Source organism: Callospermophilus lateralis, chromosome 13, assembly GCF_048772815.1.
Source record: "Callospermophilus lateralis isolate mCalLat2 chromosome 13, mCalLat2.hap1, whole genome shotgun sequence".
Taxonomy (NCBI): Eukaryota; Metazoa; Chordata; class Mammalia; order Rodentia; family Sciuridae; genus Callospermophilus; species Callospermophilus lateralis.
The window spans coordinates 77,482,152-77,617,147 of NC_135317.1; the positions used below are offsets into that span (position 1 = coordinate 77,482,152).

The 134,996-nt window shown below is 49.8% G+C and overlaps 1 protein-coding gene across 1 annotated transcript; it reads left to right on the forward strand.

Moving 5' to 3' along the window:
• Nucleotides 1–22,054: 22,054 nt before the first annotated feature.
• Nucleotides 22,055–84,963, forward strand: Lrrn2 (leucine rich repeat neuronal 2). Its single transcript, XM_076831603.1, has 2 exons — nt 22,055–22,131; nt 82,502–84,963. The coding sequence occupies exon 2, from the start codon at nt 82,734–82,736 to the stop codon at nt 84,870–84,872; it is 2,139 nt and encodes a 712-aa protein (XP_076687718.1). The 5' UTR covers nt 22,055–22,131; nt 82,502–82,733; the 3' UTR covers nt 84,873–84,963.
• The last annotated feature ends 50,033 nt before the right edge of the window (nt 84,964–134,996 follow it).

Below are 134,996 nucleotides of genomic sequence, written 5' to 3' on the forward strand. Positions count from 1 at the left end.
CACACAGGCCCAATGTGTGCAGGGTGTACGGGAGACACCATTTTCTGTAAGGGACTTGAGCATCCTCAGATTTTAGTACCTGCCAGGGGTCCTGGAGCCAATCTTGTGGATACCAACGGCTGACTGTACTTGCACTGGAAAATTCTGACCCACAGTAACTTCAGGGAGGGGACAGGGGACCAAGATGCCATCGACACAGTCAGTGCCTGGCCCAGCCTCTTGAAGGAAGGGGAGACTCCAAACAGCTGAAGATGGTTCCAGTGAAGGTCTGTTGCCAGGGAGGCTCCAGGGAAGGAGCAAAAGGCAGACGCCCCTCAGCACCCAGGGTGGGGGCTCTACCTGGGCTCTCCTTTGGCTTTCCCAAGGTTCCCAAGCTCCAGTCGCCTCCACGGAGCCTGTCTCTCAGTCCAAATCCCCGTTCTCCCCCTGCCCAGATGACAAACACCTCGGCCTCTGCGAGCACGTGGTTTGGGATCTTCTCTCTGCACATGTTCCTGACCTGCCATTTCTCCTGGGCCCCCACCGCACTCTCTTCTTCTCTCCGCTGAGCATGGGCCCCACTGCAAGCCTGTGAACTCCCCGAGGGCCATGACAGCCCTGTCATTTTTCCTCTCAGCATCCCAAGTGGCAAAGATGACAGTACTACCCAGGTGGAGCTCAGAATCAGGTGGAATTTTTATAAAGGTGCTGAATGAGGGATTAGGCCCCGGTGGTGAGCTGCACAAGCCTGCCATCTTACCAGGTACCCACCACCACTTTACCACCCCATCTGCTTAAGAAGCTCCTGCCTGGGGAGGTTCCCAAGTTGTCTGGAAAACCCAGTTCCTGTCCTCGGGGAACTGGTGACACAGAGCTTGCCCTCAGGGAGTTCCCAGGATGATAAGTAAATATACCAGTCTGGCACTTTTCTGCCATTTATTGATCTCTCTCTCTCTCTCTCTCTCTCTCTCTTTTCTTTTTGTCTCTCTTTCTTTCTTTTTCTTTTTTTTGTTCGTTTTCAGTGCTGGGGATAGAACCTAGGGCCCTGTGTGGAAAAGTCCTACACCCTAATATCCAACTGAGGGAAGGCAGTGTCTAGCCAGGTGTCCGTCCCTGGGGGCAGGTGGGACTGGGCGGCAGAAGGGAGGGGGCCCAGCCCTATGATCTACACGTGGAACAGAATTCTGGTATTGGGGGGGGGGACAACAAATTTTATTGAATAGACCAAAGGGCTGCCCCAGGCTGCTGGAGAGGCTGGACACGTAAATCGAGCATGGAACAGACACCAGGGGTGTGCAGAGGAGCCTATACAGATCAATATTCGGGAGTGCACTTCAATGTGGAGAAGGAGCTTGGGGTCTGAGGTCAGATGGAGTTAAACGGGGAAAGCTTATTGGAGGAGATAAATCTGCACCAGCAATTGGAAGACAGAGAGCAACAGGTCTGTGGGAAAGAGCAGGTTGAGGGGTCCTTGTGGGTGGCTGGGGACAGGGATGGGATGTGCTAGGGGAACACACAGAGGAGGGAGAGTAATTCCCCAGAGGATACTGCAGGCCTAAGACCCTACCACTCCTACAAACCCATCCAAGGCCCCTTGCCCCTCTATCCCCAGGAACAACATAGGACACTCCCCAGGCCCTGTCATGGGCACCGTCCGCCGGACACCTGAAGTCTAAGAAGGGAAACACGCAGAGCTTTACCGCCCCTGCGCCCAGGGAGAAAGAGGGCAGCCATGAGTCCTGTGGAAATTAGGAATGATGGTGGTGGGGAAGGGGGGCTTGAGAGAGATGACAGACAGACAGACTGACGGACTGAGGTTTGCAGCCTGTGAAAGGAGCGGAATATGGGGTAGCAGAGAGAACAGGGCAGCCTTCACTGTTGTCATGGCAACGCAGACAAATCCAACTGTGCTGTAAACACCACTGTGTGTGAGTCTTTTCCTAAGCTAGAGCCTCGGAGCAGAAAGGAATAGTAACAGCAGAGCAGAGGCGTGGGGATCGCCCCCAAGAGCCTGCACCCACCATGGCCGGGCATGGCACGGGGGCTCGGGACCACCTGACGGACAGGAATGGAGGGGCTCCTTTCAGAGGTCACTCTCCCTGGGAGCAGGCAGAGGACAGCCCCACATGCCAAGCTCCTTCCCTGAAAGGGGACCTAATGGTGTGCTTGTGGTTTTGCACCAGGAGGGACCGGGATGTGGAGAGAGGTTTCCCACCGGGTGGGTGCAGAGGGGGGCACGGCTCTGCTCACACAGATCTTGCAAAGTCCAGGGGCTCACTGCAGCACCCAGGGCCGTGGTCTTCCTCCCCGGGTTGGGGGGCTGGGCTGCAGATGGTTCCAGGAGCAAGGTTCCTTGAGTGAGCTGCAGAGGGAGTGTAGGTCAGGCACCTGGGGAGCCCAGCTCCCCGCATTCCTCTCCTGTCTCCTCCCCGTTCATTGACTTCTGCCCACTGCTCAGCTGACCTTCTTTCAGCTTCTCATTTCTTTTTCCTCTGGCCTCTCCTCCGTCCCCGCCCACCATCCCTCTCTCCTCTTCCTCTTTCCCTCTCTGTTTCACTCTGGCTCTTGCTCCCTGAATCTCTCTTCTCCCCCCACCTGCCTTCTCTCTATTGAAATCAATACTGAAGCCAGAGGAGTAGGTGGAAAACGCTGCACTGGGGACCGCAGGGAGGGGTGTTTGGCATTAGACCTTTTTCTTCCTGCCATGATGGAACCAGAGCAGAGATCCTGAGAGTCATTATCACAGGACTCAGGTCCCCCACGCATCCCACCGCCCCTGCCTGGCTGCAGAAGAAAGTCAGGGGAGAAGCGGGGGGGTAGCACCCTGCAGCTACGGTGATTCCAGACCCTTGAGGAAAGTAAGCTGGGTTCATCCTGGAGTCAGGCCTCCTGGAAACCTAAGTTACTCTGCTGCTCACAGTTTGACCAAAGCCAAAACTGAGTCATTGCTCCCCCTGGTATAGTTGGGATGTGTCCCCCCAAAAGCCCATGTGTGAGACAATGCAAGAAGATTTAGAGGAGAAATGAATGAGCCATGAGATCCTTAATCCAATCAGCGAATCACTCCCCGTGATGGGATTAACTGGGTGGTGGCTGGAGATGGTGGGGTGTGGCTGGAGCAGGTGGGTGTTGGGGGCCCGCCTTTCGGGTATATATTTTGTATCTGGAGACTGGAGTCTCTGCTTCCTGATCCTCATGTAAGCTGCTTCCCTCTGCCACACTCTTCCACCATGATGTTCTGCCTCACCTCGAGTCCCAAGGAATGGAATCTGCTGTCTATGGGTTGAGACCTCTGAAACTGTGAGACCCCAATAATCTTTTCCTCCTCTACAATTGTTCTGTTCAGGTTTTTTAATCACAGCAGCAAAAAAAAAAAAAAAAAGGAACTAAAACACCCCCCACCCTCTCCACTTGGATTGTGTACTAATGAATGTGAGGAGAAAGAAAGGGGGCTGAGTCCCTCCTGCTCTCTCCCAGTTCCCAGGACACCTGCCAGAACTGTGTGTGATGGTCCCAGAGCTCACGGGAGAAGGGAGGGCTCTGGAAGGTCCAAGAGTCTGGGTTGGACGGGTTGGCTGGGCAGATGTTCTTCAGCATTGAAACTAAAGTTCAGTACTGAGGAAGGATCCTTTGAATCCCATTCTGCTCAATTAGAAATCCTCCTCACGCTGTGCTTTACCCAGAGAGAGGAGCTGTTCCTAATGGTCTTGAACAAGCTTCCTGAAGCATGGGGAGCAATGAGGAACCCCTGTATAGGAAAGTGACACTGGCCAAATGACCAATGAGGAACCCCTGGATAGGAAAGTGACACTGGCCAAAGGTGTCTCAGGATGTCACTTTGCCCCTCCTTCAAAGGGAACTGTTGGCCCAGGGGACCTCTCCCAGGGGATCCGGATTTATGTGCAGCCACCCTAAAGTCCCTTGTGTCTCAGCATGGGCTGAGGGTGCTGAGGGGTTGGGTCATCTCCTCTTCCTCTTTCCCTTTCTGTTTCACTCTGGGCCATCACTCCGGCTCCAGGTGCCACACTAAGGGGTCATGTGGGTCTCTGGGTGCCCTGAGCAGCAGGAGGCAGGGTGGTGTCAGCCTCCAATCAACACAGCAGGGGCCACATGTGTGTGCGTGTGCTGGGGCATGCGCACACCCATCCTTGCTGGCTTGCACCTGACTGAGGGATACTGTACGTAGGTGCATGCCTGGAGAGGTGCGGCTCTGTGTATGTGTTACGGATCTGAGTTTGGGGGAGTCTCTATAGATAACAGATGGAGGTGGGCAACTGTATCAGTGTGTGAGTAAAATAACTGAAACGCACACTCCTGGCAGAGGAGGAGCAGTGGGGAGGAGTGGGCCAGCAGACACGTGGTGGAGCACTGACTGTGCACTTAGGGAGCACTTGGCTTCCTTCCTCCTGGTGTTCCCCACGTCTATCCCTGCCAATCATGAAGGTGATTATGGTTGTTATAAAATCCTAGATGTTCTAGAGTACTTTGACATTTCAGGGCTTATTCTCATCTATGATCTCATCTGATCCTCAAAACAGTTTCACAGAGTTCACCTTCCTGATTTCCGAGATAAAAGCTCTAAACTCAGAGAGGCTGAGTGACTTGTCTACAGCACACAGCTCATTAGATTTGACCAAGTACAGTTGATCCTCCTTATCCATGGACTCCACATCCATGCATTCAACCAAGTGCAGATCAAAAATATTCTAGAAAAAAATTTGAGTTTGTATTGAACTTGAACAGACTTTTCCTCCATCATTCCCTAAACAATGCAATATAACAACTATTTACATAGCATTTGCATCATATTAGGTATTATAAGCAATCTAGATATGATTTAACATATACAAGAGGATGTGTCTAGGTTATATGCAAATAGTATGCCATTTTACATAAGGGACTTAAAGATCCATGGAGTTTGCTACTTTGGAAAGAGGGTCCTATAACTAATGTCTACATAGATAGATACCTAAAGACAACTGTAGCTCCTAGAAGTTTCTAATGGGTCCCAAAAAGGCCATCTTTATCAAAGAAATATGGATCATTGTTTTGCAGCCCACTGGTACACAGCAGATCTGACACTGATCTAGTGCAACCTAGAATTTGCCCCTCTTAGACTTCCTGGACTCAGCCAGGAAGAGACGTGGGTCATGGCCCTGCAGAAAAAGAGGAGGAACAGGGAGATCAAATGCCTGGGAGGAAAACAGCCCCCATTTGACCTGTGTATTACACCTATGTGTCCATGTATTTGCAAAGGGACATGTGCGTGGTCACATACACACACACACACACACACACACACTCACACACACACACACACACACACTCACACACACACACACACACACACACACACACATACGGGCTCTCTTCCCCTGAGGGTCCTGTGTGCCTGCTCCCTGCCTTTTGGGATCCTTGGGATCAGGCCTGCTCCTCAGCAAAATCCCAAACCTGGGGCGGCGGAGGGGAGCTCCTGTTCCTGCTCTCCAGCTCTCCTGTGTGGGCAGGATACACACACAATGACTTAACACAGTCAAAGGAAACACATAAACAAATGCAGAGTAACAACCCAGCTGTGGGAGCCTTAGCAGCCGAGCCAGGGGGCGGATGCAACGAACAGCAAACAGAACTGGGGGTGCAGAGTCAAAGCAGCTGTGTTCTGTGAGCAGGAACCGAGCTCCGAGGGTACACCGAGCTGGGGCATATGTCCTGGGGAAGGTCCCTCCGCACCAGGCTGACATTGAGCACTATCAAGTGGATGCCTGAGACCCCCTGGGCCCCGACCTGAGGCATGAGGCTCCTGTAGGGTCTGGAGTGGGAAGGTAAAGTGGCAGGAGTCCAGACTGTCCCTGCTAAGGGCTAGAACAGGCTGGTCATACAAACCTTGGGCCAACCACCTTCTGTGGCCATGGATACAGGTGGGGGCTGCCAGAGGACCAGGCCCGTCCTGGAGTAACTGCAGGCTGCACCAGGCCCCCTTCTCCAAACCAGAGACCCCTTTATAAAGAAGAAACTGAGCCCAGCTCATAAAGGTCCTGTGTCAGGTCACACTGGACTCTGGGAGACGGACCTGGCGCCTCCTTGCTGGCCTCAGGAAAGTCTTCTGGAGGTTGATTTAAGTCAAACTTAAAATAATATAATAATCCCTGCCTTGGATCCCTTGGTTTATTTTCCCTGGGTTCCAGTTCCCTGCTTGTAATTTGAACTGCCTTGAAAAGGCATAAACATCTCTCTGTTTGAAGAGTCTCGGAGGAGCCTCTCGGGCCCTCCTGTGAGGGAGATGGGACCAGGATGAGGGACGCCAGCCCTCCCGCCCCCGCCCTGCCCGAGTCTGGTCCTGGGGACCTGGGCCTGGCTGCTGGGGAAGGTGGACCCTGACCAGTCTGGGGAGACATCTGCTCCCGCGCTGAGGATGTGTCTGCAGTTTACAGCCAGCACCTAATTTATAAGCTGTTTTTACTGCAGTTGTCAAACAGCCGCAAACCAAAGGAATAAAGTCACCGGAGGGACAATGTCTCCCTCCACGTTGGCCCTCCCAGCCTGCCTGCTGCGCCAGGGCCTCTGACTGAGGGGGCTGGAGAGCCGAGGTCCAGAGTCCCCAGAGCAATTCCCTCAGGGCACCACAAAGTGGGAGACGCACTCCAGGAGGCTGCAGACTCCATCTGGAGGAGCTCCTGGTCTCCTCCAGAGCACAGTGACAAGCTCAGCCTCGGGCCAGCGTACCTGGGAATGGCTCTCCGACCCTCTGTGTAGCCACCTCACCAACCTTCCCTGGTGCCAAAGGGAGAAGGCCGAGGGCCGCGCTTAGCACATGGAAGGTGGTGGTAATGTCGCCCCCAGGGCCCCACCCTGCCCAGGGACAAGCCAGTCATGGCTCTGCACACCCACGGTCCTCCCAGTCCATACTGCACCAGCACCTGATGGGTCAGACCAGCATGGGACTGAGAGGTGCTGTTCTTTATGGGGGCAGGGCACAAGGATACCTCAGACTGTGATGGTGTCTCCTTCTCATGGGTTCTGGCCAGGCCCACGGCATGCAAGGGATCAGTGTGTTCACAAGGGATTGAATTGAGTGATTTGGGAAAGAAGAAGCAGGCGCCCACGGCAGAGTCAGCAGGTTGGCGTGAGAGTGCAGGGAGAGGAGCGGGGACCCATCTGATACTCCTGCTGACACCCCGTGAACATGGGGGCAGGCGGCGCAGTTGGGCATCTGATAGCCGCCTCTCCTCACCTCTGCGGTGGGCCTTGAACCCATGATGTGTTTGGTCAGAGGTTGGGAGCCCCAAAAGATCTCTGCAGAGAGAGATATCTGGATGTCATTACCCTGAGGGGCCCAGGAGAGAGTGACTGCCTCCCCAGCATGCTCAGAAATGCATCACAGAAGAGGGGCCGTTGGGGACTGCAGAGTGAAGCCTGAGTTCCTGGATAGGATGGAAGAGACAGCAACGCCAAAGGTAAACATCAAGGAGGTCAAGATCACTGGGCCGCTGAATCATCGAATCCCGTTTCCTATTCAGGTGAGCGACTCTGGCCCAGTGCTGTGTCTAGACCACCCTCCTCACAGCCCAGGAGACTGAGCTCCCCGAGACCCGTTCAGAAACTCCTCCTTGTAGAACCACCAGCCTCAGCAAGGTTCCTGTCTGCTCTTCAGCCCAGACACAGGGGGAGCACAGAGCCCCGTGCTCCTCCCTCCTATCCAGGCCCAGTCCTCCCTCCTCACTTGGTCCCCCACTACAGCCCCTCACTCCCAGCCAGAATCTCCCCTCACCCTCTCCTGCCCACTGGCCCACCACAGCCTCAGTTGGCCGGGCGTCCACTCAACAACCAGGAATGGGCTGGTCAGTGCCAGGAGAATGGGGAGTGGGTGGGGCTGGGGAAGGAACCTTGGCTGATGCTTAGTCCCTGCCTTTGAGGAGCTCACAATGGAGTAGAAGATCATGGCACAAGGATCATGAGTGATGTCAAAGACCACCTGTCGGGGACATCTCGTCGTAAGGAAATCGGGAAAGGTTGAGCTACTTGCAACATCACAGGAAAACATGGCGGAGCAAAGGGCTAGACCCTTGCGTCTCTTTGGAGTTCCAAGGTGTGGATTTGGTTTCAGACAGGCCTGGGCTTGCCTCCTGGTGCTGTCATTTCTAGCTGTGGGACATTTGGCGTGTTAACAACATGTCCGAGCGTTGGTTTCTTCATATGGAGATCAAGGGGTGAGGCTTTCCTTGCAGGATTATCACAAGATCAGGGAGAGATGGTGGAAGGCGGTGGGCCATGGAATGAATTCTGATTATAGGAATGGAAGTGGCAGAAGGAAAAAGAACGATCATCGTGGCGAACTTTGCCGTGTGTCTGGGGCTCTAGTGTCCTTTCTCACATCAACCGTCTGAAGCAGGCCCTTTTCATTTTTAGAATACATGAGAACAACGAGAGTCAGAAAGCAAGTGACTAGCCCAAGGTGACCACCTAAGAGGTACAGAGAAGCAGCACCCTGTGTGCACCCACCTGGGTCCTGCCTGTGGCTCCCTGGGCCTGCGGCCCCGGGTGCTGTTCCTCTGACTCTCAACCTCCAAACTTCTATTGAGCCCCTGAGGTTCACAAAGCACTCGGGGACTCAGAGCAGAAAAAGGTAAAATCTTTGCCTTCTAGGAACTTAGGGTTTTATTAATATAAAAAGGTGACTGGTAGTCCCAGTTAAGGCCAAATAAGCCCCCTACGGGTTCCAGCCCAAGAAAGATCCAAGGGGGTTGAAGCAAGCAGGAAAGGCTTCGCTTTGGAGGCAAAGATTCAGATGGGATAAAAACGCTGTAGAATAATGAGAGACAGGGACAAAATGTTCCAGAATGTAGAAATGAAATGAGCAGAGGCTCGGGAGCAGGGTTAATGTGAGCGTGGAGAGGGATTAGAGGTCCCTCATTTACCTACTATCTTTTCGTTCATTCATTGATATCTTGACTCACTCGTTCAATAAGTGTTTCTTGAGCATCTATTATTTGTCAGACATTATGCTAAATCCTTGGTGATACAGAGATGAATAAAGTCACGACTCTCAGTTCAGACTGGTTGGCCAAATAGACAACTATTAAGCTAGTCAAGGACAGCTGGCATCTGTGAGTTCTGCATTCAACCAATCACAGATAGAAAATATATATTTCTTTAAATTGTGTCTGTACTGAACATGAACAGACTTCTTTTTTCTTATGGTTATTCCCTAAACAATACATTTTAGCAATCATTTACAGATAATTTATATTGTATTAGGCATTGTAAGTAATGTAGTGATAATTTAAAATATATAGGAGGATGTGTGGAAGTTATATGCAAATACTATTTCATTTTATATAAGAGACGAGCATCCTCAAAGTTTGGTATCAATAAGGAAGTGGGGTGGATGGGGCTGGAACTAATTCCCCTAAGATACCAAAGGATGACCATATAAGGTGCTATAGGACCCAGAGGAGGGACTCTTCATTCATTCTTGTAGGGTCAGATAAGATGTTCTAAAGAAAGGAGTGTGTAAGCCAAAACATGAAGCATGCACACGCAGAATGATTTTTAAAAGACTCATAGACACTACCGTCCTGGTCAGCATTGTCAAGATGACTTACGTTTATTGAGGCCATGCTAAGTGCCAGGGACCAGATCAGGCACTTGACATACATGGACAACCCTATGAGACAGATGCTGTCCATTATCTCCATTTAGAAAAGGAGAAATTGGAGTTGAGAGTGTTTGGAGTCTTACCCTCTGTCCTCTCGCTACAATAGAGGACAAGAAGAAGCAGGTTCAACCCCGTGTGTGTGTGTGTGTGTGTGTGTGTGTGTGTGTGTGTGCGCGCGCGCGAGCCCCATTGGGGATGTTTTCCAGTGCTTCCCAGAATTAGGCCAACTGCCCACACCCTCAGTAGCTTGGCCTTCTTGCCCCTAGATGGGGCTGATCCTTCGGAGCATGAGCCTGGCCCTCCAAATGCCAGAGCACCAAAAGACAAAGCTGCTCTCGGAGGATCCAAACCTGTCTCTTTTTTCTTGAGCTCTTCCTAACCCTTCAGCCTTTCCAGAGGAACTGGCCTCACAGGAAGCAGCAAGTGAGGGCACCGACTCTAAATTCTTGCTAAAGAGACTCAAGTGATGTCTCATGACCAGTTTTTCCAAACCACCTCCCCCTCAAAGTCACAAGCCAGAACCGGGAGCAGAAATAGATTCAGGGAACCCATTCTCCCAGAAAGGCAGTGTGAATACCACCCTGGGCTGCAGACCAGCTCTGCCCACAACCTCTTCGGGGACTCGGTGTCCCTGCCCACAACCTGGCTGTGTCCAGGCAAGCCTAGTTTGTTTGTTAAGGAGACAGGAAAAAAGAGCAGGACATACTTCCAATGTCTGCCTTTCTGGGAGCCCCTACAAGATCAGGATGCAAAAGAGGTGGGTTGGCCCCGGTGAGCCCTGGGGTTGGAGGGCTAAGAAACCTGTGTCTTTCTCACCACAGATTGAGGTGGTCAGCTGAGCTCCTGGTTGCTCACCTCGGGGAGAGGATGAGGGACACTTCAGTTCAGTGGATGGTCTAATCAGAATGGCTCTTTCATGCTCCCTCCCTCCCCGCTCCAGGGCTGGGAGCTCCCTGTACCCTAGGCCAACGGCAGGGTGGTGCCTGAGACTACCAAGAGCACAGTGTAGGTTCAGGGCAGGAAGACTTGGCTCCAGAGTAAAGCCACAGCAGAACGCAAGTCCTATGGTAATTGAATTCCAGATCTTCCTCAAACTTGAAGGTGAAGTTGATTTGGCTTAGGATAAACAAACAGACAAAATAAGTTTATAGTCCTACTTCATGGGGTAGATAATCCATTTAGAATACCATACCCCAAGAGGAGGCATAGACTGGAAATATATAGAGCTCCCAAATGAGATTACGATGATTGAGGCAAAGTGGATTCATTGTAGGTTAGAAGGAGGGCTAATGTATTTTAGCTATATTCCTAATATCTGAGAGTTCAGGAGAATCTGACCCTTCCAAAACCACCCTGAACACTCTACCAGAGATCAAATGTTGACCCAGGATTCACACTCAGCCCTAACATAAAAGCGGAAGGCTCTTTTTTAAAAATCAAAACAATTTACTTTGAAATGATTATAGATTCATAGGAAGTTGCAACATAGTAGAGAAAAGTTCCTTGTACTCTTCACTCAATTTTCCCCAATGATGAACCATCTTGCTTAATTATAGTACAATGAATACCCAAACCAGGAAATGGACATTTGTACCGTCCACAGACCCTATTGGAATCTCACCAGTTTTCCAGGCACTAGTGTATGTGTGCGTGCGTGTGCATTAGTTTTGTTGTTGTTGTTGTTGTTGTTTTGTTTTTTAACCAGCTATTAAACCTGGGGCACTTAACCACTGAGCTGCATCCCCAGCCCTTTTTTTTTTTAACTTTTATTTAGAGACAAGTCTCACTGAGTTGCTTAGAGCCTTGCTAAGTTGCTGAGGCTGGCTTTGAGCTCTGGATCCTTCTGTCTCAGCCTCCTGAGCTGCTGGCATAGGCCACTGCACCTGGCTGTATGTGTTAGTTCTATGCAGATTCATCACATGTGAAGATGCATGTGATCACCCCATGATCAAGGTGCAGAAGTGTTCCATTTACAAAGATCCCTCGCCTATACCTGTAGATTCAGTCATGCCAGAGTTCCCCTCCCCAAGCCCTGACAATCACTAATCTGTTCTCCATCTGTATAACTTTGTCATTTTGAGAATGTCATATGAATGGAATCTTGAAGTATATGACCTTTGAAATTCAGGTTTTCTCACTCAATACGATGCCCTTGAGATCCTTCCAAGTTGCTGCATTTATCAAGAGTCCGTTCCCTTTTGTTGTTGGTATTTGGTGACATGGATGTACCACAATTTGTCTGATTATTCACTCACTGAATGACATTCAGGTTGTTTCCACTCTGGGACTATTATAAATAAAACTGATATGAGCAACCATGTTGTGTTTCTTTGTGAGCATACGACAAATGTCTAAGAAGGTGTTTGCTGGGTCATATGGTAAATGTATGTTTACTTTTTAAGAAACTGCAGTTGGGCCGGGCACAGTAGCACATACCTATAATCCCAGTGGCTCAGGAAACTGAGGCAGGAGGATCCCAAGTTCCAAGGCAGCTTCAGCAACCTAGTGAGGCTCTAAGCAACTCCATGAGACTCTGTCTCTAAATGAAATACAGAAAGGGCTGGGGATGTGGCTCAGTGGTTAAGTACCCCTGGATGCAATCCCTGGTACCCCCTACCCCCACCCCTCCAAAAAAAAAGAAAGAATGAAACTGCAGTTGGGGGGAAATGGACATGGAGGCACATCTGAACCTTGGGCATCTCCATCACATATCAGAAATGTCCACTAGTCTAGGCTGGGGTCTGGCTGGGAAGGAATGACACTTACTTCCCTACAGAGCTGAGCCTGTGGCAGACCCAGATGGGAAATAACCAGAGGCAATGAGAAGGAAGAACTATCTGAACTCCAGGGCTATTCAAGACAACCCTGGGAGGACTCAGAGACAAATTTTAATCAGCAGATTGTTACTAGCCTCCAATAAACCCTTAACCATGTAAGAAAGATGGGTGGTTCAGAATGATTTTCAAGCCATAGTAATGTGCTGGTAAATCAGGGCCCTGTGCATAAAGAGCACCATCAAAGAGGCTTAATTGTTCACTAAGGAGTTTTTATGGTCCAAACCCCAGCCCTCCCCAGGCTCAGCCTCACCTTCCTGGAGGAGATGCCAGGTAGTAGGCACCAGACCATTCACTCGTGCCCTCAATAGACACTCCATGAAGCCCTACTGTGCATACAGCACAGTGCTAGGCTTCCAATCAGAACCAAAGAAGCCATTAGAGATCTGGACAGCTGATCACATTCAGAGGTGAAGCACAAGTTCCATCAAATAAGAGGGTGTTGAGGACTGAGTTCTTGCCAAGTCCTAGAATACTTTACAAAAATTAGTATCTCATCAGATGGAGTTTCTTAACAGAGGGCAAGTTAGGGTGGGTGGAAGAGGCAGGACACCCAAGAACTTAGGAGCAACAGTGTGGCCAACACTTTCTGAGCCCCATGTCAGGCACCAGGCACTAGCACTGTGCAAAGTATGTTATGATAATTTAATAATGTAAGATTTATGTATCACATATTTATTGAATTTCCTACTATGTGTCAGAACAACCAAAGAAGATACCAATTTCACACAAAGGGGAGAGCTACTTGGACAAGAGACAAAAAGGTCCTTGGGCTATCTCCACCTGACACGGCCAGAGCTTTCGGATTTCCCTTAGGGCCATAATTCAGTGATTCTCCTGTGGGGAGGGAGCGAGGAACTCTACCTCCACTGAAGTAGAGTTGGAAAACGCGTATTCATGATGATACTCTAATTCTGTATTTGGAAAGTAAAAGTTATTTTATTTTTCAAACAAAAACTAGAGTAAGTCGCACTTGATACAACGACCTTAGCTAGTGTGGACACACTGAAACGCAGTAACTCTCAATTGAGGCCCAACTTCTGGAATAAAACGCAGCAGAATCTCTGCATGTATATGTGATATTTTTACATGTCTCTCAAAGACAGTTTGAATGAAAAGAAAAAAAATTAAAAACATTATGTTAGGGGATCCTCATCATCACCCTGACCCTATGCATATTCTCAAATGATAGAACCTCTCCCCACCAGTTAGAAAGTAGCACCTTCAGGACACCCTTTGGGTCGTCTTAGATTCTTTTTCCCGCATCTCTTTTTGATTAACACCGTCCCCTTCCTCCAAGAAGTCCTGCGTGGTGGGAGGCTACTCCCTTTACTCTGAAGGTTGAGCAAGGAAGAAAACATTTCTCCCGGAAACTGGTTCGGAGCAGTCCTGGCTGACAGCTCTCCTGCTCTGGAGAACCTGTCGGAGGTCTGCCTGGGTGGTGGGGGCCTGCACCATGAGCCCCTCCCTTGGCCCACGTGGTAGTAGGAGGGTAGATAGCAGGAGACCAAGGGGGTCTGTCCCCCAAAAGCACCCACCATTCAGCATCTGGCAGCCCCTAAAATGTTCTGAACCTCAATCAGTAGAAAAGGAGCCAGATCAGCGTCTTCTCTTTGTCCTTAAGAAGAAAAAAAAAAGATACATTCCAGATAATTTCACCAAGATGGAAGAGGAGGAAGCGCTGAAGTAGCAAAGGAAATAAATTAACGCCATCTCAGCTAAAATCACACACAATTAAAACCTGGATCTGAATGTGCTTTCCTGTGCAGAGAGAGCAGCTTGAAAATGACATGCATTAGTCATTCATTCCAGCCACCCAATGCACAGTGGGGACGCCATCCCTGAAACTGAAGGGCACCAGGAGAGGAGAGGGGCTGGGGCCCTACCCCTGGTCCTCAGCTTTCTGTTCTCCCTTCTGGAGTCTGAAATCCCCCTCTCCCTGACTGAGGCATCCAGGTGAACCTGGTGGGCAGAGGCCTCTCTCCAGAGGCCATTGCAATCATCTTCCCTTTCAGGTGGCACCTGCCCAGGCAGAGGAAGGGGTCTGGGGTCCCCGAAGGATCTGGAGCATCAGCCACTCATGCAGAAGGACACAGAATGCCCAGAGACCCCGGAACTCTGGCTGGGGTCCTGGCCTGCAGGGAGGTTGCCCAGCATTTGGGGGTCACCCCTTATTTCCTGCCTTCAGACTCTCAGTCCCCCTCCCTTCAGAGAGATGGGAGTTTCTCCTTCTCTTCTGCCTCCTGCTTTTTTTCTTTTCCCATTTAATCTTTCCTTCTAAAAAGGAAAAGGAAAATCTCAGCAAAGGAGATAGATTAATGTGCCTAAAGAAAAGGAGGAGAAGAAGCTTCAGGAACCAGAGGGTCCCCAGTGCTCACGTACAGAGACTGGAGACCAGCCACGGCTGCTCTTTATCTCCCCAGGTTCGACTCGGAAGGAACGCCATTCAGGACGGGGAGGCAAGGGCTTTCTGACAGTCACGATTTTAATCCCTCTGACAGGCAGCAGACATGAGAGACAGGAGGGTTGGGGAGGAAAAGAGAAGGAGCAGGAGGAGGAGGAGAAGGAGAAGGAGAAGAAGAAGACCCCAACACCCTGCAGACTCGGAGTCAGAGTATATGAGCTGAGCAGTGTTTGGGCCTCTTCCTAGCTGGCCAATCTAGCCACTGTGAGCCATGTCAGTGTTGACCTTGACCAACACACTACAGTGACTGCTCCTGCACAGAACCAGGGACTCAGGGTCAGTTTTACCCATGTTGCTTACCATGAAGGTCAGCACCCCAGGACAGGAGGGTAGACGAAGCTGACCTCTGTCTGATGAACCATTCCATCTAGGAATAGGACTCAGGCAGGTCACCTCCCCAGCCCTCTGCCCCTCCGTCCGCTGGAAGTCCTTTTGTCAGGAACTAGGTCCCAGGCTGCTTGCCTTAGGCACCCACAAGGTTGGGGCTAGGGAGACAACAGGAGGTGACTGGGGTCAGAAGTGAAGAGGCATCTGCTCCACATCCTTTGAGCGCAGGGGCTCCCAGGCTCCCCTCCACGCAGGGCCAAAGCACCTGGCTTGCTACATCAGTTCTAGCGCAGATGCTGAGGCTCCTGCCTTGGCTGTTTGATGTGTTTCTGAACAGGAAGAATGTAACAGCCCTCTTTCTACGCAGTCACTGTCCCTGGGGACAGCTGGACCCCCATTGTTTTTACCCATTCACTTTTAATCCTATGAAGGAGAGATGAGAAAGAATCAAATCACCCAACCAACAACACTGATCTGGGGAGCAGCTGAGACACTAACCACCTGTCCTGAGCACTCGCGGGTGGGGACCATCACAAAGAGGGTGGGGATGGGGGGATCAGAGGTTTACGGGAGGATTCTGTCCTGTTCTTATGGGAAGTCTGCCACGAGCAAGGCCTTCCTCTGGGTCCTTTGGGGACCTAGCAATGAATGATACATTTATTTGGGAGAGTTTGTCATTTAACAATGAGCAGGATACCCAGAGAAAGCAAGTTTTCAGACAAAGTGCCAAAGATTGGAAAGAAGCATAAAGTAGCATAAACTGAGACTCTGTCTGCAGAAGGAAAAGGGAGAGGAGGGATCAGAGTCAGTAGTGATGGGGAAGCTTTCAGGAAGGAGCTGAGTCATCTCCATGGTGATAAGCAGTTCCTCAAAGTGTGGTCCTTGAACACCTGCATCAGAATCTCTCAGGGAGAGGGTGAAAAAAAAAAAAAATGCAGCTCATGAGCTTCCCATCAGTCCTACCGGGTGGGACCCAGGAATCTGCATCTTATTCAGTTTCCCAAGTGGTTCTGCTGCACGAATAATTTCAGAAACAGCAGTTTAGAAAGCAAAAATAACCCAGGTGGTAGCTGCTGGAACAGATCTAAGGAATGATCTTTGGAGATTCCTCATGACTCCTAAGGTCTCTGTTGGAATTCATTCAAATATTGGAAAAAAGATCATAAAGATTTCCTCCTCTTAGAAAAAAAAGTAAGAAGGAAAACACAGAGATGTATACCTCCCGGCCACCCGACAAAGAAAAAGGACAGGTTAGGAGATATGAGCCCTGGTTTCTTTGCCCTGTGAACCACTGCTGAAATGAAATGTTCAAAAATGAATAGAATCTGATTGGAAAAGAAGAGAATGGACAGGAGTAATACAAAGTATACTTTGTATTGATTTGGGAATGATCCGTCTTCTTACAAATAGCGAGGTCTCCTTTATAACCATATTCATTTCAAAAAGGCCCTGGGTAAATATTTTATTCTCAACGTGGGGGATAACCCAGGTGTATTTTATTTGAAGGCTTTGAAAAAAATAAGCAAGGTTTGATAGTCACTCCTGGAAAGATACATGGAACATCATGACTCAGTCCCCATGCACACATTTACTTGAAACTAGAACAAAAGTACTAATGAAATATGCTCCTTTTCTACTTCATTTTTTTAAAGTGTTTTCTGCAACCCACTAACAGATCTCTACCCCGCAGTTTGAAAACCATCAAGTAGAGGGTAGGTGGGTGATGAGCACTTGGGGACAAAGTCTTCTTGACAACCTGTGGGTTACAGTGAGGAGGGTCAGAAGTCAGATCAAGGGCCTCTGGAACTGACTTCTTCAGAAGCCTAACCATTCTTCCCCGCCCTCAAATATCTTCTGAAAAACTCCCTCCTCCAGAGAGTCCTTCTGTCTCAGCACAAGGAGCACTCTAATTCAGAGCCCCTTAGATGTCTCCCACTCCTGGTGTGCATGTGGCAGCCCTGAACTTAAGAGATTTACACTTTGCAAGTGGTCGGTCTGTTTTTAGATGTGCCATGGGGCACAGAGCCCTTGTCCTCACCTCCAGACCTCTGAGAGCCTCTGGCTTTACCTATGTGGGGTCTGTATGGGAGAAGGAGATTCTTTCCAGGGTTTCCCATGCTCCCTTTCCTCAAACTAGCATTTCCTCTGGGAATCTCCCAAATATGTTAAATTGAATACAATGAGACTTGGTTACCATATTGCCTAGCTTTAACTGCCTTAGATATTCAACTTCAGTTTAAGAAATACAAAATACAGGTGTATCATTTACAAAAAGTTGATTAAATATGCTATTTATGGTTTATACTGATTCCCTAAAAGCTAGGCAGTAGGACCTTGATGAGGAATGTAATTTCCATGATCACATTGTTTCTGAGCCAAACCAGATTCAATCCTACATCATTTTTACCTGCAGTGCCTTTTCCAGGAATATGACCCAAGATAAATTTGAGGGCTCCCTGCAGTTCCACACAGCTCTCCCTCTGCAGTATTTGTTTGTCCTCCTGCCTTTCTGGTTCTGTGTGCTCCCAGAGTGTCCATGGATCCTGGGAACTCCCCAGGGCAGGGGTCAGGGGAAGAGTCCCTAGAGGTGATATTTATTTAGAACTAGAAAGAAGATTGTGACAATTCATACATCGCCTTGGAAATTCTCCTGACGTCTCTTTATCAGTTTATCAGAAACACTTACTGCTAACAAGCTCTTTCCCTCCCCACATAGAACACCCTATACCTCCCGGCCACCCGACAAGTGAGAAACCCCAAATCTTAAGCTTCATTAGTTTTACTGTGTATCTGCCTTGGTCAGAGACTCTGTTCTCCGGTCACTTGTTTCTCAAGAGCTCAGAGGACAAGTCTCTGCACAGAGGGAGCCCAGGCAGGGAGAGGTCAGAGAGCAATGGGCACCCCCAGGCACATACATCTCAAAGCAACGTCCATCCAATCACTGAGGCAGAATCACCTGGACAGCGGATCCAAAATGCACACTCCAAGAGCTACAGAACCTGACTCTGGGGTTGGACCAGGGAGCCTGCGTTTGCACATTCTCTAGGTGATTCTGAGGTCCTCTAGAGCCACACTCTCCCTAGTTAGGTCATTGGTGGGACAACAGTCCTCAATGACTCCCAAGGACCCATCATGTATCTCTTTTCTTTTAATATTTATTTTTTAGTTATAGGTGGACACAATATTTTATTTTTCTGTGGTGCTGAGGATCGAACCCAGGGCCTCACGCATGCTAGGCGAGCGCTCTACCAAGGAGTCCCAGCCCCAGCCCCACCATGTATCTCTTGAGGCAGGGGCTGAGCAGAGGCTGCATCTAGCAGTCTCTAGGCTGCATCTGCTAAGAGGAAGTGCTAACCACATCCCTAGCCTCCCTCCTCTGGCTCATCTGCCAGGCTCCAGGAAGAGCCCTCCTCTTCTTACAGCCCCCACCACCCAAAACAGCAATCCCATTGGTTCATCGTCCTGACCCCTACCCTCCAGAGCCAAGGGCAGTTGAACAGAGGACTATTTCTAGGGGCATGTAATTCGGCATCCCTCTCCGGAGACGCTCTGATGTCACAGAGTCCCAGGTTTCCTGGCAGGACATTATGCTTGGCTAAGCCCAGAGATTAAACTTGGAGGGTAAAAGGTCAATAACAAGGCCATTAAATTTTCTGAGTAATTACCTGCCAGCTTCCAAAGCACTGTGGATTGAGTCCCCAGCTTTTCCTAGGGAGGGATCTGGCTCAGAATGGGAGCCGCGGGAGCTGGGTTGGGAGACGACTACCATTTACTGAGATGCTCTGTGTGCCAGGCTCCGTGTTCACTACCAGACATATGCAGCCTCTGTCACACCCCACAACAATGCTATGAATAGGAATTAGTACCCTCAGTGCTACCCTCATCCCGAAGAAGTGCAACATGGGAACTGGCTTTGTGTTTGGACTCTGCCATCCAATGGCCTTGATTTCAGACCTCAGCTCTATTATGTACTAGTGATGTTGACCTTGCTTTTCTCCTATTTCCAGTGTCCTAGGGTGGATAGGGTTTTCCATGAGATGAGGCATAAATAAGATCATCCCCCTTGCATGAAGAAGATGCTCAGTCACTACTGACAGCTATTGCTTGAATGAATATTTTCTACACAGGAATCAGAGCTCAGAGAAGTTCCGCACCTCTCCCGAAGCAACACAGAGTAAATGAACAAGCAGAGTTTCAAATCCAGATCTCTCTGACTCAAAAACCTTTGCACTTAGATCAGTCCCATTGGGTTGCAGGAAACTTGGAGTCCACTCAAGGGCAGGCTTCCCCCACTCTCTCTCCACAGCTGATACAATTTCTTCGTGCCTCACCCTGTGTGTTACAGGATCTGTCACTCAGGGGTCGCCACTTGTTAAATGTTATTTGCTTTCACCCCATTCGTCTTCTCAACAATCAGTCATTGAGCATCTACTATAAGGTCCTAGTCTCATCTCTGTGCTGTGTGGTATAGTCTCTGCCTTCAGAAGCTTACCTTCTGGTTGGGAGACACAGGTGGTATACACAGGTATTGGGAGATGGGGCACAGGTATTTGGGTGAGAATGACAGCCCAGTCATTGAGCTGTGAAGGGGGTGACAAACTTTCTTCCTCTCCACAATCCATCTGGATACATTGACATTGACCTTCAAGTGAAAGATGGCTCCCTTGACAGGGAACCCACAGGCTCACACTCAAAAGCATGAAGTCAAGTTTAGGACCCTATCACTCAATTAGTTCCACCAAGGCTTCCTTGCTGTGACCTGTGGCATTGGCTCTCTACCCACACTGTTCCCCTCTTCCTCCTATGTCCCCACAACCTTCCTGGTCTCTGGTTTGCCTGCCCCTTTCATCCCTTTCACCAGTGGCACACTGCTGGGACCTCGGGCCCTCTTCAGAGAATCCCACTCTGCATATCCAAGGTAGCATCACAAGAGTACTGCAAGGTGAGGCTCAAGTTCTGCCTGAAGACTGGGCTACTTCCTTAAACCCTCTGAACCTCCATTCTCTGGTCTGTTAAATTGGGTCGTCGTCAACTCGGGGTAAGATGAGAGATCTGTGGAAAGAGACCTCATCGTTCCTCCCTAAACGTCCTTCCTTGCTCCCTACCTTCCAGACAACCCATTCTACTCTGCATGTCCACTTTCCTGCCTTGCTGGTCCCCATTTTCTCTACCAGCTCAAATCCTATTCCTCTAGCTGGGTTCAGTTGGAAGCTCAGCTGCTCTATAAAGTCCTCTGTGAATAACCGGAGCCCATATGTCATTTTCTTCCTGTATTTCTATGGCACTTCCATTGCCTTGAAATGTTAAATTTTGTTCTTGGTAGTTGCAACTTGTCCCTCTCAGCTCCTTGAGGTCATTACTCCAGGCAGCAGGGGTGGAGGGTGGGAACTTGGGGGTGGTTCAGTGGGAACTTAATATGTGCTTATTATGAAGTTGCAAACCTCTGTGCATGAGGAAGGCAAAGACCTTGGGCCTACTTCACAAAGTCTCCAAGCATGGCAAGGACTGCCATGGTGCCCTTGGAAAAGACAGGGCCAGAAGGCTGGGTCCGGGTCTAGACAGGGGGACAAAGCTCAAGCACTGGGTGAAAGAAGGCAGCCCTGGGATGCGGCTCCTGCAGGCTCCTCACACTTTGGTTTCCACCTCCCCCAATTGTTGGATCTGCAGGCCCTGCCTGGTCAAGCCCATCAATAATGTGCAGACTGTCAGGAAGCTAACCTCCTGGGTGTCCATTCTGAGTGGCACAGGCTGAATGCCCCTCAAAGACCTGAGCCAGAAGTCTTTGTCCCTGCAGGAAAACCATACTCTAAAGCCCCACTAGTGGCAGTGACCCAAATTTTCCAAGCCACCAGGCAGCAGCCCAGCACCTACTTTCTGCACAGATGGGCTTCATGATGCTCAGCTTGCAGGGTGCAAAACCCCACCACCAAGCCCCTAGTCGGCCTGCCAGTCCCTGCTTCAGACTTACTGAGACTGACCTCCTTTATTGAGCACCAGGATGTGATCTTCCAGAATGACAAAGCTGCCCAGCTCAGGAGGCAATAGAGGAAAGGCAGGAGAACTCCCGCTATCCCATTCCATGCTTTTTAGGGTGAGGGGTGCCTACGCCCACAGGTGCATTCTAACCCACCCACATTCCGTGGTCTACTGTTAACTTTGGGACAGCTGCACCACCTGTCCTCTAAAACCTGCTGAATATCCCATCTGTCCTCCTGGCTTTTGCAAGAGGGCCAGAGGAAGAATCAGAAAAGCCATTCGCTTCTCCCTTCAGACTCGGGGGGCAATGCCCCTTCTTCCTCTCAAAGCCAAGCCTTGGGTCTAAATGCACAAGGACATCTCTGGCTTCAGCTTCAGCACCGGCCCCACCCAGCTCCTTCCTCTGGGGTGCGTGCGTGTTAGGCAGAAGGGGCCTCTGGCCACTCAGGAGTTAAAATGGCAGCGGGACTGGAGGGGGTTGGCGTGGCATGCAGACTGGGAGGAGGCGACCGGAGTGGGCTGGGGAGGTTGGGAGAGCGACGGAGAAGCGAGTGAGGAGGGCGAGCGAGAAGCGGGAGGAGGGGCGCCGGAGGGCCTGCTCCGTGCACTTGCAGACGCGCGGCGCGCACCGGGAGCGCCCGGCCCTCGCCCGCCAGCCTCGGGCAGCGGGTGGAGACAGATTGTGATTCTGCCCTCATCCGCGTCGGCTTGGCCCCACAACCACTCCCAAGATAAGTCCACGTTGGGGAAGGCGCCCCCCCAGCCTCCCCCGCCTGTGCGGCGGCGCGCGCGGCGGGAGGGCGCGGAGCAGCGTCCCCCAGCCCAGCCCCGGCCGGAGGCGATCGGAGCGCCGCGCCACGGGCGGCGGACGGCGGAGGGCGGACGGCGCCTGCGGGGTGAGTGTGCGGCTCCGGGGCTCACCCGGGGAGCGCTGCCGCGGCCGCGGTGTACTGGACCCAGAGGCCGCCGGCGTGGCTGCGGGGGATGCGGCGGGAGCAGCAGTCTCAGGACTCCCAGCCTCTGCCCCCGCGGCCCCGCGGCTCCGCCTAACCCGAGTCGGGTGCCGGGGGCAGGGGCGGGCCGCTGCCTTCAGCCGAGATGCCTGCAGAGGAGCTGGTGACCTGGAGAAGGCGGCCCGCGGGGACAGGGAAGGAGAGCTGGAGAATGCAAAGGGTGGCCGGCTGCACCGGCTGGACCGGGCGGCGGGGAGGGGTCTGGGCCTGAATCAGCCCGGAGAGGCCCGAACCTCCCCGAAACTGTTGCTGGGTAGAGCGGGGCCCAGGAGATGTCGAGGAGCCCAGGGGTGCCAGAAAGGTTAGGGAGGGCGTGACGGGCAGACCAGCAGGGTGGAAGCGCTCCAGAAGCCTCGGGGACTTTCCCTTCCTTGGAGCTCGAGTGTTCGTGCGGAGGGACTAGGCGGCCTTGCGTCCGTCCGAAGTATCTGGCACCAGGAGCCTGGCTCCTCCCAGGCCGGCCGGCTGGGGTCGGATCGCTGCCTGGGATGGGACATTTGGGATGGGGGATGGGCCGGCTCTGGGCTCAGCGTGAGGGCGCTGGGAGTGGGAAGCGGCGGAAACGCTGGGGTAACTCTGAGCCCACCGCAGCACCCAGGAGACGGGATGGGTTGGCCAGCCACAGGTGGGCCGTCTGTCCTGCTGGCATGGCGAAGGGCGGCGCAGGCGCTGGCTGGCCAGCCAGCGAGAAGCAAGGAGTGGCTGGGTGAGGGGGGACTGAGGCTCCGTTCGAGGCTGTACTGAGACGCTGAGAAGTGGGCGAGAGCTACACCCCAGGGGTGGGCCCTAGGGGTGTTGCTGTGTTCCCCTCTGTCCCTGTCCTTCCTCCCCCACCAAAGGAACAGGAAGGAAAATGTCAGCTGGGCTTTGTGCTCTGTTCCTCAGGCTGCCGCAGCTCCCATCTGTTGGAGCCAACGCAGCTTCTAATTGGGCGCCTGGCAGGGTTGGAGGGGGTGGGCTGGGCACAGCGCGGGTTGCCAGAGCTGGGCAGGCAGCCCCTCTGCGTGAAGACCCCAGGAGGTGGGGGAGTGGAGGGAACAGCCTCTCCAGGTCTGGGCAGTAGAGGTGGCTCCCTGCCAGCTTGGTCACTATCATTGAGAGGATGGGGGAGGGAAGATCTAGGTCTCTTCATTCACCCGGGACAATGACAGGCTCCAGGCTCCACTGCCTGGCCAGCCAGGGAGGGGTTTTGGCCCAGTGTTCTCCCCATGATTGACACAGCCAGGGTCTCCTCCCATTGCCCACTGCTCCTTAAAGTTCTCTTTGAAAAACGAGAGAAGAGGTGGACAGGGCTGGGTACAGGGCATGGACGCCCCCTTGCCTGTGGGTCCTATTGCTACCACAAAGTCACATGTGGATGGCTTGACCCACTTTCCTGGCCAGGTGCCGCTGTGTGCAAACAGAAGGTGAAGAGCTCAGGGGTTAGAGCCTCCTGAGCCATCTTCCTCCCCAGAGTGGACTCAGACTGTCTCCTCCTCATCTAGGGCCCCCACTGGGCCTGGGATGGGACTTCACCATTTGAAAAGGGTGGAATGAAAGGCTTCAGTGCTTCAGATATTGAGGTCTGCCCAGGGTCTAGCACCTAGAAGCATTTCCAAATCCATACCTTCCCCCATACAGAGAGGGAGAGGGAGAACTCAGAGATCTGAGGTGCGTTCCAGCCAAGCCGGGACAGCAGCTTCCCTCTCTCACTCTCTGTCTCACCCGAGCCTCCCTTCTCCTCTTCTCTCCCTCCTGTGTTCTTCACTCTTCTCCTTATGCTTCTCCTCCAGACATCTCTCTCCCTCCCTTCCAGGTCTCCACTCTTTCTGTACACTGCAGCTTAAACCATAAGCCAGCCCCGTGTGGCTCCTGCACATCCTGACCGCAGGATCGCACGCACTCTGGGCTCTGCTGCATCCTGTATGGAGCAGCTCAGGCTGGCAGGCCTGGCAGCTGCATATCCCTGGCCCCAGCTGATTAGTCTGTGCCCACCAGGTTCTTTCAAAGATCTGGTGTGTGTGTGTGGGGGGGGGTTGGGGAGTATAAACAACCCTAGTGAATCATCATCATCACACTAAATGACCCCTAACGTGTGAGTCCCAACTCCTTACCATATACCAGGCACTGCTCAAGTCAACATTTCTGATATGAAAGGATGGATTAGTTCATGTCTCATGTGTATATGGGGATTTAGGGCTGAATAGAAGGCTGGTTTTTCAGACAGAGAAAGGAAGCAATGATTATTGTGTATTGAGCACCTACTATGCACCATCCTGTTAAGAACTTTACAAAAAAAAAAAAAAATATATATATATATATATGTATTCATTTTCCATTCAGTCCTTATAATTGCCTCCTAAAGCCTGCACTGTCATCCTCAGTTTTCTAGCTGAGGGAAATAAGAGGACAGACGACTTGCCCTGGGTCATATAAGTCTCCATTTCAAAATCGCTGATTCTCTGCAGTCCATTTGGCCCCTACGTGTCCATGAGTTGTACAGTTTTACCAAAGCTCACAATTCACCCTAACTTTTCAGGAGTGTGCCTTGTCTCCCCACTTAAAATACTAGACTGGACACGCATTTGCTGAATGGTCATGTGAATAAGCCTTTTCAAGTGGTCAGGGAAGGCATTGGAAGAGTTGGAACCCTGGAGAGGAGGCAGGGAGGACAGGGAATCTCTCTGAGTTTCTGCAGATGTGTGACAAGCTGTGGCCAGCAGCCACCCTCCCCACCCCCACCTGCATCTCGGATAGAGTGGCTGGAAAATTGTTTCTGTTCAGGGCTGGAGTTTAGGAGCTTGGTCCGTGACCATTCTAAAGAGTCAGTGTCACTTATGTCCTCAGCCTCCTCGGGCAAGCCTGGACTCTATGAAAACTCTTAGGCAAAGGACGGGGACAGAAAACTTTCAAACCTGCAAGGACCACAGGGAAGGCATGGTCAGTGGTCAGGGGCTGGAATGGGGCAGGACATGGGAAGAGTGATCAAGACACAGAGGGGAGGAAGACAAAAGGTTGAAGGTAACTGAGAAACAGAAACCAGAAGACAGACATGCAAAAAGACACACCATCCAGGACACGGCAGCACTTGTGGCTGGCTCACTAAGACAGGAAGGATGCCTTTATCTGACACTTCCCCAGGGGGCCTTGGTGTCTCTGAACTGCAGCTCAGGGCCTGAAATTGCACTGAGTTAGCCTTATTCGGGCCATTCTTATTCAATGGGTCCATCTTCCTCCCTAAGAGCCTACTGTGTTGAGCCCATTGCTAGAAACAAAGAGACAAATAAGATGTTGCCTTTACCCTTAAGGAGTTCATAGACAGGGTATAGATTTTGGAGCCACACTGCTGGAGTTCATGCTTACAGTTGGGAGCCCTCAGGCAAGTCATCTTACTTCCCTGTGCCTCAGTTTCCTCATCTCTAAATGAGATAATAGTAGTTCATAATGCTTCATAGAGTCCTTATGAGGATTAAATGAGGTAATACATTTCCTGAGCTCGGAACAGCCTCTGGCACTTAGCAAGTGCTGTATAAGTATTATTATTGCTGTTTTTATCTTTAGGTGGGGGAGCTGTAGTACAGGGGAAAGCAGAGGTGGCTACCTCTGTTTGCAGAGAGAAAAGACTTGCTGCAGGACGTGGTATTTGGACCAAGGCTTAAAAAGGAATCAGCCAGGCAGAGGGGTAGGCCTGGGATGCAGGCTCGGAGGGTATCTAGGCCACGGGAAATGTGGAGGGAAGGGCACCATGGTGTGTATGTGTTGTCTTTATGGACATCACTAACACTGATGACCAGTCTCTCAGCCTCTTTGTCCCCAGTTCTGAGAGCTGGGCTTCCAGTGCTGCTTGCAAGCCACCCAGAGCAGCCCCACGCCCTGTGGTCTAAAGCAGCCTCTGGGCAGGGGCCCCTGGTGCAGACCTGCTGGGACTAGTGGCATGACCTTAGCCTCCTACATATTCTAAGCCATCCCTGCACAGATGGCCCTACATCCAGAGCTGCCCCAGCCTTGTCCTCTGGTTTCTGGCACTTTCTGGGGACCCAGGAGATGCCCTGGCCTGAGAGAGCTACCTTTTAGGTTGAGTTTAGCCAGGTTGGGTTGGGGATCCAGTTTGTCCCTGTATGTGCCCTCCACCCACACCTGCCCTGCTGCTCAGCATTTGATGGACTTAAAGTGAGTTTCAGGATGAAGAGCAGAAAGAAGCTTCCTGGGGCAAGAACGGCTTCTCAGCTGCCACCTTTACCTCGTAATGACACAGATTATAGCACCTGGCATTCACGGAGCACTTACACTGTGCCAGGCATCATGCTGAGAGCTTTACCTGCATTACCCCACCCACTATACTCTCAAATACCCCGACTAGATAGGTAGATGATCCTGTTATGGCAAAGACACCAAGACTCAGACTTGCTCAAGGACAGGTAACTAGAAAAGAAGCCAAGGGAGGGATTCAGCCCTTTGCTTACACCCCACCCCTGGAATCCAGTGCTCCTTGGGCCTCGAGGTGATCTGGAGTCATCTAGCCAATTCCTCTAGCTCTCTACAGGAACCAGTGCCCTTTGGCAAGGGTGTCCAAGCCAGTGTCTGCTTTGCCTCTTTGAGGGATCTTCCAAGAAGGTCTCCCTGACCCCCTTCCTCCTCCTGTTCCTCTAAGATCTGCTATTGAAGATCCAATGTTGTTTCTGCTCAGCCAAGTGCCTCAGGGGCCTCAGAGAAGCAGGACGGAAGAGCTGGTCCCTATGGACATACAATGGGACCTGGCAGGGTGACTTGCTGGGAGAATAGGACAGAGATCCCAGATGAGATGGAGGGAGACAGAGAAGCCCTGGGATCTGAGCTGTCTGTGGGGCGCCTCTAACAAGGAGGGTTCGCCTGTCTTGGGAAGAACAAGTGCAATTGTTTTATTTACAACGAGTCCCAAGGCAGCTCCTTTGGGGCCAAAGCATATGGAAGAAGGGGACAGCGATTGTTAATGCAGCCAGCTTGGGTCCCCCTGGAAAAGTGGGTCTGTCTGGGATGCTTCCAGGGAAAAGAAAAAGGAGGAAGAGAGAAGAAAAGCAGGAATGGCGATGTTCCTCCTAAAAGCGTTCTCACACCGAGTGCTCAGAGCTGAGCTGAAGGCATCTGTCTTTGGCCTGGGAGCGCAGAGGTGGGGATGCCCAGAGGGTGGGATGACCACCGAGGGCAGCCGGAAAATTAAAAGCTGCATAGAAGGAAGGGGACAAGGAGGTCTTGACACTTTACCTGCCTGGCTGTCACTGCTCTTCTCTGGCTTCTACTTCTGAACAAACCTCCCAGTGAGAGGAGGGCCCTGAGCTTCAGAAGGTGTTTCCCAGAGTGGCCCAGGGACGGAAAGGTGGACCCCACAACCTAAGGGACCTGAAGAATTGTGCTGCCTGGCTCTGAGCACAGCCATGGCCCCTAGCACAGCCGTGCCTCTGCCAGCAGACACAGCGTGGGACTGGAGTCTTTTTATTAGGGAGTATTTATTAAGCCTCTGTACCTGGCCCTGGGGCATAGGCGGTAGGAAACAACCAGAGATCTCTGCCCTCAAGGAAATTTTACTTTATTTTCTGGGGATACAGTAAAGTAAACTTACAAAGCAAATAGCATATTAGAGTGCCAAGGGACCCAAAGAAAAATACAGACAGGAAGGAAAAACCAAGAGCACGTGGAGATGCGAGGTTGTAGATTTGCACAGGTGCCGCAGGGGCTTGCTGAGAAGGTGACATTTGAGTAAAGATGAGGGGCAGCAAGGTCACCCAGGCAGAGGGAGCTGCAAGTGCAGAGGCTGAGAGGCAGGCTGGCTGGGTGAAGGGCCTGGGGGAGGCCAGGCTAAGGGAGGCTTCGGGAGAGCAGAGAGACACTCCTGTCTCTCTGGGGCCAGAGAATAACAAGGAGGCCAGAGAGTGGAGGGCTCTGCAGCTGGGTGAGGAGTCTGTTTTCTCCTCTGAGAACGAGGCTTTGCAGAGTTGGGAGCATGGGGTGACACACTCTGATTTTGAAAGCCTTAAGGTTTGGGTCATTCATTCCAGCGTTGTGCTCAGTAGCAAGTGCTCATTCTGACCCGCTGGTCGCCGAAGCTATTTCAGTCAATCTGTGCCTACCCAAGTGTTTGTTGAGCCTTGTCCCTGGGGAGCAGGCTGTGGGGCTGGGGAGGACATAAAGAAGCAGAAGACCCAGTCTCTGCGGGTCGGGAAAGCTACAGATGGGTTGGGAAGGCACAACTCATACTCGCAAGAAATAATGAGGGAATAATACCAGACAGTATTTAAAACCGAGTGCTAAACTGTGTGATTTAGACTATAAATGTTATCAGAACTGCGAGCGCTGTGTGGGAGGATATAGGGAGCGCTTCCTCCGGGAGGTGCGGCGGATTTGGGCCTGGAAAACGGAGCGAGGTTCTATCCTGCAGGCGGGGAAGGATTCTTGCAGGAACTCAGGGCTCGTGGGGGTGGGAGGGAAAGAGGGCAGCCATCTGGGTGTGGGGGGGGTGAAAGGCCCAAACACATCAGCTCCCCTGTGGGGGCTGTGGTCTCAGAAGCAGTCCCTTCTCCACCATCTGGGTTTCTGATGTCCTCTCTAATCCCTCAAAGCCCCAGGAAAGCAGCTGTCTATGGCCCAAAGCCCCCCCCCCCCACCCCCAGGTCCTTGCCCTCTCCTTCCCAGGGCTGACCAGTCTCTGGTCTCTCTTTCTCTGAACGGGTCCTGGGCCAGCTCTCCCGTCGTGTGCATAGACTGCACCCATGATCTCCCACCTTGCAGCCACGCCCTTGACCCACCGATGTCCTCCTGGCTCTCTGCAATCCCCTGGGCTCTGGTTTCCCACGAGGTCTGCAGCCAGCTTCTCTTCTCCCTTCCTCTCGAAGCCCAGGCTCCTGTCTGGTAGGTCATTCCCATCTGTTTCCGTGAGTTTCATATAAGTGAAATGGAAATCAAATCACATCAAAGGGAGCCAGCCACCTTCCTCCCAGGGAGGGGTGTGTCCTGTTCCTGGAGCATCGGTGAGCTCACCACTGATGTGTGGAGAGTGATGGACTGAGTGGAGTGAGGGGGATCCACTGGGGTGCCTGCACCCTCTGAGACCCACATGGAGATGCACCCCTCCCCAGACCCCAGCCAAAGAGCAAGAGCCAAGGGTCAAGTGAGCAGAATCACTGCCACTCATCAACGGCCCTCTCCACCAGGGCGGCCCCCAGGAGCCTGAGAAAGGAGGGCTTGTGGCTCTGTTCTAGTGGTACTCCTGGGCTCTGCAGGGCAGAGTCCAAGGCTCCTGTCCTTTCATGATCCAGAGCATATGGAGTCAGCTGGAACTGGGTTACTCTTGGACCACGTGCCCTTAGGCATTTTCTTAGCCTCTCTGAACCTCAGTTTCCTCATCTATTAAATCCAGGTTATTAATACCCTCTTCACACGGTCGTTAATAATAATAGCTAACGTTTGTGAGATGTGGAAGGCTTCACTGCATTTATCTCGTTGAATCCACATTAGACTGTGAAGTAGACACTCTTTTCCCCCCATTTTTTGCAGTTGAGGACACTAAAACTGGAAGCCTGACGTAATTTGCCCTGGGGCCACATGCAGGCGGCATGTGGCAGAGCGAGAATTCAATCCTGAATTTTTCTGACTCCAGAGCCCTGGTTTTCAACCACCACATTAAACTAGCTAATCTGTGTAAAGTGCCTGCTACAAAGTAGAAGCTCAATAAATGTTAGTTCCTCTTCTCCTCAATTTCCCCAGGGCCGCTCCTCCAGAGAATCGCTCTCCCCTGCCGCAACACATTTCTTTTCCGGGATCCCCTGGGACGTACGGTAGAAGTAGGAATGGGAATGAGCTGCCAGTTTATACTGAGGGGGAAAAAAAAGAGGGCTGAGAGAGGGCGAGCCATTTGCATAAAATCATAAAACACCAGGGCCGTGATTAATACCCAGGGCGCCTTTCTTCTGAGAGTGTGGTTATGCAGTCCCATGGGTCCTTGACAGGAAGCATCTTGCAGAGGTGAGAACGGAGGTTCTGCTGGAAGGATGGGGTGCAGGGAGACACTATCACCCCAGGGTGAGGAGGAAGCATTTCCACATCCAAGTGCTGGAGCTGATCACGGTGGGCCCGGAAAGGAGCCAGTGGGAAGACTCTTAAGACCTGTGCATTCTGAACTTGGGTGCTATTTCTGGAATGTTATAAACAATCTGAGGAATCTTCTGGATGGATCTGGGAAATAGTGTTGAAGGTCGAGGTACGAGGAAGAAAGGATGGTATGTTCGAGACTGCTAAGTTGAGGTGCCTTCTGCACCAGGTAAAGTGTGCAAGGACACATCCCGGGTTTCGTTCTGGACTAAAACGCTCAGGGGTCACTCCAGGGGAACTGGGCTAATTGGGCTGCACGAAATGACCACACAAGAGACACAAATACCTTTTTCTTTGGGGTCACTGTGATGGCTCCTCTGACCCCTTTTATTGAGGAGAAGCTATTCAAATGAGGCAAGGGGTCAGGTTTCATGATGTCCACTGTCAGCAGGTTGACTGACATCTAGGTAGACCACACTCAAGGGCACGGTAAGAGAAGAGGACACACACAAGGCACTTCCATGGAACATTCTATCCCAAACAAGATATATTACAAAGGAACAGGTGAGCATAACTCCACCCGTGGGGCTGTAGCAAGACACACCCAGGCACAAGACACCATCAGTTGAACCCAAGAAGGGTGGGGAAAGCTCTGCCACATTTCTGCGACTGAGTGCCTGGGGAGTGTGACTCAGTCACATGCAAGGTTGGTCTCCCCCAGACACACACACACCACTTCATCTGAACTTACCTGGAAATCAAAACAAGAACAGCTGATTTCAGGGCAATCTGAATATAGGGGTGCATATGAAATGGAGAGGAAGGACCTGAGCCGGGGAGATTCCCTAAGACAGTCCTCATTTGTTCCTCCCTGGAGACCCCTTTTCTGGTGACACCAGGACAGCCTAAGTTGCCAGCATTCATACTTGATGGGCAGACCCCAGTTGGCCTCTGTGTTTCCTCGCAAAGACCCCCTAGGAGAATGGAGAAGAGGAGCCTAGGTTGTGGCACTTTAAAACTGAGGCCACAGAGTCCTCGGGTCATGTGGCTTTCAAATGCTTATAGAAATGGATCCACTGTCTCAAAACAAAAGTGTGTGTGCGGTAGGCAGAACAATGGCCCTCCTAGGTCGCCAATCCCTGGAACCTGCAAATAGGTTGTGTTACCCTGTGGGTGGGGGTGGAGGGCTGCGGTGGTGGTTTGACCTGCAGACAGGAGGTTATCTTGGGTATCCTCGTGGTCCAATGTAATCTCAAGGGTCCTCTGGGAGAGAGAGGCAGAAGTCAGTGTCAGAGTCAAGCCAGAAGAGGAGGACTTGCCCGGCCAGTGCTGGCTTTGAGGAGGGAAGGGGCCATGAGCCAAGCAATGTGGAAGCCCCTGGAAGCTGGAAAAGGCACGGAAAGGGACTCCTCCCCTGCGGCCCCCAGAAAGGACAGCAGCCTGCTGACACTCTGACCGCGACACCCATTTCAGTCTTCTGACTTCCAGATCTATGATAGATTTTTGTTGTCTTAAGACACTAAATTTGTGGCAATTTGTTCTCGCAGCCATGGGGATTTCAATACAGGCAAAAGCAGAGCAGGTGGACCAGAGCCCCACTGGACCTTCTCCTGACCTCCCAATGACCCTGGGCAATTCTGAAGAACCTAGTTTGGAAAATACTGTGTCTGAAATACAACCTCCATGGTTTACAGAACTCAGGCCCAGAGTGAACTGGCTTGCTGGGGGTCACAGTGAGGTAGTGGACAAGCTGGGACTCCAGTCCAGGGCCTGTTTCTCTCTGCTAGAAATCCCGGATGCTCACGCGCATTCTCTCCTCCATGTTCATCTTCAACGTGTGTGTGTGTGTGTGTGTGTGTGTGTGTGTGTGTGTTTACCTGCAGAGGCCGGGCACCGAAGCAAGCACTGAACAGAAGCAAAGTGAGTTCCAGCTCAGGAAGGTGGGGGACAGCACTGCCCGAGCTCAGCCCTCAGCCTCTCCCTGGGCCTCAGTATCTTCCAAGTGGAGGCAACCAGCCCAGGTTGCTTAGCGCTGTCAGCGTTCCTTGCCCTGGGGCTGGTCCCCAGCTGGGCTTTATCACAGCCACCTCCTCTGGGCAAGAGACCCAGCTGACTGAGCAGGCAGCACCTGCTTCCTGCAGCCTGTGCAGCATTTCCCCACCCTGGAGAGCTGCAGGTGGGTAGGACAGGGCCTGGGGACATCAGGGGAGGAGAGGGAAATAGGCAGCAGAGCCTGCGCCTGCCTGAAATCAGCCCTGGGACAGCGCATCATTGTCTCCTCTCTATCAAGTGGTTTTTGGTCTTCCTGGCTCTCCCCACAGCACACCTGAGCCACTGGCCGGCCCCCAGGGCTGCCAGCGCCTGGTGTCAGTCTCCATGGCAACCCCACATTTGCCGTTCTGGTTTCTAATGACTTATTGGCATGTGTGGTAATTTGCAGAGCTTGGCAGGCAGAGCTGGGGAAACCAGGAGGAGGGGAGGGGAGGCAGCCAGGGGCCCTTGGCGTTGGGGAGGGGCCTCCAGGGTTGGCTAGAGAAAGAGGCCCCACCCTTCCTCATCCCTGCTGAGTAATATCCCAAAGAAGGCAGCTGCCTCCGGACCAGGGCCTCCCCTCTCTGAGCAGCATCCGCTCTTTCCAGACCCCTGCGAGGAAAACAGATGGACAGACAGATGAGGCGTACAGCTGCTCACCTGTCACACAGACTTGGGCAGGCCCCAGGGAGCTGACAGTCGCATTCAGCGGTGGCAGGTCAGACAATTCATGTCTTCCATCACTCTCCTGCCTGGTCCCTGAGCTCTGAGAACAAGGGTCCCTTTTGGGCCCAGGGTTTGCTCGGCCGGCCCCCTGGGGAGAGGAGTCAGGACAGTGTGTCTACCAGAAAGGTTCTTGCTGTTTCTAGGCCTCTCAGACACTCAGAGAAACAAGGAGGACAGCAGTATGAAAGGCCAGAGGGTGCGGGTGCAGGAGGGGGAGCCAGGTGAGCCATCAAAGGGGCGAGATGAGCGGAGGCCTGACCCTTCTCCACTTCTGCTCGCCAAAGCTTACCTGACCTCAATAATGCTTCCCCAGGGCATGGCGGCGGGGAGCCTCTGACCGTCTCCCTGTGCACGACTTCTCTGTCTCCCTCTCCGATCTGTCGATCTGTCACTCCAGTGCCACTCTCTGTTTGTGCACTTACGGGAGGCAGCTGGTGTGCTGAGAAGAGCACTGTCTTTAAAGTTGGATCCGTCTGGTCTAGAATCCTGTGGCCACGGCTCCCCAGTTCTCTGGCCTTGGACATATCTCTTCACCTTTCTTTGAGCCTCAGTTTGCTTATCTCTAATATTGGCTTAACAGGACGGAGCTCACGGGCAGAGTGCTTGCCTAGCCTGGGCCAAGCTCTGGGTTCTGGGTTCAGTCCGCAGCACCACGGAAACCACAACAAAACAGTAAGTGGGATTGGCATATGCAGCTCACACCTGTGAAATGCTTGGCACAGAGTAAGCCCCGATAAATGTTAGAGAATGTTGAAAGGAGTCTTTTAATTATCTACCCAAATAAACAGGAGCAACGTGATTGATAATTTAAAGAATTCTGGTGGACTTTGCGGAATAGTCTTTGTTAAACATTTGAGAATCATCTTCATTTAGTCTGTAAACATTAATTGAGCATCTACTGTGTGCAAAAGTACTGGGCCAGGGGCTGGGTCTTCTGTGGTGTTTCACCATTAGGGTAAGATTGGGTGGCCTGTGCGTTCTCTGGGCATATAGCATCTTCCAGGAGGGCTGGTACTGTTTTTTGTGTTTTTTTTTTGGATTGGGAATTGAACCCAGGGGAGCTTTGCCACTGAGCTACATCCCCAGCCCTTTTTATTTTTCACTCTGAGACAGGGTCTTGCTAAGTTGCCTACATTCTTGCTAAGTTACTCTCATTGGCCTCAAACTTGTGATCCTCCTGCCCCAGCCTCCCAAGGTACTGGGATTACAGGCAGGCACCACGACCCCCAGCTTATGTGATTGTTTTGAGAAGTGGCTGCCCCCCAGAGAAAGCTCTGCCTCGTGAAGGCTTTCTCTAGGTTGTGTGCAGCAAGATACATATGCTACCCAGCTCCTCAGAAGGGGTGAGTTTATGTTCAAGGCTGGATGAAGAAGATAAAGGAGCTGGAGGGTGATCTCTCCTCCACCAAGGACCATTCAACCACCAGCTGGAAGAGGAACTGGGTGCACCTGCTCTTACCTGGGCATCTGAGCACCTCACAGCTCCTTCTGCTGGTGCTGGAAGGGAGTGGGGTGAGCAGGGGGAGGAAGGAAACCTGGCTCCCAGCTCTGCAGCAGATGGACTCCTGCCTGCAGCAGAGTGTTCTTCTTTGAGCCTCCTTGCAGCCTCCTCCAATATGGCGCACCAGAGACGCACTAAGGGAATTTCAGCGATGGCTGGGTACCTGGGCAGTGACGGGCCCGTTGTGCTCCCCAGCTCTGTTCACATCATAGCTCCTGTGCACCGTGATACGGGCCCAGGAACTCCGCCTGATGGGGGAGGGGGGTCATTATCTAGGCACACCTGGAACTCATCTATACCCGGGCACACCTGGAACCAGCCCACCTACACCTGGACACACCTGGAACCCATCTACAGCTCACTAGCATTGACTGTGAAGCTCTGCCTTTTTATCCATGAGAACCTGCAGCTTCAAGGAGGGGAAAGGACTCCCCTGAGCTCACACAGCCTCTCAGCACCACTGGAACTCCACATAAAACTTCTGACCTCTGGCCTTGTGCTAATCTGAGACCTCTCAAACCTCCTCCTTCCACCGTCTCTCCTGATCTTTCACCCTGGAGAGCCTGCTTCCGGGGGAGGGAGTGCCACTTCTCTAACAGACTTAGAACTGGCCGCATGGTCCCCGCGCCCTCCTCCTCACCAGGCGCCCTCCTCCTCAGCGAGGCCCTCCCCGTTCCAGGTCCGGCTGTCACCACGACATCAGTGACTTCAGGACACAGCTCTTTTCCTGGCTTCCCCACCTCAGCCTCTCACTCCCAAGGCCACACATTTGGCATCACCTGAAAATCACAGGGTGGAGGGCCCTGCTTTCTGGCGCCACCCCCCAAGTCTCCACTTTGCTTAACCAAAGCCTCGCGCACCACTGTTCTTTCACTTCCTTGGGACCTTGGGCTCACTGGCGCCTCTGCATTGCCTTCCTCTGTCTTTTCTGCTCTGAGTCCAGTAGAGTCCGTGGTCCATCATTTTAGGCATCCTCCTGCCGTTATCCTGGACTCTCCTGACCCTCTGACCTTTTATTGTCCCAGCCCTATGTTAGTCATTCTAGGTGCTGCTTTTGCTTGTAGCCAGGCAGCTGAACTTGTTGGACACACTCACACACAACACACCACACCTGGTGAGGCAGATGGGTACTTCTACAAACCCACCATCCCCAGCCCAACTTATTCTTCAAAAGTGCCTGGTGTTCCTGCCGCTCCCCTGGTTCCCTCCCTCTCCTGACTCCATGATGACTGTTTCACACCTTCCTCCCCAAACCTCCACCCTCATCCTTGCTCTCAGCTGAGGACCTCACCTCCCACTTCACAAAGAAACAGAAGTCTGCGGGCAGAACTCCCCAGTGTCCCCACCAAACCCTGAGATGCACCTGCCTCTGCGCCAGTGTCCTCCTCCCCCTGCTCCTGCTCAGCCCAGGCAGCAGCCTGGTCACCGCAGGTCAGAGCTTTGCCACCTCTCCTATCCTCGCCTTCTCAGGAACAGTCCTCCACGAGGCTCAAGCTTCTCCCAGCTTCAGCAAAACAAAACAACAAAACCCTTCCTCAAGCCCGATTGCTGCCACCACCCGGGCTGTGTTCTCCTCTCAGGCCAAATGTCTTGCGAGAGTTGGCTCCCGGCTCCCTCCTGCTCGCTCGCCCACTCTCTCCTCAGCCCTGCTCCGGTCTAGCTTCCTCCCCCACTGCTGCCGAACAGCTCTCCAGTTCCCCAACAGCCAGGGAACAGTTCTTGGTTCTCAGAAGCGTCCTCCACTCCTGTTAGATGCTTTCTTTTTCCTGGGCTTCTCTGACTCCATCCCCAAGCTTCTCTGGCTTCTCTAAGTCCTCTCCGCCGACTCCCCCTTCCCTTCTCCAGCCTCAAATGTTGGTGTTACCTTTGGGTCTGGTTGAAATCCTTCTGCTCTGACTGGCGGCTCTGTCCCTGGGCCATCTCAACCACAGGAAAGACTTCTGTTACCCTCCACATGCAGAGGACACCCAGATCTCTAGTCCGCATCTTTTCATCTCGGGTCTGCATCCTCATCTCTACCTGCCTAGTGGACCAAGTGGTATGTCCCAGGAAACCTCAGATTTGGCACATCCGAAGCCAGACTGGGGATTCTGCTTCCAGATCTCCACTCCTTCCCACCCCCTCCCCTTGCCTCGTTCTCCTCCGGTGTTTGCTAAGGATACCACCACACACCAGTTCTGGGTGCCATCAATGGGGGATCATTGTCCGCTCTCCCCTTTCCTTTCCCCCGTCGACATCCAGCCCATCGGCAGGTCCTATCCGGCTCTGAAACAGCACCCAGCTCCACTCCGCCCATCTCCCTGGCTCTGCTTGATTTCAGGCTGACCTGCCTCTCGCCTGCACCATGGGGCTCACCTTTTAACTAGCTAAAATCTACCCCGGGTGCCTCCTGTCTGGTCTCCAAATCCCTGCTGAAATGACCTTTTAAGGGCACAGATCTGACTCAGTCACATTCTCCCACAGTCTCAAAACTCTTCAACGGCTCCCTGAGCTCTTTGGGATAACCAGTGGAGCAGCCCCGCGGGAATGTGGCCTGGGCCTGCCCCCCACACCTGCCCCCCATACCTCAGGCTCTGCCCCCAGCACCCTGGCTTCTTTCAGCCCCTGACTGCTGTGCTTCTTTGTCCTCATGACCTTCATACATGCTTTTCTCTGGCCCTCCATCCCTCTTCCTGCCCCACACTTCTGCCTAAATTCAGGTTATCCTTCAGATCTAAGCCTAAGTAGCCCTTCCTCGGAAAAGCTGCCCTGGACCTCCAGAATTGTATCAGGCCCCTGTTAAACTCTCGCCATGTCCCGAATGCTTCCTTTATAACACACATCGTGACATCTAATTATACCATTGGGTGCTTATTAGATAAATGTCTGCCTTTGCCACTAGGCTGTGATCCCATGAAGGGAGAGACCCTATCTGTTTAGTCACCTTGTATCACAGGCATCTGGCACGGATCTGGCTTTCAAAAATATTCAGGAGCGAATTCACTAATGAGAGGGCTTTATACACACAAAGGATCTCATGGGAAAAACCACGCCCTGAGCCCAGCACAGGTAGACCAGATGACCATGCCTGGCCAGTGGGCTGCTAACTAGAGAAATTGTGTTCCTATTCTTCTGCCTTTTCCTGAATAAAGACCTCATCCAGATTCAAAGAAGTCTCACTCTGAGTTTTCAGCATAGGCTTTTCCTCACTGATAGTTCTTTTAGGAATAATGGTGATCATCTTTCAGATTTGAATAGTTTTTTACAACCTGCGAAACCCTCTCACATGTACTGTGGTGCTTGCTTGTATTTGTCTTTTGTGTCACCCCTGTGAGAAGGCTGGGCTTCCACCTGTTCCCTAAGGGGGGAAACTGCAGCTCCGAGGGCTTTGGTGGCTCACCCACAGCCACCTGGCTGGTCAGTGCAGTTAGACTTGGACCTGGGTCTTGCGGTCCCACTTCCGTGCTCTCTCTGCTGACACAAGCCCAAGTTTATGGAAATGAGGCTGCCGCAAGTTCAAGGTTATCCACAGTAATGGAAGGAGGACCCCGTGGCGTTGGGAGGAAGGTGGCTCTGGACTGTGATGTGTAGTTTGATTTGGGGCAGAGTGACCACTGTCATCATGGAGTCGCAGACACATGTCCCCCGTCACTCAGCTTTTCTCATAGATCCTCACAGCCCCTTGTCCAGTGTTGAGGACAGAGTGCTCAGGGAATCTAGAGTAAAGGACAAAAGTGTTTGAAGCTGAGGGAAGTCAGTGGCTCCTCACTCATCTCCCAAAGGTTAACGTCCCAGGCTCTGGAAACACTCATGCCCTCCCTTGGATTGGCTTCTGCCTCCTCACTGGCCATGTCCCCTGCCCCTCACTGCCTCCCACATGCCCAAGTAAGGCCACCTGGCCCTGGTTCCCCAGCCATCCCATGCTCCTCCCCCCCCTGAGCTCTGCTGACTGTGCCCTCTGCCTGGGGCCACCATGGTTTCCTTTTGGCAGACTCTTACCCTACTTTAATGCTCACCTCTGGTGACATTTTTTTCCAGGAAACTTCCCCTCACGCCCAGAGGACTCCTACGTACCGAGCACACTCAGCACAGTCTTTTAAATGTTCCTCTTTGCTGGGTCTTTCTCTTCTGGTGAATTGGAATGTCCTCAAAGCCAGAGGCCGTGAGTTATGCGCGCAGGTACTCCCAGTGCCAGGCACGCATTAGTAGTAGTAACGAAATGACACACATTGAAGGCGTGCTGTGTTCTAGACTCTGTCTAAACCCTGTAGATTAAATTCCTTGAATCCTCAAAGCTACTTTTTTATTTTAAAATAAGTACAGATTCACTGGAGGAGCGAAAAAGACACAGGGAAGCCCTCCGTGCCCTTCACCCAGCCTCCCCCAGGTTCACGGCTTCCCTAACTTTAGAGCAGTATCAAAACCAGGAAACTCACATTGGTGTAATCCATGGAGCTTATCCAGATGTCGTGTGTGTGTGTGTGTGTGTGTGTGTGTGTGTGTGTAGCTTTGCGTAGCTACCACCACAATAAAAATACCTGACCCTACCAGATCCCCTTCTGCTGCCCCTTTATAGCCACACATTCCCACCCATAACCACTGGCTACCTCTTCTCCATCTTTATATTATTTTCAGGTGTTATATAATTGGGATCATACAGGGTGCAATCTTTTGCTATTGAATTTTTTGCACTCAGCATAATTTCCTTGAGGTTCATCCAAACCATTGCCTGGATGGTTAGTTAGTTCGCCTTCATGGCTGAGTAACATTCTGAGATAAGGATGTGCTGGTTTGTTTCATCACACACCCACCGTGGGACGTTTGCATTAGCTCATTTTACAGATGAGAAAACTAACTGGCCCAGGATCACACAACTGGCAAGTGGCACTTAATAAGTCTTTACGAGCAGGTACCTAATAGGTGTGTACTGTACTGAGCTCCACTGTATGAGGGACTTTATGCTCTTCTCTCAGTGCTCGGTGTGGTGTTACACATAGCAGGTGCTCAATAAATAAATGTTTGCCAGTGAGGGTATGGATAGAAGGACACCTGTATTTCCATAGGTAGCAGTTACATCCAAGCTAGCCTGCACCTAGACATTCACAAGAAGAGAATATCCTTCATTATCTCACATGATAACTTCACTGCCAGGTTTACTTGGAATATCAGGAAAGGAAAATTGGGACAGTAAATAGGATGCATCCAGGTCTGGCATTTTGCTGCCTAAAATACCCAAGGCTATTGGTTCCAAATTAATATGTGTCACATTTGCATGGTATTTTGCATCTAATCTGCAGGTTGCTCATTTTATCAAAATGCGAAGCCACCTTTCCAGCTCCTGCTTCTTGTCCCCAGACTGGTGCTGGGTCAGGCTGTGCTGGTGTCCTCTGGAGAAACAATCGGTTGGGTCCTGAAAGTGCCAACTCTTGAGCTAAAAAGTCTGCTGGGGTGTTTTTGCTCGAGAAAGAGGTGACAAGTTATTGCCACTCTGCAGGGGCCTCAGGAGGTTTAATTAAGGAGGATTTGTGGAGCTGTTGGAAGTCCTCAAACTCAGGTGTGGCAAGCCAAACGCAATTAAGTGATTGGAAGGGAACCGGGAGTTGGACTAGTCTGACCCTAGGCTCCGCGCCCAGGGGATGGGCCTGATGGAGCACCTCCCGCCACTCCTCTCTTCGGAGATACAGGGTGACAAGAGAGCCAGCCCTTGTCTCCAGGAACACAGTGGAGAAGAGTAGGGTCCTCAAGGTGGGAGCTTCACAGTGGGGGTTTGGCAATGAGTTCTGAGGTCTTGAAAGGATCCTGTGGTTTTGGCCATCAAGAGCTTACCCAGGCCACAGGTGGAAGGCGCTTATAGGAGGGAGGGACGGCACTGCTAGTGAGGGCGGCTAGTGCGCATGCCTTCCAAGCAATTCAGAATAGTGAATGCCAAACCAGGGCCCTAGAACCAGTAGTAGCTCAAGGAAAGGAAGAGACCGTGATTACTGAATGCCGGAGACCCACCTGGAGGAGGTGGGGCTCACTCTGCAGAACCCCATTGAGTCAGAAACTCAGGAAGGGCATGTCACGGGAAAGCAAATTCAGACCTAGTGTGAAGTCCACCAACACCAATGTGTTTAAGGTAAGGCTTCAGAGCAACGTTGGCCTTTTGGCAGGCCATGTGGGGTTGTGCCCTCAGGCTCCCAGGAGTGCACGATCACTCTTGCTGTTAGGAACATTTCAAAGGGAGGGTTGAAGAATCTTCCCAAAGAGATGGTGCTGTGGTTGGGAGATGCGTTCCCCAAAGGCCCTTCTATTAAAGGCTGAGTGGAAACTTGACCAAGTAGGGCCTAGTGGTGGGGGAGTGGTCATTGGGGGTCAAAGGAGATTGTGGGACCACAGTGTCTCTTCCTCTTCCTCTTTTCACATGTCTGCATGTGCTGAATGGTTTGCTCCACCAAATGCTTCCAGGCATTTGGCCCAAAGCACAGGGCCGATTTATCATACACTGAAACCTCCAAAACTGTGATCCCAAATAAACCTTTTCTCTTTATATGTTGGTTTTCTTAGGTATCTTGTTACAGTAAAGGAAATCTGACTAATACAGATGGAACAATAGTTGGGAAGAGAGAATGGAAGGTTAGCAAGTGGGACCACTACCAGAGTAGAGAGGGTAGCATATCTGATTTAGGACCAGTGTTCTAAGGACTCAAGGTGAAGTTGGGTACTTAAGGAAACGGAATGGGGAGGAAAGATCAAAGTGAGAGATGGTCACAGGATTAACAGCCACAGTCTAAGAGACTACATGAGGTCATAGAGAGAGACTATAAAGGAGAGGGGAGCACAGGCCTACAAGAGGCAGAGGACTGAGCTCAGAGAAGGATGAGCAAAAGGCAAGTACAGAAGAGAGAAAGAGTTCCAAGATGGGGGGGTTGTTAGCCATGGGGCTCATCTCATCAAGAGCTCTCTGAGTCTGAAAGCTGGGAAACTGTGGTTGGATTAAGAGCTGTGAGACTGAGTCTAAGCAGGAAGAAGTAACAGAGGGCTGCGGGTGAGTCCCTGCCTGGCTTCGATATGTGCACAAGGCTCTGGATTTGATCCCCAGCAGCGTGGTGGAGGGGCTGGGGAAGGAGTAACAAGCCAAGGGGGCATTTTTATTGTTGTTGTTAATGATGAAGGGAGGTTTAGTAATGGACCGCGTGTCCTGAGGTGGTGGGAAGGAATGGAGTTGGTTTTTAAGAGGAGGAAGCCCCGTGGGTTAGAGGGAAGTCAGGCAGAACAAGCAGGCTGGGCAGAGGTGTGGCAGGCACGGTGATGTGGGGCGAAGGAGGTCACACCTGTCATCGCCATCTGCCTCATGAGGTTGGGCAAGGTGATCTGTTCAGAGGGCCGGGTGCAGATGGCGCACAGTCAGGGGCGCATCTCGCAGTGTGCCAGAGAGGAAGAAAAGGGTGACGCAGAGAGGATCGGGAGAAGCTGCAAGCCTGAATCTATAATAGGGCGGATCCGCCCGCTTCGGTATTCTCTTCCGCCACGTTTTGGGAAGGGACACTTTCTAATTTTTAAACTGAGACAAGTGTAGCAATGACCTCCGCCTGCCGCAGAGCGACCCTCCTAGACTGGCCTCTTCTTGTGGACAGCTCAGCTTGGAGGTCCATTCCCCTGGACTGGCTGGCTGGGGACCTCCCCATTTTTAAAGCTTGAAACGTTTTCTCCTTGTCCTGCCTTAGCAAAGGGCCTGGTTCTAAGAGTCCCAGGTGCCCCGAGCGCTGTTTGTATTCTACTCCCTTCCTCCATCTGGCCACAGCGGCTTAATGGCCTCTGGAGGGTCAGGCTGGAAGATGAATGCTGGCCCGTGGGGGACGATGTCTCGCCTCTCCATTAAGGAGGTGATGGAAGGCAGGGCGCAGAGAATGGATAATCCAAGGAAACACAAACAGACCCGACAAGCAGCTCACAGGATAATCCAAACAGCGTTTCCACTTGTGCTTGGAGTTTCCTGCGATGACTTAAGAGCGCCGATTGCTGGGATAATGAGGTCTGACTTGAAGAATGCAGGATGCGTTTCCCCGAGTAGAGTAGGCAATTGGGATGGGCTAAAAATGTTTGCTGCGGAGAAGTCAGTGAATAATCCCCACGTGCACACACGAGCAGGCTGGAGACTGCCGTTATTTGAAAACGGGGTACATTAAACCATCCCAGACGCTGGCAGGCCACCCCAAAACACAGCCTCCTGCTCAGCAAATTCCTTGATGTCATGTTGACTCCCTTCATGGTGCGGTTAACCAGGGAGAATGCCTGGGAAAGTTCCTTACGGGTAGTGTCGGGCTGTGATCCAACATGACACGTCCCTGTCCCTCCCTGTACCATGGGTGACCTGGCACCCAGTCTGAGCTGATGCCTCTGGATGCTCTCTGTCAGAGGACTCCAGGGGCCACTGCCGTGTCCTCTATCCGCACCGCCCCCCCACACCCCGCCCCAAGCTGCAGCGAATGCTTCCTTTGTAACCTTGGCATCTAAATCAGTTCATGGTCCAAAAGATGGATAGAGGAGAAGGACCCGAGCAGGAGAACTTGAGATTGAAGGAATATCCTAAAAGACCTCTGGAAATGAACCATTTGAGGAAACATGGATTCAGGTCTCACTGTGACCTCCCTGTCCTGTGTAACCTTGAGCTAATTTACCAAAGCTCTCTGAGCCTCCATTTCCCTACTGAGGACATTTTTTTCCCCCTGAGCCATTGAGAGAGAGAGAGAGAGAGAGAGAGAGAGAAAGAAAAAAAGGTTTAGGAAAGCTAGTTTCCCATCATCCTGAAATCCAGCAGGTTCCTAAGCAGGGGCATCTCCAGATGCTCTGGACCTGCAATAGGGCTGGGGTATGTCTCAATCTCCAGACAAGGGACTGTGGTAGATTTAGAGCCATCTGGCTTGTGTTTAAGTTCCCAGCTACTGATCAGCTCTTTGACCTTGGGCGGGCTATTCTTCAGCTGAAGATCAATTTTTCAGCCATAGAGTAGGACTTAACACCTGCCTCACACAAGGTGTTGTGAAAACCTAATAAGATAATGCGTAAGAGAACATTTTGCAGATTCTTAAATACCTGATAGCTGTTAGAGGCCAAAAGGAGCGGTGGTGGCAGGCATATGGAAAACTCTTGAGGTCAGAGTCACAGGGACCTCAGTTCTAGTCCCTGCTGGCTGTGAGCCGATCGCTTTGGACAAGTTCTTGAACTTCTCCTAGTCTTGGTTTCAGTGTCTCTAAAGGGGACATAAATATATCATCCCTGAGAATGACTGGGCAGTGCTGGGTGTGGGGTGGTACTTGTGAAGGGTCTGCCATATGGTAGGTTCCCCCAAATGTTGCCCCTTCCCTGTCCCCAAGCCTTGTGTGTGGCTCCCCCCCCCCATCTGAAGCCTCCCTAGCTTTCAAGTCAAGGGCAGCTCCGAAGCCTTCGTTTGCATACTTTCTGGACATTCAGCCTTTCCTGGCATTTACCTATGGAAATGCCACACTGTCCGCACTGTCCCCAGGGTCTCACCTTCAGCCACATGTCCTTGGTCGTGGGTTTCATCTTCCTGGCAAACAGCAGGCAATTGCTAAGGAGTGGACGACTGATCAGATCCAGTCTGCGGGGTCTTAAGCCGTCTTGTATCGCTCCCCCTCTGCTGGGGACCAGCTTTTCTCAACTGCTATACCTCCTGTGCAGTGGGTCACTCCCTGAGGTTTGCCCAGGCATCCTGGGGCAGGTGCCCAGGGGGTGGAGTGCCAGAGAGCACTCTTTGCTCAGAGAAATTATCCCTGATGACCCACTCCCCGTCCTGATCCTGCCTGGCCCAGAAAGCAGCCCTTTGTTTCCCACTGCCTCGTATGGGCAGCCCCTAACCCTGCCTGTCGTGGTCATCTGGGAGCCCTTAACCATCCTGCTGTACCTCATGGCTCCCAGAAGGATGGCCTTTAGGTCATTTGGGTCATTTGACTAAGCAGATGTCCAAACCCTCTGTGATCTTTCTAGTCTATGGACCACCTGCCTCAAAATTGTCCTTGGAGGCATGGGGACATTAAAAGTACAGCTTCTCAGATACCATTCCAGAATGGCTAACTAGATTCCAGGGGGTACAGAAATCTGCAATAAAAATAAGCTCCCAGAAAGTCTTATGAACAGTCAAGTTTTGAAACCATTGATGTGGGCTTTTCCCACCATTTATTTTGGGGTGGAACTTAATAGTGAGGCAAAACTCGTAAGTACACAACTTGATGAACTTGCACATGGGGTGCACAGTGCCCCATATTATCAGTCCCAGATCAAGGCATGGAACATATAGAATATTTCCAGCCCGCACTCCAGGCCCCCTCTGCTCCCTGACCCTCCATAACCCCCGAGGAGGTCACTACCATCTGGAGTTCTAGCAGCACACAGTAGCTTTTTCCTGGTTTGGGATTTTTGTGAATGGAATGTTCAGCGGTTTTCACTCCACATTATGTCAATGAGGCCTACTCTTTTTTAAAAAAAATTTATTTATTTATTCTAATTAGGTATATATGACAGCAGAATGCATTTTGATTCATTGAACACAATTGCACCACAACTTTTCATTTCTCTGGTTGCACATGATGTAGCCTCCCACCAAATGTGCAGTCATTCGGGCTACTCTTAAAAAGGGGAACAACCTCTCTCCCGTTCTCTGTGCTTTAACCTCTCCCAAGACAGAGAAATCAGGTTTTTCCAGGCTTAACCCCAAATCCCTCTGATGGCACTTTCTTTCATTTTTTTAGATGGACACAGTACCTTTATTCTATTTATTTTTGTAAGGTGCTAGGATGGAACCCAGTGCCTCACTCATGCTGGGAGAGCGCTCTACCACTGAGCCGCAACCCCAGCCCCCACTCTGATGGCACTTTCCAGCAGCCTCCCTCCTCAGCCTTGTGGAGACCCCATCCGGCCATCATCCTTGGAGACTGCAGAGGCCCAGCAGCTGGGGTGGCCCTGAGCCAGCTCCCTTGCCAGCCGCTCTCTAGACAGCTACTAGGGACGCTCACTTGGGTGTAGATAGGCACATTCCAAATGAAATTGGCCAATTTAAGCTACAAATGAAGAGACAAATGAGATGGAAATTGCTCAGAACAAGCACTCTCCTCAGCAGTGACACGGATCCCGACACCCAGAGCTGAGGGATCCATTTTGGCTTGTCTCTGAAACTGGGGTCAAACGAGCTTTCCTGGTGATGGGATATACCAGTCTCCCAAAGCATCCAGAGACTCTGGGGCAAAACCAGAGGGTGTGTGTATGTGTGTATGTGTGTGTGTGTGTGTGTGTGTGTGTAAGGAAGACGAGGGTTCAGGCAGAGGACACCCAGCAGATACTAAAGAAACAGTGCAATACAGAAAGGAGTCTGTCCTTCCAAAAAAGAAAAATATATATATATTGAGTGTACTATATGCCAGGCCCAGTGTGAAGTATTCTAGAAAGATGAATGAGACCTGCTGGAAAGGAGCTCTCAGTCCAGGGGAGGAAACAGGAGAAAGTGAGGTATGGCAGAAGACAAGGGGAAATGGAGAGAGTCGTAGGAGAAGCCTCCCCTAGAAGGGTGGCCAGAGAACTGGAGATCAGATATCCCTGGAAAGAGAGGAGTAGGGGTCCTGTGGCCACTGCAAGAGGAAGGGATACTGGAGCAGTAGGAAGAAAGCAGGGAAGAAGCTGGACCTGCCTGTCCCCCTGGACCAGAGAGGGTGGCTATGAGGACCCTCTGGGGACAGAGCCCACAGATGCCTTTGCAGCCCTCCATGTTGGTTCTTGGTAAAGTATCAAAGGGTAAAAGCAGTGAGTGAATCCTCAATCCAGTGAAGGCAGAACCAGCAAATAAACTAAGTGGTGGTTCATCCCCTATTATGTCAAGAGGGATCAAAGACCCAGGAATTCTCAATCCCAGAGATTGAGAATTCCTAGGTCTCTGTTGCTTTTTTTTTGCTAAGGTGTTGCGAAAAGGCAGAGAATGCAAATTTGTTTTCACATGGAACTGACTAAATACAATTTTAGACATAATAATAATAGCAAACACTTATACAGCACTTACCACGAGCCAGGCTGTTCTAAGCACTTCACCCCTATTAACTTATTTGCATAGCAAGTATGCTGGGGGAAAAACCCTACCATGCATTTCAAAACCAAGCACAAGTGACTTTTGAACCATCTATCACACACACACTCTGAAAGTTGATCATGAACTCTTCGGCACCGTAAGAGCTCCAAGACAGCCTTCTTCCTCACGGGTGACCTCTAGGCGGAAGTCCTGGGAAGCTGGGTTTGGAAGCGGTTCCAGGTGCAGTGGAATGATTCCAGATCTTCATGAGCCAGACTCAACCTCCCTCCTTTTCCTCTGAGCTGATGCACTTAGACTAGGTGCTCAGGCTGGGAGGAGACCCTGGAGACAGCGTGAAGGATGTGGCCTGTCATTAGGGGGAATGTGGCCCTCGCTGCTCCCTGTCCATTACCAGAGCCAGAATCTATGTGCATCACACTATTGGGGAGGTTGCTAAGCCTGATTGCCACCAGGGAACTGGTTTCCATAGCGACAGAGGTACAGTAGACCCTTGACATTCTCAAGGGATACATCATAGCCCTTCACGAATCCGTGGATTAGAGACTACCACATAATTTCCCCTATAAAATGCAGGAAAGTGTGACCAAGAACTGTAAGGTGGATGGCTAGCGAGGGCACAGTCACCTCACTCTTCCGCTGGCCGGGAGGCTTCCCTGCCTCCGTCTCACAGCACCTGCAGGTCAGCAGCACCTGCTGCTTCATGTCAGATCGGGGTTGTCAGGACATCAGAAACCACCTCCAGATAACTCTGAGAACTCCAGTGCCTGCTGCCCCCTTCCAATGACAATAGCTGTTTAACTCCCAGTTAAACCTGGTAGACTAAGCATCTCGAAGGGTCTCCCCGCTACCTCCCCAAACAACTCTAAAACAGGAGTAAAGGAATAAAGCAGATGCGCGTCCACAGGACGAGAGAGAGGAGACGAAAGAGCACAAGATATAGCGATCTAGTTTTGTTCGTTTGGTTTTGGGTTTGGGTTGGAGACAGGGTCTTGCTAGATTGCCCAAGCTGTTCTCAGACTCCCGGTCTCAAGTGATCCTCCTGCCTCAATCTCCCGAGTAACTGGAACTGTAGGCACACGTCACCGCACTGGCTAGTCAATCCACTTTGGGAAGATGAGAGGTTAACTGAGCTGTCTTTGATAGAGAAAGAAAAACCTAGAGACCTCCAAAGAGAGGCCAGAGAAATAGGTGATTCCTGCCATTGACAAACTGCAGAAAGTCTCAGCAATTGGTGGCATCTAAGGTGGGGTCCGGAGTAGGACCCAAACCAGATCACTTCTTCACCCCACTTCATCCGGTGACTGTCCTCCCTTCCCACCTCAGACTCCTGGAGAGAACTTGACTTTCCAGAGAGACTGAACCCAAGAAGTGCTACTGTGTGGACCAGGGGGCAAGTACGGGTAGAGATGAGGCGATGTGTTGGAAAATAGGGGTTTGCTGGAAGTTTCTGAGTCAGATGAGGACCCCTTTGCCTCTTTTCTCCAGTTGGCTCTGGGAAATCTGGCAGCTGGACCCATGGTGACACCCAGTGGGCCCTCCCCTGGTGAGACCACCAGCCAGCAAGCTGCCCCCCACACTCCAGAACCCCACTCAGCTTTGCAGCCTCCTTCATAAATACCAACCACGGTTGAGGATTATTAGATCTTTCTTAAAAAGCATCAAAGATTTTTTTAAAAAGCATAAATCAAAATAAACAGAAACAACTTGAACAAATATCATGCACAGCAGAAAAAAAAAAGACACCACCACTATAACTGCTGTTCTCTGAAAGATAAAAGAGAAAATTATGCTCACAGAATAAGAACACAGGACTCTTTCTTTAATTGAGATAGGATCACATACCATAAAACTCACCCATTTATATATTTATTTTGGTGGTACTGGGGATGGAATCCAGGACCTTGCACATGCGAGGCAAGCCCTCCACCACTAAGCTACATCCCTAGCCCCCCAAAACTTACCCTTTTAAAATGTAAAAGATGGGAGATTTTAGTATATTCACCATCATCTGATTCTAGAATCTTTCATTATACCAAAAATGAAACTCCATGCTCATAAGCAGTAACTCATTCTTCCCTCCCCCATTCCCTGGCAACCACTAATCTATTTTCTGTCTTTATGGATTTGCCTATTCTGATATTTCATGTAAATGGAATGATTTACTATGTGGCCTTCTGTGTCTGGCTTCTTTCACTTAGCATAATGTTTTGAGGGGTCATCCATATTATAATGTATATTGTTACATTATTTCTTCTTGTGGCTGGATAGTAATATCCACTTATAGGATATATTTGGGTTTTTTAATAAGAGTTCTTAATTTGTCAATTTTTAAAATGTTCTCAGATTTATTTTTTAATTTCTTATTCTAATTTGTTATATATATGACAGCAGAATGCATTACAATTCATATTACACATATAGAGCACAATTTTTCATATCTCTGCTTGTATACAAAGTATATTCACACCATCTGTGTCTTCTTCATACATGTACTTAGGGTAGTGATGTCCATCTCATTCCACCATCTTTTTTTTTTACTCTCTTGCCCCCTTCCTCCCCCTCCCTCCCCTTTGCCCTATCTAAGAGTTTGTCTAATTTTCCCATGCTCCCCCTCCCAACCCCACTGTGAATCAGCCTATTTATATCAGAGAAAACATTCAGCATTTGTTTTGGGGGGAATTGGATAACTTCACTTAGCATTATCTTCTCCAACTCCATCCATTTACTGTGAATACCATGATTTTATTCTCTTTGATTGCTGAGTAATATTCCATTCTGTATATATACCATATTTTCTTTGTCCATTCATCTACTACAGGGCATCTAGGTTGGTTCCACAGTTTAGCTATTGTGAATTGTGCTGCAATAAACATTGATGTGGCTGTGTATTTTATTTGTTTTGAGGCTATTGTAAATGGGGTGGTTTCCTCATTTCCCTTTCAGAGGATTTGTCACTGATATACACTGTTTTTAAGTGCTTTGGGTATAGGCCGAGGAGTAGGATAGCTAGGTCAAGTGGTGGTTCCATTTTCAGTTTTCCAAGGATTCTCCATACTGCTTTCCATATTGATTGCACCAATTTGCAGTCCACCAGCAATGTATGAGTGTGCCTTTTCCCCCACATCCTCACCGACACTTATTGTTGTTTGTCTTCATAATAGTTGCTATTCTCACTGGAGTGAGATGAAATCTTAGTTTTGATTTTCATTTCTCTAATTACTAGATATGTTGAACACTTTTTCATATATTTGTTGGTTGATTGTATATCACCTGAGAAGTGTCTGTTCAGCTCCTTGGCCCATTTATTGATTGGGTTATTTGGTTTTTTGGAGTGTATCTTTTTGAGTTCTTTATATGTCCTAGAGATTAGTGCTCTATCTGATGTGCAAATGGTAAAAGTTTGCTCCCAAGCTGTAGGCTCTCTCTTCACCTCACTGATTGTTTCTTTTGCTGAGAAGAAGCTTTTTAGTTCGAATCCACCCCATTTATTAATTCTTGATTTTAATTCTTGTGCTATAGGAGTCTTATTAAGGAAGTAGGAGCCTAATCTGACATGATGGAGATTTGGGCCTACTTTTTCTTCTATTAGACACAGGGTCTCTGGTTTAATTCCTAGGTCCTTGATCCACTTTGAGTTGAGTTTTGTGCATGATGAGAGATAGGGGTTAAATTTCATTTTGTTGCATATGGATTTCCAGTTTTCCCAGCACCATTTGTTGAAGAGGCTATCTTTTCTCCAATGTATGTTTTTGATGCCTTTGTCTAAGATAACTGTATTTATGTAGGTTAGTCTCTATGTCCTCTATGCTGTACTATTGTTCTACCAGTCTATTTTGGTGCCAATACATGCTGTTTTTGTTACTGTTGCTCTGTAGTATGGTTTAAGGTCTGTTATAGTGATGCCACCTGCTTCACTCTTCTTGATAAGGATTGCTTTAGCTATTCTGGGTCTCTTAATTTTCCAGATGAATTTCATGACTGGTTTTTCTATTTCTGTGAGGAATGTCATTGGGATTTTTTTTTAGAGAGAGAGAGAGAAATATTTTAATATTTATTTTTTAGTTTTCAGTGGAACCAGCATCTTTATTTTATTTTTATGTGGTACTGAGGATCGAACCGAGCGCCCCGCCCATGCCAGGCAAGTGCACTACCGCTTGAGCCACATCGCCAGCCCCTGTCATTGGGATTTTGATTGGAATTGCATTAAATCTGGATAATGCCTTTGGTAGTATGGTCATTTTGACAATATTGATTCTATCTATCCAAGAACAAGGGAGATCTTTCAATCTTCTAAGGTCTTCTTTAATTTCTTTCTTTAGCGTTCTATAGTTTTCATTGTATAGATCTTTCACCCCTTTCATTAAGTTGATTCCCAAGTATTTTATTTGTTTTGAGGCTATTATAAATGGGGTAGTTTTCCTCATTTCCCTTTCAAAGAATTTGTCACTGATATACAGAAATGCCTTTGGTTTGTGGGTGTTGATTTTGTATCCTGCTATTTTGCTGAATTCATTTACTAGTTCTAGAAGTTTTCTGGTGGAATTTTTTGGGTCTTCTAGGTATAGAATCATATCATCAGCAAATAGTGCTTATTTGAGTTTTTCTTTTATTTGTTTTTTGTTGTTGTTGTTGTTGTTGTTGTTTTGTTTTGTTTTAATTCATTTATCAGTTGATGGACCTTTGGGTGACTTTTTTGCTTTTTAAGAAAGATGCAGAAACAAAGAATGAGCTCTTGGAAATTTAAGATATATTCTCTTTCCTTAAATGAAGATGATTACTTTCCACATTGCAAGGATTCATTGGGTAACTGGTATGACTAATGAAAAAAGACCCCCACAAAAGCCAGGCGTCATGGTGCATACCTGCAGTCGCAGCACTCAGGAGGCTGAACCAGGAGGATTACCTAGTCCAAGAATTTGAGACTAACCTGGACAACATAGTGAGACATCCCACCCCCATTTCAAAACAAAACAACAAGCCAGGCTCAGAGATGCACAACTGTAATCCTAATGACTCGGGAGGTTAAAACAGGAGGATTGCATGTTCGAGGCCAGCCTCAACAACTTAGTGAGACCTTCAGTAATTTAGTAAGACCTTGTCTCAAAAAATAAAAATAAAAAGGGCTGGGATATAGCTCTGTGGTAAAATGCCCCTGGGTTCAATCCCCAGCAACAACAACAACAAAGACCCATCTACAAAGACACAACAGGGATAAAGCAAGATTCTAAAAGTATCAGACTTCTCCACAGAAACTCTGTGGAGAAGTAGATGATGGATCTGCACCTCCAAACAGATGAGAAGAGAAAAGTTATTTTCAGTGTGAAATTATATCCATCAAACCAGCCAAACTATCAATGAACTATGCAGGTTGAATTAAAAACATTTTCAAACATGCACATTTTTCAAGAAATTTGCTTCTTTTTTCAAAAGCAACTCAAGGATATATTCTATTAAAACAAGATGGAAAATAAAGATGATGTGGAACCCAGGGATAGAGCCAAATAGCAAGAGAATTGACCACCATAGGAAAAAACCTGCAAAGACAGATGTCAAGATATTAATGGTGGTTTGGGCTGGGGATGTGGCTCAATCGGTAGCGCCCGCCTGGCATGCGTGCGGCCTGGGTTCGATCCTCAGCACCACATACAAACAAAGATGTGCCTGCCGAAAACTAAAAAAATAAATAAAAATTCTCTCTCTCTCTCTCAAAAATAAATAAATAAAATAAAATTAAAAAATAAAAAAAAATAAAAGATATTAATGGTGGTTAGCTCTGGGAGGTACAAAGGGGGGTTGTTAAATTATTCTCCATATGTTTTGCTATATTTTCTCATTTTTTAAAACTTTATTTTTAAATTTATTTTAATTGTAGTTGGACACAATACCTTGATTGTATTTATTTATTTTTATGTGGTGCTGAGGATCGAACCCAGCACCTCACACGTGCTAGGTGAGCGTACCGCTGAGCCACAACCCCAGCCCCCTGTTTTCTCATTTTTAATAATAATGTAGCACTGTACTTTCCACTTGCTACACCTTCATCACATGCAGATACAGAGTTCCAGAGGAAAGACAGATGCCAAGTGAACAGAAAGAGTAGAGGCTAGAGTTGAGGTGTGGAGTCTGAGGCCACTGTGCTGCTCCAGACGCCATCATCCTGCATTGCAGGTACCCCATCTGACACATCTGACAGCCTCTGGAGCTGCAGCCAGACCAATGTCTGTCTGCCCTGCTATGCCAAGAGCTTTCTTAAAAATCTGAGTCCTATTCGTCTTATATGTCTATCTGTCCCCCCATGCCAGGCAGAGAGTGGGCACAGAATCAATGCAGGAATATATGTATGGAGAGACAGAGGAAGAGAGGAGGGAAAAAGAAAAACAAGAGGAGAAAACCCTAGCGGCATCAGGGATAGTGTTGCTCAGTGGTTAAGCACGCAGACTTGTGGGCAGACTGCAAAGGGTCAAATCCCAGCTTTAGCTGTGTGACCCTGGGCAAATTACTTAGTGTCTCTGTATCTTAGTTCCCACTCATAAATGAGGATAAAAGCATCACAGGGCCGATGTGCAATCGTCTGCATTAATCCGTGTGAAGTGTGTTCAACAGTTCCTGGTGCACGCTGAGTGATTGGCAGGGGCAGCCTGTTGTTATCTGACCAAGTGGGAGCAGACCTTCTGGCCCAGAAATCTAAGATATATGATGGTGAAGTTGATTGGCAATCAAAGAAGGCCGTCAGCCTTTGTCTCCCCTCGGAGGTCCCCAACTAGGGCCCAGTGAAACCCCTGAAGTCAGCCATCCTTGAACTTCAGGGTTGAGGGCACTGGCCATCATGTAGTCCTGTACTTTTATCTTGCAGATGAGAATCAGAAGCCCAGAGTCCTGCCAGGCAAGGTGGTGCATGCTTGTAATCCCAGCAGCTCGGGAGGCTGAAGCAGGAGGGTTGCAAGTTAGAGGACAGTGTCAACAATTTAGCAAGGCCCTAAGCAACACAGCAAGACACTGTCTCCAAATAAAATATTTTTAAAAAGAGATGGGGATGTGGCTCAGTGGTTAAGCGCCATGGGTTCAATCCCTGGTACCAAAAATATAAAACAAAGAAGCACAGACTCCCTGTGTGTGCCCTAATACACCTCACTTCTCTGCTCTAGACCTCCATTTCTTCCACTAAAAGCAAGGAAGCAAAGGTCCCTCCTCTGAAGCTCTTTCCTTCTAGGACCAACTCACTTGCTTAGCTGTGGAAGCTGCCAAGGGACAGACCCTCTGGTGAGGGCAGAGGTGGGGAAAGACTCCGCCTCCCAGCCAGCTCTCTCCATCTGTGGAGGTGGCTTCTGAAACAGGTGCAGGTGCAGGGCCACCTTGGACCAGCTCTTTCTCCTGGGAGGCAGTCACTGGCCTGGGACAGCAAGGTGGGCCCAGCTGCCTCATCAGAACCCCAGTTCAGGAGCTGGGTTCACTTTGCAGCTTCTGGCCCCGCCTCCAGATCTGCATTCTCTGGGGTGAGAGGAGTGGGATGGGCGTTGGCATGGTAACAGGGGCTGGCTTTGAGAAACTGGAGTGAGGGGGCTGGAGTCCAGCATGGGAGGTGCAGCCCTGGTAATAGAAATAGCTACCATTTATCCAGTACCCGCTCCGTGTGGGGCACTTTCTGACATCACTAATCTTTACAACAACCACCCTGCAAAGTAGGTATTATTACTTTAATTGTATAGAAGAGAAAACTGAGACCCAGAGCAATTAACTCACCAGACATCAAACAGATAACGAGACAAAAAGCCAAATGTTTAACTTGGTCACTTGGTCCTCCTTTGCTCTTCCCACTAGACAACTCTGCCTCCTCGCCTAGGTACTAAATGCTTCTTCTTTTTTTCTTAGTACGAGGGATTGAACCCAGGGATGCTTAACCACTGAGCCACATCCCCAGCCCCTCCCCCCCCCTTTTTTTAATTTTATTTAAAGACAGGGTCTCTCTGAGTTGCTTGGGGCCTCATTAAATTGCTGAGGCTGGCTTTGAGCTTTCAATCCTCCTGCCTCAGCCTCCCGAGGTGGGGGCTGGGGGGGGATTACAAGATGCTTCTTACCTCACTCTAAGCGGACAGGAAGGAAACTGACTCAGGAAGGGGTGGGTTAAAGTAGAGGCAGAGGCAGAGGCCACAGGGAGGGAGGGGTGTGATGTCCCACTGCCCATCTCTGCTTTCCCCGCCCTCCTCCCTCCCTGGCACTCTTCCGGTGCACAGCCACTGTTTTGACAAGGCGAGAAGCTGGCCACAACCTCTGTCTCCCACCTTCCCAGCCTCCTATTGTCTCACTAATTAAAGACATCTTCAAAAACTCCCCCTGCTGGGCGCTGCTTGGCTGTGCGCCCACATCCCGCTGGGAACGCAGCAGCAGGCACCTCTGTACCCTGGCACCTGGAGACACCTGGGCACTGGTGGGGGGGCCAGCTGGGGAAGGGAGGAAGCCGCAACGGAAGTCACCCAGGGGCAGGGCACCAGGGGTAAGAAGGGAGGATGGTGCTCAGGAGGGAGAGGTCTCACTTCTCAGCTAGAATTGCTCAGTCCCCTACTTGACATGTTTACCCTCAGTGGAGGCTGAGGGACACTGTAGGGCTGGCACAGAGCCCAGGGCAGGTATGGCAGGAAAGGGAGCTGGAAGCGGGTCAGTCTCCTCCCTGTCTGTTGGAGTGAGGTAAGAAGCATGGCTGTAATCCCTCCACCCCACCCCACCCGGCTGGGGAGGCTGAGGCAGGAGGATGCCAGCAGCCCCGTCACCTGCATGTGACTGAGCTTTTCTCAGTGACTCACCTGAGAGTTCCCACCTCAGAGCCTTTGTCCAGGCTGTTCCCTCTGCCTTACTGTGACCACCCACCGCTTTCCTGGAGTGGGAGGGTTTGCAGGGGGATGCAGGACTTCCACGCTTAATCTGGGAAGGAGGGACAAGTTGGTCACCCTGCTCTGCTTCTTCAGGCAGGTTCACAAGCCCCCTCCTCTAAGGGGCCACCCAGGCTAGAACAGCAGCTGGTCATTCCATCCTGTCCCCTGTTTGGTTCCAGAGTCAGCTTTTCATTGCTGCCATAACAAGTCACCACAACAGAGGTTTGAAACAATCCACGCCCGTCATCTCGCAGCTCTGTCAGTCGGGTGTCCGTGGGGTCTGACGAGGCTGGTGTTGCTGCTCCAGGTTTTAAAAGTCCAAATTCAAGGCGCCTCCAGCCTGGACTTAGGAGGCCCTGAGGGATCTGCCTCTGAGCTTCTGCAGGTGGTGGGTGGAACCCAGCTCCTTGTGGTCGTAAGACCAACGTCCTTGTTTCCAGGTCCGCTGTCCTCTGAAAGCCAACCACAGCCCCCAGAGGACTTCCTTGTCCTATGCACAGCTCTCTGCATCTCAGAACCAGCGAGAGGACATGAAATCCTCGCTGCGGTCTTGGACATCCTATTCTGCTTCCAGCTGGAGAAAGTTCCCTGCTCAGAAGGACTCGGGTGATTGGAGCTGCCCCCACCCCAGGCAATCCCAGACCCTGACTAACCTCAAAGCCTGTAACCTAAGTCACACCTGCAGAGTGCCTTGGGCCACATGAGGTAACAGAGTGGCCAGGCTGCAGGGATCAGGGTGTGGACAGCTCTGGAGGGCTGTTCTGATCTCTCAGTTTCTTACACGCTTTTGTGCGCTTACCCCGTCCCCATGTCCGTCCGCGTCTGTATGGGGCCCTGCAGCACCGCCTTGCACACTGTAGGCTGATATTTGTTGAATGAGTGAATGACTGTCGCGGTGAGGGTTAGCAGCCTGGTGGAAATGGGAACAAATCCAAAGACACTTCCCAGAGCCCACCCTTCATCTGGGCCGATGGTAGGCTGTGCCAGGCAGGCCAAAGTCCCCACTTTAGCCTTGACTCTGTGCCAGTGTTCCCTCCTCCCAGATGGGAGGGAGACTGCTAGGACCTCAGAGCCTCCACCTGTCCCTGCCTGAGGACCTGAAAGGGCAGAAGCTGGGGCTGGGCAGCTGCCCTCAGGGGTGGGTGGGGTGGAAGCAGGCCTGCCCACGTGTAGCCTCTGCTGGGTTCAAAGCCAATCCACCTGGGACTTCAAACAATTAATTTCCCCAATCTGCAAAACGATCAGCTTCTGAGGAAAAACAATTAGCCCACTGCAAATTGTAATTGTCATCTCACTCCTGATTTTAATTTGGACTAATGAAGGCTAAGTGATTCCGGCTCCCTCCCCTCCCACCGCCCCAGGCCCAGGGCCCTCTCTTGCCAGCCACCCACCCTCAGTGGAGGCTGAGGGACACTGTAGGGCTGGCACAGAGCCCAGGGCAGGTGTGGCAGGAAAGGGAGCTGGAAGAGAGCGCCTCCGGGCCACAGGGGAGCACCCTGTTTACAAGGCTCACCGGCAACCAAAGTTTTATTGAGCAGAATTGACTACTGGCTGGCTCCTGGTCACAGCCAGTTACCTCTAACCACGCAGTCTCAGGGGACACAACGTCCAGGAGCGTCTGTCTGCGTCCCTAGGGCCAGGGCACCTCTGCCTGGAGGTGCTGTCCTCCACCCACCCTGCCGCCATGGAGTATTGAGGCCTTGGCCTTCTCCAGCTGGGAGAGGCTCAGTGTCCACTTCTGCCCGTCTTTGAGGGTCAGTGTGGGAAGTGACCTTGGACTGATTGGTCTAACCCTAACTCCTAAACAAGTTTAAGCCTAGAGAGGGAAGAGACTTGGTCAAGGTCACACAGGGGTCAGGGCCCAGCAAGACCATACAGCCCTTCTTGCTTTCTCATGATTTTTTTCTTAATTGTCCAGTCTCTCTTCTGGATGCTTCTTTCTATTCTTGCTCATGGTTTGTCCCCAGTACATATCTGGTATACTCAAGATGCAGGAAGGAGGGCTGGGGTTGGGGCTCAGTGGCAGAATGTTTGCCTAGAATGTGCGAGGCACTGGGTTCGATCCTCAGCACCACATAAAAATAAAGAAATAAAGTTCTTGTGTCCATCTACAACTGAAAATATTTAAAAAAAAAAAAAAAAAGAAAGAAAAGATGCAGGAAGGAAGGATTTTCTCCTACCCCCACCCCCACTTGGGCTCATTACTAGTCAAGATGACTTGATTCATTCTCATCCATCTGTCCATCCCTCCATTTACCCATCATGCACTGCAGCTGTGTGCTGAGAACCATGGCAGGTGTTGGGGAGACAGCTGAGTCGGCCCATCTCTGCGCTCCAGGACCTCACAGTCTAGTGGTTTCCAAATGTGGAGCTGTTCAGCCCAGAGCCCCCCACTCTCAGCAGGTCACTCTTTGGTGACCTCTCCCCTAGGTCCTGAGCAGCAACAGGGAAGGGAGCTTCAGCTTTTACGCCTTGCCACTGAAGAACGCTCCTCTTTGAGTCGCTGCAACCTGAGGAGTTGTTTTAAACCCAGAATCCTGAGTTCCTGTCTGGCTCTGATGTTGATTTGCTCTGCAGCTGTCTACAGATCCCATCCCCTGTTTTCCCCCTTCCTGAAGTCAGGACTTGGCTTGGGCACTTCCACTTGACTTTGGATGACTCTGGCTGAGTCTCAGCCTTGCTCCCTGCAGCTGCCTCTGCGCATGCACTCTGATGGTGGCTGACAGAGTGGCTAACGGAAGGGCCATGGGTCTGGTCAGGAACCGACTGGCTCTGGGCCTGCCACCACCGCTGGGTAACCTGTGGTCCCTGACCTTGAGTCCCTCATCTAGACAGGTGGGGACCAACTGCATAGTGACAAGCCATGCTGGCAAAGACCCCTTGTACTGGCCCAGGGAGCACGATGAGGATCTGTTGTTGGTTTGGGGGGGACACACTCCCTGGGGTGCTGGGGGGCTGAGAAAGGCCGTGGAACTGGGAATCAGAAGAGGGGACTTCCCCTCTCGAGCCCTGTCTTCGGGGGAGGGGGGGGCAGGGTTGGATTATCTTTCAGACTTCTTCCAACCCTGACACCAGGAATTAGCACTGACATTTGCCCAGTGGTGAGATTGACCTCGTGGGAGACCCCCTTTATCTGTATTCTGCCCCGATCCCTGCCCCTCTGTCTCCAGAGGGAAGGCAGGTGGCTGCTGTTCCCCAGTGCTTCTCATTTCCTTCCTGTCTCCCACCCACACTGCCAACCCCTGGCCCAGCCCGTTCCAGCCCCGTGCCTCTCCCTTCCAGCTCGTCTGTAGCTGGATCTGCCTCCAGAGGTAAGTGGAGGAGGTAGGATTTGAACCTGAGTCTTTCTGACCTGCAGTCTCTGCTGGCACTGTCAACAGAAATATAACATGAGCCACATTTGTGATTTTCATATTTGAAGAGCTACATTAAAAGGTAAAAAGATCTATACCATGTTCAGCCGGAGGAAGGAGAAGCTGTGCTCCATCCGTGGACAATGTGTCAAAATGCATTCTACTGTCATGTATAACTAATTAGGACAAAATAAAATAAATTTTAAAAAAGTAAAAAGAACAGGTGAAATTAATAACATTCACCCCATATATCAAAAATACTATTACAAAATGTAATCAGAAACAAACTTATGAATGAGCTGAATGACACGCTTTTCACATTAAAACATCACCATCTGGTGTGCGTGTCCGTACAGCCCGTCTGGGGGGGGGGGGGCCTGCCGCACTGCACATGCTCAGTGCCTGTGTGTGGGGCTACCATATTGGAAGCTGCTGCCTTTGTCCTTCCTGCAGCTCCTTTTTGCTGAGTCACAGAGTGATTCAGCATAGAAATCAGTCACCTTGCCTGGCCCGCTTCCCTAGGACTTCCTACTGTCCCTGTGGCCAGCCCTTCTTCTTTGGGCTCTTTTGGAGTGGGTGCTCCTCTTCCCTCACCTGCTCCCCACCACCCCCTCTGTCCCCCACCATCCCTCCTTAGCTCTCCTGGAGAAGGCCTTGTTGTCAGACAAGAAACCTTTGCATAGGTGACACAAAGGTGACAAATGTTCCTCATTTCCATTCAGGTTCTATCTGGGGTTTTGGCCCTGTTGAATGGCACCTCTATCAAAACATCTCATTTGGAAATGTCAGAGTGGCTTTTGATAAGTCATCTGTCACTCTGATGGTGGCTGACAGACGCGGTAACAGCATGGTGGTATCTAATAGACTATGGAACACATCTTTTGCAATTGCATAGTATTTTATTTATTCATCGTGGCGTGAAATCTCTCCCAAGAAAAGAAACGATTTCCCCTGCCCGGCCAGTCTCTCCAAAGCCTTCTGGATCCTTGCAGCTCACCTACGTGGGCTCAGAGTCTCCCCATCACTGAGAACAGCTCTGGGCAGCTCCTGTCCACTACAGCAGCAGCCAGGCCAGCCACCCCCACCAAGGCTGTGCCACTCCTGCTGGGTTGAGCTGGGTCTGAGGTGGGTGCTCAGGGTCGCCTGCCCAGGTCCTGGCTCTGGGTTCCTTGAATCAGCTCACCACGTAGGGAGGAAATGCAGCCCTCTCCATTATTCCCCAGTGTAACTGCCTGCCCACCTCCCCACTCCCTCTCTCCTCTTCCTCTCTCCCTCTCACCCCATCCTCCTCCCAGCAGCTCCAGCCCCTCAGCTGTACTATCCCAAGTGCCTCCCATCCCCATTTCCTCTCAATTGCAACTGAAACGAGTCATTCTGAAAGAAACATTCACTAAAAGCTAACGAAAAATAATAGCACATATAAAATTTAAAAATAAAAACAAAAAGCACAGCAACAAGTGCCAAGTGTTTTCAGGCCACATGTTTCTGATCCAAAATAAAAGCAGTCAAGTCCCTGATAAGAGGGGCCGTTCAGCCCAAGCCTAGTCCCCACCCCTTCCCTCATCTGCCCCGGTGTCTGGAACCCCCCTCTGTTCTCACCATGGAATCTTCTTTCCCCCCACCCCTCCAGGCCTCCTCCTCACTCTTTGGGGATTGAGACCTTGGCCAGGTTGTGCCTGTAGCCCAGCATGGTGGGTGGCAGGTCTCTAAAGGGTTCTGGACTGTCACTGAGTGCAGAAGGGAATCACTGTGCTCATCTCATCAGTAAGTGGCAACCCCCACCTCCCCGGGATTGCCCGTGTGTGACATCACCCCTGTGAGCCTAGCCCAGTATGCCCACTGCAGCCATGTTGTAGGAGGGGCTTCCCTGTCTCCTTGGCAATAGGCTCCACCCATTCTCCAGCCATTCATTTTCTGTCATCTGTGGAGAAATCATCACGAACATAGAGCACACAGAGTTTTTCAGCGTGAGCTCTTCCCTGTCTCCTCGGGGGACCAAGGTGTCATTTCTGCAGAAGGCAACAACTTGTAAAGAAAAGAACCCTTGGTCCAGGATGACCGCCTGCCTCCACCTCTGTGCAACTTCCTGTATGGCTCTGGACCAGTAAGTTACCTCCGTTTCCTCATCTTGAAATGATTTAAGGACACTTGTCTCACAGAGGTGGACCTGACACTGTTCATGCTCACTTGTGAGTTCCCTTCCTGCCCCTTCCCCCAGCTTCACCCTGTCCCTTGTAGGCATGAGGTAGAGAGGGAAGCTGGGGTGATTGGCAGAAGCCCTCTGCCCTGGCGCCCTGGCGCTTGGAGTAGACAAATGCAGAATCCGGTGGGGATTCAGGCACATGGCCTCTGTCTGTCACCTGCCCCCCACAACATGGTCAATCCTGCTCCCGTATGGCTTCGATAGCCACCCCTAGGGAGAGACTGTCACCCCAACAGGAAGCTACCATCGAGGAGAACCCCCCCTGCCAGCCAGGGGGAACAAAACTGTCCCTGCCTCACCCGCCATGGGCTGAGCACCGGCCTGTGCCAGATCCTGTCGGACGGACGCAGAGGGGCTACTAGAATGGAGCTGTCCCAACCCCTGCCTGAGACGCTCGGTCTAAGGAGGCCAAGGAATGCCCCATGGCTCCTGCTACACTAGGTAATTCCTGTGGGGGCAGGAAGTGTCACAAGGGTATGACAGCTGAGCTGACACTTGAAGGATGATTAAGAGCTCCCCAAGCAGAGAACGGAAGGACATTGCAGAACGCCAGGTTCAAAGACATGAAAGCACAAAACAACCACCTGCTCCTGTGGAGTGGAGAGGACAGGGACGGGGAGAGGAGGGCGGAGCTGGGACAGAGAGAGTGGGGATGGGGCTGCCCTGGATAAAGGAGAGGAGCAAGCGACCTCTCCTTACAAGGACAGTCAGGAGACACGCTGTCAGGCCAGATCAGATGGAAAGCCCGGGTGGTGACTGTGGGATGTGGGGACAGAGCTGCGGCACCTTCAAGGAGGAGATGGGATCAGGCAAGCCATGAAAACTGGTAGCATCTGACCAACGATGGAGGGGCCATGGCTCTGGCCGCCATTCCCATCTCACCAAGCGGCCGATCGCCAGAGGCCCCCTTTTCTATGACACTGCATTAGTGCGCAGATGGATGGACGTGGGCCTGTGCCCACTCTACCTACTGGGAAAGGGTACTCACTATTGAACACCTGCTGTATGCCAGACACTGCCCGCCTGACTCTCTATCAGCATTATCCTATTGAATCCCCAAGATAACCCTGTGAGCTACTATTCTCATGTTATGGCACGGAAGCTGACAGGCAGAGAGGTTAAGTAGCGAGTTCAAGGTCACGCACCTGGGAAGAGGCCACATGGTTGGATTTGAACTCAAGTCTTTCTCATCCTAAAGTCTCTGTTCTTTGCACCATGCCGTGCAGAGCACTGAGTTCCCAGCTTCCTGAACCTGGTCTCGGTGCAGCCCCTGGGGTTCGGGAGGAATTTATATGACACTGACGCTGCTTTCATCATTAGAAGGCTGTCAGCAGGGTGACAGGGAACGGTAGATATGGAGCTGTCACAGTGGGAATAAAACGATGTGATGAGGAAGGCACTCCATCACCGCTCTGCCTGGCGAGGCTCCTCGGCATCATCCTGCTCCCGGAGCACCCCTATGTTCATTGGAGCCCCCTCCCCAAGAGGGTGGAAGTCAAGCCTCAAAATCCACCCCTGAGTTCTGATAGATGAAGTCATCCCCATGGCAGGAGGCCAACCCATCATCTTCAGAACCAAGCAAGGGCCAAAGCTGTGCTTAACATTGGGGGGCAGTCAGAGGCCCCACTGAGAATCTCATCAAAACTGTGGGCATCCTCTCCAGAAAAATGCACCTGTGCTCACGCGAGAACACGTCTGCATGCAACACAGCTGATTCCCAGAGCTCTCCACTCCAGCCGAGGACTCAAGAGGTTACAAGGGCTCTCTCTCTGGAGATGCCAGCAGCATAAATATCTGATAAGCATAGTGTCTGACAGTCGTCCCTTCTGACCCCTCCCCGTCCTGAAGCTCCTGGAGAAAGTGAAAGAAATGTAACCCAGATCCAGTCATTGGTTTTTCGTTTTTGGTTTTGGGGTTTGTTTTTTTGTTTTTTTGATTTTGGTACTGGGGATTGAACTCAGGGGCTCTCAACCACTGAGCCACATCCCCAGCCCTATTTTATATTTTATTTAGAGACAGGGTTGCCTCACTGAGTTGCTTAATGCCTCACTTTTGCTGAGGCTAGCTTTGAACTTGCAATCCTCCTGACTCAGCCTCCAGAGCCACTGGGATTATAGGAGTGCGTCACCATGCCTGGCCCCAGTCATTGTTTTAAGAGTGTGTTAGGGGTTGAGGGCTGGGGTTGTAGCTCAGCGGCAGAGAGCTTGCCTAGCAAGTGCGAGATGCAGGGTTCGAGCCTCAGCACCACATAAAAATAAGTAAATAAATAAATTAAAGATTTTTTTAAAAGTCTGTTGGCTACACCTGCACGGGGAGGCTGAAGCCACTGCTGTGATGAGAGTGTCAGATTATTCGTCCATTTAAATTGCTCAGGGTCCTTCATGCCCATCACAGTGTGGGTGGCTGCCCATGCCACCAGGAGTTGGTTGTGCATGTGAAAATTTGTGAGGTTCTGAGCCCCTCAGATTCTGGCTCATGGAACCCCTGGGTGCCTGCCCGAGACAAGATTCATTGGAAAATATTTTATAGGAGCAAAACCCCTTGCTCCTATAAAATATGGGGCTGAAGACCCCCTTGGCCACCTTAGAAAGTTCCTGGCCCTCCCTGTGGGAAACACGTGCATTTCTGGTACAGCTGCCTAATCACTTGTTTAAACTAGACATTTGATGTGTAATGATTCCTGGCTGGGGCCAGAGTCACCATCAACTGTCCCTTGCAGGGACTAACTCTCCTGGATGGACCCTAGTCCCCCTTCCTCCAGGCAGCAGTCGCAGGGGCAGTCCTTCCTGAGCAGAGCTGGCTATGTGGGGGAGCACTGAGGGCAGTGGGTGGGGGTTGCTCTTTGCAAGGTGGCTGAAGAACTGAACGTCCTCCTCCTTCCTTGCCTGCCCTGCTACTCATGGCCACAGAATGAACCCAGGACCTAAGGAGTGATGGAGTACTCAGCCACGAGTGGAGCATCTTGGGTCGCTTCCCAGCTCATCCAGTGGCACTCAAAGGGCATCTCCTGGCCCAGGACAGCCCTGGGCACGTTTGCACCTGTCTCCCGGTTGAAGGAGACAGGCAATCTGGCAGTAGCTAAGGCTTCCCAGTCCCAGGGACACAGCTTCAAAGCCAGCAGATTTGCTATTTGCCTAGAGTTTTGAGGTCTGGGGACAGAGGCACCAGAGAAACATAAGCTATAGCCACGTTAATTATTAGGATTTTTATCATCATTACAGGGGAGAATGGTCCCCCTGTTAATTCCCTGGGAAGACGAGCTGGCACCATCCGAGTTGCCCAGGAGAGCAACACTGCAAACACAGCCTCCAAATCCACTCCCCTCTAAGCTTTCCCACCTGGTCTGGCATTGTGCCTCTGCCCGCTGCCTCCCCCGACGCACAAGCACATGTGTAAGCATCAGTACACGCACACGCTCACTGCAATGGGTTTGCTCTTGTTCCTATCTCACTGCAAGAAAACTGACTGAGCTACCGCAGAGATAAGGAGGTGTGGGAGGAGGATACTCCTGCTTTAGGCTTTCTGCTTGCAAGCACCCTGTTCTGTAGGCTCTCTCACAGCCTGTAGGAAAGCAGGGTCTTCAGCATCACACAGTGCTGCACTTGAATCGTGGCTTTACACGTACTAGCCGTCTGACCTCAGGCAAGTTGTTTAACCTCTCTGAGCTGCCATTTCCCTTGCAATAAATGTAACACTATTTGTCTCAGGGTGGTTGTGTGGATTAGGTTTATTTTCTTTTTGTTTTTGTTTTTTTTTTTTAAGTTTTGCAAAAGGCCTAGCACCTAGTAAGCTTTCAATAAATTGTACCTGTTAAATTCAAGGCCAGCAGTGGGGTTATTTTTATTCCCATTTTAAAGATGAGAAGAAATTGAGGTTCAGTGAGACTCTCCTGTAGATGGTAAATGGGAAAGTTGTAATTGGAACACTTGATTTCCACCCAGGACAGACCTCTTTTCTTTCTTTCTTTCTTTCTTTAAACAGGGGATTGTCACTGAGTCTTACCCCCAGCTCTTTTTATCTTTTATTTTGAGACAGTGTTACTAAATTACCTACTCTGGCCTTGAACTTGCAATCCTCCTGACTCGGCCTCCCTAGCAGGATTACAGGCGTGCACCATCACATGCAGCCGGACCAGATCTCTGAATGCCAAACCCTTGAGGGTCACTTTCTGGGGAGGCCTGGGTGACGGTGCTGTGGGGCCAGTCAGCCCTTCCAGGTAGCCATTTGGCTTTTCTCTGCAGCCAGCTCTGTCTTCCCCGACTGCCCACCTGGGAACTTCTCAGAGAAGTGCCCACAGTGGGTGCCCAATGCTGTGGTTCAGTCTCTGCCAGGTGGGGTGAGGGAATGTGGGCAGATAGAAGAGACCCTGGAAGCAGGTAAAAGCCTGGGGTCTCATGGGGTGGGAGAAGATGGTGCTAGATGAGGAGTAAGGAGAAGGGAGGGCGGAGAAGAGACAGGAGGGAGGGAGGGGGCAGTCATAGGCCTGCTAGCTGCCTCAGGAAGAGCCTTGTGGCTGGATCCTGCAAGCCCCCAGGAGAAGCCTCACATTCAGAAAACCTAACTCTTCCTTCAGATGATAATAATATATGCTTAAGTCTGGAGGCTGCTGTGATCTGAATATGTGTGCCCCCGCCACCAAATTCCCATGTTGAAGCCATCTTCAAGGTGGTTTCAGGAAGTGGGGCCTTTGTGGGTGATTAGGTCATGAGGGTGGTGCCCTCACCAGTGGGGTTAGTGCCCTTGTGGAAGAGGCCTCATATAGCCACCGGTCCCTTCCACCACATGAGGACCCATGAGACCACAGCCTTCCCCTATGAGAGCCAGGAAGCAGGTCCTCATCAGAACCTGAATCTTTTTTCTTTTTTAGAATTTTTTTTTAATATTCATTTTTTAGTTTTCGGCAGACACAACATCTTTGTTTGTATGTGGTGCTGAGGATCGAACTCGGGCCACACACGTGCCAGGTGAGCGCGCTACCGCTTAAGCCACATCCCCAGCCCAGATCCTGAATCTTTTGATACCTTGATCTTGGATTTTTCAGCCTCCAGAACTGTGAGAAATAAATCTGTTGTTTATAAATTACCCAGTTTATGACATTTCGTTATAGATATCCAAATAGACTAAGACAGAGGAAGACTGAGCTGTGAAATAAACCACAATGGATTGTGAATCTATAGTGAATGAATTATATCTCAAAGCTGTTGTTTATATAATTATATAAATATGCATAAGTACATGCATGTTGTGTATGATATATACAAGTGACTACATGTGTAGATGTCCATTTGTAATCATATATTACAAGCACTATTTCTGAGCAGGGCACAGTAGTGCACACCAACTATATATATATATAGTTTGTTTGTTTGTTTGTTTTAAGTGCTATGTTAAGTGCCCTGGATTAAATCCCTGGTACCAAAAACAACAAACAAACAAAAACAGAGCACTATTTCTTGCCCCTTACTAGCTGCATGACTTTGGGCAGGAGTCTTAACTCCTTTTTAATGTCAGTTTCCTCCACTGCTCAATGGGAATGATATAAGGATTTAAAAAGATAGTGGCAGGGCTGGGGTTGTAGCTCAGCGGTTGAGCACTCGCCTCACACATATGAGGCCCTGAGTTCGATCTCAGCACCATATAAAAATAAATAAATGTATCGTGTCCAACTACAACTAAAACAAATAAATATTAAAAAAAAAAAAAAAGGTAATGGCAAGTGCCTGGCAGAGAATAAACCCTTTATGCAACTTGCTAATTGTATTGCACCCATTTCTGCTAAACAAGGCATATACTAGTACCTCCTCTTTAGATTTGAGGAAACAGCCCCCAAGGATGCTTCTGGGTGCCAGTGTGGAAGGCAGGTGCCTTGTCTGCCTCACCTTAGAAGGCTGTGCACAGGGTGGGGCTCAGTGGACATTGGTATACTGAAAAGTATGTCCCTCTGCTCCGTGGGGCCCTGGCACTGGAACGCACAGCTCTGGGTGGCTGAGCTCTCTGGGTCAAGCCAGGCCAACCACCTGGGGAGGCTGAAGAGGTCCCCAGCCCCAGGGACCCCCAGAACTTAGAGGCCAGGGGGCCTTTCCAGAACTGTGAGGGGCCAAGCCACACTCCTCTTGAGTTACCTAGCCTCTGCATACCTCGATTTTCTTATTTGTAAAATGGGAAGCTAGTAGTTCCCACTGAGAGGTGGGGGTGGAGCTCCGTGTGTTAACACGCAGGAGCGCCCAGGTTAGTGCTGGCCCTCACATAACTGCTTTGGACACTGAAGCCTTAGGCTGGGGAGAGTGAGCGATCACATCTGGGTCCCTCTATGCTCTTGCTTCCATGGAGCAGGAGGGAGGACCAGAAAAAGCAAAGAAGGGAAAAGAAAACCCCAGCAAATACTTCTCCCAGCTCCATGGCTCCTGGGGGAACTGAGCTGCATAATACAATGGGATTTAATAAAATGCCTTTAACTCACAAAGTTTGTCTGCTGCCAGCTCCTTAATTAAATTGCCTAATGCTGCTTCGCGATGGCAGCACAAGCCCCTGTGTTTAAAGAGCACCGCGTTGCCATGGCGCTCCCCGCCAGGGCCAGGGCGTGGGGGAGCATTCAGATGAGGCAGGGCGGCCCTTCCTGCCGCCTCCTCCCTCCAGCCCCGGCCCCCGCCCCGGCCCCCACCCCCACACAGCCGCACACTCTGCAATACACAGACTCGGGGCTGCTGCCTTCCCCAGGAAAGGTTTGAATCCCAACTAAAATGCTGAGCCGGGGGCTTTCAGAATGGGAGATCTGGAGGCGTCTGCACAGAGCAGAGTCGGTCACCGGTCTGTCTGTGGGGGTTCCAGCACAGGGCAGCCCTGTGGGGCCCGGGGACATTCAGGCGTCCCCACGCCTCCCCCTCCTCCCCTGGTGCTCTGCACAAATACGCCAGTCTGTGTGCTCGGCTTAGAAAGGTCGGGAAGCCCCGGACTAGAGTCTGATTGGTTTGATGAGAAACACGGTTTGTTCTTTGACTCACGATGGGAGCGGGGGAGTGGAAAGAGAAACTCGCTTGCTTATGGATTTTCCTTCAGAGCCAGCGATTCTCAGCCCTGGCTTTGCAGGAAAACCAGTTGGGGATCCCCTCCCCCGCCCCGCGGTGTTTTATTATGAAAATTTCCAACAGTGAGGTTAAAGGAATTTTACAGAGAGCAACCGCACGCCCCCACTCAGCTTCTATGGTTAACCTCTCACTACACTTGCTTTTCTCCCTTCTCTCTCCATCTACCCATCAATCCATCTTATTCTTGGTGCATTTGAAAGTAAATTGCAGACATCAGTACTCTTCTGAATACTTCAGAATCAATGACGATGGGGTTCATGTTTTGTTAATAGTTTCTTTAGTTTTGATCAAAACTTACATACAAAGAAATCCTGGAAAAAAAATTTTTTTTTCAATGCCAAGCCCAGTCCTTCCCTCCCCAGAGACTGGTTTACTGCTCTAGAGGGAGATGTAGGCTTTGGTGGATTGTAAAGCTCCCGGATGTCATGGAGATGAGGCTCAGTGGTAGAGCACTTGCCTAGCTTGTGTGAAGCACAGGGTTCGAGCCTCAGCATCACACATAAATAAAAAGAAATGAAAAGCGTTGTTGTCATCCACAAGTAAAGATATTTAAAAAAAAAAAATCCTCTATGATTCTATGCTGCAGCCAGAGCTGAGAAACAGAGATAACAGGAAGCAAATGATTGCCATTTCAATGTCCCTTTTGGCAGAAGGCAGAACCCTTCTGGCCTCATCTAGGCCTGTCCCCTGCCTACTCTTCCAATGCCATTCCCCTTCTTGGCACTCTGCACATATGCATCCTCGTCCACACTCACACTTCTCTTCGTGTGCACCTCTGTGTACATGTGAAGCCATTTGTTCTCACATTCGTGCTCCTGAGGTCTCATGCATATTTCTCAAGGCAGAATCCACATCTATTTCAGATCTTATGCATGTCACAGCAGCGAGGCCACATACACGTTCCTATGATAACCAAGGTACTTACGACGACCAGGATGGTGGCAGTGGACGGGGATGATGATGCTAGTGGAAGGAATTCACCATGGAGCATGGTGATGCCAGCAAGCAGAGAATGCTGCGGGTCACACTGAGGATGATGGATACGGCGGTGACGTGGGTGGGCTGACTGTGGCGATGGCGTGGTGGCATTGAGATGATGGTGGCTGCCATAGTGATGTTGCCTATCCCTGTGAGACTTTTGTGCCATAGATGGTGATACCTGTCTGGGAAGAATGTTGGTTGTCACATGACAGGAAGGTGACCCCTGGGCACACTTGGGACCCCTGATTGCTTCAAGTGCTGCTCCTTCTGAAATTCTGAGACCACCTGAGAACTTTCTCCCACTGGAGCCTAGAACAGGCTCCTGCCGAGCAGCAGCAGCCCTGGCTCAGCTGCTGTCCCACTGCACTTGAGGACAGAGCCCCAGGGCTCGGTGTGGTGGAGCGTAAGGACATACATATATTAAAGGTAAACACCTGGACTGGGAATGCAAGCCATCTCATGATCGATAGAGATTTTATTTGCTACCTGTGAGGTTTCTGTTCCCTTCATGCCTACTAAGCTCCAGGGAGGACAAAGAACAATTGCTCTGCTCCCCTGGGCTTAACTCAGGCCGCAGGGATAGAAAGGAGCAAGGTCCCAGACAACTCCTCACCTCTCAGCAAGGCGTGGCTGACATCCCTCTGAATTGTACTAGGCTTTAAGGATGAGAACCAAAGTTGGGGCTGCTAAAACACACTACAGACATACGTATTTATATATAAGCCCAGAGAATGGTGCTGGAAAACTCTTTTAAAATAATGTTCAATCCATTCATTTTACATACAAGAAAACTACAGTAAAGTAGATAGTAAATAAAACTCTGTATGTAAGATCTCCAATGACACAAAGTGACCTCACTCCTTCGATCTGACGGGATCTTTAGAATGGTCCTGAGAGTAGGCAGGACACCCTGCTCATCTGACAGATGGCTCTCAAGTCTTCCCAGATTCTTTCTACCAAGCAACAAGCCTGGTGATGCACTCTGAGCTCACGGTGCGTGTTGTTTTCAAGTCGTCTGTACATCTCTGTCAAAAAGCTAGGAAGTCATAGTCTTATCTCCACTTTTCAGAGGAGAAAGCTGAGCATGATCAAGGTTAAGCATCTTGCCTGAGTTTGCTCAGTTGGTAGGTGGCAGAGTGGGGACTAGAATCAGGATCTCTATTAGCTTTCTGCAGCCACCATGACAAAGTACCACAAAGGGGGCCTTAAAATGACACAAATGTATTGTCTCAAGTTCTAGAAGTTGGAAAGCCAAAGTCAAGGACGGTCTCCCTCCCTCTGAAGGATGTAGGGGAACATTCTTCCTGGCCTCCACTAGCTTCTGGTGGTGGCCAACCATGGTGACACGGCTCGGCTCACAGTGGCAGCACTTGGGTCTCCACCTCCATAGCACATGGTCTGAAGTGTGACAGCGTGACTGTGCTTTTGCATGGCATTTTCCTCTTCTTATAGGGACACTCGTCACACTGGATTAGGATTTTCCCTGATGACCTCATCTTCACTCAATTTGATCTGTAAAGACTATTTTCAAATAAGGTCACATTTGCAAATTGCTTCAATGTACCTTTATAGGGGGACATAGTTCAACCCATGACAATGCCCCCCTCCCAAGCCAGTGGCCTTGCAGCCTGTGCTATGTACACTTCTGCTTCGTTCACCTCACCCCTTCTCTCCCCACCCCCTTCTCTTCGGGAGGACCAGGGCTCCCTCTCCCGCAATGCAGAACACGGCGGGCTGGGAGTACTTTCCATTTTCTGCTCTTTCCAAATTATTACCAGCTACTAAAGTAGAATCATGAAATATAGGTGGGCTTTTTATCTTTTTTTATTCCCAGACAGTAAAAAAATCATTAGGGTTTGCTCTTAATTAGTTTAATTTTGAAGCTTCTAAATATTGATTTAACCTACACTCCTTGGTCCCTGCCACAGTCACTGAATTATGCCTGTTATTGATCACAGATGAGAGCAGTCTGCTGGTCCCCCAGCTGGCATGCTGGATTCGGAAGGCATGGGTAGGCATGGAGGAGAGGGAGCCCCTACCCGACTGGTAAAGACCTTCCTTCCCTTGAAGAAGGGCTACTGTGCTTAAGCCAGGTGACTGATTTTTCTCTTGGTTTGGCCCAAACCCTAAGGAGCTTCATTAAGACGAAGCTGGGCTAGGGGTATAGCTCAAGTGCCTGCCTGGCATGCAAGAGGCCCTGTCCCCATCCCCAGTACTTAAAAAAAGAAGTCAACTGAAAATCTCCTCCATTCCATTCTGATCTTAAGGAAGAATGGGGCTGGAAGAAGGTGTAGGGTTGGTGTTTAGAGCACAGGCTTCAGCATCTGCTTTACCAGCTTAATGTCCTTGGGCACCATTGGTGAGATGGACTAGTCACCCCCATGGCAGTGTTATTGCGAAAACAGTGCTGTCACTCCGCTCCACTCAGGCCCTACCCCAAGGCCTGGTTCACAGTCGAACTCCATCAGTGGCTACCTCTAACATCACTGCCCTCCCGCTGGGAAGAGAAGACTGGACTTGGAAGCCTCATCCCCATCACCTGTTTGCTTGGATCTTGGGAAAGACACTCAATGCTCTTTCCACTAAAATGGGGGTCTTGGCATCTGTGAGAATCAAATATGTCTTATTTGTTCTGCTATAAAAGAATACCACACTCTGAGTGATTATAAAGATCAAATTTATTTCTCACATTTCTGGAGGCTGGGAAGTCCAAGATCAAAGTGCCAGTGTCTGTGAGGACTGCTCTCTGCTTCCAAGAGGGAGCCTTGGATACCGCATCTTCACATGGCAGAAGGCAGACAGACCAAAAAAAGGACCAAATGCCCTCCTTTCATATCAGCATTGATCCATCCCAGAGGATGGAGCCTCCATGATCTGAATACCTCTACAAAGGCCCCACCTCCCAACTCTAGGTCCCTGGAGATTGAGTTTTCAGCATATGAATTTGGGGCATACATTCAGACATACAACACAGGGTGGTGAGTATGGAAGATTTCACCTACAAGGTGCATCTGGTCTTGATAAATATGAATACTGATGACTGTAGTGGTTACTGGCTTATCTGCCCTCTCCCACTGCCCTCTGCCTGCAGTTATCATGTGCAGACAATGTCCTCTCCACACTTGCAGGACCTACCAGGAATGTCTCCTTGGAATTCACTTCCTTTGTTTTTATCCCAGGCTCTCGGCTCCTGATGCAGAACATCTTCTGCAGTCTGCATCCACAGACCTGCTGTTCCAGGCAACACTCCCCATGAGTTTTTTAAAACAGTTTTATTGAAGGAAAATTTGCAGACCATCCAATTTACCCATCTTTTTGTGCACCATGTAATGTTTTTAAGCAAATTTCCTCTGATTTGACCAACTTCCTACATGAGGTAGAGTCGTGGTCTCCCCCTAGGTTGAACCTTGCCATTCTTGCTCTGTGACAACTTTTATACCCTAATCCAGAGTTTTCTTTTGTTTTTAACCTGAGTCTCCATCTGCCCTACCTGTAATTTGTATCCCTAGTCCCTCGTATGCATGAAGTATCTGGTATACAATCAAGGCTCTGTTAATGCTCCTTGGATAGAACTTCCTTGTGGCCAGGATAGGGAGGGGTTCTGGAATAATCTGTCAGGGTAGTAACAATGGTGCCTTTATATATATATATATGACTGGGCATTTAACCCAGGGTTAAATTTAATGACAGGGGCACTTGACCACTGAGCCATATCCCCAGTCCCTTTTTATATTTTATTTAGAGAAAGGGTCTCACTGCGTTACTTAGGGCCTCACTAAGTTGCTGAGGCTGGCCTTGAACTCATGATCTTCCTGCCTTAGCCTCCTGAGTCACTGGGATGACAGGTGTATGCCACATATATTTTTTAATTGAGCACTTCTAGGTGTCACTGTCCTTGGTTTATAGATTTGAACCTTAGAGGTTATCAGGTGTTCATCAGAATTACCTGGAGAGTCTGTTCAACCACAAGTTACTAGGCCCCACCCACCCTCAGAGGCTCTGATGAGGAGGGCTGGACAGGCCTCCAATTTTTTTTTTTTTTTTTTTTTTTTCTGGCACTGCTGGCCCAGGGACCATAGTTTGGGAACCAGTACTCTAGCCCAACCCCTTCGCTTTTCCTATGAGGAGCCCAAGGCCTAGGGCAAGAAGGGACCACACTGCAAAGTCTGTCCCTGTTGTGCTGTCTCCCCTGCCCTCCTCTGCCTCCTCTGTGAAGAAGCTGGGCAAGAGGTGGAGAAGGCAAGAGCGGGGAGTCGGGGGACTGCAAGAGAGAGTCTTGTGCGGTTGGGGAGGGACAAAGGAAAGGACTAGGTGAGGGAATGGCCAGGGCAGCCCTAAAAGAGGTGGTGAGAACTGACAGGCCATTCTCACTGCAGTTAGAGGGGGAAAGGATAAAAAAAAAAAAAAAAAAAAAAAAAAAAAAAAAAAAAAAACCACCATTGGCCTCAGCTGCAGCCATTTATCTCGGTGGCCTGCCCAAGACAGCTGACAGAGGGGGAAGGCGCGAGTCCTGCGCGAGACCAAGGCTCCTTCCGCTGTGTGATTTATCTCTGAGCTTCATCTGGCAAACCTGCTGATGAAACGAGTCTCCTTTTCTCTCCGCCTCATCAATTTTCATTCTGATTTCATTTTCCTTTTCCGTTAGAAGGGTTTGGCCTTTCTCCGTGTTTAACTGGCCTGCTCCCTGCTCGCTCTGCCCCCCTCCCTGCCGCGCCCCGCAGGGTCTGTCCCCCTGCACCACAGCCCTGAGAGAGACTGAAACTCCTCTCAAGCAGCACTTACTCCCCAGCACCACCTCCTTAACAGTGTGGGGCCACCAAGCCCTGCCCCTGCCCTCAGGCAGCTTACAGTCAGAGAGGAGCCGAGCATCATCTTGGGGGGTAGAGGGAGCAAGGGACTGATTAATGGAGGGGTGCAGAGGATCAGGGAATAGCACAGAGGTGCAGTATCAAATGAGCTTTGGAGACAGAAAGGAATTTTCCAGATATGCAATCAAGGGAGAGGACCTCAGGGCAAGGACACTGTGTGTGCAAAGGCTTGAGGACAGGAAAGAGCATTGCTTACGTCTCTCTGAAATTGTCCCTCTCCTTCCCCTGTCCTGCCCCTAGCTCACAGTGATCTACTGTGGCTAAGGGGGCATCCCGAGACCCTGGCTGTGGGAGGGAGCCTTTAACGCACAACTTGTCCAGATCCCAGAAGGGAGGCTGGAGAAGCTCATGGGTCAGCAGCTGGGCATGACTGCCCATCTGGCTGGTGACTGTGGCCAAAGTGGAATGTCTGTAGGATGTCATCAAGCTGGAAGGTTAGAACCCTCTCTGAGCAGCCCTCTCAATCCTTGCAGGGAGCTCCTGAGAACAGAGGCTCTCTCACCTACATGGGAACGGCTGCAGCTGGGTGGTTTATTGGCTGAGCACCGTATCAGACATCAAGGGTCTACCCATGCACTGGGTCCTAGAGCTGTCCTGAGGACTGGAGGGCCCAGGGCATGCTTTTGGTGACACAGAAGAGGACAGATTTTCTTAGGAAGGAGTATCAGCCTGCAGTGGAAAAGCTCAGAAAAAGAGGGTTCCCTGATCACCTAGGTCAAAGGTGATCTAGAAGACAAGATGCAGCCCCAGGTCTCCAACAAATTGAAGTGGATACAAAGGAAAGAAACTGGACTGAACCAGCTACTGTGTAGACATCCTCTTTAGATTCTCCTGTGAGACAGGTCTTTCCCCATCCTATAGATGAAGAATCCAAATGAAGATGTTCAAGATCCCAGGGCCAGCCAGCAACAGGACTCAGTCCATATTTAACCTCTACCCTGAGCTCCCAAAGAGGCTGGTGGAGCGTGCAGAATTCTGGAGAGAGTTCCAGAAAGGTGAAGGTTAGCATAGGATTATGTGAAATCCAGGGGCAGAAACTTGACTCAGAGATAAGCGCCTTCCTCACCCTGAGGCCAGTGATAAGTGAAAAACTAACGTGGCCATGGAGGGAAGGAGGGTGGGGTGTGTGCCCAGGGAAGACAAGCTCTGGGCTGGCATCTGTCTCTGTGAAGTTGGCAAGGAAAGAGGCAGAAGGGTCAGTCCAGCCAGCCCACTTCCCAGGCAGCGGGTCCTTGGGGCTCCTGAGCTCTGGACAACCAGCCCCTGCCCCCTGCCTTGCGCCTCCTGGCCCTTCTTTTCTTCCTTCCTTCGTCTTTCTCCTTCAAATTTTCTCTGAGGTCCTACTGTGTGCCAGCCTGTTGCAAGAACTGGCAACTTAGAGCACAGCTCCTGCCCCAGGGAGCTCACAGTCTGCAGGGAAAAGCACCAGGTGCTGATAGAGGGACCTAAGCACCCCAGGAGAGGGCACTGGGGGTCAGAGACAGCTTCCTTGAGGATGGGCAGAAGCCCTGGCAGCGAGAGGAGGCAGGCTCAACCTGGAGCTGCTCTCCGTGGCCCAGCAGGCTGGCTCGGCTCCCCTGCAGCCTGTTTTGGTGCAGTGCAATCAGACGGAAATGACTGTGTGCTACCTGCTGGTGCCCTCCATCCTAATTAAGAAATAACGAGGCAGGCTCCCTTCCAGAAATCCAGCTCTCATGCCCTCTGCCGGGTCAGCCAGGGACCTGGCCTTGTGGAGAATGCTGCCCGGTGACAGGTCCCTTCCTCCCCAAGCCCAGGAAGGGTTTTTTACTGGAACCCTGGCCCCTGGCACCCAGACTGGAGGGGAGGGCAAGGCCAGACAAAGGAAACCTCAGCTCCTGTCCAAAAGAGGCCCCCACCTGCTCTGCCCTGCCACCCCGGGGAGGTCAGGTAAACTCTGGAAACAGAATCAGCCAAACAGCCAAGACTGGTGAGTGAGACCCTTCGGGGGTCCATCTGGTTCTTCACCTACTAGCTGTGGGTCTAGTCCCTTAGCTTCCCTGAGCTTAAGTTTCTCATCTAAAAAGCACTTTCCTCACAGGGTTATGGGGCGGGGGTGCATATAGTAACCAGCAAATGGACATCTTGATACATGGAAGCCCTCGGTATTGTCACATGGAAGGGACTCACCTCACCAAAAGAGATGCCCAGAGGCTGTTAACCACTGAGCCACATCCCCAGCCCTTTTTAATATTTTATTTAGAAACAGGGTCTCACTGAGTTGCTGAGGCTGGCTTTGAACTTGCGATCCTCCTGTCTCAGCCTCCCCAGCCGCTGGGGTTACTGGCATGCACAGCCACTCTGGGCTGAGAATAATGATTTTTGAGGCCAGGTGAATTCTGGCACTTTGCATCCTGTCCTGTTCATAAGTGGGTGTGTCTGTAAAAGTGGGGCTTGGGAGGAAGCGCCTCAAACAACGCTTAGTCGATGCACATACATCTCCTATTCCACTTCATCTTTTTAAAGATGCATACTGTATCCACTTTAAATTTTGTTTTTGTGGCTCACCAAATACAGTTTGGTTGGGTTCCCAGTTCATAGGAGAACACCCCCTAACCCTGCAAAGAAAGTGAGCTGCCAGGCCCTGGATACCCAGGAATGGGTGGCAAGCCATGCTTCCCTCACAGGGCTCCCAGACTGACTAGGTGGACAGACTCCCTGCAGAATGCTGACGCAGGTGCTGTGGGGTCTGTTCCGTCTCAGGCAGCCGTGGGAGCCATCAGGGACCTCATCAAAGAGAAGGTGGCATTTGGGTTGGTGTGTTTGATTGACAGGCAGGACTGGGGATGGAACCCAGGGCCTCCTGCATGCCAGGCAAGCCCTCTTCTGAGTTTCACTCCTAGCCTTGGGATGGGTTTTTATGATTCAAGAGGAGTTTGATGGTTGAAGTTGGAGAAGGGTATTCATGGCAAGGTGTGGAAGAGAACAGCAGTTTGCTGGGTTGAGCATCACGTGTCTGAGAACAAGAGGGTCCCCCTGGAGTGAGCAGCAGAACACAAGAGAGGCCCCTCGTAAGGGTCAAGAGCAAGAATGGAAAGAGAAAGTATGTATGTGGAGCGGGTGGATCAAGATGGGGATTTCCAGTCCTGGGCACTGGCCGGGGTGATGCCAACTGGCAGAGATGGGACCAAAGAAGCAAGAGCAGGTCTGGTGGGAGGAGATGTTGGCTTTGGGACAAGTTGAATGTGAGACATCTAGTGGGAAAAAAGGGCTAGGAGTATAGGGCTGGGCCTCTCCTTCCCAGTCACCTCTGATTTGTTCTCCTACTTAGTGCCCCAGAACTTTCCAATAAGAAGATCTAGGTGTCTGGGGGCCAGGAAGTCACCAGGCCATCTTCGTGCCTCAAGGTGGCCTGGCATAGGCAGGCCCAGGTCATAAGGAGTTCAGCCAGAGCTGGGGCCCTAAGGTGTAAAGCAATGTCTAAACTCCAGAGCAGGAAAAAAGGCTCAGGATCTCTTTCTGCTGACCACGGGTTACATATGAGATCCTGAGAACATGGCGCACTCTGAGGTAGGAGGATGAATTCAGTGGATTTAAAGTTCCCCAGTGTTAAAGTCACCTAAATCTCAAAGTCCCTGGTCTCAAGTAGTGATGGAAAAGGAGAGAGCTTCAAAGATGAACTGACTGATGGGGGGGGGGGGTACTGGCTGGGAGGGGGCTTGTGGGAACCTTCTGGAGTGCTGGGAGTTTTAATATCTTGATCTGGGTGGTGGTTGCCGGTATCTGCATACCTAGAAATTCATTGAACTTGGGGGTTGTGCCCTTTGCACACTGCTGTGAATATTTTATACTCAACATTATAAAAGTATTGCAAAAGGAGAGAGATAAGAAAAAGAAAAGAAAGGCCACCATGGGGGCGGGGTGGGGTGAAGGGCACTAACAGACACTCCCTGCTCCTCACTTCTGTAGTCCTGGCTAAAGCATTTGAAGCTCAGAGGGTTAAGTAATTTACCCAAGGTCACACAGCAGACAGCCAGGGAGCCAGGCTCCCACCCTGATCGCAAGGCCCGGGCTCTCCCCCTCCACCATCCCCCTTGGCTTAAGTTATTTATGGAATTCAGACTCTGGAAGACTAGATAAACGCTGAGGCCTCCTCCAGCCCCGAGGTTCTGCTCGCGTGTGATTAAATGAGAGGTGGGAGTGAGGGGCCCTCTCACCTCCCCGAGGAGCTGGAGGCCCCGCGTGCAGAGGGAGGGCCGGCCTTCCTCCTCCTCCTGCATCCCTCCCACCCGGCGCTTATCTGCTGCCGAGGAGGCCGGAGTTTATCAACGCTACACTCAATTATGCTGCCCATCTGTCTCCGCAGCTCAGGGGGACCTGGCACCGAAGCAGCCAAGGCCAGGCGATCCATCACCGCCTGCCGTCCTCCCTCTGGACCCTCAGCTCCCAGGGGCTGGGGCGGGGCACCAGGAGGAGAGGAGGGGAGGGAGAGACCGTGGGCGCCACCGCCTCCTTCTGGATGCCAGGCGGGAGCACCGGGCTGGGCTGGGGGCGGGGCCAAAGGAGGAAGGACACAGCGCCAGCTTCTGACAACAGTGTCCCCAAAACTCTTCCTTTAGAGCTTTGCCAAGGGGCGTAGTTTCACGGGGGGGGGGGTCCAGAGGATCAATTGCACACACTTCCTCTTCTAGAAGCATCCAAGATGCTCCCTGTAGGAAGTGCTTCACCTGGGTTTGCCCACAAAGCCTTTCCGAGAGGAAGGGCTCAAAGGCCCTGCAGATGGGAGTCAGGTAGATTTGTAGACCCAGGTCTGTCTCTAAAGGAGTTTGCAAGGAGGCTGGCACTGGGAGCCCGCCCTGCACTCTGCTAGGGCAGAGCAGGTGTTGATCCCCTGGGCTGGGCTGGTGGGGCAGGTTACACAGTAAAAGATGCAGGGCTGGAATTCTGCCCCCGCTTCATAAAAGCTGTGCAACCTCTGACAAATCACTTAACTTTTCTGACCCTCGCTTGCCTCCCAGGCAAAATGAAACTAATAATTCCTTTTCTCCCTGCACACAGGGTTGATAAGAGGATTAAATAAAACGTACATGTGATCTACATGTTTTCCTACACTTGGTGCTCTGGGGACACAGAAAGCATGTAAGACATGGGCCCTGCCACAAGGAGTTTGCATTCCAGTGGGGGAAAATGTACACGTGATGGTCTGAACTCCTGATCACCCAGGAGATTGTAGATAAAAGACAATTAGCTTTCACCGCAGCTCCCCATAGGAATTGCTAATCAGCCTGCAGGCGTGGGCCATGTGCAAGACAGCCGTAAATGGTGATGGCAGGTGAGTGGGCAGCTCCCAGCTCCATCCTGAAAGGGGCTGTGTGCTCAGCAAGGAGAGGCAGGACTTGTCTGGGCCTGTGCCATGCCAGGGAGTCAGCGGGGCAGTATGAACAGGAGTCACCAATCCCTGCCTCTCCCTGGATCCCAGCACCCAGTTCTAGGCTCTGGGTCCACCAGGAATGAGCTCTGCCTCACCTAGATGGCCCAGCAGCCCCAGAGGCCAGGGGCGGGGAGCTGCCTGGAGTGGAGCTTTCTCAGTGGTTTCTGGGTCCCCTCTGCGTCATTGAGCGCTGACTCAGCACTTAGAACAGAGGTGTTGGAGGAGAGAGAAGCCCTGGCCCAGGCGGCATCTAAAGGTTGAGGACAGGCTGGGGCCCTTCCTGTAGAACCCTCTCCACCTGGGAACTGTCTTGGACTCACAATCATTTTGAGGTTTTGGGGCCACACCTAGCATAGCACTGTTTGAAGCTGTGACATGTGATCTATTTCAGCCCACAGCTCCCACCCACCCACTTCGCCCCGCTCCCCCAGCAGGCAAGCTTAGTGGGAACTTGTTGAGTCCTAGGATCCAACTTCAACACCTTCTCCTCCTCCTCCTCCTCCTCCTCCTCCTCCTTCTCCTCCTCCTCCTCCTCCTCCTCCTCCTTCGGTACCAGGGGCACTTACCACTGAGCCACATCCCCAGCCCTTTTTTGTAGTTTATTTTGAGACAGGGTCTCACGAAGTTGCTTAGCTCCCTGCTAAATTGCTGAGGCTGGCTTTGAATTCACGTTCCTCCTTCCTTAGCCTCCCAAGCCGCTGGGATTTCAGGCGTGCGCCACCACATCCAGCTCTAGGATCCAGGTTTTTTTTTGTGCCTTGAGAAGCCCTGTGGCTGGAGAACCTCCCAACCCTGGGAGAAGTCCAGAGGTCTGTGTGCAACACACCAACCTGTTTAATTCCAACGATAGTCTTCCACATAAGGGAAGGGATGCTTGAGAGATCAAGTAGCTTTCCCAGGCTAGTGAGTGCTACAGCCAAGTTTTGGGTCTATTTGCAGGTGGATCTGCTCTCTTGTGCTAGGTCTGGACAGGTCAGTGCCCTCTGGTACATCAATGTGCAGAAGCTTAGGTCCCGTTCATTGGCAGGGACCACTTCAGGACTCAGCTGCTTCCTCTCTGCCCCCATTGCACACCACAACCCGCCCTCCCCCATGGCCTGTCCCTGACCCCAATCCCTGGCTTGGGCAGCTGGGCTCCCCAGGCTTCCGTTGCACATGTGTGCTGGCGTGTGAGCACATGTGCACACGTGTATTTGTTTCCCCTGAATTTGACGTGTCAGCACACACACCCCTACGCAAACCTCTGTGCCTTTCAAGTCATGGTTGTTTTTTCCACCTTCAGAAATAGCTGCAGAGGAAAGTGGGAAGCAGTCGGAAGTAAACAGGCACACTGCTCTCCAACTCAGGGAAGGGACCCTGCCTCCAGCTGCTCCCTCCCTAGCATCCTGGAAGCCCAGTGGAGTGGCCAAGAGCCCCTCTGGGGAGTTGAGAGTTTGGGAGCTTGGAGGCATGCTGTCCCTTCTTGTGAAAGTTCTGGGCTTTCCACAGCTCCCTAGTAAGGATAGCAACGGGTACCAGCCTCCTATTGCAGCACCAGTGCACCCCAGGCCTCGGGGGAACAAGGCAGGTTGGACCCAGACTTGGGGGCAGAGAAGCCTGTGTAGCTGGCACAACCTCCAGACAGGTTGCTTCCTCTCTCTGGCTGTGTGCCAGCTACAGGGCTTGAGCCAAGGCTTTTGGACTCTTCTGAACCTCAGTTTCTCCATCTGCAAACTAAGGATGTGAAAGCTTATCTCTTAGGCATGTCGTGAGGGTTAAGTGAAATGAGATGTTCAGGATCTTCATAGAGTCCTGGCCAATCAATGGTAGGTGCCAACAGTGTTTGTACGTTTCCCTGGTAATCTGGGACTGAAAGTCCACCTGGAATCTCCACTTAGGAGTCAGACCAGGCTAAGAAGGAAGCATGGGGGTCTGACCTGCTTTTGTTTCCATCTTTGGTTCTAGGTCAAGGCTGAACCTGCCTCCAGGGCAGCCTGGCTTGGTCCTGGGGTCCAAGAGAGAACCTGGGTTGGTTATCCACAGCCAGGAGGGAGGAAGCGGCAGAGGCTTGGATTCTAGGTGGGAGGGATGAGCTCCTGGGGGAAGGGGCTTGAGTCCCACATTACGTACTCACTGAGGACCTGTCTCATGCTCCTGGCACAACAGTTAGCACAATAGTTAGCAAGACAGGTCTCTAGTTGGAGAATACTTTGCACAGATGTGGTCAGGGCTGTGCCAGTGGGGAATGTGGACACTATTGGAGCAGGAGGCCAGCCCCCGAGCCTGCAGGGGTGGAGGGTTAGGAGAAGCTTTCTGTGGGAGGTGATGAGCTTGAGTCTTGAAGAACAAGTAGTTTTCTAAGAGACAATAAGAAAGGGTGGCGTGTCACTGTGACTTCAACCTGGAAGACTTGTGCACAGTGGGTGAGCAGGTGGTAACCAGAAAAGTCAGAAGTAGGCTGGCCAGGCCAGGTCACAGAAGGTTTTCCCAGCAGAGCTCAGCCCCAGGCTACTGAACCCTACAACCTCCTGGGTCACTGTGGCAGCTACTGGGAAGGGAAAGTCCCTGTCTCCAGGGTGGGAAATGGCCACAGAGAGAAGCAGTCCCCCCCTACCCCACACACAACCAAGAAAGCCTAAGCAGATTCCAGGCAGGACCAGCCCACCTCCCCAGCCTCTGTGGATGTGGGATCAGGGTCTGCCGTCGTTCTGCTACAAGGTCTGGGGAGCGCATTCCAGATTTTATAAGCTGGGCTTGTTTCCACCACCCACTTCCCACCTACAAAACCAGGGGGGTTTCTAGAAATTCTCATTTTATCTGGCATTTACCAAGTGAGCCAGGAAGGGAAGGAGGAAAGAGGTAAGAAAGGCTGAAGAATCGATTCCACATGTCTGTGGGCTCAGAATGACTCCGAAGACAGCAATCCCAGCTTGTCCACACTCCCTCCAGACACTGCCCCATGACCCCTTCACTATCCCAGGGCTCTTCCTGGAGGACTCTGTCAGCTGCTAGCCAGGTGGTAGAGAAGGACACGAAAGCCTAAGGACAGTAGGACAGAACCCACGAAGCCTGGCTCCAGTAGTCCCTCTGCTGCCCCTTTGAACAGAGAGACTGGACGAAGGGAAGGGGGTGGAATCTACTTCCTGCTGCTCCTTAACTCTCCACCCTCTCCTTCCAGGGCTGCCTGTGACGGGCCATGGCGATGAGGGAACAGGCCCAGACCCAGCGCACGAGGATGAGGAGCCACACCCAGGAGGGCACAGAGTGACGCCCACCCATGCCCACATAGAATGACTGTCCTGGGACGGCAGTTCCCCAGGCCCTGGCAGGGCTGCTGACCCTCAACCTGCAAAACGCGAAAAGCAGGACTGGATCTACTTGTGGATGGTCCCCTGTCCCCCAGCGCCATCATGAGGCTCCTCGTAGCCCCCATCCTGCTAGCTTGTGTGGCTGGTGCCACTGCTGCTGTGCCCGTGGTGCCCTGGCATGTGCCCTGCCCCCCTCAGTGTGCCTGCCAGATCCGGCCCTGGTATACACCTCGCTCCTCCTACCGAGAGGCCACCACGGTGGACTGCAATGACCTGTTCCTGACGGCGGTGCCCCCAGCGCTCCCTGCAGGGACCCAGACTCTGCTGCTGCAGAGCAACAGCATCAGCCGCGTGGACCAGAGTGAGCTCGCCTACCTGGCCAACCTCACAGAGCTGGACCTATCCCAGAACAGCTTCTCAGACACCCGTGACTGCGACTTCCGGGCCCTGCCCCAGCTGCTGAGCCTGCACCTGGAGGAGAACCAGCTGGCACGGCTGGAGGACCACAGCTTCGAGGGGCTGGCTGGCCTGCAGGAGCTCTATCTCAACCACAACCAGCTCTACCGCATCGCCCCCAGGGCCTTCGCGGGGCTCAGCAACCTGCTGCGGCTGCACCTGAACTCCAACCTGCTCAGGGCCATCGACAGCCGCTGGTTTGAGATGCTGCCCAACTTGGAGATCCTCATGATTGGTGGCAACAAGGTGGATGCCATCCTGGACATGAACTTCCGGCCGCTGGCCAACCTGCGCAGCCTGGTGCTGGCGGGTATGAGCCTGCAGGAGATCTCCGACTATGCCCTGGAAGGGCTGCAAAACCTGGAGAGCCTCTCCTTCTATGATAACCAGCTGGCCCGGGTGCCCAGGCGGGCCCTAGAGCAGGTGCCTGGACTCAAGTTCCTAGACCTGAACAAGAACCCGCTGCAGCGGGTGGGGCCAGGGGACTTTGCTAACATGCTACATCTCAAGGAGCTGGGGCTGAACAACATGGAGGAGCTGGTCTCCATTGACAAGTTCGCCCTGGTCAACCTCCCCGAGCTGACCAAGCTGGACATCACCAACAACCCGCGGCTGTCCTTCATCCACCCCCGCGCCTTCCACCACCTGCCCCAGATGGAGACCCTCATGCTCAACAACAATGCTCTCAGTGCCTTGCACCATCAGACGGTGGAGTCCCTGCCCAACCTGCAGGAGGTGGGGCTCCACGGCAACCCCATCCGCTGTGACTGTGTCATCCGCTGGGCCAATGCCACGGGCACCCGTGTCCGCTTCATTGAGCCACAGTCCACCCTGTGTGCTGAGCCCCCGGATCTCCAGCGACGCCCAGTTCGTGAGGTGCCCTTCCGGGAAATGACGGACCACTGCCTGCCCCTCATCTCCCCCCGCAGCTTCCCCCCCAGCCTCCAGGTGGCCAGCGGAGGGACCATGGTACTGCACTGCCGGGCACTGGCTGAACCAGAACCTGAGATCTATTGGGTCACTCCAACTGGGGTTCGACTGACACCAGCCCATGCGGGCAGGAGATACCGGGTGTACCCCGAGGGGACCCTGGAGCTGCGGAGAGTGACAGTGGAAGAGGCAGGGCTGTACACCTGTGTGGCCCAGAACCTGGTGGGGGCTGACACTAAGACAGTCAGTGTGGTGGTTGGCCATGCTCCCCCGCAGCCAGGCAGGAATGAGGGACAGGGACTGGAGCTGCGGGTGCAGGAGACCCACCCCTATCACATTCTGCTCTCTTGGGTTCCCCCACCCAACACAGTTTCCACCAACCTCACCTGGTCCATCGCCTCCTCTCTCCGGGGCCAGGGGGCCACTGCTCTGGCCCGCCTACCCCGGGGCACCCACAGCTACAACATCACCCGCCTCCTTCAGGCCACAGAGTACTGGGCCTGCCTGCAAGTGGCCTTTGCTGATGCCCACACCCAGTTGGCTTGTGTATGGGCCAGGACTAAAGAGGCCACTCCTTGCCACAGAGCCCTTGGGGACCGGCCTGGGCTCATAGCCATCCTGGCTCTCGCTGTCCTCCTGCTGGCAGCTGGGCTCATGGCCCACCTTGGCACAGGCCAGCCCAGACAGGGGGTGGGTGGGCGGCCTCTCTTTCCAGCCTGGGCTTTCTGGGGCTGGAGTGCCCCGTCCATCCGGGTGGTGTCTGCACCCCTTGTCCTGCCTTGGAATCCAGGGAGGAAGCTGTCCCGATCCTCAGAAGGGGAGACACTGTTGCCACCATTGTCTCAAAATTCCTGAAGCTCGGCCAGTTCTCAGCAGTAGAGAAATAACTAGGACTACTTTTTATCAAAAGGGAAGCGATCTGGGCCAGATGCCCTGCCAGGAAAGCGGCAAGGGCCCACGTGCTTGAGGCCTGGCAGCTGGACCAGGACACAGGGCCTCTGTGGCTCCCAGGGGTTCTCCTGAGGCCTCCAAAATGTTGCTCTTATCTTCTGGGGTCCTCTGCTGCCATTCATGAGGAACATGTCCAAGGAACAGGAAGGACTCTGGCTAGAGCCTCCCACCTCCCCATTATCTACATGCCCAGAGGCTGCTGGGCCTCTGCTTGGCTTTCCCCTGCCTGTGTCCCCAGGCCCTGGCCCACAGGATACACCCCTTCCTCTTCTCTTTCTTTGTACAGTCTCAGTTGCTTGCTCGTTCCCCTCCTGGGCAAGGGCTGAAGGAGGCCTCTCCTTCCCATCTTGGGGGATCACCCCAAAGTGGAAGTGACCCCAGCTGGGCCTGAAGGACATTTGGGGAGAGGGATGCCCAGAAACGCGTCATCTAGGCAGCCTGGGCTCTCTGGCTCTGACTTTCTATAGGCAATTTTGTACCTTTGTGGAGAAATGTGTCACCTGCCCCCAACCTGATTCACTCTTTTCTCCTGTTTTGTAAAAAATAAAAATAAACAATCATAATAACAACAATGATAAGGGATAGGGGGACAAAAATGAAAAGAAAAGCATCCTTTGCATTCTGAGAGCAAAGGAAGAGCTCTCTGCCCTGGGATCTCTTCACAGGCTGACAGTGATGGGGGTGGGGAGTTTTTTCTTTTCAGTTGAATTCTAGTCTCTGGGTCTGTTCCACCCCCAGAGAGTCCCTATAGCTATGAGCAGGAGAGCTAGGGAAGAGGGACAAAGAGCAGGAGAGGCCAATGATGTCCAGCAAAGAAGAGAAGGAGGAAGATTACACTGGAAGCTAGGAGAGGGGTGGAAGACAAAAATGGAGACACACATAAAGATGCAGAGAGAGAGAGAGAGAGAGAGCACGGAAATTTCCATCTCCAAACATGGTCCCCGCTTCTCCTTCTCTGATAAGCAATTAACATGCCAGTGCATAGGAAGCACTTCCCTGCCTATTTCTAATTAAACAAACCCAAGAGGCAGAGTCATGCAGAGAATTGCAAATCATCAAGACAGTGAGAACTTTGGCTAGCTGGGGCAGGAGGGGGAGTGGGGTGAAGAGGATTTGAGGAGGGGAAGACTGTGGGATAGGAAATTGCTGCATTTATCTTTCCTTTCCATTTCAGCAAAATTTGCAATGAACTTGGTTTGCTTTTGTGTGTGTGGTGTTTTGTTTTGTTTTAACGGATTTGACTTCTGACAACCCCCATGTGAAAAAGAACATGGGAAGCCAACTGAGCCAAGGGCAGCAGGGTGGCCATGGGCCAACAAGAGGGTAACGCCAGAGCCCAAGGCTCCTGAGGGTAACGCCAGAGCCCAAGGCTCCTGGGTGACCGTACTCTGTTTCTGAGACAGGCTGGGAAAGGAATGGGTTTCCCAAGACTGAAATAATGTGACTGTGAGCTTTAGGGTCCCCCTGTGATAGAGAAAACATGTGGCAGACTTGTTGGAAGCCAATTCTAAACCACCACGACTGCAAGTGTATACACAGATAGACCCAGACTAGGGACAGATAGAACATCAGGGTCCACAGACCTAGAACATGATCACTCACCAAAGCCAGAGGGAGAGGCCGCATCCATAATCACCAAGAGCAGGGATCTGGAGACCATTAGCAAAGGGCTGTTTTAGAAGGTTCCTTCCTCCTGGGCAGGGCTGCCATACTTAGACCTGCAATGGAGCCCCCTGTGGGACTTGGTAAACACAGAGGAGCCACATCCTGGCCCCAGACTCGTTCATCTACAACAGACAGGTGGGGCCCAAGAATTGGCATTTCTAACAGGTTTTCAGGTGATGCTCATACCGCTAGAGTGGGGACAACACTTTGAGAATCTCTGGTGGCCAGTCTGCAGTGGCTAGAATTTTTGACACTTGCTTCAGGCCTCGGCTTTTTTTATAGACAGCAGAAGGGAGTTGGGACAGTCCCTCTGCCCCTTCCCACTCAGCCTCCATTTCAATGACGCCCATTCACAGATGCTCTTCTAAGGCATATGGTCTTCAGGGAAGGGTGCAGATCTTTCCACATCTATCCATGCTCCCTGTCCCCTCGCTCACCCAGCAGACCCTCCTGCCCCCTCCCAGGCTGCTTTCCAGATAAGCTTTGGAATCGTCCAATCCGCATCCTACCGTTAGCTGGAGCTGGCCTGGTGGGTGTGGCCTATTTGCTGCCCTCCATGATTAGGAAGCTCTATAGGGAAGAGGTGGGACAGGGTGGCGCCAATCATAGAGAGCCAGAGTCGGAAGTCACCGTCTCTTTTTCTTTAGGACCATCCATCAGCAGTTGACACCTTTCTTGGCCAGCTCACACAACATGGAAAATCAAAGTACTTTTCCCCTAAATAAGCATCCAGAGCCCCGTAATGCTCCTGAATCTGCACACCCACTGCCACCCAAAGAGCCCTGGACTGGGTCATAGCAGCCTAAGAAGTGCTCCCAGCAGCTTTAGAGTCCCTTTAGGTCCCTCTTAACTCAAAATGCTTGTAAATGAGCCTGTGGTTGGATAGACGTCAGACCAGGGACAGAGATTGGGAGTCCCCAATCCCCCATACCATTTTCTGCCTCTGGTCTATCCCTGTTTCCCTCAGACGCCTCCCTTACAAATAGGAAACCAAGAAAAGCTGTGAGCTCCTGGGGCAAGGGAGAAGTCACTCAACCAGAAGGATGCGACTCTGGCTCCCCGGCACCAGGCCCTGCTGCTTCCCAGCCGCCATGTGGCTCACAGCTGCTTGAAATGAATCTCTGCTTCTGGTGGAAAAAGACATTATGGGGATGTATTCTGTCTCTTAATCGACTCCACGGTCCTGAACCGATTGGCTACTCCAAGGAACTAAGATAGGGGAGGTGGGGAAAGAAATGACCTCTTTTCTGCTAGAAGAGGAAATGGTGCTGTAGGGACAGCCAGCCAAGGGGAGGGAGGAAAAGGTACTTGGTGGGGTGCTGTGTCCTGGAATTGCTAGAAATGGAGCTGACGCAAGTGATCTGCCTCTCGCCTGGTACAGAGCTGGACCCGGGGCCCAGGCGTGTCCCCCAGGAGGAGGACAGCGAGACCCTCCCCTGACCTCTTCACAGCTCTGAGTGTCTATTAATACAGCCGGAGGTGGCATCTGCAGTCTTAGCTCTCACAGTAGACGGAGCATGTGGTCGACTACATACTTGACTTACAACAAGCAAAATCCGATTAAGCCTGGTCTCTGTGCCTTTGAGATGACTGTTTTTTACTGGGTGTGGTGACACATGCCTTGTAATCCCCGTGATTCAGGAGGCTGAGGCAGGAGGAGGACTGCCAGTTCAAAGTCAGCCTCAGCAACTTAGTGAGACCCTAAGCAACTCAGCAAGACCCTATGTCTAAATAAAAATATAAGAAAGGGCTGGAGTTTTGGCTCAGTGGTTAAGCAGCCCTGGATTCAATTCTTGGTACCAAAAAAAAAAAAAAAAAAAAGTGGAGGGGCCTGGTTTTTCTTAAATCTTACATAGAAAATTATTTCTGTTGGATTTTAGGTCTCTACTTAGAGCCTATCATTTCCATCTATTGAGATGATTTCAAAACACAGTCTAGATGTTGGGCATTTCCCTCTCTAGTACACGCCACTGGCAAATTCCATTCTGCCTCCCGTGTTCTCGTCCACAGCCCCAATAGATTGTGGAGCAGATCTGGGCCAGGAGACAGCTCGATGGCTCTCTGCGGCAGCCTTCCCACCAGCCTGACATGGGTCCATTAATCAACACGTCTGGCTGCTCAGCCAGCTACAAACCACCTAAATATACTATCTAGCAGCCTACATTTCTGCATCTCATCTGCAGGGCTGTCAAGGCAGACTCCGTGGGAGGCTGTGCCAGAAAGAGGATAGAGTGAGATTGTGCCATTCCTGGGAACTCTCAGTCTAGACATCCATCGTATCGTGGAAGTAGGTGAGACTGGCTGGTCCTGTGTAGGGGACCCGTTGGGACTTTCCTGGTTTTAGCACTGAAAGTCCCTTGTTTCAGGAACCCTCTCAGTCCTGGGAACCTGGGACGATTGGTCCCTCCAAGCCAGGGAGCTCTCTAAGTCCGATGCCACCATCTCTCTCCCTCCCTCCCTCCCAAGCAGAGAAAAGTTGATGAACATGACTATGTGGTGGGCAGTGGTCTGCGGCAAAAATTTCCGAGTTCAGAAACCTTGCATTTTAGTGAGGAGGAGATATAAGTTAAAATGTTCAATATATTGAATCATGAGAACTATGGAGAAAAATTTAAGTCAAAGATGAGGAAGGGGGGTTGTTTACATAGGATGATAGGAAAGGCTGCATCGAGAACCTGACGTTTGGTCAAAGACCTGGGGTAGTAAGTCAAGCAGTGTCCGGGAAAAGAACTCCAGGCCAGGAGAACGGGAAGGGTGAAGGCCAAGAGCAGGAGGCTAGTTGGGTAGAGCAAGGGAGGCTGGGAGAGAGCATCTGCCATGCCTGAGGTTAGAGCAGCAGCAGCCACGATCCTCTTGGGTCTTGCTGGCCACCGTAAAGACTTGGCTGTTCTTCCAGGAAGACAGAAAGCCGCTGGAGGGTTCCGAGTGGATATGGCATGATTCGACCTAGGGGTTCCCTCTGGTTGCTAGACAGAGAACAAAGCATGGAGGTTTAGGGTTCACAAGGACAGAAGTGGGGACATCCGTTGGGAGGTGATCATAAGATCAGTTTATTCAATCTCTTCTAGAACTTCACCAGGGCTGGACTCTGAACAAGCTCTTTGTTTTCTGAGTCTCTTCTTCCCCTACTTTAGCAAATTGAAGCCATGTTTACTACTTCACTGGCTCTGGGCCCCCTCCGCCGCCCCCCAATTCTTCACAGTAGTTCATGTGGGTGGAGGGTCCACCATCGCCTGTGTGGGCTCAGCACCCTGCTCCCCCCAACTCTCCCCCGGTCTCCTCCAAGACCTCAGAACAGAGACGGGAGCTAATTTAAGGTGGGGAGGAATAACCTCGATGGCCTTCAGTTCCATCTGATGGTTGGGTGTCAAAGCCCTTTATACTGAGGGGACATCAGTGGCATGAGCAAGTCACCATCCTGCCCTTCTGCCAGCCATTCACAGTGCCTCGTCTGGTCCAGGTGCCACATCTACACTCCTGAAGACTCTGTGAATGGAACCCTTGTGAGTTTCACAAATGTCCAATCACCTGTCCTTCTGCCTGCCCTGCATGATTCTCGCCCACTACGCTACTCTTTTGCAGTTGCCCCTTGATTGAGAGCATCTTCTATTTTTTGTGGAATGGCAAAAATGACTAACATTGGGCACTTACCATGTGCCAGCCACAATAGCAGGGATGTCACATGGACCCTTTCATTTCATCCATTATTACCTTATAAAGTGGACACTATTTTCTCTGCTTTATAGATTTAAGTATTAGGGCTCAGAAAGGTTGAATGATATTTCTTTTTTTAATATTTATTTTTTAGTTTTCGGCGGACACAACATCTTTGTTTGTATGTGGTGCTGAGGATCGAACCCGGGCCACACACATGCCAGGCGAGCGCGCTACCGCTTGAGCCACATCCCCAGCCCTGAATGATATTTCTAAGGTCATATAGCAAATAGGTGGCAGAGTCAGGATTCAAATGCTGTCAGTCCTCCTTTGTGGATTAGAATTAAGTCCATATCAGCTTTTGCCCATGGGCTTCTTTGGCTTCTGGCTCTAGATGTCACCTGGGCAAGTCAAGAGCTCATCAGAGACAGAACTCTATCTTAATGTTGTCCTCTACTGTATTCAAATTTATACACTTTAAAAGTATGTCAAAGTTTTTCGAGAACACTGGAACTTGTAAACTCTGTGTGCATTAGAGAGCTCCTGTGCAGCTACTTTTATTTTTAGATACTGTCCTCTTTTTTTTTTTTTTTTTTTTTTTAATTCAGGATAATTTGTGACTTTATTGCCAGGACTTCAGTTTTAAAACCTCTTGGATGATATTCTCTAGAAACTTTTCAACTCTAAAATTATGCAGTGGTTTCCTCTGGAGGAAACCAATCCGTTCTCCCTTGTGGATTAGAATCAAGTCCATATCAGCTTGTGACCATGGGCTTCTTTGGCTTCTGAGCTCAGATGTCAGCTGAGCAAGTCAAGAGCTCATCAGGGACTGAACTTTGAGCCCAACCACACACTCAGCATGTGCCTAGATGGTAGGTCCCCATCACCACTTCGTCTGGCTTCTGGGCCTCTTTTATAGCATGGGTTAGGAGACGTGGTCCCCACCATCTCCTTCCAGCCAGCGGCCTGCCTCGTTCTCCTCCCACAGGGCCTGCTGAGCCATTCTCTCGTCCTCATCCCCAGGCTGCTTGCTCCTCCCGGACCTTCCACTGCCCGATCACAGTCATGATCACGACCCCCAGCCACCTCCCACCCTGCACACACCTCCATGTGCCTCTAGTCACCAGCCAAAGAACCCAGAGCGCCCCTTTGCCTTGTTTGCAGAAATTTCCAATCCCCACCTGCCCCACCCGCCTCCCCAGCACCACTGCACACAAAAAGAGCCCTGGTTTTTTATTTTTTTTTTTGCTTCTGGATGGTTTGGAGCTCTGAAAGGGACATTGTTTGAAAATGGCAACTTCCTTGGCAACAAGGGAGCACTCATGGGTTGAGAGGGTGCTGAGTAGCTATTCCTCATCTTGCTGCCACCCTCAGGAATCAAAAAGGGCCAGGCTGTCAGTCAGTGAGATGGGAAGAAAAGAACCAGGCTCAGCCTAAGTAAGAATAATGCATGATCCGTTGTGGCCCATGACTCGGTTCACTGGTAACTGCATTCTCATTTGTTCTTAGGGACGTCTCAATAAGTTAGGCAGAACAGATGATGATGATGATAATGATGATGATGATGATGATACCTATTTTACAGGTAAGAAGATCGAGGCTTAGAAAATTTAAATAACTGGTCCAAGGTCACCCAATCAATAAGGATAGAGCTGAATTTGAACCCTGGTCTTCTAATCCCAGATTCCAATCCTCTACTCATGTAGCACCTTATCTTCTACACAAAGAGCAATGAAAACGGTGGAGTGCACTCCTCTTGGGGGTGTGCAATGCTAGGCAAAAAGATAAAGGGAGATAGCATCGCTGGTACTGAGAAGGACTACAGAAGCTGGTGTGTGGTGGGCAGGAGCAAGAGTCTGTGTGTGAAGTGATCCCAGGATGCAGCGGGGCGGAGCTGACCAAAGCAGAGGATCCATAGCTGGACAGCACGGGCTTCACCGTTCCAGAGCTCAAAGGCCATTGCTTGGTAAAAGTGCAACATGCACAGCTGAAGGCAGCCTCAAGAAGCCATGGAGATCAAGCCCCTGCCGTTTGAGCCTAGGTATCATTATCTCCATTCATTTCACAATGAGAGGTGGAGGGGAACGAGAACCCAGGAGTCAGGGCAGGGCTGGACCCAGAAGCACTGGAACATGGATGGCCACTCCTCTCAAGCCCTCCACTAGAGCCAGTGGTTCAAAGATAGAAAGTCCATGGGCATCTGCAAATTGCTGACAAGTCTTTCTGTGGATATGTATATGTGAAATTTTCTGGAGAGGACACCTTGGATTTAATAAGATTCTGAAATGGGTCCAAAATTCAGAAAGGTCAAGAACTACTGCATTAGAGGGTCCGGGAATTATAGTCACAGCTGCAGAATTCGAGACTGCAATTCAGAGTTGCCAAGGGAAACAGCCACCCACAACAATTCCAGGGTCTGTCAGGAGGATTAGCTTGATGAACATCTCATCTCCGCACTTAAATGGGATTCAGATTTACATAGATAGCCATTTCCTTGAAAATAAGGAAATTGAAGTGAGTTCCTAGTGCTTTCATTTGCAAAGCCAGGGCTCCTGTGTCAGCTTTTAACCTTCAAAATTTCAAGCTTTTAACCCATCAAAACCTACAGGTTTCTGGAACTCTGCTATACCCCCCACATCAGTTCCGTGGGTCCCTCACCCTTCACACCCACAGGAGAGCTCACTCTGACAGTCACCAACACTTATCTGACCAGCATGTGCTCAGAGAGGGCAGAGGATTTACCCAAATGCCGCGGTAAACCTGGTCTAAAGCCCTCCTCCTCTTTTGTCTTGGGTACATTAGAATGGCCCCTCATTTTCCTTTATGCCCCTTCCTCAATTCCTCAACTTCTCTGACTACCCTGCGTGGACACGTGGACATCCATGTGCTCTCACAAACACACGCAACTTTGTAAATGTCATAGGCAGCTCTGCTCCTGTCCCCCCTTCTACATGCCATCTGCCAGGAGCTATTTTAAGCACCTAATAAAACGGTTTCAGAATGATTCCTGGGGTGATCTGCCCTTTGCTTCCCTGGGGCAAGAGCAATTCATTTCCAGATGGAGTTACATTTTGCTACCAGCAAAGAGAAGAGTCCACCGACCGAGGTCTCACCAGCAAGAGACCCCAGCAATCTCCCCACAGGGAGTGTGCTGTGTCTCAGCTTCAACTATGAGGACCACCTATGAAAAGGAAGGACAGACCCAGGGCACAGCGCCTGCATTCGACCTCTGCTCTGATGCTTGCCATCCAGGTGCCCTTGAGCTAATAAGTGAGTCTCTCCACCTCCATGAAGGGAGGCTGACAGCACCTCGCTCCGTGGTTCTCATACTTGAGCATGCATCAGTATCACCTGGAGGGAGATTAGCCGGCAGAAACCTCTGTTTCCAGTTCTCTAAGTGTGGAATTGGGGCTCAAATTTTTGCATTTCTTTGTTTTTTGGGGGGTTTTTTGTGGGGGGTGGATACTAGGGATTGAACTCAGGGGCATTCGACCACTGAGCCACATCCCCAGCCCTATTTTGTATTTTATTTAGAGACAGGGTCTCACTAAGTTGCTTAGCACCTTGCTTTTGCTGAGGCTGGCTTTGAACTCATGATCCTCCTGTCTCAGCCTCCAGAGCTGCTGGGATTACAGGCATGCAGCACCATGCCCCCAGCTAAAATTTTGCATTTCTAATACAAGTTCCCAGGGGACTGCTGGTTCCAGGACCACACTCTGAGAGTCAGTGACCCAACTCATGAGGTTGTTGTGAGGATTAAATGTGAAAGTCCACACGGAGCCCCTAGAACATGCTAAGGAGGTGGCAGGGGTTCTCACCATGCCTGTACACGGGGATCCCCTGGGGAGCTTTAAAGTATTTCCGATGTCCAGCACCACAGACCAATTAAATCAAAGTCTCTAGAGATGAGATACAGACATTACTACTTTTTTAAGACTCCCAGGTGACTTAGTATGCAGTCAAGGTTGAGAGTGACGGTAAGAGCTCAATAAATTTAAAATGCTCTTTATGAGCTACCCAGATGCCCCTCTTTTCAGGGCCTCCCTCCCCTCTTCTCTCTCCAGGGTTCCATCTTGAGCTCTGGCTCCCATGGGGCAGCCTAACCTTGGCTTTGCCATCCAGAGAGGGAAGGAACCTGGTTCATTCATACAGAGGCACACCCGCTCGGTCAGCAGCTCCTGCATGGGGCTCTATCAACCCAGCCACCATCCCTGAATCTACAAGATGCCTGGGGGTGCAGGGATGAGTTCAACCCAGGCCTGGCCTTGGCGGTTTGTGATATAGGACAAAAGATATAGAGTGATAAATGCTGGGAAGGGTCCAGCCCACTCCCCACCCACTGCAGAAGGTCTAACGACCTTCCCATCATTGTGTCCCTGCTTTAATACCTCTAAGTGACAGGACACTCACTCCCCACGAGGCACCCCGTTCTGTTTGTTAGATTAGATAAATGAAACCCCTGCCCCGTAACTCCCACTCTAGCTCTAAGCTCAGAGAAGTGCTCCTTCCAGATGTCCCCTCCCACGTGACAGCAGCTCTGTAGAGACTCCTTCCCTCTGGAGAGAGATTGGGAGGGGAAAATCAAGGGCACATTCATAAGCACCATCCAAGTGTCAGAAGACAAGACAGGGTCCTCTCTCCCGCTCTTAGAGGTTGTGCTGGGAAATGAAAATCAGCACAACACAGAAATATTCACTAATGAACCAACTGCCAAGTTCTAACATCCGCCCCCACCCCTACATTCTTTCCCCTTGACCCCAGCCTCCGCCTGACTGGACCCATGGCGTCAAAGGTCTCAGTCTCTGCAGATTGTGGGTGGTTACCATGACACGAAACGAATATCATGTGAGCCAACTGCAAAGTAAAATTGCTTAGCGATCCCCACAAAATGTAGATTTTAATGAGGCTGATGAAATTGATGTTCGACAAGTATTTAGAGCTACTGAAAAAAATAAAGATCCGAGAGAGAACAATTAGACTGAAGAAGAGAAAATCAATGTGAACCATGGCATCAGAGTTACCTCCAAAGTAAATGGCTGGAGGGCAGGGAGCAGAGCTCAGTGACAGTGACGGAGTGCTTGCTGGGCACGCACAGGCTCTGGATTCTATCCTCAGTGCTGCAAAGGAAGAGAAAAGAAAGTAGATGATCTGGGCATGAAAAATCAAGAGAAGTCTATAGGAAATAAATGGAGCAGTACAATACTGTTGTACAAGGAAGATCCTCTTTAAGATCCTGCTGAAAAGTCAAACGACAAATAGTGTTTCCCTCAAAAATCTACCATTTGGCTAAAGAGTTTAATCTTGCCTAATAAAAGAACTTCTATGCTGTGTCGGTGATACAAGGCAGCAGTGATCGGATTAAGGAGAACACAGGTTCACAGTTGGAAAGAAGAAACCCAGGGAAGACAGGAATGGGGAGTCAAGGAAGAGAGGTGTGTGCCATCTCCTCTGCCACCATCTTCCTGCCCACTCCTCTGGGGATACCCATCACACCTTTATCAGGAGATGCCCAAAGGCTCAGGAAACTCCAAGACATAGAACATGCCGAGTGCACTGAGAACTTAAGTCACAATGTTTATGATCAAGATCTCATGCAATGGATCCTGCCACCCATGAAGGAGGGCTGAGACATAGAGAGGCTCCCTAAGGGTAGCCATGAAGGCCCCACTGGGAAATCCCTCAAGCCCCTCCGTGCTTTCACCAGAGAGGGACAAGGAAGGGCAAAAATCACAAGTGAGCAAAAGGGAAATGGATGGCAATGAGCAGCCATTGCCCTAGGTGGGGAAAGGGCTTCCCACCTAGCACCCCACCTGTCCCCGGCCTCCAGCTGGACCCCAGAGAGACAGAGCAGGGAGAGGAATGAGGTGAGATCTCCTGGATGGGTGTAGGACCCAAAGCAACATCGTGTCTCCACCTCTCGACATTTCCACTATTTTTACAGAGAAAAAATAGGCCAAGATTAATATCAAGGGGAAAGTAAGCTATAAATATGTGCACAGAGAGGAGAGGTGGCGTGCACGCGCGGAGGAGGTGCTGTCAGGGTACGTGGCAGCTGTGAGCCTTGGCCATCTGTGTGCCAGCTGAGCGCTCAGCTCCCTCTCCTCCGCCTGCCTCTCCAGATGCCTTGGTCCCCACCAACCCCCAGTGAGGGGAAGAGGGCCTGGCGGCCAGTGCCCTGGCTCGAGCAGCTCAGAAGAGAGGAGTCTGAATCGAGCTCACCTTTTCTCACTTCCTGCTCCCCAGGAATGGAGAGCTTTTGCTATCCCGCCATGGCCCTCACCTCTGTTTTGCCTTATTATTATTTAACTATCTGATTTCTTTTCTTTTTATTTTTAATTTGGTAAAACACACACACACAAACACATATACAACAAAATTTATCACTTGAACCATTTCTAAGTAGTGTTAGTTATGTTGATACGGGTGTGAGCCAATCTCCAGAACATCTTTTATCTTCCAAAATTAAAATTGTGCCCATTAAAAAATTCCCCGCTCCCTCTCCTCCAGCCCTGGGCAACTGCCATTTTACTTTTTTTTTACTTTTTTTTTTTTAGATGTTGAAGGACTTCTATTTTATTCATTTATTTTTATGTGGTGCTGAGAATTGAACCTAGGGCCTCACACATGCCAGGCAAGTGCTCTACCACTGAGCCACAACTCCAGCCCATTACTTTGTCTATATAAATTTGAGTCCTCCAGGCACCTCATGTAGGTAGAATCCTATAAAGTTTGTGATTGGCTTATTTCACTTAGCATGATGTTTTTCTGCGTTGGACTTTCCTTCCCTTTGAAAGGCTGACCAATGTACCATTGTATGGATACACCACATCTTGTTTATCCATTCATTTGTGGATGGCCATTTGGGTTGCTTCTACTTGCTATGAATTCTGGTGTGCGAATATCCCTTTCAGTCCTTCTGGGTATCTACCGAGTAGTAGGACTGCTGAATCATGTGGTAATCATATGGTAATTAATAATTTTAATTTTTCTAAGAATAGCCAGGCTGCTTTCCATAGTGGCCACATCATCTCACATTCCCATCAGGGCACGAGGGCTTCCATCACTACACCCTCCTTGGCTTTCTATAGGGTCACTGAGAACTGGGGCTCCCCAGCACCTCTGAACTTGAAATGAAAACCCAGGACCATCAGTTGGTTTGCCTGGCTGCAGTCCTGGCCTTCCCTGCCTTCTCTTCAGAGCCTGCCACCTCCCCCAACCAATTCTAGAGGAATCTCAAGGCATTGCTCAGCCCCTGAGGAGTACGCCCTCCTGCAGGCCTGGGAGGAACAGAGGAAATCAGGCACCAGGGCAATGAGCGCACCAGTGCCTGAGAGCAGCAGCCCCCAGCTCCACGGAGGAGCACTCAGCCGAAGGGAGACTTGGGAAGAGGAGGGCACAGGCCCCCACCCATTTCTACGCTGGCTGCATGGGATGCATGGTAGGGGGAGGCTGGGCTGGAGTGAATGGATATAGAAGTCCAGGCCACTGTCCACTTGTCCCTGAGCCACCTGACAACAGAGCACCCAGCCCAGCCTCTCTGCTTGCCGGCGAGTGGGAGTGACCTGCAGGCCAAAGACTCATTATAAAATTCAATCTGGTCCTCCTCTTCATCAACTCTGCTTAGAATGTAATGCCCTACTGTCCTCAGACGGAAGTCCAGACCCCTTGATGTGCAATGATGGCCCTTCATGCCCTGGCCCACCTGTGTCTCCAGCATCTCCCCCAACTCCCCAACGCAGCCACATTGAGAGCATATACCACGCTCACTGTGGCCGCTGGCTGCATCCTGCCTGCGCAGCACTCAGCCTGGAGCATCTCACCCGAGTGCCCTGGGCCCACCTCTCTGTCTAGCTCGTTCAGCCTTTGGGTCTTAGTCCAGAGGTCACTTCCTCCTGTTTGAGTAGGGACCTCTTCTCAGGCCTACCACAGGGTTCAGCCAGGACTTACCACACTGGGGGTGTTCCCTGCAGATGTCCTAAAACACTGAGTTCTATGAGGAGAGCCTAGTCCTGGCCCCTCCCACCCCTCGAGTCTAGAACACTGCCCGGTTCAGTGTTGGTGTTTACTCAAACCTCTTTGAGGAATGAATGAATGAATGTGTGAGTGAATCCGTGGACTGAATCACAAAGCTGAAAGGACTCCTCCTTCTCTCCCACGTGCAGAGCACAGAGCTCTCTATGCATGCACCATGGTCACTTGAACAGAGGCCAAACAGACCTTTGGGCTTCTTTCTTATCTCCTGACCTTTAGTGTCTCCCAAACTTAAGGGGAAATAAGAGTAGATAAAAGGGGATTCATGTCACACTAACGAAACAAAACATTCAGTTTGTTTGCAAGTTGTTCAAAGCTCTGAACTATTTACATTTTTAATTTATCTGTCTTCCCTCTGCCCTGAGCCACTGCACAGTGAAATGTATGGTTTCCTTCTTTCTTTCTTTCTTTCTTTTTTTTTTTTTTTTTTGGTACCAGGGATTGAACCAGGCTCATTTAACCAGTGAGCCACATGCCCGGCCCTTTTTATTTTTATTTTTGAGACAGGGTCTCACTAAGTTACTTGGGGCCTCTGGAAGTTTATGGTTTCTCCAAGCACCACCCTGACTCCCCAGCTCCTGACCAATGATCATGTCCTGTCCCTGGGCACCCCATCCACCTCCCGCCACTTCCTCCTCTCCTTCCTGGACTGTGATCTATGGACGCCTCCCTGGGAGCCAGCCTGGCCCAGAGGCCCAAGGAGCCAGGTGTGACAGTGATGTATCTCTCCAAGCTAGGCTCTAATTGGCCATTCCCCAAGGAGCAGAGAGACTCCGCAAGACAGAAATCTCCCCTCTGGCCTCCCGAATCCTTTCCCACAGCTGATAAACAGCAAGTCCCCAAACTGGGAACATTCTGAAAGGAAGAGAAATGATGTGGGGAGAGGAAGGGAGGAAGGGATCCATCCAAAAGTGCCAGCGCTCGCCGCAGGGCCCCGAGAGCTCACCCATTCTGGGAACACAAAGTATTAGGGAATTTTACGTGAACGCCATTATCAGCATCACTCTAACTAAAAACAGCATGCAGAATCTCCAGGAACTTCCCTATCCATTCGTCCCTCCCAGGCCTTCCCTGAGAGGTGGAAAGGCTGGGCAGGGTGTTTAGGACCATCATACCATTGTTTCTTATGTGTTACCTGAGAGACGGGTGTTCTGTGCACATTATCTCACTCTCCAACAATCCCTGGAGGAGAGTCATTTGTTTCTTTGTTTAATCTAAAGCAGTACATAAATTCACGATATCAATAATCATTATTATTCAGCATTACAGGCAGAGTGCCATCATTTTATTATTTTGTTTTGTTTTTATTGGTGAATAGACTCAACTTTTTGAATGGTTTTAGGCTCACAGCAAAATCGAGCGGAAAGTACAGAGCTCCCACACGTCCCTCCCGTGCCCAACGTCAGTGTCCCTCACTATGGGGACCTACACCAGGGAGGTCCATTGAGCCCACACTCATCAATTAGGGGACCAGTTAGACGTCTGGATGATGCCATTGTCTCCCAGAGCCCACAGTTTGCATGAGGGGTCCCGCTTGGTACTGTGCATTCTGTGGGTTTGGACAAAAGTCTAATGACAACTAGTCACCAGTTTAGCATCACACAGAGCGGTCACACTTGCTAAAAATCCTCTGCTGAGGTGAAGAGTTTTAACTTCATTTTAAAGACAAGGAAAGTGAGTTCCAGAAAACAAATGTGACTTACCTGGTATCAGGTCCAGAATGGGTCTGATTCCAGATCCAGGCCCTTTCTGCCCTCTGACAGGGAGATAAAACCTGGTCCTGCATCAGCTAGCCGAGGGCAGTGTTAGATGGAAGCCCAAGACTCCTGTCCTAGACCAGACGCCTGCTAGGTGGCTCCCTGCCCTGGTGGCAACTCTGGGCACCGACAGGCCAGTGACCATGGGGGAGACTGAGATCACTGGAGCAGAGATCCCAGAATACTGAATTGGCCCTTCAGCTTAGAGGGAAGACCCTGCCCTCCAGTGTCCCCTTGGGCTGGGTCAGGCTTAGAACCCCATGTCCATCCTGCTCCTGACCCCAGGGCCTGCAGTCCCAGCCCAGCAGGTCCCCTCTGTGCCATCGAGGGGCAGGGCTGGGTGACATAGTTTCAAGCTTCTCAGTAGTCTTGTGTGCCCCTGTTCTCAGACGCCAAATGGCACAGCCCAGAGCCCTGACCCCATTGCTCTCTGCCCACGTGGCCTGGCCAGGGCTAGAGACTGCTCTTAGTTCCAGCCCCAACTCCTTGAAGGTGGGATCTGCCTGGCGTCAAGGCACCCCCATGCCATGCTCCTTAACATAAAGGCGCACACGGGTTCTTAATTCCTCCTGCCCTGGCACCAGCCTCATCATCATGCTGTCTCCAAAGGACTCTCCCTCCCACAATAGTCACTAAAATGTCACTCTAGATGCAAGGGTAAGCTGCCAGCAGGTACCCTGTTGGGAGAACTGGCATGTTAGTGTTAACACCCGCCCATAGTCATCCTTGTCATCACGACCCCCACATTTGGAAAATGGCCATTCCAGACCATTTTCTCACCCAGCACAATCCTGAGAGGTAGGCAAAGCAGCATTTCTCTCCCCAATTGGCAGATGGGAAACATGAGACTCAAGAGAGGTCAGGTAATTTACCCAAGGTCACACAGCTGAGACTCAAATCTAGGCCTCTTTCTACTGCCACACATGAAATTGCTTTTCCGTTGACAAAGCAGCAAGTGCTTTTCCGGTTACAGGAAAAACACCAGGCTGCAGAGATACGATGCTTGGAAACACAAATATGTGTGATGAGAGAGAACACAGGTCTTCCTCTACCCTCCTGGAGGAAGGGAAGCCTGACGGGGGAATATCTTAGAGCTCTCCATGGATTATGCTTCCTCTCACCCAAATCGAAAGGGCGGCAGGGGAGGGAGAGCTGCACCCCATCCAGCTTCCTGTGCCCCCTGAGTACACCTGGGCTTTCCCACCATGCATTCCCCACTGGGGACCTGGAGAAGTCACAGAGAGTATCCAAGACCTTCTCTTGCCCTCATTACTCTGCTTTCCATCAGGCACCACATTAAATCTTAATTAGGAAGACATCTGAGGCTATAAGCATGGGCTCCAGGGGAGGCACGTGTTATTGGAGAGCCATAACCAGCAGCACGCATGCAGAGGCCTGTCAGGATCTGCCCAGGGGCACTCAGGCCTGGGGCTCAGGGGCTCCTCCCCATCCTCCCCCCAGACCACCAGAGCCTGCTTTGGGAACTCCTGCATTTAGCTACAGGTGCAGCCTCCTTCTGCATCTCTCTGCGCTGGGGGCTGGAGGGCTGGGGACAGGTCTGGAAACCAGCTCACGTGCACAGCTCCGTTCTGCCTGGAAGAGGGCTTTTCCAGGGAAGTGAGATCCAGTCACACCCCAAGTGAGACTGGAAAGGCCCAGATAGATGAAGGCTCCAAAGCTTTTCTAGATCACTGTAGACATGCCTCACACATCCATCATGCATGCACATATGTGTATACACATGTACCTGCACATGCACATACGCATGCACACACTCCTCAGGCTCTCCTCTAGAAAAGATGAATGCCCAGCATCCCGCACAAACCAGGGTGGCTCTGCAGCCACATGAAACCTCCCTCCCTGCCCCGGTCCTGAGACACCAGATCATATATGACTCAGGCCAGACCCACAGGAGCTGGCTGGCCTTGCCTCTCGTAGTATTTCCTGCTTTGAGCTAAAGTTCCACAGTCATTCAGCCAGGGAGGCCAGAGCAGTGAAAGAATTTATCTTGCCAAAAAGCGAATACGAGATGGAACAGCATTTATAACAGCGCAGCGTCTAGACAGGAGGTAATGGTCCTGAAACCCTGCGCTGGTTGGACCTCACCTTGCTCAGCCTGAGAGCCACATTTCTAGAGACATTGCTAACTTGGCCTCCCTCAGCAAGGCATCCGGCATGGGAGGTCCCGATGGAACTCTGGCACTGTGGTTGTCGGGCAGTAGAAGGAGATTGATTCTAAGACATTTCAGGGAACAGCGCATGTATGTTACAGAGACACAGGTTTCCATGCAACGTGGAAAATCTCCCGACAGCCAAGTCTGGGTAATAGTGGCACAGGGCATCTTGTGAGGTGGTGAGAGCTCTGTCACAATATATGCTCAAACAGAACAGCGTGATGTTTAAGAGCTTGAGCTATGGAGTCAGATATGCCTGACTTCAATTCTTGGCTTTGTCATTTGCTAATTGTGTGACTTTGAGGAAGTTACTTAAAACTCAGTTTCTTTATTAGTACGTATGCATAATAGCACTTACCCCTTGGGGTTTTGGGGTGTCTGTGAGGTTAATGCATGGAAAGCAGAGTGCTTAATAATAGTAAGCATTTGACAAATTTCAGCTAGAACTATTATTATAAATAATAACAAGAAGAAAGTAAGCGGCTGCCAGTCAGGGATACCAACAAAGAGGTTGGAAATGGGGTTAGATCATCTCCAAGGTGCCTTTCAGCTCAAAGGATATACAGATTCATTCACTTCTTCTTTTTTCTTTTCTTCACATTTTTTATTGGCTTTTTTCTTATTCAACATATGAAACTACTGTGGGACAGAAACCATGTTAGACGTGGAATATAAAAGGGAGCAGAGGCTGCCCGGGGTTCTCTCCTCTCCCTCTGAGACCTCTGCAAGGAATCCTTGCCTTGGAGTCCTCCCCAGCTGATCAGAAAGATATGACGTTGGTTCACAGCCCACATGCACAGCTACACTGCCACGCACTCCTAGCAACACAACCCTAAGCCCTGTGCAAAGTTTAAAGGTATCAGCACTCGGCTGTTCATTGATTCCTGGAGCTTCCTCCGGCTCTCATATCACTCCACAGGCTGTCTCTGGACCCTTTTGATCCTAGTTCACCAGGAATCTACTCCATGGGCAAAGAAACAAGCAGGCAAGTAAATAAATCAATGTACCCTGCAGATCTCAGATGCCATCACCGCACGTTACAAAAGTCCCTGGTTGGTGAAGCTCCTCATTCCACCAGGAACATCTGTTCCAAGAGGACAATTAATAACCCTTCCATAGTTGGCAGCTGGATAACCAACCTGGCATAAAGCAACTGGCTGGTCTCCAGGTATGGAGATAAATCAGGAGCTCAGGACTGGTTTCTGCTTTAAAATGTTGAGCATTCAACAGTGACAGTATCCAGGTTAATTGTGGTGAGTCCACATGGTTAAGCTCATTCTAAACCCTCAACTGAGCCACTAGGACCACTCTGTTCATAAGTCTACTGGAGGGAAATACTAATGGGCACCCACAAAGTGGGCCTTCTTGTCTACCGATGACCAAAGGAGCTTGGTAAATATCCACATTAAAACAAATTTTGTCATATTCTGGGCTCATTCCAAGAGGCCCATCCAAGCTACCTTGGAACCAATTCTTGCATCTTACCCTTTCCAAAATTCTGACCATCTGGCCAAAGCATTAGCAAAGCACATGCATGAGCACGCACCTGGACATGGGCTGTCTCTCTTTCCAAGCAAAGTAGTCAACAAGTGGTATTGCCCCAAGTACCAACCACTGGGAGGGTTTCTGTTCTCTTTCTCAGAGGCTCTCCTGAAGGGATAGATAATGCTACAGTTGTTCTCCTTCAGTGGGTTCCAATAGATCACGAAGAGTTTTGCAAAATAGCCTTGGTTGTCTTCCTCCTCGGCTAGTTCTCCATAGGTGTAGATTGAGGAGGAGAAGGAATTGTGTGATTAGGCACACCCAGGGCCCAAGTGACTCACTCACACAATTCACATGAGCCTTCAGAATCTGCTTGGCCCCTCTCTAGCACCTGCACTTGATCTTGGAGTGCTACTGGGCCTGAATATATGACTGTGAATCACGATGGGCAGCCGGGGATGTTCATGTGGTGCCCATTGGCAGGAGGGGTCGTGATCAGGGCAGCCACAAGCCCAAATTATTCTGAAAGGAGAATAGTGTCCTGACAAAGAGAGGCTCCCAAAGCCTTCTGACGTCTCCCGGAGATTCTGGTATTGAATTTGCCAAAAGTTCCACACAGCACCTCCCAGTCAAAGAGACTAGCTTTCAGCCAAGATGGAATAAAGAGACACGTCTTGCCCTCCCACCTAAAATAACCAAAACCAGACAACCATTCCTAAGACCTGGTGTACCAGGCAATGAAACACAGAGAACCCCCAAAGATGCGACCTAGATGAGCTCATCCTCATGACTGCCCCTCCTCACTGTCTTCAGGAAGTTTCCAGGCTGCCAGGGAGTGGGACCTGGGTGGAACCTGATAGATTCTCTGAGTTGAGGGGACAATGCTGAGAAAGCAAGACAGCTGGAATTCACAGTCAAGAAAGCTGGAGAGGAGAGGGAGAGCTCTGGGAACGCATTCTGCTGAGTGTCGATCAGAACCTGCGCGAGAGGACCCAGCGGCGCTGGAGAGAGTCCTGCCAAAAGATGAAAGAACAGGGCTCACGCAAGCTGGGGACGGGCTTGTCCCCAAGGACAGACAAGAAACTGCCACAATACATGGGGCAGAAAACAGGCTACATAAAAGGGTTTTGCCTCTGTAGAAGGTAATAATTAGCCCCAGATCACGGTTCCTCAACCTTCTCAATTAACATTTTGGGACAAGGAGTCCTTTATTATATAACTGTGCTCAACATCTTTATATTTTATAACAGAGCTTCAAAATAAATGAAGCAAAAATGAATAGAACTGCCAGAAGAAAGGGGCAGCTCCACCACTCTAGCCAGGACTATTAATACCCTTCTCTCCATAGTTGATGGAACAAATGTCAGAAAATTAACAAAGACACACAAGATCGGAATCCTACTATCCATCAACCTGACCTAATAAACATTTATAGAACACCCTACCCAACAAAGACAGAAGATACATTCTTTTCAGCCATACAAGGAGTTTTTTTTATCAAGAGACATCATCTAGGCCATAAAATAAAACTCAAAAAATTTAAAAGGATTTAAATCATACTAATTGTGTCCTCTGACCACAGTGGAAATAAATTAAAAAATCAATAACAGAAAAGCAACTAGAAAATTCCTAAGTATTTGGCAACTAAATAACACTCCTTTAAAAATCCATGGGCCAAGGCTGGGGATGTAGCTCAGTTGTAGAGCACCTGCCTAGCGTATATGAGGCTCTGGTTCAATCCTCAGTACCACAGAATAATAAGAAAATAAAGCCTTCAAAGAAAAGGAAAATTGGGAAATATTTTGAATTGAAAGAAAATAAAAACACAACATATCAAAAATGTGTGGGATAGGGGAAGTGACGCATACCTGTGATCCCAGCTGTTCAGGAGGCTGATGCAGGAGGTTTACATGTTTTGAGGCCAGTCTCAACAATTTAGTAAGACCCTGTCTCAAAAATAAATGAATAAATAGGGCTGGGTGATGTGACTCAGTGGTTAAATGCCCCTGGGTTCTATCTCCAGTACAAAAAAAAAAAAAAAGTGCCACTAATGTAGTGCTTCAGGAAAATTTGTAGAATTAAACACCTATTATAGAAAAGAAAGTGGCACGTGCCTATAATCCCAAGTGACTCAGGGGACTAAAGCAGGAGGATGAAAGGTGGAGGCCAGCTCAACAACTTAGCAAGACCCTGTCTTAAAACAAAAAATTGGGGCCTGGGGTTGTGGCTCAGCTGTAGAGCGCTCACCTAGCATGTGCGAGGCCCACATAAAAATAAATAAAATAAGTGGCAGGTTATAAAATCAACACGCATAAATCAAAGGCATTCCTGTATATCAAAAATAAATAAAATAAAGATATTGTGTCAATTACAACTAAAAAAATATTTAAAAAATTTTTTTAAAGGACTGGGTCTGTGGCTCGAAGGCAAAGTACCCCTGGGTTCAATCTCCAGGATCAAAAGATGAATTAATGAATAAATAAATAAATAAGAAAAGAAAAAAAAGAAATGATTTCAAATTAATTCTCCAGTTTAAATTTTCTCACTGGCCTATTGTGACGGTCAGTTTCTATCCTACCTACCAGACTGCACGTGCCTTGGTGACTGTACCCATGCCTCGTTCATCCTGAGTCTGTGCCACCTGGCCTGTTTTAGGACTCCGGGAACACAACCTGGTCCCCTTGGTTGGACACACTGGCTCCCTGTCACAGGAGGACAACCACCCTCCCCCGTAGATACAGTCTTGGTGAAACTGTCAGTCAAGGTTGGCTGGTCTGCCTACTGGACTGGCTGGCCAGAGTGAGGCCCTCTGCGCCTCCCCCCACCCCATCGTGAATCCTGAGAAGAGTGCCACAAACACAGAACACAGTCACAGCTGGGGACATGGGTTCTGAAGAGTCTGCCTTTGAGGGCCTGCCACAAAGATCCCCAAAATAACCCTGGTTCCCGTGCCTTCTTTTATTCTATTTCTGCCCCCCCCCGCCCCGCCCTCTTTTCTCTCTCTCCTTTGGTCCTGTGAACTCCCCTTATCCTTCTGGAATTTCTTATTGCTTAAGTTTTCTAGAGCTAGTTTCTATTTTTTTGCAATTCAAAAACACCATGGTGTCCTGATATTAGGGTTCAGATTGATGAGGATGTATGGAAACGAGGTTAAGAGAATAATTCCATAAAATGAGCCCACACACACACTTTCTTTGCCAAAACAGCAATCTGCCTGAAGCAACCCCCTGGCCTGAGGGGACAGGATATGTGACATTCTTCAGCAAACTGACTGACTGAGGCAGGAGGCTGAAGGTCTGGCAGTCAGTGTAGGTAATGAATGATGGGGGTTGAGAAGATGAGGCTGAATCAAAGACAAGATAATGGGTTGCTAACAGCTAATCTTCCCAAGCACAAGGAGTTGCTAGCAATCCCCCTGCCCCCAGCTCCTGCCCCTACCCCCAAGGGGAAGGTGGAGGATTCTGGGGTCTATAAAAGAGAAAGACACACCCCCTCGGCAGGCACCCAGCTCTGGGCCCCCTTCTCTCTGGAGAAGTCTGCTGCCTCTGTCTCTGAAATAAAACTTGCTTTCTAAACACTTGCCTCGCTGGTCCTTGGGTGTCTAATCTTCAACACCTGTGGGGACAAGGACCCGTTCCTGATCTCCAAGACCAGTATCTCTATTCTCAGTCATTATCTGTTTATTCTCTTTATGGCTGTTTTCAAAATCTAAAATGATTTTTAAAAATGTGTTTGTATGTTTATTGTCTGACTCCACCACTAGAATGGGAGCTCCCTGTCAGCAGGGACTTTTCTGTCCTGCCCCCTACTGTCCCCAACACTTGCTCAAGCCTGCCACACAGTAAGGCCATGAAAGAAGGCCCATATCTCACCATGAGGTCTGCTTACTCCAGACACCAAGCTATAAACAAGAGAGCTTCTGGGAACCAGTGAATGAGCTTCGGCCCAGGGAGCCAATTCCAGCCTGGGGTTCCAGTCAACAGACCAGATCTCTCCTCCCCTCCCCCTTTGATCTCCACCGATCCCTCGTAAATCTCAAGCAGTGTCTTGTAAATCTTTAATTACAAGAAAATTGCAACCCAACCAGCGAGCACATGAACAGGGTTGATAAATATTTAAAATTGCTACAGCAGCAGATCTGAAGGGATTAAGAAAAGATATATTGGAGTGACAGTTATTAAACACTAAATCCCAGTAAATGTTACAGAGCAGATAAATAATGCAAACTACTGACAGTCGCTCTATGGCTGACAAGACAGGAGAGACATCTGCCCCGGGACACGGTGGCAGGGGAGGCAGTGGGTTCTTTCGGCCTATGGCAGGGAGATCAGAAAGACAGGGGACAGACTTCCACCTGGTTCCCTGTCTCCTGGAGGTGTATCCTCTCAGACCCTTGGCATCACTATCTCCCTGGAAGAGGGGAGATGGTGCAGGAAGGAAGGAGAGAAACAAGGGAAGTGGGAAGGACCGAAGGGAGGGAGGGAGGAAGGAGTGAAGGAAATCTCCAGAATGAGTGGATTTGGAGAGCTCCAGCAAGGCTCCCCCGCAGGGCTGTCAGGCTGCCCCAGAAGAACTCTCTCGGGTTCTGGAAGTGGCCCACTTGGACTGCCACCTTCACTGGGAGGAAGGAGAGCAGCATTCCTCCACGCACGCGTCTATGTTCAGTCCTCTCACTGATTCACCACGCGTCTGTCCCCCACCGAGGTACTGACTGACCGCTCATCCACGCGTGCGCTAGTCCATTCTTTCTTTGATACATTTAGTCCATTACTCGTGCATGCCCTGATTTCCTTATTAGTTACTTGCTCACTGGTCAAACATTTAGTGAGGACTTCTTAGAGCTAGGGAGATTCAGAGCTGAGCAAGACCCAGACTTTGGCCTCAATAGCTGAAAGCTTAAGAGGGGAGGGGGAGCAAGAAGATAAAACTTTACAATATAGTTTATAATATAGCCAGGAGTGGTGACGCACACGGTGATCCCAGCTGCTCAGGAGGCTGAGGCTGGAAAATCACAAGCTTGAGGCCAGCCTCAGCAATTTAATGAGACCCTGTCTCAAAATAAAAAAATAAAAAGGGGCAGTGATGTAACTCAGTAGTAGAGCACCACCTTAGTTCAATCCCCAATACAAAAAATAATAATAATACAATATAGTTCATTCTTGGCATTTGCAGATTCCATATTTGTAGTTTGGCTATTCAATAAGTACCCACAGCGCTCTGTAACTGTGCACTGTTGTTGAGACACAGACCTGTATCACACATGTGCCAGGGCTAGTGTGTGGAAATAAAGGATAAAATGCACAAGACCTGGAGGAATCAGGGAAAGTTTCCTGTAGGAAGCAGTGCTTGGGCACTGCCTCTATGCCAGGCTGTATTAGTTCATTTAGTAAACACAAAAACCTCTCAGCCCATTTTCAAGATTAGGAAATTAGAGATCAACTCATCCAAGGTCACAAGAGTAATGGCAGAATAAAATCAAAGCCAGAGACTGAATCCAAAGCCAATGTGCTTTCCATTTCATCCCGTTGCTCCTCAGGCACCCAGTCCTCTGCCTCTCTACAGTGAAGAGCGCAGCAATCTCTCTCCCAGTAAGGACAGCGAGCCAAGGTTATTTTGTTTATTTGTTTGAGATATAATTTATATTCAGTAAAATGCACAGATTTTAAGTGCATAGTTCAATAAGCTTAGACAAATGTTTACACCCACATAACTAACACCTAAAACTCACTGTGGAATATTGCTAGCACCCTGGAGAGTTCCCACTGGAATCCGCCACTGTGGTAATTCCCAGCACCACAGATTTATGTGACCAGTTCTTGAACTTAGGTAAATGCAAATTAAACTTAAAATGCAAATTATTTCTTTCCCTTACCATAATAAGACAAGGTTTTAAAAGGGTATTTTGGGGGGAAGTTAAGGGTGATCCTTCAAAAATATCTAAACACAGTGAAGTGACAGATTACCAAGTTCTGGTTGGGTCCAGAACAAACTGTGGAATAGGTTGGATCGGTTGGCACGGCCCGGGGCCACTCAGTGCCCAGTTCCTTTTGCTCATCCACCCGCTGTGGGATAAGGGTTGACCACAAACGCTCAGGGGTTGGGCCCCCAACATTCTGGGTCAGGGAGGCATCTGACCTTCCTGGGGCCTGACCCTTACCTCCTCTCAAGGTAGGTAAGTTGGCCTGTACTAGCCGTCTGTTCTCCTATGATGCTAGGCCTCATCAGGCTTACTCCACCTTCCTGGTGAAGGAAGGCTCATTCCTGACTGGCCTCAAGATTCCTCTGTGTTTCTGACTGTCCTGTACTTGCTTCACCATACCTTCTATGCCTCCAGCAAGAGGAATCTAACGGGGAGGCCCAGGCCTACAATCTTCTTCGAGGTCCTGGGCGCCATCTTGGTTCAGGCTTTCTAGAAGCTTGGCGGCCTCTAAGGTGAACACCATCTTTTCCAGGGTCTTCTAGCTTCACTCAGCTTCTCCGAGAGTCAGCACCTTGTCTCTGTCAAAGCCTACGTTCCTGTTCTGGAAGCCCACCACACCCCTGTTTCTCTGCTCCTTTAGAGAATGGGACTACCCAAGGCCCCACACTCACTAAATGAACAAAGGAGCTCAGAGAAGCAGCCCTGCTGATTGAGGGCAGCACACCCAGGTGTTCCCCAGGGAGGAGAACAACATTCCCCAAGGTGCCTCAATTATATTTTTACCATCTGGAGAAATTACTTTTATACATTACAAGTAGAATAGCAAAATTCCCTGACACACTTTGTGTGGGGAAGGCTCTGGGAATTCCCCCAGTGTCTGCAACAGTGGAGACCCCCTGAAATGGCATGGGACAAGATCAGAAGCAGGAAGGGGAACGAGGACCTCAGGGACCTCAGGGACCTCAGGGCACGTGAATGCTCCAGTGTCTTTCCCTAAAAAGGGCTGGAGCTGAGCTAGAGCTGCTAGAGATGACTGATTGAATCTCTCTAATTGATGTCCTAGACATCTCAGAAGTCATTATCTGCAGCTCAGGCTGTCTCTTCCCCAGGCGACTCAATACTAATGTGCCCTGTGGCGTCCTTCCAACACATCCCTCAAAAAGGACTCAAGCTCTGTCCCCTCAATTATCTGCCTCTTGCGGTTCCTCCCCAGAAGGAAGGAGGGGCTTGTGTGGGATAAATGTCGCTGTTCCAGAGTGTATCAGTCAGTCAGTCAGCAACCAATAAGGTGCCCTTCAGAGACAAAATGTCGATTTCATTCACTCTTGATCCTGAATCAGTTCACGATCAAATAGTTCTCTTGTATTATTTCCTAATTCTGTCTCTGTCTCTCATGCCATCATTCATTCCACAAAGGTACGTTGCACTTGAGAAACAATTCACTACCACAAAGAGCATTGACTCTGAAGCCAGATATCTGGGTTTGAACCCCAGCTGAACCATTTACTAGCTCTATAATCTTGGGCCAACTTGTCTGCAAACTGGCAATGATCAAATACTTACTCATCGAGTTATTGCAGAGAGTAGATGAGTTCAATATGCAACCCATTCAGGAGGGTTTCTGGCACATAGCACTCTAGATGATTTCACTATTCAATTAATAATAATCATTCTGTTCAAAGCACAATGCTCTGAAGATAAAACAGTGACCAGCCAGGCATGGTAGTGCATGCCTGTATCTCAGCAGCTCGGGAGGCTGAGGCAAGTGGATCACAAACCCAAAGCCAGCCTCAGAAAGTTAGTGAGGCCCTAAGTAACTCAATGAGACCCTGTCTCTAAAAAAATAAAAATAAAAATAAAAAAGGGTTGGGTTTGTTGCTCAGTGGTTAAGTACCTCTGAGTTCAATTCCAGGTACCAAAACAAAACAAACAAACAAACAAACAAAAAAAGCAATGACCGGGCTGGGGATGTAGCTCAAGCGGTAGCACGCTCGCCTGGCATGCGTGCGGCCCGGGTTCGATCCTCAGCACCACATACAGACAAAGATGTTGTGTCCGCCAAAAACTAAAAAATAAATATTAAAAAAAAATTAAAAAAAAAAAAAAAAAAGCAATGACCAACAAAGAAATTCCATCTACCCTCAAGGAACTTATATCTTGAAACTACATCAGAGAATTGGGATAAGTAGGGCAGGGGATATAGTTCAGCTGGTAGAGTGTTTGCCTTGCATACACAAGGACCTGGGTTCAATCTCCAGCATCATTAAAAAAAAAAAAGAATTGGGATAAGTGGAAGGAAGTAAAAGTACATGGGCCAGGGGAGAGATAATGGGGCACTGAGTTTGACTGAGACATCAAGGAAGTGATATTCAGCTGAGTTCCAAAGGACCAGGGAGTTGGCGAGGCAAACAGCTGGGGAGAAGGGCATGGAGGGAGGTGGGGCCTGGGGAAGGCAGGGGCGTAACCTCTGGAACTGAAAGGAGGATGCTCGCAGAGGTTTCAGAGATTCTCCAACTGGAGGGCAGGAGAGGAAGGAAGGGCAGGGCTGGTATGGGCTCCTTTTATAGGAGACATGACACGGGAAGAAAATATTTGCATAAGACCTATCTTAGGAAGGACAGTTATCCAACACACACAAAGAACATTTTGGACTCAACAAGAAAGAAACAAAATACTGATTAAAAAGTGGGCCAAACACCCTCACAGGCCCCTCATCAAAGATATGAGGATGGCAAATAAGCAAATGAAAAGATGTTCCATGTCACACGCCACCAGGGAAATGCAAATTAAAATGACCATGAGATGCCACCACACACCTATGGAACATCAGAGCACTGGCACCACCAACACCAGGAAACACAAGGAGCAACAGGAACTCCCATCATCGCTGGTGGGAATGCAAAATGGTACCACCACTTTGGAAGACAACCTCCCAGTTCCTTACAAAAGCAACCGCACTCTTACCATACAATCCAGCAGTTGCGCTCACAGTATTTACCCAAATGAGCTAAAAACTTATTGCTGGGAGCCACAGCCAATTAATATGATGCATGGCATTTTTGATTGAAAGGTGATGCCAGCTAGCCATTGAGATGATATGATTATGTTAAAAATTACATTCATATGGATACCGGACTCCTGCTGCGGGACTCCTGGAGAGTTCCCATTGGTTGGGAAAGTGCAGTAGGAGGGAATTCCGGGGGAGGCGCTTGCGCTGGAGTTCCGGGAAGGAACCGGCAGAACGCCGCGTGGGTGGATCGGGAAGCTTCCCGGGCAAGGACGTGGTGTTGGCGGTTTTTTCAAATAAAGTTTGTTCCTGTTTGAGTGGCTCGTGATCTTGTGCCCAGCCAGACAGCGGCAACTTATGTACAAACAAAACCTGCACACAGATATTTACAGCAACTTTATTCATAACTTCCAAAACCTGGAAACAGCCACCACGCCCTTCAGTAGGTGGGTGGATAAATAATCTGTGGCACATCCAGGCAATGGAAAAGCACTCAGCGCTAAAAAGAAATAAGCTCTCAAGCCAAAAAGAGACATGGAAGAAACTTAAATGCATATCACCAGCTAAAGGAAGCAGCCCAAAAAGGCTATCTGACATTCTAGGCTGGGCGCAGTGGCACATGCCTATAATCCTAGCGGCTCCAGAGGCTGAGGCAGGAGGATCAAGTGTTCAAAGACAGCCTCAGCGATGGCAAGGCGCTAAGCAACTCAGTGAGACCCTGTCTCTAAAGAAAATACAAAAAGGACTGGGGATGTGGCTCAGTGCTCCTGAGTTCAATCCCGAGTACCTGCCACCACCACTCCCGCCCCCCAAAACAGAAGGATTAAAAAAAAAAACTAACTGACATTCTAGAAAATACAAAACCAGGTGAACAGTCAAAAGATCAGTGGCTGCCAAGAGCGCAGAGGCAGAGCATAGAGGACTCTGGGGACAGTGAAACACTCTGCATGACACTAAGATGGTGGATGCGTGTCATTTTACATTTGTCCAAACTCACGGGATGAACAACACCAAAGGCGAAGCTTACTGTGAACTGTGCACTCTGGGTGACATTGGTGTGCCAGTGTGGATTCATCAGTTGTAATAAGTGGACCACTCTGGTGGAGGGTGGAGGTGACAAGTGGAGGCTGTGTGCGGGGGACCAGGGTGTACATGGAAACACTCTATAATTTCCACAAATTTTTTACGAGTTTAAAATCACTCTCAAAAATAAAGTCTATTAAAAATTTTTTTAAAAGAGTCATCAGATGTGTGGTGGCGCACACCTGTAATCCCAGCTACCTGGGGGGAGGCTGAGACAGGGGGGATTGCAAGCTCAAGGTCAGCCTGGACAATTCAGCGAGACTCTGTCTCAGAATAAAATGTGTCTCAGGGATGTGGCTCAGCGGTAGAGCACACCTGCACTCCCTGAAGGGAAGAAACAGAGGGAGGGAGGGAGGGAGGGGAAAAAGTCCACCAAGGCAGCCCCCACCCCGTGGAAAAGGAGAGGAAGGGACGAGTCATAGATGTTAGGGGTGCTGAGGGGGAGGCCAGATGAGCAGGCAAACTGACTCAGATTAGGATCCAGTCCCTGGGCTCTGGCCATGTCTCACAGACAGCCTACTGAGGGCTGGGAGCAGGGTGAGATCATTTCTGCCTTAGACACACCGAGTTCAGGGAAAGTGTGACACACCCAGGTGGAGGTGTCCAGCCTGCCATGATGGGTGTCCCCCTATGTGTGCCTACCTGTGCTGGGTGCAAGGGCTTCCTCTGTGTTCGCACAATCTATGAAGTGGGTGCTGCTGTTAACCCTGTTACAGTTGTTGAGGTCGAAGCCGCAAAGGTTCATCACCATGCCCAGAGTCGTAAGAGTGACAGAAACTCAATTCATTTTCAGGATCTCAGGTTTATTCAGGAAATTCCAGGAAATACTCATTGACCGAAACCTGGAGCCAGCTCCTGGTCTGGGAGGGACAGTCCAGCAGAAGCAATGGTCCTGCTTTGCCTCTTTTGAGCAACAGGTGAACAGCAACCTGGGGGTGAATCAATGATTATATAAATAATCTTCGTTGCTAAAAGATGTGCACAGCTTTTGCAGTGTACCCTTGAAAGTATTTTCCTACCAAACATCTTTGTTGATATTGTGCAGAAAGGAAGCCACAGCTGCCCCTGGCCCCTTTCCCATTTCTGATGAAGAAACAGAGGCTCAGAGAGATATGAGCCATTCAAAGTTTTGTGAGCTGAACTTCTAGAATAAAATAGTCCCTTTGGTTCAACAGTTAGGGACAGCCAGGCCCCTTTGTCCATTTCCCAGAAGCTCAGGGCATCCATGGGTAGAGAGCTCTGTGTCCCCAAGGGCGGGTCTCAAGGCCATGCTGACCATCCTCCTGTCTACTCCCTTCTTGGAGGCAGAGGCTGAATCTCTAGCACCCAGAGCTGAGCAGGCGGCTGGGGCTCCTCCGCCTCAGTGGCTGCACACCCCAAGGCTGACTTTGTGAAGGAGGACTGCAGTCATTTCCCACATACAACACCAGACTGTGATGTTGGCTGTCCAGGTTGGACCTGCCTGAGGAAGCTATGTCAATCAGTCACAGAGGAGCTGGCTCCTCCTCTGTTAAGAGACCCGAAACCAAACCCGAGCCACAGAGTTGTCACTGCCCAGCCTGTGAGTCTGGGCTACGCTGGGAGGGGAACACCACTGGAGGCCCAGTCCTTGCCTTCGCAGGGAAAGTGTCTGGCTTGGATGTCTGTGCAGGTATACATGGGTGCCTTTGATGAATTTTCTTCAGATGTATGGGTGTCTAGAGGACTCCTAGAGGAACAGCTGCCCCGTGGCCCCCTTCCTGGAAATTGTACAACCATGTGATTATACAAGACTCCCAGGGACCAAGGGCACCTCTCCCCTGACAGCCACGTTGACTGGACCAGCCCTACACGGCCCACTAAGGTTGGCCACTTGGAGACTTCCCTGAGAATCTGGAACAAAGGGACTCCAGTAAAGTCTGACTTTTTCATATATAAAAGATGTGTAAGCTTCAGATCTGTTAGTAACAGCCTTTTCTTACGTGTGATCAAGCATATGGAAAAAGCCAGTTTGCTACAAGAGAAAAGAAGGGGTCGGACACTCAAGAGGAGGCAAGTGGCATCCGTGCTGTGTGGGTTTCCATGATACTCTGAGATTCTTCTTAGGCCCCATGTTTGCTTAGAGTTGGTATCTACTGACTTGGAACCAATAAAAACTTAATACTGTATAATCCAAATTTTCTCAATGAGGGTTGGGATCCCCCCCCCCCGCCCCCCGCAAAGGACATCTGGAGATAATTTTGTTTAGTATGACCAAGGGGAGAGAGTACCTACAAAGCATAGGGCAATCCCCCACACGTAAGAACCATCCAGTTCAAAATGTCAAGAGTGCTGCGGTCAAGGATCCCTGGTGTCATTTAACGCACCATGTCTGCCTAAGATGGGGGCATCATCATGTCTCGCTTCTCCGTTCAGCAATGATTCTTTCATTGTAAATGATAATATCCTGGTGGCGAGAATTCTCATACCTTAAATAGTGGAAAGCAGGGTCAATTAGTGCACCCTCTCTGAAGAATCATTTAACAATCTGTATATGTATCAGGAGCCGTAACATATACACTCTTGGATCAGCAATTTGCTCTGTAGAAATTATTCTTAGTAGAAAAATCTCAAGTCAGAGGTTTCCACAAAGATTTATGCAGAAGGATGTTCATTGCAGCTTTATTTATAATGATGAAAAATGGAAACAACTTAAAAATCCAATCATCATGTATCTGTTACATAAATTATGATACACTCATAGCCCAGAATAATATATGTAGCACTTAAAATCATGTTTGTGAAGATTATTTAATACACAGAGAAATGCTCATTATGCTCACTGGAAAACCAGAATATAAAATTTTTGAAAAAATACATAAGCACAGAAAAAAAAGGTTATAGGGAAATATATCAAAACCACCAGGGCTATCTCAGGAGTAGAATCACAGCTGGTGGTTTTCCTAATTTTCCAATTTTTCTATTATGAACAATTATTATTTTTATAATTAGGAAAAATTAATGTTAAAAAGGAATCCTGATGTTAGAATTGAGGGCAATCTAGATTTATCAATTCATCCAAAAATAAATAAACACATTGGGGGCTTTCCATGTGACAGTCATCATGAACAGGGACATATAAGGCCCTGCCCTTGTGGGGTTTCAATCACAAAGGGGAAAGAAGCACTTGAGAATTTCCAGCTACTCGAAAATTCACTATCAAAGAAACCCTTTGAATGCCTGTGTTAGTCATAGTTAAATAGCTACCAGTGTTGAGAGCTTGTTGTGTAGGTACTAGATGTCTTTCAGTTTTGATCTCATGACCTCTATGTGACATCCCAAAGAAACGTGGTTAAGTCTTGGTCAAGGTCAAATAGCTGGTGGGCGATGGCCAGGATTCAATCCAGATCCATTTTCCAATTTCCACTGAGCTCCACTCTCTGCCTTATTGAGGTGGAGGATTTGAGAGCCTGGCGGGTAGGTAGACCAGGCTCAGTCCAGAACCTCATAAGGTGTGAAAGCAGAGATGACCCAGAGACGTTTAGGGTCAGGAGAGACAGACAGAAAGGTAAGTGCCAGGGTAAAGTAGGTCACAGACTGGGCATCTGGTGGGAGGGTTGGATTATCTTCAGTGTTAGGGAAGGTGGCAGGGCCAGGGGCTGAGGCAGAGGGACTGTCATTGTCACAGCTGTGCACTAAGCTACTCACAGGAAGAGAGAAAGATAGGGAAAAGCAAAACCATCTACGAAATGGTTTTAGGAAGAAGAGTACTTGACACAGCTGTGGCCATGAGGAGAATGTCCCCTCCCCAGAGGTGGGACTATTAGAGAAGGCTCCAAGGAGTGAGGGGCAAGTAGAGGGAGATGAGACTGCGGCAGACCCAAGCCGGGGAGACTGGGGGAACAGACAGGAACCGGGGGCCCTCGTGGCTTGTGAAGAGGTATTGAGATCGCCTCCTCCCAGCGAAACCCACAGACAGGTTCCTGCTTCCTTGGTGACCAGGAAGCTAGGCTGGCCGTCGGAGGCATGGAAAGTCCCAGAAGTAAAACTGGAGTCTGGAAACTTGGGATCAGGGGCTTCTCTTTGCCAACAGAACTAGACTAGATGGCTGTGGTGAGCAGCCTGGGCAGCCTGTGACCAGGAGGGACTGGTTTCTGCACTCCCAACAGCGGGCTGTCCAGGAGAAATGCTGCACTCAAACACCAGTTCATTGCCCTTGCTGGTGACCCTCGGGCCTCTTCAGTGACAGAGACAGAAGCTCTGCTAGGAGAAATACTCAGGCGAGTTGATTTCCACTCCGTCTGGCGGTTTGTTTGCGTTATGACGTATTTTTGGCTCAGAAACTTCTGGGGGTAAGCGCCAGGCAAGGAGTCCAGAGGCCTGAGCCGAATCCCAGGCCCGCTGTATGTCGGTCAGCCCACTCATGCCCTCCACCCCCTGAGTGTCCATGTTCTAGGCTGCAAAGGGAAAAGGACAGTACCCACTGTCTCTCCCCGTTCTCTCAGAGACTCAGTGTCATCTTCTTTACAGAGGAGGTGATGAAGGTGCCTCTTTCACAGGGTAGGGCGAGAGTTCAGCTAGGTAGGACAGGAGAAGGGCCTCAGACACAGCCGGCATCTGCTGTTTTCAGGCTAATTTGAGATAATAGATGTGAAAGTGCTTTGAGAAATACAAAGCACTTCATGTTCAAATAAAAGGTGTTATTTCCATTCATCTCTCTTCCTGCCTCACGCCTCCCCTCCCCACACCAGGCAGCTGCCATATTGAACTACCAACATTACGATCTCCCCCCTGGGTACCCCGACCCAACTCCCAGGCTCATGATGGCTCCTGCTCTCCCTTCCTGGGCTCACAGCTCCTCCTGGCCCACAAAGCCCAGCCAAGCTTCCCTCCTGAAAGCCTCACTGGCCCCCTTGGGGCTCTGCCAGAGCCTGTGTTGATCCCTGGTGGCATGTACGCCACCCTCTGTGTTTCCAATTTTTGTTTTGTTTCTTCTAGTCTGTTCTTCTGATCCCCGCCCCTACTACGAGCTCCTTGGGCACAGACAGTGTCCAATTTTGTCCTTGCCTGCTCAGACTCCAGCGAATACATTACTGTCGGCCGTATTAATGTAGGTGAACTCCAGTGAGTAAATAAGGTAATGTATACGAAGTCCCTTTTTACGGTTTTAGGAATGATCATTATTAATAGTTCATTCTGCAGATTTTCATTAATCACCTACTAATCTTTGCAAGGCTCCACGACATGCCTTGGGCGGTCTATAATGGAGTCTCTTGGCCTCAGGACTTTACAGGGGAAAGAGAAAGAAGCCATAGTGTAACTTTATTACCTACAAGTGACAATAAACAAGTATATTAGCATAAATGTAGCTATAAAAGAGGCTGGCTGTGCGCTGAGGAAGTGCAGGCTTCGGGGGGCTCCTGACAGAGGGAGAGGCCTGAGCTCTACCTCGTCAGCAGCTTTGGTGAGCCTGTGCCAGGGTCCAGTCCACCAGGGTCCAGTCGGCCCCGGCCCTGCCCCTTAGGTCCATGCTCTTCCTTCAGTTGTGGGTCAAGCAGGGAAAGCTCATACCCTGCCCTGTCCCAGATGTGCCCCTCGGCCCCCTGAGGCCACCCAGGGTCACTATCACAGTTAGCCCATCTGGCCCAGGCCTCGTGGCCAGCAGAGGTTGGGGGGAGCGTCTGGAGACACAAAACCCTGTGTTGAGTCCCAGCTCTGCCACTTACCCACAGTGTGACTTGACACTTTATCCAGCTCCATTTCCTTGTATGTAGAATGAGGACGATAATAAATGGCGAGATGGGAACATTTACATGAATGATACGAAGAAGCTTGGAACAAAATTTTTCTAAATGCTCAATAATCACTCCATAAGGCACAGAGGCAAGTGTAATTACTCCAGATGAGGAAACCAGGCCCAGAGAAAGGGAGTGATTTGGCCAAGGTCACACAGCAAATGAGAGGCAGAGCTCAGACTAACTCTACTCCTTTCTCTACCAAAGTTCTCTCTCATCTAATAGGCGTGGTTCCCAGAGGCTGAAGGCCTCCAGTGGATCAGAAGTTACACTAATAGCCACCTCTCTAATAAAGTACTGGTTAGGTCTGGGGAAGATACTTTTGAAAGATAATCAGAAATACCTAGAACCCACATCTATCTATCTAGCCCCTGGCTCTGAGACCTTAAGCATGACCTTTTCCCTCTCTAGTTCTCCCTACCCTCCTCTGTGGAATCAAGGTCCCTTCTACACTGACTCTCAGGAGCCTCCAGGCATACAGGAGAAGTGGTAAGGTCAAATGTAAATCTAGCCTGAGACCCTTCCCCTCCCCCACCTCCTACAACCACTAAGACCTGTGTGTCCACCCCTGGCTGTCCTCCTGCAGCTGGCTGGGTGTGGAGGGACCGAGAGCACCTTCAGTAGCCCAAGCATCTCTAGCAAGTGTATGGCCCCCCAGGGCCCCTGGCTCTGCTGCCACACCATCTTCAGGCCCCTTCCTCCTGGCACACCACCCCCTTCCCGTGGCAGGAGTGTAGAATTCAAGGTAAACAAATAGCTGGAAACTCCTTGCAGCTGGACCCTTTGCTGAGGGACTGGGCCCCTGCTTCCTGGGCTCCTCTGGTTCCATTAGCACTGACCAGTCACAAGGCCGGTGAAGGAGGGTGCAGAAGCCCAGGAAGGTTGCATGGCTAACTCAGGTCACCCCCAGGAGGAGGAGGAGGAGGAGGAGGAAGCCTCTGAGTGTCTGACAGTAGCAGGTCCAAGTCACCAGGCTGGCCTTGTCCCTTGCCCTCCAATAGCCAACTCCCAGAAAGGTAGGGGACATGGTAGGGTAAGAGGGAGTTTCTCATCTATTTCAGCTCACTGTGTGGATTCAGGGAAAACTCGATATCAAATCTGTCAGAGATGAGCTGGGCGTGGTGGCACACACCTGTAATCCCATTGGCTTGGGAGGCTGAGGCAGGTGGATTGTGGGTTCAAAGCCAGCCTCAGCAAAAGCAAGGTACTAAGCAGCTCAGTGAGACCCTGTCTCTAAATTAAATTCCAAATAGGGCTGGAGATGTGGCTCAGTGGTCGAGTGCCCCCAAGTTTAAACCCTGTTACCCTCCCACCCCAAAAAAAATAAATAACCCCTCTCAGAGATGAAAGAGGGAGTGGCAAAGTCCTCAAGCTTCTTCTAGGTGGCGGGGGAGCCATCTCAGTGCCCAGCACAGAACCACCCTCCTATTGAATCTTGAATTAAGAGCGGGGTGCACATGGGGACTGGTGTCATGCTACACACTTAATCTGTACAGGAGATTGCTCCTCTGGGAGCAGCTGGGACAGATCAAAACTGTCTCCATGGAGCAAGCGCTGGCTCTCGGGGAGCTGGCAGCAGAAAGACTGGAGATCCACCAGAAATAGATTAGGAGAGAGAGCAGAGCTGGGAGTTGGGGAGGGAGAGGAACACAGGCCAAGGGGAGCAAGGTGCTGGCCACACTCCATTCCTTGGTGACTCTCTCACTCCCAGGCTGACAAATGATGTGTTCTGCTCCGAAGACCCTGCCTCTGCGAACCTGACCCAACTGAGATGCTCTCCAGTGACCTCCCTCCACCTCTGTTCTCAGGACCCTATAACCCTCCCTGATTCCTTCTCTCCTGGCTCCAACTGCAGCCTCTTTACCTGGAGAGTTTCTCTTGCATTAAAAAAAAAAAAAAAAAAAAAGTCTAACTTCAGAGAACGCACACGTAGAAGTATGTGGACTTTGGAGGCAAATTGCCCTGACTCAAATCCCTGTGCCACCACTAGCTAGATGTGCAACCCTGGGCAAGTCACTTAACATCTCTGTGCTCCACCTGTTACACGGGGCCAGAGCAGTACCTCAGTCACGGGGTGTGGTTAACCAGCTCACACCTATAAACACAGAGTGAGAAGGTGCACCTCGAAAGCACAGGTCCGTATCACTGTCCTGACCACAGCCTACTGGGCCAACTGGCAAAGACTGCTTTCCAGAACACTGCTGCGCCCGCCCCCGTCAGCCAGATGGGCCACACCAGTGCTGCTCCCTGGGAGCACCTCCCAAGGCCACATCTGAGAATGGGGGGACTAGACAGTCACTTCACCAAGGAGGAATGAAGCAGGGCAGGAGTGAGGAGAACTGACAGAAGGGGGTCTAGCAGTGGGGCACCCTTGGAAGTTCTAGTCCCAGGAAAAGGGATGTCTACTATCCCCATAAGGCAGAGCTGAGCTCTAAGTACTATTGCAGGAGGGAACTCTAGACCTTGAATGTGGGTTTGCTCCTTTAAAACTTAAAACTTTCTCCTAAAAAGTTTTTCAGTTAAATACACATTGGCTACCAGAAGATTAATTTCTTTTGGAAGCTCCCAGGTGGTCTACTGAAAAAACTCACATTCCTCCAATTATCATAATTTTGCTCTCTTTTTCAAGAACTCATAACCTTGGCCTTATTTTGAGATAGTATATTCCCTCTCCTCAACATCCTATACCTCAACCCAAGAGAAAGCACTTTTATCCATCTTGTAGGAGAAGGGAGGGAGACAGGGAGGGATGGGGCGGGGATAACCCCGTAAGTCCTGCTGAATGGAGGAATGAACAGCCTAAAGTACTATTAAGGCGATGCTCTTCCCAACAAATTGACACCATTTCTCACCTATTTGGTACTCAGTAAATATTTGCTGATTGAATGACTGTTAACAGCATCTGATTTTGTCTTTCCTGCTCTTATCAATCATAGTTCATGTACCTAAATCAGCCTCAAATCTAGTTCCTATGCAGTCTTTGTTTTGAACTTCAAGCCCAGAAAAAGAAAATAGTGGTTGAAAACTAGTAAAAAGCTAGGTGTAATTACTATGGGCCAGGCTATATGGGCAATGACCGAACAGACTCCATTTTACCCTGAGACTCCGTATCATGTAAGAAATGCTTCTCCCATGGGAAAGCCCCACCTCTGTACCCATTAATAGTTACCTAGCATAATATACTTGGCAACACAAAACAGCAATTCTTATACAATGGAAAATTGTTCTCTTTGCTTTCCATATTTCTTGGGCAATGTGCCTTGTCAGAGATTAATTGTCTAGACCTTAGTAACCATTCTCTAACTTGTACTCAACTAGGCTCATTTTGACCCACTTCCCTTCTGCTTGCTTGCTGCTAAGCCAACCTGCAAAGTCCTCTGGGAAATACCAATGTACCCATTGCATTGTCTTGTTAACTGCTCAATTCAGCTTCTGTACCTGCTTGCTTACATTGGCTAAATCCCCAAACGTCCCTTTTGCGGATTTTTGGCTTAAATATGAGGCCAACTGAAGGCAGGCATGTCACACTCTGACCATCTTGCTTTTAGAGAGTAGAGTGTCCGCTGCTGGCCAGCAATAAAGGCTTATAATAAATGGCAATGTGTGGTCTGAGAGTTATTTGAGGGTCTCGGTATCGGTAGAACATAATCCCAGCACCCCTGAAATCTCAGAGACTCAGGAGGCTGAAGCAGGAGGATCTCAACTTCCAGGCCAGCATGGGCAACTTAGTGAGGGACCTTAGTAACTTGCAAGATCCTGAATCAAAATAAAAAATAAAAAGGGCTTGGGGTGTAGCTCAGTGGCAAACAGCACCAAGGGGTTGACTACCCAGTATCAAGAAAAACATAAGGCGGGGGACAGGGTCTACCTGACTTGGTGGAGGGAGTTGAGAGTAGCTTCCCTGCCCCCCAACTGTGGTTCTCCAGTCTCAGGTAAAACAGGGTTAGGCTTCCCCCCCTGTGTGGAATGTGTTGAGACCCAGTAGGAGCCCCAGTGAGGAGCCATTGTGTGAGAACCCACTGTTCTTCCATTGAGCCCAAAATTGCGCTGAAAGAAGGGGCAATCCCTGCATGACGGAGTCAGCCCTCAGCGAGGCCTTGATTTACTCACTGGAGACACTTAAGCCTCTCCATGGTGCTGTGACTCACTACCCGTCGCTGGTTGGGATTCTTCAGGGAAATCACACTTCTGAGTAAATTACCTAAGTGCAGAGGTGTCCACCGTGGGAGCTGGGAGAGAATGGAGCCGGGACAGGAGGAGGGAATGAGACTTGTGCATCAGTCACTAAGCCATCAGTGAACGACAAGGGCCTGGAGCCACTGGCTCGGTCAGCTGGACCAGGAGGAAGGCAAGGTGGACCTGCCAGGGAACTCCCAATGCACCCCATCACCAAAACCCCCATCTGCCTGGCTTTCGTGTGCCCACAACTCCCATTCTCCCTGCTTGGCAGGGGTGCTGCCTGGCCTGGCTTGCTGTCCTTGACCCTGTCCTCGGGGCTCTCCCAGCATCTACCTGCTCTGCTCTGTCACAGCTGGGCCAGGCCTGGAAGCCATGACTAGGTGAGGCCTACCCCCATTCCTGCCTCTGTCACCCACAGACTGCTCTTCACATGCCCCGTCTCTCCCCCAGTTATCAGGGTCCCAGGAGGAGACAAGGCACAAATTCTCCATGTTTTTCCACTGACTTTTCTGACCTTCCTCAGCTTCTTCTCACCACCCCTGTCCCCACTGAGCTGGAGGCCCCTGCCTAATGGAGCACCCCTATGGCCTCCGTGGTCCTCTCTGGACTGTGTTCCAATGGTAGATCCAAACCTGCTCCCAGGATCAGCCCAGTTTGTCTCTGATATTATTTTCATGGCAAGTGTGTGGACTTCTGGGTCGATGCCCGTTAACGGGAGCAACGCCTCTGCTCAAGTTTAACCCCTGGCAGTGGACTTCAGCAGTGGTGATGGGCTTCGGGGAGGACAGTCTTACCTAGAAGGCTGCTTCTGTCAAGAGAGGGCGACCTTTGGATTCAGACCCTGGATTTAAATCCTGGCACAACTTACTAGCTGTATAACCTTAAGCAAGTCATTGAGCTTCTCCTGGTTCCTCTCAACGACAGGGATGAACACATCCCCCTCAAAGATACAACCGAGGAGGGGCTTGAATGAGAGTATCCTAAGATCCTGGTGCAAAGTTGAAACCATCTGGTAAGGCTGGTACTTCCGGCATGGGAGGGGCAGGGGGTGAAGTCGGTGGATCAAACTGTCCTTTGCAGCTGATTCCACAGGGGAGGTTATTTTGAAGACATTTGACCCCAAAATCTGCAACACTGATATACTGCACCCCTCCAGTTTCCACCCTTACAGTCATTCTGCTGAGTAAGCAGGGCTCTCCTCTGAACCATGAAAACCCCTGTGAAGAGATGCTGAGCAAGGTGGCACATGCCTGTCATCCCAGTGATTTGGGAGGCCGAGGCAGGAGGTTCTCAAGTTTGAGGCTAGCCTCAGAAATTTAGCAAGGCTCTATGCAACTTAGTGACACCCTGTCTCAAAATAAAAAATAAAACAGGGCTGGAGATGTGGCTCAGTGGTTAAGTGAACCTTGGGTTCAATCCCAGGTACGAAAGAAGGAAGGAAGGAAGAAAGGAATGACACTGTAATATGAAATGTTTAATCAAAAGTTTTCTTTTTTGCTTTTATGGTACCCGGGCTTGAAATCAGTGGGTCTCTACTACTGAGTTACACCCCCAGGCTCTCTAACCCCTTTTTAAATTTTGAAACAAGATCTCCTAAATTGCCCAGCATGGCCTTGAACTTGTCAATCCTCTTGCCTCAGACTCCCAAATTGCTGGAATTACAGGTTTATGCCAGCATGCCCTATTAATCGAAAGATTTTTTCGTTTGTTTGTGGGAATATAGGGTGCCCTGGAGCATAGAAATCAGTAGACATATGGATTATCCCAACTACAGTAGGTAAATTAGGTGGCAGACCTCGACCAAGCATTTTTCTTAACCACCACTTCATTTTACCCCCACAACAACCTTCAAAGGTAGTTATTATCATTAAAGCCCAATTTTTAAAAAGTAAAACGAAGGACCTTGTACTACAAAGATAACACATGCCAGTGGCTTTATTTAACTCATCAATTAATGAGGAACTGCTCAAAGAAGAATCCAAAGAGCAGATATATACGTAAGCCATTGGGAAGGCTGAAATTAATTTGCTTAATAGATGGAAAACTGGTCAATATCTGCAGGGCAATAATCAATTCCATCTCCAAGATACAATTTGCATTTCTATGGACAAAATCATTTGCATTATTTTTCTACAATTTATAGAGTCATAAGATAGTCCAAGGACAACGAAAGGCAAAGATAACCCAAACGGCAGCTAGACAAGACACTCTGACCATTTCAAAATCTTCCCCAACATTGTGATCATCCTCCCTTCACGGCTACGCAGAAAGGGCAGAATTAGGCACGGAAAGTGGAAAGGGAAGGTCACCTAGTCCAGAGGTTCTTAAGTTCCTGTCCCACAGAGAGCCAGGAAAGACCACACCAAGGATGTCCCATCCGAGATGGAATTAGAAACATGAGAATGAGGTAAGTTTTTCTGTAAAGCTAAATGATTTCCTCCAGTGAACTATACTGGAGATTATATCCTTCCTATATTTGTGACTTTAAAATATCCTTTCCTGGGGCTGGGGTTGTGGATCAGTGGTAGAGTGCTCACCTGGCATGCACGAGGCACTAGGTTCGATCCTCAGCACCACGTAAATGTAAAACAAAGATATTGTGTCCACCTAAAACTTAAGAATAAATATTTAAAAAGAAAAAAATATATATCCTTTCCTGCCAGGCTCAGTGGCAGAGGCTGAGGTAGGAGGATCGCAAGTTCTTAGTCAAAGCAACTTAGGGAGACCCTGTATCAAAATAAATAAATGAAAAGAGCAGGGGATGTGGCTCAGTGGTTAAGCAAGCTGGATTCAGTCCTTGGTACCAAATAAATAAATATCCATTTCTCTGTGAAAGGACAGTAATACATGACAAGGGAAATTGCTATTCTTTTTCAAATGTTCCAGTTTGATGAGAGAAAAGACTGGCAATCCTATTTAAGTCCCCACGTTAAAAGAGTATATATGGCTTTCTTCTTGTTCTGCTATTTTTGATTTTGTTCATCTGTGAGGGCCAAATGTCTGGAAAACACTGATCTAGTTCAAATTCTGAAATTTTGTGTTATAAATTGATTAAAGGATGGTTCCTATCTAGGTCCCCTAGCCCTCCCCAGTGCCCCTGGCCCTCCGGGAGGATGAGAGCTGACTTGCACAGGCTCAGACACTGAGGCTGAATAGACAAGGGAGAAGAAAATAACATGGACTCCTCCTGAGGTTGCCAGGGGGAGGCTGAGATGGAGTGAAGCCAGAAAATCGCCTTCTCTGGAGCCGGCCACGATTCTGCTGCATGGCTTGTGCTATAGTCTGAGTGTGCGTGTGCTCACGAATCCATTTGTTGAACTTAACCCCCAAGGGGACAGTATGCAGAGGTGGGGCCTTAAGAGGTGATCAGGTCAGGAGGATGGAGTAGGGTTAGAGGCTTTAAAAAGATTGAGGGAGTCTGTCTCTTCTGTCTCACAAGGACACATAGGAAGGCACCATCTATGAGGAATGGAGCCTCCCCAGACACTAAATCTCCCAGCACCTTGATCTTGGACTCCCAGCCTCTGAAACTGTGAGTAATACATTTGTGTTGCTTACAAATTACTCACGCCTGAAGTATTTTGTTATAGTAGCCCCAACAGCTCATCAAGAGCCTTCTCCTACACAATCCTCCCTGTCTGTTACAGAAGCTTGAGGCTCAATAAAACCTGTCTACACTGGCACGCAGGCCAGGAAAATGGGCACACAGGGGCCTTCTCCCTCCCTGAGACCCAACCCCTGGCAGAGGGACGTAAGCAAAGCCAGAAACGAGAGGGTTTATAGGCTTCAGAAAGACTGACTAGTACTTGGTGAAGTGGAGCAGAGATTTCTTAGCTGACCTGCTGAGATCTTCACATTCGCAGCCTGGCGTTTCAACGTCTCCAGATCAGGAATTGGGTGGGCAAAGCCCTGCCATCCTCGCCACAGCACTGCTGCTAAACCCATCAAAGGTTTTAAAGGCACAGCGTTGTTGGACCAGAGAGTGAGACGCCCTCACAGGCTCCTCTGGGAAAGAACAGGGAGAATGCACACACCGAAGGGTCAGGTTTTGTTCTAAACAAGTCGGGCATCCCTTCGCGGCCCCAAAGGGGAAGGTGGGTTTACCCAGTGAAGAGTCCACGGACCCCAGCACCTTAAGTACTGCTCTCCTGCAGTACCTGCTTTCTGCTGGCCCAACAGGAGAGAAGGCGAGCAGCAGGAAGGAGCAGCTCCTGGAGGTTTTAAGGGAGAGTGCATTTAAACCTAACTCATGATGTGGTGGAACAGCTGGGTTGGAAAATTGGTTGTTTAGCTCTGCATTTTGTGGCAGGGACTCATTGGCTGAGCGAGAATAAAAGCTGCTTGATTTTGTAAACTGCCGGTATTATGAACAGAGGCAAAGGACTCTCGGGAGTAGGTACCCGAGCAACTTCTTTACCCTGGTCCTGTCAGCACTGGTCATTCTCAGGGCTCTGAGTTTTCATGTTTCCTGACCCTGCCTTCAAGGAATCAGCGCCAGAATTCTGAAATCTCAGATCCAGAAAGGATTGAAATGGTGCAGAAATCCTCACTTGGGTGGAGCCCAGTGCCCAGGGAGTGCTCCCCAGTCCTGCCCAGTGGTATATTTTCCCCATATGCATTGAAACCTGCATCTTAGGGGCTGGGGGTGTAGCTCAGTGGTAGAGTGCATGCTTCATATGACAAAGCCCTGGATTTGGTCCCAGCACCCATCCCCCTGCAAACACACACACACACACACACACACACACACACACACCTGTCTCCCTTCAATCTCCAGCACAGTGGGCATATACTATAGCATATTGGATGGGACTGGCCCCCACAAATGACCTGATCCACAGGCCACAGACTGCACAAATTTCACCCACAAACATTTTTTTCTTGGTCTGCCCCGTGTTATAAAACATTTTTTTTTAACGTTTAATATTTATAACAGAGATTTCCTAGAAAAATCTGCCCTTGCAGATTCTCTTGATATCTAAGCAGCAGCTGGCAACAATAACCTCACATTACCACCCAAAACACCTAGCTGGAGTAGGACAGTGCTGCCCCCGGTGTGGGCATGGCTCCTCAGCTTACCACTGCCCAGTTGATGTCTTCCCCTGTTAGATCTCATAGTTAAGGAGTTTTTTGAGGCCAGACTTTGTCCAGGCCTTAGGTTTACCAGTGGCCATGTATTGGGACCCTCCCTTACCCAGTGTTCATTCCCTTCCTTTATGATTTAGCCCAGAACCATGCTTGCCCCCAAGGATTCCCTCCCTTCGGCTCCTCCTGCTGGTCCTGCTCAGTCCTGTGGTCTTCCTTAACATAAAACAACCAAGCCAGCAAAGCACCTTGTACTCACTCCTCCCTTCCCTCCACCCATGCACCCAAATCAGTGGTCTCTTAGCAGCCACATCACCTCTTATGGAACTTTAGGGCTTTTGGAAATTTTAGATGTTATCATCATGACTAGGGCAATTAGTACTTGGGATGCAGAGATATAAAACATCTTGTTATGCAAGGAACAATCCGATTACAAACAAACTTGTCTTATTCAAAAATCCTATTAACCCTCACAGAAAAACTGATTTAAATAGAATGCTGGTTAATTTTGTCCTATATTATTTAACTGCTCTATACTTATGCAAAATAACAGTTTGTGATGGGCACCTGTCAATCATTAGACTCTCACAATGGGTTCAGGAAACAGCTTCTAAGCCTCCACAGAGGCTCAGAAATAGATCCCTCCCATGCTTCCTGCTTGGAGGAAGGTCTGCCACAGAACTGGAGAAGGAGGGGAGACTGTATGTCAAAGGGAGAAACAGCAGTGCAGTTTATTTGAATAAACCAGGAAGAAAGGAACTGCGATAGGTTATTACTGAGAGAATAATTTGTAACTAGGTTACAGACAGTCTTGAGGAGATGAAGAATGGATGGTAAAAATGGACAAAATAACATGGAAATATAACACTCTTGGGAGCTGGTGTTTAGTTAAAGTACCATGCACCTTTTTACTAAAATTTGTACTGATGAATTTTAGATGAATCTTATAAATGATCCTCAAAACACCAGGAGTAAGAATATTTAAATAAATAGAGACTTGCACCTAGCGGGTTATCCTCAGGCAGATTCCACTGTGTGGTTTTAAGAGCAGAAGGCCCTCATGCCTAGATTTCATAAGTGAATGATGCCCTCTGGCGGAAGAGGTTTTAACCACTGGTTGGAGGACAGAGAATTGAATGCTTGTTCCAGTTTGAGGAAACAGCAACCTCCCAGCTCTGACATATCAGCAAGTAGAAGAACTAGGCGGTGTGAATTCACATCACGTGCACTATTTCATGTACCCACGCGTGGTTTTTTTTGTTTTAATTTTTTAGTTGTTGATGGACCTTTATTTATTAATTTATATATAGTGCTGAGAATCAAACCCAGTGCTTCACACGTGCTAGGCAGACGCTCTACCACTGAGTCACAACCTCAGCGCCCCCTTGCCTGTTTTACACACTAGGAAGTTGCCCAAGGTCACCTAGCAAGCAGCTAACTGGCGATCCTAATTTGGTACCAAGGATTCCAAGAATACTAATGGTGTTTCACAGATACACACACACACACACACACACACTCATGCACACACGAAAATTAAAAAGCAAGCAGATGCATATCCCCAAATGTGTCTCCTATAAGTTAGCAGTTTTGACAGGGTATTGGAAGTTTCAAGTTTTTATTATAATTTGAACATAGGTCCGTTTCCCATTGGTGAATCTTTTAGAGAGAGTGATAAAGGGAAAAGAGCCCCAGGTTGAGAGGAGGCAAGATCAGGCCTCACAAATCAAACACGTCACTCAGCCATAGGATGCTTGATGTCACTTCTGGTAAGGATGATCAAAATACAATCTTTAAGGCCATGTTAACCTAAAACATATTTTTTTCACAGTGCCCTAAATGTGAATTGAGTGCTCATTGTCCCTTCTTTTCTCCACCCTGAATGGCCTCCTATGTGGCAGACTGAACATCTGCCTAACTAAAACCTATATATCCTATAAAACAAAACAAAAATCGCCCCCATGATGTTTTTGACTTTGTCCCTAACAACCTCCCATTGTTTGTCTCCGTCTATCTTAGTCTTAGACTTCAGCAGCGGTTCTCAGAGTGTGATTCCTGGACCAGCATCACCCCAGAAATGTGATAGAAATGCAGATGCTTGTCAGGCCTCCCCCACCCTCCCACGAGCCCTGTTTGATTGGTACCTCTAGGCGGCCTGATATTAAATTCTTACCAGTTATTCTGGTGCTTGCTAAAGCTTAAGAGCCTCTGTTCTGGAACAAGTTTCTTGACCAAGCGCCCAGAGATAGTTTTAGAGTCTTCAAAGTTTTTTGAATCAGCATATAAAATTTTGGCCCAATTCTGGAGAGAAGATTTATAGTAATCAGCCCTTGACCCTAAACAAATTTTGAGTTGCTACCTAATAGTAGCTCTAATATAACGCTGAGTACATTAATATTGTTTAACTGATTTCCCTAAGCCACGAGAGCAGGAATCATGTCCATTTTCTTCACTGTATACCTAGTACCTAGAAAATATAACATAATAATAGGTTTTTAATATTTATAATACAGGCCTCTAATCTCCACTTCCATTGGGATGTCCTTATATGCATAAAGTTGATACATCCAGCCAGGCGCAGTGGCACATGCCTATAACTAGGCATTTTTCTTGTATTTTTGTAGTGTTGGGAATCAAACTCAGAACCTCACATGCATGAGGCAAATGTTCTACCACTGAGTCACATCCCTACAGTCACGTATCTAGTTCCTAATCTTAGCTACTTGGGAGGCTGAGGCAGAAGGATCACAAGTTCGAGGCCAATGTTGGTACTTTAAGCAAGACCCTGTCACCAAATAAAACAATAAAAAGGGCTGGGGCAAAGCATGTTGATGCATACCTCTGATTCCAAGTGGCTGGAGAGGTTTGAGGCAGGAGAGTCACAAATACAAAGCCAGCCTCAACAACTTAGTGAGGGCCTAACCAACTTAGCAAGACCCTGTTCTCAAGATAAAATATTTAGGGGCTAGGATTGTGGCTCATCGGTAGAGCACTTGACTCTCACGGGTGGGACCTTGGTTCTATCCTCAGCACCACATAAAAATAAAAGCATTGTGTTGTGTCCATCTACACCTAAAAAATAAATATTTTTTTTTAAAAAAAAGGTAAAATATTTTAAAATAAGGGCTAGGTATTGACTCAGGTTCCCTTCCCAATACCAAAAAAAAAAAAAAGGTTGGGATGTAGCTTAGTGGTAAAGCACCCTTGGGTCTCATCTTTTCCAGTACTGCAAAAACAAAACCAAAAAAAAATTAACATTTTTTCTTCACCACCACCACCAAAAACCTTTTTTTTTTTTTGGAACCAGAGATTGAACCCAGGGGCACTTAAACACTGAAACTCCCAAGGCACTAGGATTACAGGTGTGTGCCATGATGCTCAGCCAAAAAATTCTTTTGCCCAGATTCTTAATCCTGATGAATGGCACTACCACTCACCAATTGCCCAAGCTGGTCTTGGCTCCCATTTTCCCTCATACTAACATTCATATTTTTCACCTTGATTTCTCTGAAATCTGTGCATTTCTTTTGGGGTTTTGTCTCAAACATACTAGGTTTAATTTCTGCAATTCTTGGTTACCTTGGACAGGTTATTTTTTTGTTTTTAAAATTCAATTAATAATTTTAATTTTTTGTTTATATATGACAGCGAAATGCATTACAATTCTTATTACACATATACAGCACAATTTTTTTCATGTCTCTGCTTGTATATCCACACCAATTCGTGTCTTCATATTTGTACTTTGGATAATAATGTCTATCACATTCCACCATCATTTCTAACCCCATACCCCCACTTCCCTTCCCACCCCTCTGCCCTATCTAGAGTTCATCTATTCCTCCCATGCTCCCCATCCCTACCCTACTATGAATCAGCCTCCTTGTATCACAGAAAACATTCGGCACTTGTTTTTTTGGGATTGGCTAACTTCACTTGGCATTATCTTCTCCAATGCCATCCATTTACCTGCAAATGCCATGACTTTATTCTCTTTTATTGCTGAGTAATATTCCATTGTGTATATATATGCCACATTTTCTTTATCCATTCATTCACTGAAGGGCATCTAGGTTGGCTCCAGTTTAGCTATTGTGAATTGTGCTGCTATAAATAATATTGATGTGGCTGTGTCCCTGTAGTATGCTGTTTTTTAAGCCCTTTGGGTATGGACCTATGAGAGGGATAGCTGGGTCGAATGGTGGTTCCTTCCCAACTTACCAAGGTATCTCCATACTGCTTTCTATATTAGCTGCACCAATTTGCAGTTCCACCAGTAGTGTATGTGTACCTTTTCCCACACATTCTCACCAACACTTATTTTTTTTGTCTTCATAATAGCTGCCATTCTGACTGGAGTGAGATGATTTGCATTTCTCTAATCACTAGAGATGATGAACATTTTTTTCATATATTTGTTGACTGATTATATATCATCTTCTGAGAAGTATCTGTTCAGGTCCTTGGCCCATTTTTTTGTGTGTGCGTGCGCTTAGCTTTTTGAGTTCTTTGTATATCCTAGAGATTAGTGCTCTGATGAGAGAGAGGTAAAGATTTGCCCTTGGACAAGTTATTTAACATCACTATGTCTTAAAATGCCTTGTGATAACAGATGCCAAATCAGTGCCCCACTAAGTGATCAGTAATGTTCTTACTCCATCCTGGCTCACTGCCATTACCCTAGGAGTATCATCGTTGCCAACCAGCCTGCTACGCAGCCTAATTGTTCTCTCTGCTTCTGCTCTAGCCAGCACCCTTGCTCAACAGTGCAGCCAGAATGATCTTTCACAAATGCAAATGGAATGTCATTCTCCTTAAAATCCATTTGTGGCCCTCTACTGCCTTTAGGCTAAGATTCAAACTTAATAGTTTGGCATATCACACATCCATTGCCCTGCCCCCTGGCACTCCAGGCCCTTCTTCACTTCCTCAATCACTTGGTTTGCTCCTCTCAGGGAACATAATTTCCCAAACAAGCTGTTTACTCACCTTCAATTCCTCACCTGCTTGTTCTCGTACCATGAAGGCTATTAGGCAATCCTAGGGCTCTCTCCTGACTCACAGCTGTATTCCCAATACAAAGCAGTCTCTGGTTCACGTGAATGCCAATTTAAATATTTATTTTTTAGTTGGACACAATATCATCTTTATTTATTTTTATGTGGTGATGAAGATCACATGTGCTAGGCGAGCGGTCTACTGCTGAGCCACAACCCCAGCCCCCAAGGTTTATTTTGAAGATGTTGAATCCAATGAGTTCAGGGTTGGGGATGTATATAACAAGATTATTCCCATATCCTCAAAGTTGTAATGATCTGAACTTTTATTTTTTACACAAATAGAGCACAACTTTTAATTTCTCTGGTTGTACATGATGTAGTCACACCATTCATGCAATCATACCCATCTGTATATAGGGTAATAATGTCCATCTCATTCTACCATCTCCCGGAACCCACCACCTCCTGAACTTCTAATAAGTTTTTTTTAAACCTTTATAAGTTGGATTTTGCAATTCTATCACCACTGCCCCACCCCCACCCCTCCCACCCCGCATACACACACAGAAAATCCAAGTACTAACTAATTTGTCTCACAAGGTTGTTAAGCTGAGTTACCAGATTCAGTTTACCTTCCTCCAGTCTTAAGACAATACTCAACTATGATTAACCTGTAGCACCAAGAACTCTTAGGTGAGCTGGATACAAAAACCCAGCAAATAAAACATTATGCTGTCATCACATTAAAAAGTAGCTTTGTGGCTCAATAGGAGTACTTACCTACCACAGGAAGCCCTAGGTTCCAACCCAGGTCAAAACATGTTGAGGATTGCACAGAAAAACTGGCCACTACACTCATCTAGGGATTATCATTTATTTACATGGCAGTCTATGAATGGTGCCCCAGTTATGTTCTACACACCAGTTTGCAACAACTATATGGAGACCCCCTTCCATGCTGAAGCTTGGGACAACTGACTTACTCTACTCTCCTTAAACCTAAGTGAATGACTTATTAAAACGCTTATGTTACCGAGCCATCGAGCTCGCTATCAAGCTCTTAGACCATATGCAGAACCCGACGTCCACAGACCAGTGGCTTTAAGGAAGCCCCTGAAATTGAACATAAAATGCTAAGCTATTTATAACTGCTTTCATAAATTTCATTAGCTTTTCAAGGACTATTATCTCCAAAAGTTTAAGAACCACTGCTAGTAGGCACAGATATGCTTATATTT

Coding starts and splice junctions, on each gene's coding strand:
- Lrrn2 (XM_076831603.1), top strand. CDS start 82,734: ATGAGGCTCCTCGTAGCCCCCATCCTGCTAGCTTGTGTGGCTGGTGCC.